This window comes from Helianthus annuus, chromosome 5, assembly GCF_002127325.2.
Source record: "Helianthus annuus cultivar XRQ/B chromosome 5, HanXRQr2.0-SUNRISE, whole genome shotgun sequence".
NCBI lineage: Eukaryota > Viridiplantae > Streptophyta > Magnoliopsida > Asterales > Asteraceae > Helianthus > Helianthus annuus.
Genome location: NC_035437.2, coordinates 120,366,682 through 120,510,860, shown reverse-complemented (window position 1 = coordinate 120,510,860; position 144,179 = coordinate 120,366,682). Strand labels below are relative to the sequence as shown.

The 144,179-nt window shown below is 38.2% G+C and overlaps 1 protein-coding gene, 3 long non-coding RNA genes and 1 other non-coding gene across 10 annotated transcripts; 1 reads left to right on the top strand and 4 right to left on the bottom strand.

Annotated features, from left to right (window-relative positions):
- Positions 1-9,256: 9,256 nt before the first annotated feature.
- LOC118492686 lies at positions 9,257-9,363 on the bottom strand. The gene has a single exon (XR_004894688.1). It is a non-coding gene; the product is annotated as a small nucleolar RNA R71 (small nucleolar RNA).
- Positions 9,364-42,166: 32,803 nt separating this feature from the next.
- LOC110865968 lies at positions 42,167-97,581 on the top strand. Of its 5 annotated transcripts, none has more exons than XM_035990162.1 (26): positions 42,167-43,527; positions 43,627-43,653; positions 53,167-53,193; positions 53,282-53,308; positions 53,411-53,437; positions 54,185-54,211; positions 54,299-54,325; positions 54,441-54,467; positions 55,217-55,243; positions 55,331-55,357; positions 55,480-55,506; positions 56,306-56,329; positions 56,417-56,443; positions 56,564-56,590; positions 56,730-56,756; positions 56,861-56,887; positions 56,994-57,020; positions 79,701-79,727; positions 79,837-79,863; positions 82,288-82,422; positions 91,103-91,212; positions 91,511-91,865; positions 94,052-94,276; positions 95,587-95,702; positions 96,834-97,211; positions 97,327-97,581. In XM_035990162.1, the coding sequence occupies exons 1-26, from the start codon at positions 42,613-42,615 to the stop codon at positions 97,520-97,522; spliced, it is 2,913 nt and encodes a 970-aa protein (XP_035846055.1). In that variant the 5' UTR covers positions 42,167-42,612; the 3' UTR covers positions 97,523-97,581. The 5 variants fall into 5 exon arrangements, with proteins under 5 accessions (XP_035846055.1, XP_035846054.1, XP_035846056.1 ...); XM_035990161.1 differs by having other exon boundaries at positions 42,170-43,527; positions 97,318-97,581; XM_035990163.1 differs by lacking the exon at positions 54,441-54,467 and having other exon boundaries at positions 42,170-43,527; positions 97,318-97,563.
- Positions 49,040-49,699, bottom strand: LOC110941162. The gene is made up of 2 exons (XR_002593878.2): positions 49,477-49,699; positions 49,040-49,315 (listed from the first exon to the last, which is right to left on the bottom strand). It is a non-coding gene; the product is annotated as an uncharacterized LOC110941162 (long non-coding RNA).
- Positions 49,742-51,003, bottom strand: LOC110941161. Of its 2 annotated transcripts, XR_002593876.2 has the most exons (4): positions 50,884-51,003; positions 50,725-50,781; positions 50,493-50,624; positions 49,742-50,417 (listed from the first exon to the last, which is right to left on the bottom strand). It is a non-coding gene; the product is annotated as an uncharacterized LOC110941161 (long non-coding RNA). The 2 variants fall into 2 exon arrangements; XR_002593875.2 differs by having other exon boundaries at positions 49,742-50,624.
- Positions 51,291-52,419, bottom strand: LOC118492253. The gene is made up of 4 exons (XR_004892812.1): positions 51,916-52,419; positions 51,706-51,844; positions 51,393-51,473; positions 51,291-51,314 (listed from the first exon to the last, which is right to left on the bottom strand). It is a non-coding gene; the product is annotated as an uncharacterized LOC118492253 (long non-coding RNA).
- Positions 97,582-144,179: the final 46,598 nt, after the last annotated feature.

Sequence of the window (144,179 nt, the reverse complement as noted above, 5' to 3'; positions counted from 1 at the left end):
ATGCTCTTAAAGTCAAGTTTGAGGGTAGTGACCCGAGGAAGACACAAAGAAGCTCATTGAACGATACTGCCACCTAGTGCGATCAATGTCGATGCTAAGCATAAAAAAGGATCGTGAAGAGTGGGTAGACAAGTTAGCTGATGCATTACCGCAAAAAGAGTGGGGAATTTATCTGATGATCTTGAAAAACACCGGAGTGTATGATGGGTTAACAATTTCTCAGTTCATCGAGAAAATTGAAGGTCAAGATCTGGAACAACAGAAGATTGCTAGGATGACCAATCCGAGTGGTCAACAAGATGTGAAAATGTACTACAAAGGTAGTGTTCCAGAAGCTGAAAGTAGCCCGAAAATCCAAACTGCTTTTAGTGCTGGAGATTCATCGGAAAAAGTTGATCAAAGTTCAAACAAAAGCAGTGGGTTCTCTTCATATCCAAGTGTAAATCCCAAGAGTTCATCAGAGAGTTTTCATTCTCAAAGTTCTAAAAGTGGAAATGGTTGTGTGATCCAATGCAACATTGCTTTGAATCTTCCTGATGGTCAAAGTTTTTCTGAAGAGATTGCGAAAGATCATATGGCTTTACTTGGTTCCGTGTTGCTATCTTATGAAGGTCTTGTTGCAGGTCGGATCGGAAATCCTATGCTTACAAAGGAGGATTACGATCAGATAGATGCCGAAGAAATGGAGCTCATGGATATCAAATGGTGTCTTGCTAGTGTCCTTAGAAGAGCAGAAAAGTTTAAACTGATTACCGGAAGAAATGACTTTCTTGATGCACATGTTTCTACTTTAGGTTTCGATAAATCTAAAGTTACTTGTTTTAAATGCAGGGAGAAAGGCCATTTCAAACGGGAATGCAAGAATAGAGAGGCAAATGATCCAAAGAATCCATTCGGAAAAGATGATTATTACCGGAAAGCCATATACCAACAAGTTGGTCAACACCAACAACAACAAGAACCGCAGGTGGCTCATGGTAGAAAAGTAATTGAGGATACAAAGAGAGCATGTTTGGGGAATCAAGAAAGTTTTAACTGGAACAAATACAGTTCATCCGACAGCAAAGCATGCCTTATCAATCAAGATGATGAAAAGCTCCCTGAAAGCTTTAGCTGGGATATGTTTGTTGATGAAAAAGGAGAATTTAAAGCTTTCATTGCCAAGATTGTGAAAGAACCAGATATGTTCACCGAGTGGATGAAATCTATCGGTGTTAGTGTGAGGAATGAAGATGAAAAATCTGTTTCATCAGAAGAATGCTCACAAAGTTCAGATGAAAGTGTACAAAGTGATGAAATTTCAGAAAGAGAAGTTGTCTTTGATCGAACACCATCTGATTCTGGTTCTTCAGATGATGAATCTGATAAATCTGTGGAGTTTGATCAATCTCCGACTGATGACAACAGTGATGATGAGGAAGAAAAACATATTAATGTTGCAAAATCTCATCTCTCTCCTGAAAGTTTTCATTTCTATTTTGCAGATCGCTTGGAAAAACTGAAGGAGAAACGAGCTGCAAAAGAGCAAAAGAAAATGAAGTCTGAAAATGTTGCTCAAGAAGATGAGACTGTTGAAGTTGAAGAAGTTAAAAGTGTTGCTGAGAAGGTTGATGAAGCAGTAAAGGTGATTGAAGTTGAGAAGATCATCGAAGTTGAAAAGATTGTGGAAGTCATCAAGCCTTGCACAAAGTGTCTTGAATCGTGCAAAGACTGTACAGCAAAAGATGATAAGCTGGCTGAGCTTGAAAAGATGAAAGATCAATTACTGTTCAATCTAAACTATGTGAAGGAATCTTATGAGGTTTTGAATAGAACAGTAACCAGTCTTCAAAAGACAAACTCTGAAAGAGAAAATGCGTTGACAATGATGAATGCTATGATGATGTCGAAGCAAAAGGCTATTAATCATTACATTGAAGAAAATGCTGAGCTAAAGCAAGAGTTGGAAAAGGAGAAAATTGAGAATGAGAGAATCAGACGTTTGTTACAAAGTTATTCTAGGTCTGATTATCTTATTGATCGAATTTATCCGACTGTTGCAGGTTTTGAAGCATTCAAAGATGACAAGCCAAAGAAGAAGGATACTGGTAAGAAACCAAGTGTTACTTATAACAAGTGTCCGCCTCCGATCTGGGAAGGTTATTCTCCCAGAAAACCAAATGAGGAGCAAGTCCAAAAGGCAGTCAATACAAAGTTAAAAACCGATACAACTGCCAGAAAACATTGATGTCACTTACATCGTCTGACACTGATCATGAGTCCGAGTTAATCAAAAAGGTGGTCGATCAGGTGTTGGATACTGATGAGGAGTCTGAGTCTGGAGGGTCAAGTTCGTCAGTCAACAGTTCAAAATCGTCGGTCAAACGATCTTACAGTAAAGAATTTCTGTTATCAAAATCGAATTTGAATGATGAAACATTCGAAGTAGTTTATACTTTGAATGATTCTGACAAATTATATTACAACAAAGAATTTCCCATAAGAAGTGTGAAAACAGAAATGATTAACAAGACTTTCAAACTAATAGAAATTAATATCCCTGAATTGAAAGTTTTGAAAGGTTTTGGAAAACCTAAGAAATACACTTCTAGAGTTCAACAACGGTTAAACAAGAAAAAAGGTTACAATTCTGGTTCTGGTTTTCAAAAGAAACCAAACCATAATAGTAGTTACAAAAAGAAAGGAGTAGGTTTTATTCCACCTGAAAATCACAAAAATGAAAAACATGTTCGTGATTTTAAATCAAAAGTGACATTTGTTTCAGGTGGAAGTGCAGAAGAAGAACAGAAGAAACCTTTCTGGAAACAATCAAACCAGGAGTTTCTTGCTGAAAAGAACAGGAATGGAACAGGAGTGTTTCATCCTAAAGAGACTCGAACCTGTTTCAAGTGTAATGAAGCTGGTCACATTGCACCGAATTGTCCGAAGAATATCAAGACAAAACAGGGAGTTTCTGGAAAACTGAAAGAAAAAGTTGTTGATGATGAACCACCAACTGAAAGTTTCAAAATTTTTGAAAATTCTACTAATGAAGTTGGTGAGTGTTCAAAGAAAAATGTTTACAAAAAGAAAGCAAAGGACAACCAAGTGTGGGTTGTTAAGAAAGTTGATGAGAAATCGGCGATGATTCTGGTTCCACAAAGCCAGAAGAGCCACGGGTTGAGGTAAAAGAAGGAAAGTCTTCAGAAGATGATGATGAATTTCCATCACTGGAGTTTGAGAAAGTTAAACAGAAAATTGGTAAATTTGAAATCTCAGATCAGTTTTATTCTGAGAAAACTGAGTTTGATGTCAAGAAAACATTCAATGGGAATGTTAAGAAAATTTTTGGGAAAATGCTTGATGGGAAAGTAAAAGGGGTTAAAGATTTCTATGCAACTAAAAAGGCAACTTACAACCCTACTGAGCAAGAATTGAAAACACTTAAGTCTGAAAAGACTTGGGTGGAAATTCTCTTTCCCTGAACATCAGGACTTTGCCGGAGATCCCAAGTTTGTAGTCGTGGATCAGGAATCGGCATCATTCATGTTTAATTAGATTGTTTAAAAGTTTTTGAAATTGTTGAAATTTTACAGGTTGAAGGGCTATGCCGGAGCTTCCAGGTTGGTAAGTGCGAAGCAGGAATCAGCATCCTGATTGGTAAAAGGTTTTATGTAGATGATATATTCCTACAACTAGTTTAGTGTTGTTCTTACAAGTGGTACAAGTGATTCATCAAGGTCATTAATTTGAACTTGATGTAATCTGTATACAAGTGTTTGAAAGACAAGATGATGAACCATATCCCCGAATCTACTAATGGTAAACCTACAAGTGGTAAAAACAAACACATTTTCCGGAAAAATCATTTTGGTTAAAACAAACTTAAGTGTTTTGAAATCTAAATGTGAAAATGTTGTGTTGAAAGGGGGAGTTCTGATTGTTTATGCCAAAATGGATGGCGAATTGAGGTGATTCGATATCAGGTTGTCAGTTTTTCTGCATAGTTTGTTTTTCAAATTTTCTTTAAATGTGTTTGCATTTTAGGGGGAGTAGAAAATTTCAGAAAATCCAAAAACATTAGAAAATTTGAAAAAATTCAAAAACATGATAAAATAAAAAATGAGTTTTGTTGTAAAAAGAGGAAATGATAGTACATCAGTGGACTATTACAACACGCTAAAGATATGAAATGTTTAAATGTGATAAATAATCTCACTGCAGATATGTCAGTAGGTTTTTGCACATTTAGTTAATTGTGAAGAGATATAAATCTAAAAATTCAAACTTACTTAGTTCGTGGGGAACAACTGCTTGGATATATGGGTAACCCCTGAAATCTTGTTTGAAAGGTCCCTCTTTCTGAGATACTAGGTCTTTATGCTTAGTGATATCTGGGGTATTATCCTGGGACTTCTGCTGTATGGAAATATTGACCTAGTCCCCGTATAATACTTTCTGCAAAAGCTTGAAATATAGCGCCGCCCTCAGCAATTTGATGAAACAATAAAATTGATAGTCATTGCTGTTGAAACAAAAGATCCTCTAAAGGGGACACACCAAAAGTTGAAGCCGTCATCTCTCTGCTGAATGGAAGTTCTGACCTGAGCTCTCACGGTTTTGCACCTAACCCCGTGCAGATATCATCTAGGTATACTCACCTGTAAGACTGAATATTGGGATCTGGATACGGGAGTATATTCAAGTAGTGGGACACGCGAATAAGTTTAAGTGCTTAAAGACATTAATATCGTATCTCGGATCAGTTGAAAATTGTGTGAAAATTTAAGTGGACAAATATACTGACAATCTAGGTGAATTGTTTAGAACTTAATATGAAATGAAGCTTAACGGTGTTGGTGACTTGTCTCAAAAACTGATATGATCCTCTTACACAAACTCTCAAAAATATATGTCTGTAAATATTTCTTTATTGCATTATATTTCTTTTATTTCAAAATCCAAAAAGATTTTAGTGTGTTTTAGTATAAAGTTTGAAAAATACAAAAAGATTTTTCGACAACTGATGTTGGAGAGATGATTTTCAAAATTCCGAGTGCTAAACATGTTAACCACGTGGTAAGGGGGATTCTGGATTTGAAAACAAATGTGTTTTAATCATTTTTACAAGTGGTTCATCAGAAATCTGTTTGATTTGAGGAAGAGTTTGAGTTAGTGCATGTGTTTTTGTAATTAAAGTGTAAAACTTACTTTGAGGTAGAGTTTATGCAGGTTTAAGTATGAACTGAGTTTAAAGATCTTGAGCTGGAAGAGAGCCAGGTGACGATCTTGGAATCAAAGCTGTGTGATAGTAAGCCAGGTTGATCGATCCTGAGAAGCTTGTGTTTAAAAAGAGTCAGGTTCTGATACCTGAGGATTCTGTGGATAGAGCATGAGCCAGGTTTCGATTCTGTGGACAAAGTTTGAGCCAGGAAACGATATGAACCTGTGAAAGCCGGACTACGATCCTGAAGCTGATGATGCTGATGAACTTAAGGAATGCCAGCATATCGCAAGGGGGAGTCTGAAGACATACAAGAGAAGATAGAGAGAGTGAAGCCCAGAGACTGATAGAGACTGAAGTTGCAAAGAATCGACACAGTCAGACTCGTCAACATCTGAGGGGGAGTCTGTTAGTGCATGCATCTGTCGACTTCGTCTTGTATCAAGTTTTAGATTAAATTGTATAGATCAGGGCTCATAGATCGAGAAAATAGGAAAGTTTGTGTGTTTTAGAAGCTGATTTCGCTCGAACTTGATGATTCCGCTCGAAACTGCATGTGCATGTTTCAAGCGAAATCACAAGGTGTTAATTCCGCTCCAACTGTTGTTGTGTTCTTTCGAGCGGAATCAAGGATACTATATATAGTCATTAGGAGCGAAATCATTGTAACGATTCTTGATTTCCATACCGAAGTGCTGCCGGTGTGAAGACTGATTGTAATTGCCGTTAAATCAATGTAATCAGTGATTAAAGTGAAGATTAAGCTGTTTCTACCTTTGTTTCTTGTTTTCCGCACCTGAAACAAAGTAAAACTCCTCTGAACAACTCGTTCGGGTCGAAACTCGATCCTACAGAAATACCACAAAGGCAATCCCTATTTGGATAAAATATCGGTTTCTGACATTCCATAACAACAGGAATGGGGTGTCAAATCCTAAAGCGCTATATCATACTACCAATCGGTCTGGTGAACACATAAAATAAGTACAATCCAACAATTTGTTTTATAATCTTTGAAAAATTAGTGTTTAAACCATAAATAATCATTCAGTTTGTCAAAAGATAAGTACTAACATGTAAAATCAATTTATACTTTGAAATCATGAACATAACAAATAGGTACACATATTTCACCCCAAAACATTTGAAAACAGTAAAAGAGGGGACTATGTACTCACTTGAGGATGCTTAGAAGTCTTGAATAACAACCAAGCAAAGCTAGAGGGATCACGGAATCAAACGACACCTAATATAGGTAACTAAGTAAATAAACCGGACCTATATCGGAAGATCGGATAGAATGAGGTTTCATAAACCATATGAGTATGGGAAGTCATGTAATATGGTTTAACAATGCCTACATTCTAAAATGAAACCTATCCTAAGTGCTTACGACCCATTACGACCCGTTTAGGTAGCTTACGCTACTTTAACGCGTCGTTCGCGTAAAACGCATTAGGACTGCCTAACTAGTCCTATGACAAGTATTATATGCCTTAATATGTCTAATAATGTTTCCTAATCAGTTTAGATGTCAAAATTTAGGTTACATATGCTTAAAATGAATTTATCCGTAAAAAGGGCATTTTGGTCATTTACCTAAGGCATATAAACTACCTATCATACAACTATTTAAACGAAGTGACCATAACGTATAACTGATGTGCACAAAATGCAACATATAAATTACATCAATGGTGGCATAAAACTAACCCTTTTTTAGTACTAATGTTGGAAAAAGTGTGTTTTTGTCTTCCTTTTGTATTTTCAGGATTAAATGAGCTCAAATGAACAAAAGAAGCAAAAAAGCAGCTAAATCTAACATAAATACAAGAAAAGGAACAAACGTAGCATGCTCGACCCCCCGACAGCATCTTCCCAAGCAAAAACAAGAGAACAGAAGACTGAACACGCCCCATGCTCAATGAGCACGGGGGCGTGCCCAAGTGTCAGCAGAAAAGACAAAGTTGTAGCAGCTTCTATCACCCACCACGGGGGCGTGCCCAGCGGACACGGGGCCGTGGTCAACTCTAAGATTCGCAGAATCTAGGGAAATCTTGATAGTACAGATACGCTTATGCACACGGGGTCGTGCTCAGCGGACACGGGGGCGTGGTCAACTAATGCAGACAAACTTCAATTAATGAAGAAAGAGAAGAAGGATGGACATGGGGCCGTGCCCGAGCTGCTGTTCAGGCTATAAATAGGGGTGCTTGGCTCATTTGCAAACCATCTCTTGGCACACCACCTCTCTCACACTTCACCCACCACCCACCACCATCACAACACCATTATCCACCACCATCATCCATCATCCATCATAGAGTGTGTGAGTCGTCTTGGGATCCAAGATTGATCGTAAGAGTTCTTGACAATCAAAGGCCATGTTTGCCTAAGTCTCTTACATCACTTGGTGAAGACAAGTGTTTAGTGTAATACTTTTTATTTTTAATCTTTTCGCACTTTTTATTTGGTTATGTATTAATGACTTTAGTAACTAGTTTCTTATGTTGAAGGTGATTCTTCCTTATCGTTTGTCTGTGGTGTCTTGGTATTATTTTACTATCTATATAAAATAAAAGATTTTCACCATTCATATCTCAACGGTCTATATGGAGATATGTTGGCTACCTGGTCGGGGGTTAAGGGAACGGTTTGGTAAGAGTCTTGCCATTGTTCAGTGTATAGATCCTGCAAAGGACCAGGATCAAATTTAGTAGGACCTCCTTCAATACCCACCGGTATTGGATGGCGGGGGTCCAAACTCTTTGATCCCCTCATATGTAAGCTACTATTAAAACTTTAACCCGACTACTTAGGACTGTATCCCTGCTGACTCAGACTACTTAGCCGAGGGTAACGTCACCTTCAAAAGAAGGGCCTACCACATCATGCATTAATAACTTAATTAATTATCTTTCAGCATTTTAGTTAGTTTTATTTTTCTAGTTTAAAAACCTTTTTATAACTTTTGATTTGATTAGACGTTGAGGATAAACCGGTACTAAAAGCTCTTGTCTCCTCGGACGACCTACTACATCCACGTTGGGTGCACTTGCCCATATGTGTGTTTAGTGTTAGTAAATATCGTGTTTTATAAATTTAAAACTTGGCTAAAAAGTGTAAAAGGGCTTAAAATATACATTAAAAATATATTACACTACACGCACATCAAGTTTTTGGTGCCGTTGCCGGGGACACAAGGATTTTAAGAAAGTTAGGAATCAACGGCCTAATCGTTTTTTCTAATTTTTCTGTTTTTTTAGGATTTTCTTAATTTTTCAGTTTCTACAGAGCTCAGCACGGGCCGTGCCCAGCGTTGTTACTGGCAGTTTTTATTTTCCGAAGTTACAGAGAGTTGAGCACGGGGCCGTGTCGGTGCAACACGGGGCCGTGTCGAACTCCCCAATAACAGGGATCCTGAAAACAATCACTGTATCTCCGACCACGGGCCATGTTCATCTGAACACGGGGCCGTGGTGAAGCTTCTGACCATCGTTCTTTTTGTTTTATTGCACTACTTGGAACTCAGGCGCCACATCTGAACTCTCCACGTAGTGTATGAGCTCCAGTTCTAATAGAGACGTAAAAGAACCCCTAGACGAACCCGAACGCTTTCTAAGAAAAAGTCTTAAAGCTAAAAACCAAGAGAAAGTTTCGTGGGACCCACTTCCAATGGCGGACCAACGTACCCTCATGGATTACCTACGACCCACCATAGGTAATCTTGGCGCCGTTATCAATGCACCGAATGTCGAAGACAACAACTTCGAACTTCGGCCACATTTGATACAAATGCTTCAAAACTCCGCAACCTTCCATGGGCTTGCGGACGAGGATCCTCATCTACATATTACTAATTTCTTAGAAATATGTGATACCTTTCGGATCAATGGAGCATCAAACGACGCCATCCGCCTTCGAATGTTTCCAGTTTCACTAAAAGACCGAGCTAAGGCTTGGCTTAACGCCCTCCCAGTTGGCTTGGTAAACACCTAAGATGAACTAGCCCAAAAGTTTCTATATAAGTATTTCCCTCCTGCTAAAACGGCTAAATTAATGACTGAAATTAATACATATTCACAAGAGGATGGGGAATCCTTATATGAAAATTGGGAAAGGTTCAAGGAGCTACTAAGAAAGTGTCCTCATCACGGTCTTGCGGTGTGGCAACAAGTATCCACTTTCTACAATGGGTTGTTGCCACACACAAGACAAACACTTGATTCTAGCTCCGGGGGACTCTTAGGTAATCGTCGCCCAAATGAAATATATAATCAAATTGAGGAAATTGCTCAAACCAATTTTCAATGGCACACTCCCGAGGCAATAAATCTATTGCCCCGGGCGCACATAAGGTTGATGAAAGCACTTCTTTACAAGCCCAAATCGAGGCCCTTTCTTCAAAAATCAAAAAGGGAGAAATGGCAAAGACAGCCTCGGTCATGGCTTGTGAAGGGTGTGGTGGGCGACATGAAAATTGGAGTTGTATGAAAGAAGTAGATGATCAAACAGAAACAGTGAACTACATTGATAATAGACCTAGGCCGTCGGGTCCTCCAACGGGTACCTACAACCAAGGATGGCGTAACCACCCTAACCTTGGTTGGAGAGAGCCCGGAAATGGTAGTAACCAACAAAATCTAAACAAACGAACAAACTTTCAACAACCAAGAAGCGAGTCACAAAATTTCTCTCAACAACAAGGTGGACGAGAAAGGCTTGAAGATACTGTATCTCGCCTCATCTCCGACACCAAAAAGAAAAACTCGGATCGATTTCAACATTTGGAATCGAATTTTAGAAATCAACAAGCTAGTATACAAAAAATTGAAAAACAATTAAATCAAATAGCTCAGAATTTCTCCGAGAGACCACAAGGCGTGTTACCAAGTAATACCGAAACCAACCCAAAGGCACAAGTACATCTCATAACGTTGAGAAACCGTACCGTGGGTCCCGAAGAGGCTCCATTACCACCAACTGAAAGAAGCCAAACCACAACTCCACCCACGCCCCAACAAGAGAAGGCTTCTCCACCAATTCAAGAGCCTACTAAGACTCCTCCGGTTCCATACCCCGGTCGGTTAATTCGTCAAAAGACCGATGGGCAATTCGCAAAGTTCGAAAATTTACTTAAACAATTGCATGTTAATATTCCATTTATCGAAGTCCTAACTCAAATGCCTAAATATTCAAAATTTATGACGGACTTCCTCAATCATAAAAGGAATAATGAATCATTGCAATTAGTTAATTTAGGCGAAGAATGCTCCACCTTACTACTCAACAAACTCCTGCAAAAGAAGCTTGACCCCAGAAGCTTCACAATTCCTTGCTCGATTGGGGAATCCCCCATTCGTAATGCACTAGCCGATCTCGGGGCAAGCATCAATCTCATGCCCTCATCAATGTTCAACCGACTCGGCTTAGGGAAAACAAGCCCTACAAAAATAAGCATACAACTCGCCAATAGATCCGTCAAATATCCACAAGGTGTCGCTGAAAATCTATTGGTCAAAGTGTGCGAATTTGTCTTTCCGGCCGACTTTGTCATACTAGATATGGAGGAAGATGCCGAAGTACCACTCATCCTAGGGAGGCCATTCCTAGTTATGGCCCAAGCAGTGGTATACATGAATGATGGAACACTAACATTGCGGATTGGGGACGAGGAAATGAAGTTTGGAGTTGGAAAAAGAGTAGAAGACGAAGACCCGTTCAACTACATGAAGGTCATCGACTCAAGTTTGGATGATGCTCTCCGACGGTGTAGCATAGGATGCAAAACATCCCACTTGGTAACATATGACCAGGCTTTGGGTCTAGCCAAGGACCCTTATAAACGTGGCGCACCACGGAGGCATTCCGCGAAACTATCCTTAGTTTAGTTTAGATTAATTTTTATGTTTTCTAGTTTAGTTTTAATTTTCAGGACCAAAACACACTCGGGATGGTGAAGGATACCAGGGAAACTTGAACCCCAGCACCCCATGCACAAAAACAGAGCCATCCTACAAAAAAATTCTTCTTTACAGCAAGTTCAGCACGGGCCGTGCCCGCCCAACACGGCCCCGTGCTGCACAATCTGCAAGAAATGCCCAGTTCAGGTAACTGGACACGGGGCGTGCTCACTAAACACGCCCCCGTGCCCAGGTTTCTGTTTCTTTTTGACAATTTCTGTTACTGGCGATCTGAACACGGGGCCGTGCCCGGACACCACGGGGTCGTGTCTAGACGCCCAGTAACATAAAATTTGGCTTTTTCACACCTTTTTACACATTCAATCAACCTAAAAACTTATTTTTGGGACACATTAAGGACAATGTGTAATTTAAGTGTGGGGGGGTGCTAAAACCGTGAATCTTGCAAGTCCTAAATACAAGCCTTACAAAAAACTCTATTGGAACCGCTAAATCACCCCAATTATTTTTCAAAATTTTTCATTTTTTTTACTTGTTTAGGTTTAATTTGAGAATTTCAAGTTCTAGAAAAGGTTATATTTTTACAAATTTACAACCGATAGCGTCATGATAAAAAGAACCAACATAAGAAAATTATGAAACGGCATGACAAGTTTAGTAAAAATTTGATTATATATACTTGATCACATAAAAACCCATTCCCACAAAAAGTGAGTTTTGAGCCTTTATTGAGCATACAAATACATATCTTTAAACTGAATGCTCATTTTTCGTTTCTTGTGTGAATAACCGCTTGGTTCTTACGACTCTAGAACTTGCCACGACGATACATTCCTAGTCCTTACCAACTTAAACCTGAGTAAGTAAATGATGGAGGCATTAGGACTAACCCTTTTTATTTCTACACCATTATTTTCTTTTTTTTACCACCTACCCAAAATCCCCCTAGTTAACCCCTTTGAGCCTAAACCTTTTCATTTCTTAACCCAAAACAAACACCCTTTTACCCACCAAAATCCTTTTTCATTTTAAACCCTTTTATTTTAGTAACAATGCTCGGTTTTTCTTATGACTTGCTTATGAAAAAAAATTGATGATGATGAAGCCAAAAGAAATAAACAGACAAGTTTATCAAAAAAAATTAAAAAAAATAAAAAAAAAATTGTTTGAAAGAAATGCTTCATCAAAATAAAAAGTTATGAAAAATAAAAAGTCTTCCGAAAAACCGATGCTTTTTACGCCTTTCGCCCTTTTTACTAACCACTAACCCAACCACCCACCTTTAGCCCAAGTCTAACCCTTCACCCCAAAAGTCCTCTTGATATTTAAAAAGGTGTATAGTTAAAAAGTAGGAGGATTGATTGCTTGGCAAGATTATGGTAGGAGTAAGTTCCATGCCGCTCTCGAGTGATTCACTAAAAATACATCTTCGGCCGAGTGTTGAGTGATCCCCCGTGAGGTATGTGAACTTGTATGTAAATGGAATTTTAAAAAGGCATGTTATGCCCTAATAAGTAATTTATCTTATGTAATGTTTTAAATAAATCATGACGAATAGGATTGTAAATAAATAAAAATAAAACTTAATAAAGAATCTTGGAAATCCCAACACTCTATGACAAGCCCAAAAACCTTCTCTTCTACCCATTCCATTTGGGAGTGTAAAGACACATTATAAAGAGTTTTGCTTGAGGACAAGAAAAGATTCAAGTGTGGGGGTATTTGATGTGCACAAAATGCAACATATAAATTACATCAATTGTGACATAAAACTAACCCTTTTTTAGTACTTAAAATTGGAAAAAGTGTGTTTTTATCTTCCTTTTGTATTTTCAGGATTAAATGAGCTCAAATGAACAAAAGAAGCAAAAGATAGCTAAATCTAACATAAATACAAGAAAAGGAACAAACGTAGCATGCCCGACCCCCCGACAGCATCTTCCCAAGCAAAAACAAGAGAACAGAAGACTGAACACGCCCCGTGCTCAATGAGCACGGGGGCGTGCCCAAGTGTCAGCAAAAAAGACAAAGTTGTAGAAGCTTCTATCACCCACCACGGGGGCGTGCCCAGCGGACACGGGGACATGGTCAACTCTAAGATTCGCAGAATCTAGGGAAACCTTGATAGTACAGATACGCTTCTGCACACGGGGTCGTGCTCAGCGGACGCGGGGGCGTGGTCAACTAATGCAGACAAACTGTAATTAATGAAGAAAGAGCAGAAGGATGGACACGGGGCCGTGCCCGAGCTGCTGTTCAGGCTATAAATAGGGGTGCTTGGCTCATTTGCAAACCATCACTTGGCACACCACCTCTCTCACACTTCACCTACCACCCACCACCATCACAACTCCATCATCCACCACCATCATCCATCATAGAGTGTGTGAGTCGTCTCGGGATCCAAGATTGATCGTAAGAGTTCTTGACAATCAAAGGCCATGTTTGCCTACATCTCTTACATCACTTGGTGTAGACAAGTGTTTAGTGTAATACTTTTTATTTTTAATCTTTTCGCACTTTTTATTTGGTTATGTATTAATGACTTTAATAACTAGTTTCTTATGTTGAAGGTGATTCTTCCTTATCATTTGTCCATGGTGTCTTGGCATTATTTTACTGTCTATATAAAATAAAAGATTTTCACCATTCATATCTCCACGGTCTATATGGAGATATGTTGGCTACCTGGTCGGGGGTTAAGGGAACAGTTTGGTAAGAGTCTTGCTATTGTTCAGTGTATAAATCCTGCAAAGGACCTGGATCAAATTTAGTAGGACCTCCTTCAATACCCACCGGTATTGGATGGCGGGGGTGCAAACTCTTTGATCTCCTCATATGTAAGCTACTATTAAAACTTTAACCCGGCTACTTAGGACTGTATCCCTGCTGACTCAGACTACTTAGCCGAGGGTAACGTCACCTTCAAAAGAGGGGCCTACCACATTATACATTAATAACTTAATTAACTATCTTTCAATAATCCGACCCGTTAGGATTGTATCCTTGCTGACTCAAACTACTGGGTTGAGGGTAACGCCACCTTCAAAAGAGGGGCCTCCTACAATAACTAAGATAATCTCTTAAAAAGTGCAAAAGTGCGGAAATAATCAAAGGTTACACTACACACGAGTCGGATCCAAGTGATTCATCTTGTCTATCTATTTTTATTTTTTTTTTATTTTTCAGCATTTTAGTTAGTTTTATTTTTCTAGTTTAAAAACCTTTTTCTAACTTTTGATTTCATTAGACGTTGAGGATAAACCGGTACTAAAAGCTCTTGTGTCCTCGGACGACCTCGGTATCTTACCAACACTATACTACATCCACGATGGGTGCACTTGCCCATATGTGTGTTTAGTGTTAGTAAATATCGTGTTTTATAAATTTAAAACTTGGCTAAAAAGTGTAAAAGGGCTTAAAATATACATTAAAAATATATTACACTACACGCACTTCAATAACCTCGGAAGGTTATTCCCTATACAATTATGGTCACAAAACATGTTTGGTCGGATCCTAAAAATCGACCAAACGGGCCGGGTTCGAAAGTCTAAGCGGTTGTTTAGACCGCTTGACTTACGACTCTAAACAAGCACAAGACTAAAAGTGATGAGCTGAACATGTTAAAACATGTTTAGTTAAGTTAGAAAACAGGTTTTGATATCAAGACAAAGTGTTTTGATATCCAAGAATAGTTTGGTTACAAGATACGCATGAATACGCATTTTGGCCGAAACTACGACTCGTCACTACGCCTAATTAACGTGGTAATCAGTAGGTATAGTCACACGGGACTATAACCATCGTGATTACGCTCACGTTGCAAAGTTCAAATGAACTTTTTGTTGACCATAACCTGGGCAAAGTGGAAATTCAAACATTGTTTGACTTTCGTGCTTAAAACGCATAAAAGAACGAAAGAATGCTTACAAAGGGTCCATGCTAGGAAGATATGATCTATAAATTCTCAGGTATGAAGCATTTGAGCTTTAACTTAGAGAATTCAATCAGATTAAGTGAGTTACAAATGAATGGGGTTGGGTTTATATTGCTACACCCCGATATTTCCACATATTACCGGTGGGTCCGGCGGGGAGTATCGTGACGTAGTTGATATCATCATTGTCAATACACACAATAATATAGCACATCGGAAGGCTGGGTAAATAAACTATTACAACCATATTGTCTGAGTGTTTGAGTACAAGAATAATACAGACTGGAATGTAATAAGATCCACAGGCGGATCATAAATGTACAAGGAAACAAAAACTACATAATTCAGGTATCTTATCGATTTTCAAGATCCTCTATGACACCCTATAGCTCCAGCCTATTTCGAGAGGTACCTGTCAATCAGTCTTTAAGAAAATACGTCAGTTTACACTGGTAAATACAATTTAACTAACTCATTTTGAAAATATTTATGAAAATTGATTTGAGTGCACATGGCACAAACCATTTATAACTTGGGACAATCTTTACTAAAATCATGTATATAGTTTTACATGTTTGTCACACATGTGGGGCCGGTTTGGAAGCCGAACGTAATTAACTAACTCACCACTTATAAAACCCACAGAGGAGTTATCCTCAACTTGTGGGTAATTTAGTATTTAGCATTTGCATCTGTCAGGTGCATGCCTGCACCCCGTGCATAGGTCGTGGCCATTAATAACTTAAATGAGCCGAGGATATCCATGACACGGTCGTTAACCCCCAATGTTTATGTTATCAACCAATACAGATTAAAATGGGTTATGCGGATTTATTAAATCACAATCCGATTGAATAATCCCATACCCGACCAAGCGGCATTATTATAATACCGTATCCCAAGCCCGTATAAGGGAAAATAAGTTAAAAGTATTTACCTGATGCAAGTAGTAACATCCTAAAGCTTTTCGAAGGCACCTTCTACCGGAAGCTATTTAATCTGTATAAGAGGTTTATTAACCTATTAGGATGCTAACGGGTCTTTAATTAAGTCAAGGACTTAGACCGGCTAGCTAGAAGGAAACCTTACAGTTCTAAACGCTAGATTAAGCGGAGACCAGAATAGAATGTGGTTTAGACCCGACAAGCTTGGATACTTGTAAAATAGGGGTAAACTAAACACATTCTGGAAAATGAGAACTTAATGATAAGGTTAAGCCTGATTCGGCTATTTTACGCAAACTAGTCACGTAAACCGATCCGAATGCATAAACGCGTAATGGTTAACCAAATAAATTATATACAGGTCTTAATCATTATTATGCTCAAGATATGTTAATATATCAGTAATATATTAACATATATGCCCAAAAAGTAATTTAAACCAAAATAAGTCCCATAAGGGCATTTTGGTGATTTTAATGCCCATAAATGAGTTTAAATACTAAACTGAGTTCCAGGTATGATTTAATCAGTAAAAACATGCATTTTGTATTTTATATATGTGAAATATATCTTATATAACCAACAATGCACCGTAGGGGCATTTTGGTAATTTCACATAAGCTTTAAAGGTCAAAATAGACTTCTGAGTTTAAAAACTTTGGTTTACTGTATAATTATATAAATTAGCTTAAAACATCAGTGGGTAATAAGTTTTATATGCCAAAAATAGTTTTGACCCAAACTAGGTGCTAAAAACGCTTAAAAATCGGTTTTAAAGGGGTATTTGGGTTAAAATAGGAAATCTGAGTTTTTGATCAGTTTAAAAGGTTCAAAATATTTTATTTGTCATAGGATCAGTAGCAAAAGGTTTGGCATTGAAAAGTTATGTAAAACTCATTTTATGCATGAAAAGGGTAAAACCGACAATTACCGAAATCAAGCCATAATCCTTTGTTATGCTCAGCCTAAAAATAAATAAAAATCTTCAAAATCCAAAAATATTATTTTACATCAGTAGGTAAAAAGTTTGGTGTCAAAAATCGGGTTTAGATAGGCTTTATGCTAATTACGCCTTTTAATTAATAAAAAGCTCCTTAATTGCGCTATTGAGCATAACTCCTATTCTAGACCTAAAACTGATGTCAAATTTTCGGGACATGTTTAAATATCAGTAGCAAAGGTGTTAGTCTATTCACATTGCTAAAAATCTCAGTTGTATGACAAAAGGGCGTTTAAGGCATTGTTAAGCATAATTACGATCAAGTGCATATAATTCAAACCACAGGGCATCATGCAATATAACTTCAGAGGGTTATACTACTGAATAATGTGGTTCTAATGGAAGCTTAAAACATGGAAGGATTAAGCTTAAACGGGTCAGAACTGAAAGTCAAAGCAAAAGTCAAGCTTTTGCGACTTTCGGTTATAAAATGACCTTAGACTATTAATTGTCGGGTTAAGACAGATAAAACATGTTTTAATATCAATTACCAAGTTATTAGAATGTTAAAATATAATTTAGAACCTTTGGTTTATTGATTTTAATCATTTTTGACCATTCTGTCCAGTTTGACTTTTTGTCAAACTACTTTGACCCGACAATTAACTAGTCAAACGAGATAATTAAGAGATGCCCTTTTAAGGGTTAATCACCTATACTAATGTGGTCTTATAACTACTTTCCATTTGATCAGTGGTTAAACCATATGTAATTAAAACGAAAGTCAAACTAAATTTACGATATGTTTGACTTTAGAGTAATTAAGCTAATTATAAGGACTAAACAGGTAATTAGGAGCTTACTACAGGTCCAAGCTGTCTTTTCTACACTTCGAAGTCTTCTCCAAGTCCTTGCGAGCTCCAGAGACAGGTTATTGTTGAATGTTGCAAATGTGAGCTTTGAGACTCAACTTCAAAGGCCTTTATATACTTGATCATAAGCTCTTGGATCAAGCCCAGCTGTTATGGGAGGCCCTAGGATCACCCCAGGTGTCCTAGTGGTTTGTATATACCGTCCAATAGTCCCTTGTTTCGAAACAAGTCACCTAAAGTCGGTTAATCAGCTGGAACATACACCTGTCCAAAATTCTACCCAGTGACGAGCTTACGGACCGTAAGCTAAACATCTTGCGGACCGTATCCGGATTTTACGGACCGTAAGTCACAATTCATGCGGTCCGTAACCGAACCTGATTTACATCGCCAGTTACCTCCTTGCGGACCGTAAGCCTAGGGCTATACGGTCAGTAACCGTTGACCAGAGGACAAAAATTTTAAAACTTTCATACACTTTTCAATGCATTTCCAATGTCCGAATCTTGAACAATAATTCAGTGTAATTGTCCATATGACCAGTTCTGAATGCTCAAATAACAATGCCATGCAAATGTGTTTCCTTGGAGTTAAAGAAGTTGTCCAAAACATGAAGATTTGTCGGCTTTGCATATGAACTTAAAATTCTTGAATTGTAGTGTGAACTATCACTAATAGCCGAGGTTTATAATTTCTCTAATAACCATTTATCAATGTGTATAATATAATTTACAAAGCTTTTGGGGAATGTTTAAAAAGTCACTCAGAGGTGGGATTAACATGTTGACACGGTTAATTCCTGAAGCTTTATTATCTTTTATATATTTACACAAATGGCTTCTTCAATTCAATTAATCTTTCGATTAAGATTATATTATCCATGTAGTGTCAATCAAAGGCTCAAGTTTGGCATGTTGACATTTTAAGTCCTTCACGAAACTTCCACATGTTTAAAGTTCAGGACACGTGTCTATATATAATTTGGACACGTTTTTACGTGGTGTCACATATATAGATTTCAGTAAACTGTTAGGATCGTTTCTCGCATTTCGTGCTTCGATCTTGGCCCTCCACTTGGGCACATGGTATTCAAAACCATGGGAACATGTTAAACCATCAAATTCCAGCCCAAAGTATGCCAAATCAGGGGTTTAAAACCATCAAAACCTCAAAAATGAGCCAGATTCAAAGAACCTCTCTGCAGTTTTGTTGTGCCCCGCGTAGATCTACACAAGATCTTACGCGGCCCGCCTGGAACACTTTGGCAGATTGTCAAAAACAGCCCCTGAACTTGAGAAACTTGCATTTTGATGCATATTTGACACTTTTAAGCCCCGTTAACCTCATTTCAAAGCTCTAAAATGATGTTAAAGTATAGGGAACTTAAAACATGCTAAAAAATATCTCGGATGTTGGTTCGTTTGGCCATAACGTATGCGTTGTTCGGTTAATTACGACGGAAGTCGTAACGAACGCAAAAACGATCCAAATTAAGCGACGAATGGAATTTTATTATGCCAATCACTAAAATAAAATATTTTAATGATTACATAAATTTTTGGATGTCCGGATATATTCAGAACATAAGATATGCGCGAAAATGCAAAATTATGCACTTTTTGACGCTTTTAATCCCTATTGATCTATAAAGTTTATGTTAGCATACCGAACCCCTCAAAGCCTATTTCTAAGCTATGTAAAGGATATTTAGGGTATGTTTAACTTATGATCAAGTTCCGGAATGTTCGTTACCATACAAATCGGTATAGTTTCACAGTTTGACACAAATAGTCCCTGTGATCGAACAAACTTGTTTTCAACACACCCAACCATCCAAAACTTTTTTCTAAGTTATGTGAAGGTTATGTAAGGTATGTTATGCCTATGTCACTATTCCAGAGTGTTTGTCTCATTAAACTGATTACGTTTACACATCAGTTCGCGTATAACCTTCCAGAAAGCGATTTAGAGCTCGAAATCGAGCAAGAATTGATATGTGCAAATGATACACATATTTATACAAATCCCAAGTATGAAATACAATATTTGTATGATGGTTGAAGTGACACAGGTGTCACAGTCTCCCCTACTTTAGGAAATTTCGTCCCAAAATTTAATTTTAGAGGAAACTTGTGAAGACAACTGTGATTGTTTCGCTTTCGAATGAATCCTTCGAACCTTAAATAAACTTTGGGTCATGTTTGGATTCTTAGCGAAATTGTTAATTGTCAAAGTGAAGTCCTTGTAGTAACAAAACACAGAGTTTCGAACTACGAACAAAGGAACGTTTCTTATGAAGACTATCATAGGAAACTTGTGTGTGCTCGAAATCAGAGTCGGAGAGTGAAAGATAAAATGACATTGGTCAATGTCCAGGACTTCTAGTAACTTAAATAACGCTACGTTCACAATGTAATAAGGAACACTTATATATAGGAAGTACCAGCGGCGTATCCACCATGCCCCTTTCTACATTGTTCCCGTTTCGTTATTCTCATCACTATAGGTCTTAACACATGACAAAACTTGCTGTGGTTTCTATGCACTGAATTCCATAATTATGTATGCATCCATAATTACGTAATTCCTTGCACAATCCACACAGTTCATTTCATAATGCGTAGGGGAAAAATCAATTGAATAATCATGAAGTGACTTGATTAGACCACCAAAGGATCTTTTTAACTAGATCAACGAACAATCTTTTTAACTAGATCAACACATGATCTCCTTAACTAGACCGTCGTACGATCTCCTTAAATAGACCACTTAAGGGATCTTTTCAGCTATATCATCACATGATATTCCTAACTAGATTTTTTGAATCAATCTTTTTAACTAGACCACTCAAGGGGTCCAATTATAGAATAGTACTTTGTAATCCAAGGGACTTAACTACAACTTAGAAGCCCATTTAAGGATTTAAGGTAGTGCCTTTGGATATCCTACTATGAATCCCTCATATGGAGATATGGAAGATTCTATGAGGATTTGGATAATGAATATTCAGATCACACAAAACACAAAACATATAAGAAAACACATAAGCACATAATCACATAATTGTTTAATTTGACTTTTAATTTGTTATCTTTGGACACGGGTATTTAAAGCACACCAGGAATCCAATCCGTGGATTTCATTTGGCACTTTAAACATCTTCAAGAATCTACCCATGAAGATACGAAGATCTTAATAGGAATTTCGGCTTTGTCCGTATTGAATTGTAATGTACGTATTAAAGCATACAAAGAATTCAATTAAGGGCTCTGATTTGAGCGATATTTATCCACAAGGATCTAATTATGAGGATAGAAAGATCCTATTTTGGATTTTGGAATTTGTGTAACGAAAGGTGTTTTGAAACCTTGCACTAAACGTGCTTAAGTCGATACACAAGTTATAAAGTTCATGAGGTTGAGGTGCTAGATATGCCAAGGCGACATATGAAGCAAAATTTGGAGGTTGAGCAGCGGCAGGATTTGTAACAGTTTTGTTTTGGACAGCAAAGCGGCACATGTTAACCAAATGTCCCCATCGTCCACCGTGGGTACATTTGAAACAGGGTATCTGATTCGCATGATGACGGTTGCATTGATTGCTCCAAGGAGCGGTTCCCTTATACGGCTTCATCCCAAGGCGAGTCATGGTGATAGCTAAATCAACGGTCCTCTAGAGTACGACGCCTATTTGTTGGGCAATTGTAGCACCTGGTTCGGATACTTGAGTGTTGTTGCGATGAAGAGGCATCATGAAGAAAATGGAAGACATGGGAGGAAACAAGGGAAATAAAAACAGAATGACAACACATAAAAATTGCGATCATTTGTTTGTTACCTAAGGCAAACAAATGAGATGGTGACTAATCAAAGTAAGTGGGTCATATTAATGTATCGCGAAGACATGCTTTAGCCTATAAGTGGACACTCACCCCAAGAGTTCTCAGGTAAGAGTGACTGGTCCGATTATGTGGATTTATACGAACACTCTAGCCTTAGACAGAAAGCTCAGAGTACATGCATCCACTCTTCCAGATTGCACGTGTTCACATTATAAGACCCAACTTTGACGAGATTTTGAAAACTTTAAAGGTTCAAAACCTTATAATAAATCATCCTAGAATAGATGATTAGTTTTCAAATCAGATTCGAAATTTGTGTTCTCGTTGTGGTTGTCACCTAAAGATAGGCGACGGTATTGTTTTAAAACTAAACACAAGATAACTTGTGTTAGGGTCCTAGGAAGGTTATAGTCTAGGTCAAAGCACTACTAATAACCTAATTCCCTATAACCATTGGCTCTGATACCAACTTTTCTGTCACACCCCGACCACGTAAAACAACAAAACATGGTGGAAACGTCGGGGAGTATTGTAACAGAATCATTGTTTCACAACCATGGATTAAATAATTTCGTTTATTGAATTATTGAACTCATTGTTTTATTATAAATCAACTAAATACGAATATTGTCTTTCAAGTTTTAAAGTCGCTAAGGCACGAGTCCATCCTATGTATAGCATGTATCAACAATCATCACATAGCAGCACCTGAAACATGTGTAAAATAGGTACGTCAGCATAAAAATGCCTGTGAGATACATAGGTTTTACTAAAATAGGATTCATGACTTCTAAGTTTAAAATAATGTTTTAACAAAAATAGTCATGAACTTAAACATGTTTTCTTCTATAAATCATATAACAAGTAATAAGAAAATCAGATGATATAAATAAAGATGCGTAAATAATTAATATGTAAAATGAGTTTGTATAAAATATGTTTTGATAAAAAGGCTTGTAGTATACATAAAAATATACTTTGGTTTTAAGAAAGTCGATTAAGTAATATATTAAAATATATTTCAGTTCCAAAATAGTTAAACATATAGTATATTAAATATACTTTAGTCGTCAAAATAATAATTTTCAGTAGTATAGCAAAAGTATACTTTGGTTTTATTAATAACATATTAAACTATGCTTTGGTTTTATAAATAACATATTAAACTATGTTTTAGTAATTAACAAAATATATGTTGTTTTGTACAATATCACACATGAGAGCATATCAAACTATACTTTTGGGAGTATAACAAAATATACAATGAAAATGTGATTTTAGAATTCAACCAAACCTTAGTGTATCAAAATACACATAGGAGACTATAGAAATACCACAAAGGCAATCCCTATTTGGATAAAATATCGGTTTCTGACATTCCATAACAACAGGAATGGGGTGTCCAATCCTATAGCGTTGTATCATACTACCAATCGATCTGGTGAACATATAAAATAAGTACAATCCAACAATTTGTTTTATAATCTTTGAAAAATTAGTGTTTAGACCATAAATAATCATTCAGTTTGTCAAAAGATAAGTACTAACATGTAAAATCAATTTATACTTTTAAATTATGAACATAACAAATAGGTACACATATTTCACCCCAAAATATTTGAAAACAGTAAAAGAGGGGACTATGTACTCACTTGAGGATGCTTAGAAGTCTTGAATAACAACCAAGCAAAGCTAGAGGGATCACGGAATCAAACGGCACCTAATATAGGTAACTAAGTAAATAAACCGGACCTAAGTCGGAAGATCGGATAGAATGAGGTTTCGTAAACCATATGAGTATGGGAACTCATGTAATATGGTTTAACAAAGCCTACATTCTAAAACGAAACCTATCCTAAGTGCTTACGACCCATTACAACCCGTTTAGGTAGCTTACGCTACTTTAACGTGTCACGCGTAAAACGCGTTTGGACCGCCTAACTAGTCCTATGACAAGTATTATATGCCTTGCCTAATCAGTTTAGATGTCAAAATTTAGGTTACATATGCTTAAAATGAATTTATGCGTAAAAAGGACATTTTGGTCATTTACCTAAGGCATATAAACTAAATATCATACAACTATTTAAACGAAGTGACCATAAGGTATAACCTCGGAAGGTTATTCCCTATACAATTATGGTCACAAAACATGTTTGGTCGGATCCTAAAGATCGACCAAACGGGCCGGGTTCGAAAGTCTAAGCGGTTGTTTAGACCGCTTGACTTACGACTCTAAACAAGCACAAGACTAAAAGTGACGAGCTAAACATGTTAAAACATGTTTAGTTAAGTTAGAAAACAGGTTTTGATATCAAGACAAAGTGTTTTGATATCCAAGAGTAGTTTGGTTAAAAATACGCATTTTGGCCGAAACTACGACTCGTCACTACGCCTAATTAACTTGGTAATCAGTAGGTATAGTCACACGGGACTATATCCATCGTGATTATGCTTATGTTACAAAGTTCAAACGAACTTTTTGTTGACCATAACCTGGTCAAAGCAGAAAGTCAAACACTATTTGACTTTCGTGCTTAAAACGCATAAAAGAATGAAAGAATGCTTACAAAGGGTCCACGCTAGGAAGATATGATCTATAAATTCTCAGGTATGAAGCATTTGAGCTTCAACTTAGAGAATTCAATCAGATCAAGTGAGTTGCAAATGAATGGGGTTGGGTTTATATAGATTTCGGTAAACCGTTAGGATCGTTTCTCGCATTTCGTGCTTCGATCTTGGCCCTCCACTTGGGCACATGGTATTCAAAACCATGGGAACATGTTAAACCATCAAATTCTAGCCCAAAGTATGCCAAATCAGGGGTTTAAAACCATCAAAACCTCAAAAATGAGCCAGATTCAAAGAACCTGTCGGCAGGTCTGTCGTGCCCCGCGTAGATCTACACAAGATCTTACGCGGCCCGCCTAGAACACTTTGGCATATTGTAAAAAACAGCCCCTGAACTTGAGAAACTTGCATTTTGATGCATATTTGACACTTTTAAGCCCCGTTAACCTCATTTTAAAGCTCTAAAATGATGTTAAAGTATAGGGAACTTAAAACATGCTCAAAAATATCTCGGATGTCGGTTCGTTTGGCCGTACGGTTGCGTTGTTCGGTTAATTACGACGGAAGTCGTAACGAACGCAAAAACGATCCAAATTAAGCGACGAATGGAATTTTATTATGCCAATCACTAAACTAAAATATTTTAATAATTACATAAATTTTTGGATGTCGGAATATCTTCAGAACGTAAGATATGCGCGAAAATGCAAACTTAGGCAGTTTTTGACGCTTTTAGTCCCTATTGCTCAATAAAGTTTATTTTAGCATACCGAACCCCTCAAAGCCTATTTATAAGCTATGTAAAGGATATTTAGGGTATGTTTAACTTATGATAAAGTTCCGGAATGTTCGTTACCATACAAATCGGTATAGTTTCACAGTTTGACACAAATAGTCCCTGTGATCGAACAAACTTGTTCTCAACACACCCAACCATCCAAAACTTATTTCTAAGTTATGTGAAGGTTATTTAAGTTATGTTATGCCTATGTCACTATTACGGAGTGTTTGTCGCGTTAAACTGATTACGTTTACGCATCAGTTCGCGTATAACCTTCCAGAAAGCGATTTAGAGCTCGAAATCGAACAAGAATTGATATGTGCAAACGATACACATATTTATCCAAATCCCAAGTATGAAATACAATATTTGTATGATGGTTGAAGTGACACAGGTGTCACAAAACTGATGGAATCTAGACTAATTATGGCCCTCTACTCATTCTCTAGTGGAGAACCGACTTGAAGATGGATTTCCACCGGAAAGATGATGGACTTCAAAACAACAGATCGCCCACTCGAGTGGCCATCCGATCAGATGACCATCTGATCGAATGAACCTTCGACCAGGTAACCTGTCACACATAAAAATCCTTGCTCAAAATGATTGACCAAAACTTCAAACTACTAACTTCTCGATCGAGTAGCCATCCAATCGAATGGCCATCCGTCCGGATGATCATTCGATCGGATGACTTGGCATCCATACTTACATGTTTAAATGCTACAACGAAAACTTCAAAAATTTTCAAAACAATTTACAAACACCCATATCTCATTCTAACGGTCATCCGCTCGGATGACCATCCGATCAAATGGGTACACATCCATTTGGAACACCATCCGAACACCCCATCATCCGACACTCTGTTTACACGCTATTCAAGGCTTACGCTACTGTTCTAAGGCTAACTCCAACGCGCTCCCTTCAATCCAATCAAGGCTGTGTTTATTTGTTAAACACATACTGTGAGTATACTCGAACCCATTTTCTTTTAACGCACTTTTGGGTGTTACATACGTTCTCTATATCAAAACACAAAAAACACAAAATGCAAACACTTTATTACGCTAACCGCTCCCGCATGTTATACATGTACTTTGAATGCTTGTACTATGCTTATACAATGTTACACTATACCGCCTCTAGCAACGATAATACTATAGTTTGGACTCAGCACCTGTCGTGGACAGGGGTTGCTAGGGATCACATCACTTTACTTCACTTGTCCGTTGGACACGTGTCGCGCATACTCTACAACGCATTCTTGTGGTTACGTGTGAACATAGTTCTGATAGTTACTTACTTCGCACGTTACGTGACACATGCTGGTTATGCGTAAACGCTTTCTCATACTATATGCTACTCAAACTTGTGTACTCACTTTTACATTTTATGTATTGACATTATTTAACGTATGTGACAGGTTGATAGGATGCTATGCTTTGATGAATCAAGTAGGAAGTCTAGAAACCCACCGAATAAGAAATCTGAGTTGTCAGAACAATTTATTTGTTTATGAGACACGCTATCTGTAATGACTGTTTTTACTTTATATGTTAGTGGTATGGGACATTGACGTTAAATATATTGTCATTAATAGTTGTTATGGATTCTCTTGGATAATCTGTTTCGCTCAGTGCCACGCCCCGATGTTTCCGCCATCGGTTGGGGTGTGACAGATTGGTATCAGAGCCATAACTATAGGGAATTAGGTCGAGTCTTAGGATTGACCTAGTCTATAGTCTAAATACCAACAGACCCGCTCTGTGCGAACCGAGTAGGGGTTTAGCACGAGCTTACTCCTGATACTCTCGTTCGAACTCTTAAAGGAAAGGTTGCTTTGTGCGAAATTGAACATGCTATACCTTATTAGTCTTTCCTAAGGCTGAAATGCTATTTGCCTTTCCTAAGGCTGACACAATACACACGTTTTCAAAAAAAAAAAAAAAACACTCGCATAACTCGAATGAGTGATTGTATCGAGATTAGGTGTGAAAACCAAGAACTCTCGATAAAATCACTCACTCCACATGTATTTTTGCTCTCAGCATGAGAACTTTCGTCGAGTTAGCTGTGAAATCCGTATCTCGACGGAATTCTCCACCTCTATCTCGTGCTTTTACCATACTCTCAGGAACGAAGTTGTTAAGTTAGGGGTGAAACTCGCATCTTAATAACTAGTTCCAATCTCTACTTTGGTTCTACAAAACTTTCACCAAAGTCTTGATGGGTTCCAATGACTCGATTTGTGTAGCAGCTTAAAGGATGCGTGCCGTTCGCCACATTTTGGCGAGAGCACCGTCCATTAGGCCAAAGCGTGTACTCGAGGACGTGTGGATAGTCGAATCACTTTGGGTAGTTGATGTCTAGCACCCAAGACGTTCTGTTTCGATTCTAAACTCGCAGCCGCTGATTTTACGCGCTATCGATTTTATGTTTTATATGTTCATATGTTTCGATTTTGGAAATTTTTACGAATTTCCCGCTCTCATCGCTTTCATTGCTCTACAAAACGCGCACAACTCGCACAGCTATCGAATCTCAAACACTAACTAACCGCAACTCAAACTATGGACTCTCGTACGCTATGCTACTCGTTATACTACTCGCAACGCTACTCTCTTACGCTACTCGCACGACTCTCGAACGCAAATCGCACACCTGAAAGATAAGTCAATACGTGCAAAATATGTAGGTGAATACGTGCAAAATATAGGTGAATACGTTCAAAATATGTGCTTACGTGGATTATGTGCTCCTACGTGCTTATGTGATTAAGTGACTATGTGGTTTATGTGCCTACTTGACTATGTGCCTACGTGTTCGACGTATTCTTGTGCTTTACGTAGTGATAATAATAAACGATGTTTTACGAACACTAAACTTTTTGAAAACCCGATATAACCACATCTCGTTTGAATCCTATGACGATGTTTGCTGCAGACAATGTCATCATTTGGATCACACACTTCGCGCGCAGCTCGACGCAACCATGCTGACAAGCGCATCGCTTCGCTGGTAGCTAAGGAAATGGCCAAGGTCGTACCTCAGATTGTCAGCGAGATCAACGATGTCAGCAGCAAGTCCTCTGTTGAATCAAAGAGCGACTCTCCGAAAGCGCCTTTCAGCTTTAAGCAATTCAAGGCCTGTGGTCTTGCTAACTTCACTGGTGAAAATGGGCCCAGTGCCATGTTCCTGTGGTTTGACTCAATCGAAGTCACCTTCAGGCAAAGCGGATGCCCAGAAAATTTGCATACTGTTAACGCAATTGGAGTTTTTCAGTCTAGGGCTTTGGACTGGTGGACTGCTGAGCGCAACAGGCGCAATAATGATGCAGCTTATGGCCTTTCATGGGAAGAGCTCAGGGAGCTTATGATGAAGAAGTTTTGACCTCCTCATGAGGTGCAGAAGCTGGAGAATGAATTCTGGCATATCAAACAAGAAGGAGGTGACAACGCTGGTCTCATCGGTCGCTTCAATCAGCTCAGCATCATCTGTCCTTGTCAAGTGACAACACCGGATATCACGATCAAGAAGTACATTCGAGCTTTACCAGACTGTGTAGCTGAATTTGTTCAGGAAACTAAACCTGCTACCATTGAGGAGACATACCAACTCGCAGCTGAGATCAACGACAAGCGAGTCTTAGCTAGGTATTTCAAAACCCCAACCAAAAGCCTCAATCAAGTCACTGCTACTCCTGTTACCGACACTACAACATATCAAGTTTCAACGTCTTCACGCCAGAACCACAAGCGCAAGGGTAACAACAATAAGAACTACGCTACTACCGCCGCTCCCCTCAACGTTGTACCCGTACAACCCAACACCAACCAGAACCGACAAGTCACAGCTCCTAACACCAACGCACCCCCTGCTAAGCGTGCGTACACTGGTGTTAACCCTCTCTGCCCTACTTGCACCTACCATCAACCTACAGGGGTGAATTGTCGTTTTTGTGCCAACTACAACATCTATGGGCACTTTACCGCTCATTGCCATTCAAGCCCACGTCAACAAGCTGCCACAGCCCCAGCACCACCAACTCAACCCCTCGCTATTCAGGGTAACCAAGCAGCTCCTGCGCCCACTGCTCATGCGCGAGCCTTCTACTCTTGTGGTGACCCGAATCACTTGTCTAACGTCTGCCCGAATCGAGTTGTGAAAGAAGAACCGCAGCAGCAACCACCGCAGCAGCAACAACACCAACCACAGCAACACCAGCAGCAGCAACCACATCAGGTAGCCCGCAGAAGAACTTTCAACATCAATGTCCGCCAGGCTCAGACTGACAACAACGGTGTCAATGGTACGTTTCTCGTTAACGGTATTTATGCTTCGTGTTTATTTGATACTAAAGCCGATAACTGTTTTGTGTTGTTTGAATTCGAGAAGCTCCTAAACCGTAAACGCGCTAACCTCCCAACGACGTTCGATGTAGAAATTGCCACCGGAAGAACCATCACCATTAGTTCTATTCTCCATGATTGTACTCTCGAACTCAACAACCACGTTTTCCCGATCGATCTCATTCCAATGCAACTTGGTAGTTTCGATGTCATAGTAGGTATGGATTTTCTCCGTGAAAATCGTGCCGAAGTTGTTTGTTTCGAAAAGATGATTCGCTTCTCTCTTGCTAATAGCGACCAACTCTGTGTTTATGGCGAAGTATCTTCGAAGGAACTGAAACTTATGTCGTGCATTCAAGCAAGCAAGTATCTCCGAAAGGAATACATGGCTTTCTTGGCTCACATTGTAGTAGCAGAGAAGGATAAGAAGCCGATGGAAAAGGTACTTGTGGTTCATGATTTTCCTAATGTCTTTCCTATTGATTTACCCGGTCTACCTCCGTCTCATGATATCGATTTTCATATCAACCTCATTCCTGGAGCTAACCCTGTTGCTAAAGCCCCTTATTGCCTCACACCATCCGAAATGCGCGAACTTTCTAGTAAACTCCAGGAATTACTTGATAAAGGCTTCATACGCCCTAGCACATCTCCATGGGGCGCACCTGTCCTTTTCGTGGAAAAGAAGGATGGATAGTTCTGAATGTGCATCGATTATAGGGAACTCAATAAGCTTACTACCAAGAATCGCTATCCTTTGCCCCGAATCGACGATTTATTTGATCAACTGCAAGGTGCTACGTGTTTTTCTAAGATTGATCTACGCTTTGGTTATCATCAACTACGGATTCAGGAGGAAGATATCCCTAAAACCACTTTTCGCACCCGCTATGGCCATTATGAATTTGTCGCTATGCCCTTTAGACATACAAACGCACCTGCAGTTTTCATGGATTTGATGAACCATGTGTGTAAACCCTTTCCCGACCGCTTCATCATCGTGTTTATCAATGATATCCTTATCTATTCGAAGACGAAAGCCGAACACGCGCAACATCTCCGTTTGGTACTCGAACTTCTCAAAGGAAATTGCCTCTACGCCAAGTTCTCCAAGTGTGAATTTTGTCTTGAGGAGGTTCAATTACTCGGTCACGTCGTCAACAACCAAGGTATTCATGTCGACCCCGCGAAGATTAAAGCAGTTAAGAGTTGGATTACACCAAAAACCCCGTCTGAAGTTCGTTCTTTTCTTGGATTGGCTGGTTATTATCGTCGATTTATCGCTGATTTTTCTAAAATCGTCGTTCCTCTCACCTCTCTTACGCACAAAGACAAGACTTTTGTTTGGGGAACCGAGCAAGAGGATGCCTTTCAAACTCTCAAGCGTATGCTTTGCGACGCTCCCGTACTCGCGCTACCCAATGGAAATGACGACTTTGTTGTTTATTGTGATGTCTCTAACCTAGGTCTTGGTTGTGTGCTTATGCAACGGGACAAGGTTATCGTGTACGCTTCTCGTTGGCTCAAAGTCCACGAAAAGAACTACACAACCCACGATCTTGAACTCGGTGCAGTTGTTTTTGCGTTAAATATTTGGCGACACCACCTTTATGGTAGTAAGTGTACGGTCTTCACCGACCATAAGAGCATACAACACATCTTGAACAAGAAAGATCTGAATATGCGCCAAAGCAGATGGGTTGAACTTCTCAACGATTAGGACTGTGAGATACGCTACCACCCAGGCAAAGCAAATGTCATTGCCGATGCTCTTAGCCGACGAAGCTATTTACATAGTCTTCGTAATGTTCAAGCCAAACAACACCTCGAAGCTCTCATTCGCGACACTCAACACGCTTGTTTTCTCGAAAACACTTTGAAGGAAGAACGAATTCTTGGAACCGACAACCAACTAGTGAATAAACCGAATGTTATCTTTCACTATCTCGATCGCATCTGGATATCTAGCCGCAATAATCTCTGAGAGATTTTGCTGACTGAAGCCCACAAGTCTCGGTATTCCATTCATCCCGGTGCTAGTAAGATGTACCAGGACCTCCGTGCCAGGTATTGGTGGTCAGGAATGAAGAAGGATATCACTCTCTCTGTTTCGAGATGCTTGACTTGTTCGAAAGTCAGGGCTGAACATCAACGACCCTCTGGCTTACTCGAACAACCCGAGATCCTGATGTGGAAATAGGAGAGTATAGCTATGGACTTCATTACGAAACTTCCTCGCACGCCATCAGGCCACGATAGCATTTGGGTTATCGTTGATCATCTTATGAAATCCGCACACTTTCTACCGATACGAGAAGACTATAAGGTTGAACGATTAGCACGAATCTATACCGACGAAGTCATTTGTTGACATGGGACACCTCGTGACATCATCTCTGACCGTGATGGTCGATTTACCTCACCCCTTTGGGAAACTTTTCAATCCGCTTTTGGTACTACTCTTAACCTCAGTACTGCTTTCCATCCCCAGACTGACGGTCAGACTGAACGCATGATTCGCACCCTTGAAGACATGCTTCATTCATGTGTTATAGATTTTGGGGGTAATTGGGATTTGCATTTACCTTTAGTCGAATTCTCGTACAACAACAGTTATCACGCTAGTATTCAAATGGCACCCTTTGAGGCATTATATGGAAGAAAATGCCGATCGCCTTATGGCACGAGATCGGAGACGCGCAAATTACCGGTCCTGAGTTATTACAAGAAACGACTGACAAGATCCTCCAAATCCGAGACAGTCTCCTGAAAGCTTGGAGTCGTCAAAAGAGTTACGCCGATAAACGCCGCAAGCCCCTTGAGTTTGAAGTTGGTGATCACGTACTCCTAAACGTTTCACCTTGTAAGGGGGTGATCCGATTCGGCAAGAAAGGAAAGCTAGCGCCACGATACGTTGGTCCCTTTAAGATTCTGGAAAGAATTGGCAAAGTGGCCTACCGACTCGAATTATCGGAGGAACTCAGCAACGTACATCCGACTTTCCACGTTTCGAACCTTAAAAAGTGCTTAGCCGAAGAAAACCTGCATGTCCCTCTTAAGGATCTGCAAGTTAACAAAACTCTACACTTTGTGGAAAAGCCAGTAGAAATCATGGACCGATAGACCAAGAAACTCCGACGCTCTCGCATTCCCATAGTGAAGGTTCGCTGGGAAGGCAAACCCGGCGCCGAGTTCACTTGGGAACTCGCGAGTGATATGAAAGCTAAATACCCACAACTCTTCGTTACGCATGTGCCTTAATTTTGGGACGAAATTCCCTAAAGTAGGGGAGGCTGTAACAACCCAACCGTTTGGGTTATTACTGTTGTCTATCATTTCTTGTTTAATTGACTTATACTCTCGAGATTCCTATTATCGATATTGGTTAACTACTTTAAATTATATTTTACAATGCGTTCACAATGCTTAATCAAAACGCAGTTATCGCATCTAAACACAGTTTACAACACTTACTGTTTAGACGCATTTTATCGCATATTACATCGCATGTTTATACTAAACGCTATCGCAACGCACTCACAATGCAAAACACAGATTTACTTTTATGCATTTTATGTGTTATCTGTGTTATTTGTGTGATTAATTGTTTAATGTTATATGGTTATCTCAACGCAACGCATACTCGCAACTCGCTTAAGTGTAACGCAACGCTTAACGCACGAAACAAAAGTTGGAAAACTAACTCGCACAACTAGGCTGTCCGGATAAACAACCAATCGAATGGACTACCGTCCGGATGACCATCCGCTCGGATGGCCATCCGACGATCGGCAGGTCATCCGACACCTCACACTTCGCTCACCGCCTTACGTCTTTCCTCTCACCCTATAAATACACGCCGTACACTACTGTTCACTGATGTGACATCTCTATCCGACCAACTCACTCACAAGTCACTTTCAAGCACTATTTCTCTCGATTAAAGGCTATTTCGTAAGTGTTTCTCCTCAAATCTTGTACTTTCATCATCACCAATCACTTCTCCATCAAAATCATACACAAACACCAGTTTTCTTCCCAAAATCAACTAATTTAGACTCTTTGAAGGTGACATTATCACGGTTACGTATGCAAACTATGGTGTGACGTCATCCCGTCAAGGTTGGTTCAGATCTAAAGGATTTCTACACTTTTCAACACAAATCTCAACGAGATCTCAACATTTTCCAACTGTTTTCTACTTTTCTTCAAACTTTTCTTCAACATTCTACACAAAACGGATGGAATCTAGACTCATTCAGGCTCTCTACTCATTCTCTAGTGGAGAACCGACTTGAAGATGGATTTCCACCGGAGAGATGATCGACTAACGGGTTGAACAAGAACCTTCATCCAGAACAGTGAATCTGATCGAATGGGGTGGTTCCCATCCGATCGAATGAGCTGATCATGGGTGTGTTTCCGTTGTTTGACACGTTGTCACGCCGTCTCCGTTAAACCGTAAAACTTTTTAACTTAGAAAACTTCAAAACAACAGATCGCCCACTCGAGTGGCTATCCGATCGGATGACCATCTGATCGAATGAACCTTCGACCAGGTGACCTGTCCCACATAAAATTCCTTGCTCAAAATGATTGACCAAAACTTCAAACTTCTAACTTCTCGATCGAATAGCCATCCGATCGAATGGCCATCCGTCTGGATGATCATTCAATCGGATGACTTGGCATCCATACTTACATGTTTAAATACTACAACGAAAAGTTCAAAAATTTTCAAAACAATTTACAAACACCCACATCTCATTCGAATGGCCATCCGCTCGGATGGCCATCCGCTCGGATGACCATCCGATCGAATGGGTACACATCCATTCGGATCACCATCCGAACACCCCATCATCCGACAATCTGTTTACACGTTGTTCAACGCTTACGCTATTGTTCTGTGCTAGGCTAACTCCAACGTGCTCACTTCAATCCAATCAAGGCTGTGTTTATTTGTTAAACACATACTGTGAGTATACTCGAACCCATTTTCTTTTAACGCACTTTTGAGTGTTACATACGTTCTCTATATCAAAACACAAATAACACACAACGTAAACACTTTATAACGATAACCGCTCCGGCATGTTATACGTGTACTTTGAATGCTTGTACTATGCTTATACAGTGTTACACTATACCGCCTCTAGCAACAATAGTACTATAGTTTGGACTCAGCACCTGTCGTGGATAGGGGTTGCTAGGGATCACATTACTTTACTTCACTTGTCCGCTGGACACGTGTCGCGCATACTCTACAACGCAGTCTTGTTGTTAAGTGTGAACGTAGTTCTGATAGTTACTTGCTTCGCCCGTTACGTGACACATGCTGGTTATGCGTAAACGCTTTCTCTTACTATATGCTACTCAAACTTGTGTACTCACCTTTACATTTTATGTATTGACATTATTTTAACGTATGTGACAAGTTGATAGGATGTTATGCTTTGATGAATGAAGTAGGAAGTCTAGAAACCCACTGAATAAGAAATCTGAGTTATCAGTTTATTTGTTTATGAGACACACTGTCTGTAATGATTGTTTTTACTTTATATGTTAGTGGTATGGGACATTGACGTTAAATATATTGTCACTAATAGTTGTTATGGATTCTCTTGGACAATCTGTTTCGCTCAGTGCCACGTCCCAATGTTTCCGCCATCGGTTGGGGTGTGACACTTGGTCCCTATTGCCCATGTGCTCCACCATGCGCACGCGGTCAAAAATACAAAGGCAGCTCGTGGCGATGCGAGCGTGCGAAGTGCAAAGTGCGCCATTAAAGCACCACATCACCCACGCCACGCGCGCGCGTGTGGGTGTGGGTGTTCCGCACCCTTCGCGAGTACACCTAGTGTGTGCTTCCATGAAACAATAAGGATGAGGAGTTCCCACTTAAATACCCCTTTAAGTTTCATCTCTCCTCCTATGTGGGACAAGGGGCCACTTTCCCACTTTTTTCAGCATTCTATGTTTGAAACACCAAACTTTGAGCATCGATATCTCATTCATCTTAGCTCCGTTTTGGACATGGTTTAGTTCGTTGCGAAGCTCTTCCAACATAGAACACAAACCCACAAATAAACAAATAAAGAAACCTTAGTTTCTTATATTTAATTCTTGTGCAAAATAGGAAAAAAATTGTTTTCCTATATTTATGAAAAATTCTATTTTCACAAATTTCAAACAATCTAGAGGGGTAGGATCATCCTCCGGATATTGTGCGCGCCCTATCCATAACCCCATTAATAACCCATATCAACAAGTGGTCAACTCGGTCGAGTCGGTGGTCAATCCAACGCTTAAGCCTCTGAAACACAGTCATGACAGCCAGAGGCATATCTCAGTAAACTTGCTAAGGGTACTCAGGCAGGTTAATGTAGTAATGACATAAGCATGTTTTTCTTTGCATTCTAAACAAAAGCATTTTTTGTTTTATAGAATAGGCAAATGTGTTTGAATGTCTTATCATAAGGGTTTATATTAACATCTATATTATGTCTAAAACATGGCAATGGAAGGTTGGAGGCAATTATAATAAATCCAGGAAACAAATAAATAGCATCGGAAGGGTTCATTGATGTAGTGTCAATCTTGACTGGTTCACTACCTGGTCAACGTGGGTCATTAGTCCCTATTGATGTAACTATCGTAGGCTAATAAAAAAACACGTATTTTTATGACTTAAATGCCTATATTAATATGGGTAAGTAAAGTCGTCTCCACAAGAAATATGTGGTTAGTGTTTAGCAAAATTATATAACTAATAACTACTAATCTTGATTTGGGGATTGATTCAAAAGAAAATAGTAAAATTAATTGAGAAATGTGTTATTAGATTAAAGAAAAGCAACACTCTCCGAGATTCAAGTTGTAGGCTTAAATAAAAACCCAGTTTAATCACAAGAACACCAGATAGACATGACCTTGGAATATTACTTAGTTGAAGTAGCAATTAGAGATATTTTTTAATACTAACCATAGCAGTCCAATTGTCCACTTGAATATATCAACTACCCACCTATTTACCAATCTGCCAACGATGCAAGAAATCACAAATATGTTTGATAAAATGACAAGTAATTCAAAGACAAACAAATGTTTTAAATCAGCCAAACACAAGTGGGCAAGATGTACCAGTTCATAAAGTAATCAAACAAATTTAATGTGTAAAACCTAACAACGATTCACACGGGGGAAGTCACGGGAGGTTTTAGCCATTCATGTGTCTCATCGCAGCTTCCATCTTCAAGTTGGAATGATTTTGCATGTAGGAACATGAAGAAAACTTGATTTTTGGGCGTAAATCGCCTATAGGAAGCCTCTAGTTCCCCTGGAATCGAATAATACCAATTACTTAGCTCCCAAAATAGGTTGAAAGCCTATTTTCCTGAATTTTCACTCCCTCACGTGTCTTGAGGGATCTTCATCTGGCCATTGCGTGGCACGAAAAACATAGTAGCAGAGGCTGGTGATTATTGAACAACCCTAGGGGCAGTTTAGTCAACACATAACATCCTCACACTTATCTTTTTTTTTCGTCCAGAAAAAATTATATGCAATGGAATAACAATCACCTGGCATTCAATTTATTGAGGGCTTGATCTGATTACGCATTAAACACAATTGCAATTATATTTGTCTACTTAAGCCCAACCATCGATTTCCAAGCTTATATTCATGATTATTTAAGTTCAAATGGGTCAATCATCTATGGGTCTCACACTTAAGAATCCACAACTCTACTTAATCCTGCCTCAAGCTTATAAGGTAAAGAGTTAAAACTCTACCAGTTTATATTCCAACCCTTATGTATTTAAAATTACATTTTGATGGATGATTAATAAAGTTTATGAGCTTAGATACATTTTTGCTTATACTTAACTCAGCGGGTATTTCAAATAAGTCACTATCCCGGAGGGTAATACTGTTAGGTTATATAAGATCTGCTGATGATGAAAACCAAAATCCAATGGGACCATCTTCCCTGGCTGTTGAAATAAGTTGAAGTACAATATTTTGTCCAGTAGTTTTCCTCCCTTGAAGGCTTCCCAAAACAACCGCCAAATTTCTACTACACAACTGTTGCCTTCAAAAAATAAAGAATAGAAGAACAAGTGCTAGATTGTAAAGGAGATGGTCAACAAGTCAACGGTCAAGTCAACCAAAGTTAAAAACTAAAGACTAAGGAGTTATGGATTCTTAGAAGTGTTGGTTCTTACCGGTAGTTCTAAGGAATCCAACTATTTTAACTTGTTCTCTCTAGAAGCAGCTGTTCAATGTAACTATCCAGCAATTGCTACAATTACATCATTTAACTAGCTGTTAGAGATCGCTTTCATAGTGATGTCACCAGCAGTTCTCTCCTCCTATATATAGTTCTTCGTTTTACAATGTAATAGTTAACACAAAAAGTCATAGGCATATACGCGACAACGTATAGACTATACGATAGAACTGAGTGAGTGAGAGTGCACCTGGTGAAGCGTAGTACGGTTACCGTACTTTAATTGTACTACATTATACGATACAATACTTAAAAATGTTTTTTTTATTTATTTAAAAAAATTACTTATTTTTTAAATAACATTGCTAAAATGATAAATATTATATAAAATGTTTGTTAAAGAAAACCCTTCTATATATAGACCTATACAAGGCGTATAAAGGGCAACGGCCTGTACGAGGGGTTCAATACACCCGATATAGGCCTATACGCGACGACGTATAGACAACTGCCAAACTAGAACTGATACCGGCCAGTCTCTGATTTTGAGCCACCCCTATACGTCACGTATAGGCCTATACGCGGCCTATACACGACAAACTTGCCTATCTTGTGTGAATATATTTACCCGTAAGTAATTTGAAATGGAAAACGACACAAGAATAATAAGTTAATAGTGCTAAATCTCAAACATTAGCTTAAGTACATATTTTATTAATGGATTTCACGTTATATTATGTTCTTATTTTGGCACAAGTACTAGTAAAGTTTAAACCTTTTTTAAATGGCCGTTAAATGTGTATAGTATGAAGTTTAACGACTTTATTTTTTGTTTGTTTCTTTCAGACAATAGGCTATACCGAGTGCCGGTATTATTACGAACCAAATTGATATCGATCGAAACTAAATTTTGACCGCTTCACATCGAGGATTCCAGTAGTTATTACTGTAAATTACATATTATTTATAGTTAATAACTTATAAAAATCCAACATATCTCACTAGTTTATCCCACTATTAAAAAGTAAACTCAAATAACTATCTAATTATCTTCTATGATAATACCAAATAACTTATTTATTATTGATTTTAAATTACACCAATAAATTAAATTATAATATACTAACTAAATTAAAATTATTTAAATTCAAAAGTATATATACCATTAATTCTTTGACAGGTAACTATATTTAGCAATTATTTATATTTATACTTAATAATAGTACACCCAAATAAATACTTTTTAATGTATAATATAGTTAAAGAAATTGCATGTGTATGTTATATTTAGCAATATATTATTAGTTAATCAATGCATAGTTATCAAAGGCGCTAGGCGCTCGCAATGCGTATATGTCTCGTCTGGGCCTAAAGATAAAGCGCAAAAAAAGAGTGTTTGACAAAAAAAATAAACACACAATGAAAAAAACTAAAAAAAATGTTATGTATTAGAAAAATAACATTATTTTTCAAATAAAAATAAAAAAAGCTATTACAAAACATTTAATATCATCTATTTAGTACCAAAAGTTTTAAAATATTAGTATATTAGTATAGAAAAGTAGTTTTCCTTAAATAAAAGTAGAAATCTAGTTATAGTTTTCCTTAGATAAAAGTAGAAATCTAATTATAATCCTACTAGAATTTGGCTAAAAACTCATCCCATCAGAATATAGAATATACGCCTCACCAATCACATAAAGAATTAAAATGCAATTGCTTTGTCTTAAAAGTGTAATTACCTTACCTTGTCTGGAAAATGAGCCTTGGCATAAAAGCCCATAACTTTTAACAAGTATGCATCAAAGCACTTGAATGAAACTATTATTTCCATATTATAAATTAGCAACATTTATGTGTTTCATGTACCCTATGTTTAGAGAATATTTCAAAAAGTTTTTAATATTTGTCATTTCTAATCCAAAACATCTGATCTTTATTATTTAACCCCTTTGGTTTTTTTACTTTTAAGACAAAGCTTTCACTTTTTGCAATTTAACCCTAACACTTTTTTACTTTCAACTTTGGCCCCCATAGTTTTCATCTTTCCTAAATTTTTTTACCATTCATTCAAACGTTTTTTCGTCTATTTTTGCCCATTTGAGATGTTCGTCGCAACACGCGGGTCTGAGATCAACTTAGGTATTTTTCTGTGTTTTACGTTTCATCCTAAATTTTTCACATTAACACGCCGCAATGGGTGTGCGTGGTTCAATGATTTTACATTTGCTTTTCATTCAGTTTTATTTTACTCCTTTTCTATTTATTTTGTTTTTACGAGTTTTTCGGCGTTCGTCGTGGTAGTGTGGCATTGGTGCTATTTTGCATGGTTTTACGCCTCCCGCCACACCTCAGGGGCATTAATACTAGTTATATATTATAAATTAATAAATTGTAATAGTAAATGTATTAATATATTAGGCTGTTTGGTATGGGGACCGGCCTAGGGGCGGCGGGCTTCGGCGCCGAGCCAGCACACTGCCCCTTAGGGCTGGGCCCGTCTTCTCCTGGACGCCTAAGATGGGCCATTTGGTTTGGGGTAAATGCCATTTAACGACTAGTTTTTAAAAAAATAAAGTTAATTTATCTTTGAAATAAATACGTTCAACGGCTCTCTTTTCAAAAAAAAAATAATAATTAATTTATCTATTAATAAACATCATTCACCCCATTTTTAAACCATTCCAACCCAATCTGTCTCTCAACTTTATAAATTTCTTCATCTTTTTTATAAATTTAGCCATGGATCCATAGAATCTAAACAACCCGAACCCAAACCCAAACGTTTTCTCGGTACCCGACTACTATCCAACGACGGATCCGAGTTGGTCGGCATCTTAAATCTCTTTCTTGGGTTTCCAACAAAGCCACAACGCTTTTGCTCAAATGAACCAAATGCAATCCATACAACAAATGTTAATGCGAAAACCGCTCAACTCGCAACCATAACCTTCACCGCCATCAATAGAATCGTCTCAACCCGTAGAAGATGAAGTTGAAGAATATGTGTCTGACACGCTACCCCAAACCTCCAAACAAAAAAAAGGGAAGTAAGTGACGCCTCTAGCCGGTGATCAACCTTCGAGAGCGAAGGCCCAACCATGGTCAAAGATTGAGGAGGATGCATTAGCTAAGTCATGGATTAACACGTCAAAATGCTCAATTGTTGGTATGTAAAAATATATAAATTTTAACTTTTTTAATATATAAACTTTAAACTTTTTAATATATATATTTTGTTACATTTTAAAAATATAGGAAATAGCTAAACCGGCGATGGTTTTTGTAAAGAAATACTAGATAAATTCCTTACGATTATGGAACAAGGTCTGTATCGCGATCTTTATCTCGATTCTGTCGCTTCGAAGTGGCAAAAGATGCACCCGGTCGTGAACCGATTTTGCAGGTATTATAATAATTTATATGTTAATCGTCCAAGTGGGTGGAGTGACGAAAGCGTTTTTAAAGAGGCAATGCGTAGATATGAAGATGAGCATCGACAGGTTTTCCCACACATCCGGGCATGAGAGATTATGCGAACCAATAAGAAGTGGGCGCCAGTTCCAAACGAGGTTTCAAGTTCTAAACGGACCAAAACCTCAGAGAGAGAGAGACTGGAAGTTATAGTGCGGGGGGCTCGGACGCACGATGTCAGATAAATATAAACGATGAGCCGGAATTTGACGACGAAGAGAATGTAGTTCGAGAGGAGGCACGTCCCCCGGGTAGGGATAAAGCCAAAAAGGCAGCGGCTGCAAAAAAAAACAAGCCTCATCGGGGGCAGTTCGAGAATGGACAACTTGATGGCTCAGTTCAAAGCATATACCGAGGTCACAACCCAAAAGGCACAAACGAAGCAATGTGAAGTAGACGAACGGGTTCGGTTGAAGCAAGAGGGGGTAGAACTAGAGGAATGGAAGATAATGACAACCGATATCGACACGTATCCGGAAGAATACCGTCTAGTTTTGCGTAAAACGAAAGAAAAGATCGCCAAAAATGGAATTCTTAGAATTTTTAAATTTTTAGCAACCTACTATTTTTTATAAGTTATGTACTTTTTTTTAAGTTATGTAATGTTTTTTTAATATTAATGATATTATTTTAAAACTTATTTAATGTTTAAAATATGTTGAATTTAAAAAAAAAAATTAGAAAATGGGGGGAAGCCCATTCTCTACCCCTTTGGTTCATTCTTGGAGGGGCATCCTCCTCGGATATTCACGTGTCGGGTGATGTGGAGTGGCATCCTTTAAGGACGACTCTCCTCCACACCCCATAGTCTTAATATAAGTAGAGGGTTTGTGCCTTGTGGGGAGAGACCAGTGTTCAAGTGTTTAATTTCTGGTATAGGGTAAACTTGATGTAATTTAAGAGTGGTGGTTATGTAATTTTTGCGGTTAAAAAAAATTAATCTAACTAATATATGAATAATATTAGATTAATGCCATCACATCTCGATATTGAAGGGTTTAGGTACTGAAACTTCACTGGGTCCAGTCCTGAAGTTTACCACTAATTTCTGCTCTATCCCACAAAAAAGATAGTACTCCTGGGGTCTTTCTCTCCTCCATGTTGGCTGAAACTTTCCTGGATCCAGTCCTAAAGTTTACCAGTAATTTCTTATGTCTCCTAAAATCAAGATCTTTCTCAGCTCCTACCCGTCACACATGTTCGCAGAAACTTCCCGGGTAGTTTCTGCTCTCCCCTACATAAAAGATATCCACTCTCTCCTCCCCGTCATACACGTTCGCTGAAACTTCCCGGGTAGTTTCTGCTCTCACCTACAATAAAGATATCCACTCTCTCCTCCCCGTCACACATGTTCGCTGAAACTTCCCTGGTAGTTTCTGCTCTCCCCTACAATAAAGATATCAACTCTCTCCTCCCCGTCACACATGTTCCATTCACAGTCATTGTGCGGTTACCCAATTTAACTGTTCATTGTTGTTTGGATTGATCTTTCTAAGCATCATTTATTTCCTCTTCTTGTTCTTCATATTCCCAGAAAATGTCTTTGATTGAAGACTTACATCACCTCAGAATACCATTTAAAGACATTAAAGAAGCCACTCAAAACTTCACAACCCTGATCGGAAGGGGTGGGTATGGCCCTGTATTCAGAGGACAACTCTCACTTTCTGGGGAACTTACCGTTGTCGCTGTAAAGCAACTACAAACTGATCAGCGGTCTGCGCAGGGGATTAAAGAGTTTTTAACAGAGATTCAAATGCTCTCTCGTTATAAACATCCAAATATTGTTTCCCTTGTTCGTTTCTGTCAAAAAGGAAACGAAAGGTTCCTCGTTTATGAGTACGCAGAACATGGAAGCCTCGACAAATACTTGAGACCGATGAAAAACAGGTGTCCACTCACATGGAGGCAACGAATCAGTATATGTGTGGATGCAGCACGCGGTCTGAATCATCTGCATAACCATGTTGCCAAAAATCAAAGAGTTATCCACAGAGATATTAAAAGTGGAAACATTCTGTTAGATCACAACTGGAAAGCTATGATTGCCGATTTTGGGCTTTCAAAATTAGGCCGAGCAAATGAAAGTGTCACTTATGTAATTACTAACGCATGTGGAACATATGGTTATTGTGATCCAGCATATATCAATTCAGGGATCCTCACTAAGGAGTCTGATGTTTATTCATTTGGAGTAGTGTTGTTCGAAGTCTTATGTGGGAGGTTGTGCTTCAAAAATGGTGAAGAAGAATACCTAGCCCCATTAGCCCAACGCTACTACGAACAAAAAATGTTAGGTATTATTACTGATGATGATTTGAAGAAATACATGAACTCCTATTCCATGAATATCTTTTCAGAAATTGCATATAAGTGCCTGCTAGATGATCGGAAACAACGACCCTCAATGGGTTTGGTGTTGAAGAAACTTGAGAAAGCATTGGAAGTTATAGTAAGTAGCATTTTAACTTTAATCTCTTTCTACTAAATCAATCAATTCAATTCACGTTCTTGCTAGCAAATTTCTTAAATTTTTTGTTTCGTTGTACAGGAAATTGAGGACCCACCTGAGTTGCAAGTAAGTTTTAGGAAGTTCCTTTGTGTTTATATATATATATACGATAAGGTTCATCCGAGAACCACCTTTATTGCGAGAACCGCGAGAACCAATGTGAACACAAACTATAATAGCTAAAAAAAAACCTAACCCCCACCCCCTCATCCCAAAAACCTAAACCCCAAAAATTTCAAAAAAAATGTCGTGTGTGTAGTTTTGAGCACCACAATTTAGTTTTGAGCACCACAATTTTGTGGTGCTCAAAACTACACACACGACATTTTTTTTGAATTTTTTTTTACAAATGTGTTTATAATACACGTATCTACGTTTATGAAAAAAAATTTTGGTCCAACTCGCCCCGTACGGTGTAGTTCTCATGGTTCTCAGAACTAGAGGTGGTTTTCATTATAGCGGTCCCCTATATATATATGGGTTTAAATGAGAAACGCTAAATATTGTGAGAACTGTGAGAACAAATGAAAAAACCACGAGAACTTGGTAAATAACGAATCAAATTCAATTTTTTTTCTACACTTATTATTATTATTCGAATACAATACAATGTTAGAAATTTAATTTACACGTTTAAATTTACGTAAATTCGTAAATAAAGAAAATTTACACATGTGTAAAAAATCTAAAAATAGTGATTTTGAAAGGAGAAATGAATTACTTGATGTTGTAAATTCTTTTTTTTTTTTTTTGATGTTGTATCTTAATTACAATGAGTTTTGTATTAAAAATTGGTTTTGATTGGTTTTTTTCATTTATTCTCACGGTTCTCGCAATATTTAGCGTCCTCAAGATAACCCTCCCTTATATATATCTATCTATCTATCTATCTATCTATATATATATATATATATATATATATATATATATATATATATATAGTGGAAGGTTCAAATGAGAAGAATTTTTTTGTAAGAAGAAAAAAGAAGAAGTTTCAACCAATAAGAATGCTTCATTTTACTTCATTTAATATTTGCATTTAATTTTAATATAAGGGTATATTGGTAAACTTACATAAATCATTAATTTATGTTCTTACTCTTTAATAACTAACTAAATTAAATTTATAACTCCTTTTCAAAATATATACTTTTTTCAAATTAATAAAAAAACAACTTAATTTAAAGTGTAGAATAAATTACTAATTGTGTAGGATAAATTACGAGTTGTGTAGGATATATTTCGAGGTGTGTAGGATAAATTTCGACTGTGTAGGATAAAATTCTATAATGTATAGGGTATATGTAGGAAAATTTTGATATGTGTAGGTTTTGTAGACTATATGTAGGATAATTAATGATTAGTTGACTAACTAATTAAAAAGAGAAAAATTAATGATATGAGTTATAAATGAAATAGTATTTTACTAATATGCCCTTTCTTCTTTTTCTTCTCACATTAAATTTATTCTCAAACGAACCTTCCTTATATATATAAGGAGGATCCGTTAGGAACCACCCTTTGTTGCGAGAACCGCGAGAACCAATGTGAACACAACCAAAAATACATAAAAATAGCTAAAAAACACAAAAAAAAAAAAATTTAGCGAAAAATCGCTAATTTTCAATACCATTTTTTTTTCCTTTTTGACTACTAAAAGTAGTGATTTTTAGCTAAAACTATTTAAAAAAAATTGTGTGTTTTTTAGATTTTTTGGGAGTTTACTTTTTAGTATTTTATCTTGGATGGGGGGTTTAGGTTTTTGAGGGGTGCTGGTGGGGAGGGGGGGTGGGTTAGGTTTTTCTTTGGGAGTTTATTTTATAGCAATTTATATTGTATGGGTACTACATATGTGTATTATTACACATGTGTACTACAAAAAAAATTATATAATTTAAACAGGGATTTTTAATCAAAAATTGTAATTTTGGTGTGTTTTTTTAGGCTTTTTTAGTTAGTTTTTGAGTTTTCGCGTTAAAAGCTGTTATCATTTTAACCATCCCATATATATATATATATATAGGGTTAGGTTAAATAACAAATGCCCATATCGTACATTACATACGCTACAAACTCAGCCGTCCGATCATCTTCCCGCATTGAATTCGCATGTTGTTTTTTTGTAACAATTTCGCATGTTGTTTTTTTAACATGCGATTTCATCAAAATTACCACATGCGAAATTGTTACAAAAAAAACAACATGCTATTTCATGAAAATTATCACATGCGAAATTGGTAAAAAAAAAAAAAAAACATGCAAATTCATCAAAAATTATCACATGCGAAATTGTTATAAAAAAAAACAACATGCTATTCCATCAAAATACATGCGAAATTGGTACAAAAAAAACAACATGCGATTTTAAAATGCGGGAAGATGATCTGACGGCTGAGATTGTAGCGTACGTAATGTACGATAAGGGCATTTGTACAGTACTCTTTACCTATATATATATATATATATATATATATATATATATAGGGGAAGGTTCTATGCAGAACACTAAATATTGCAAGAACACAATGAATCACCCATTTTTTCTATCCTAAAAACCTACAACGTAAATGAAAATGTTACAAATATAAGATGTATTGTTTCTTACACTAGAATTCAAAACAAAATATGGAAAATATTCACTTTTTGTATAACCTACACATATGTAGGTAACGTGTAGGTTAAATTACCAACATGTATGTAGACTATGTGTAGGTTAAAATCTTTGGTTTTATTATGTATATATAATACATATATGAATGTAAGAAACATAAAATTTAAAAAATATGTACTTTAAATCCCAAAATTTAGTGTTTTAGAGTTGTTCTTTTCGTTCTCGCAATAGTTAGTGTTCTGTAATGATCCTTATCCTATGTATATATATATATATATATATATATATATATATATATATATATAGGGGATGGTTCAAATGAAAACCACTTTTAACGCGAAAACTCGAAAACTAACTAAAAAAAGCCTAAAAAACACACAAAAAATTTTTTTTTTTTTTTTTCAATTTTTTTAATAAAAATCGCTAGTTTTTATATATAAAAAAAAACTTTTTTTCAAAAAAAAAAAAAAAAAAAAATTTGTGTAGTGCACATGTGTAATAATACACATGTGTAGTACACAGACACATGTGCAGTATTACACATGTGCACTACACAAAAAATTTTTTTTTTTTTTTTTTTTTGAAATTTTTTTTTTTAATAAAAAAACCTGCGAAAATTTGATTGAAAAAAAAAATTTAAAAAAAAAAATTTTTTTGCATGTTTTTTTGGCTTTTTTTAATTAGTTTTCGAGTTTTCGCGTTAACTAGTGGTTTTCATTTGAACCTTCCCCTATATATATATATATATATATATATATATATATATATATAGAATTGCGCTAAAATAAGAACCACCTCGAGTTGTAAGAACCGCGAGAACTTTTTGATCCGGACCGAGGTGGACCAAAATTTTTTTTCATAAACGTAGATGCATGTATTATAAACACATTTGTAAAAAAAAAATTCAAAAAAAAAATGTCGTGTGTGTAGTTTTGAGCACCACAAGTTTGTGTTTACGGTACACGTAAATTTTTCGGTTAGATTTACGGTACCCGTAAACACAAACTTGTGGTGCTCAAAACTACACACACGACATTTTTTTTTGAATTTTTTTTAAAAATGTGTTTATAATACACGCAACTACGTTTTTGTAAAAAGAATTTGGTCCACCTCGCCCCGCACGGTGTAGTTCTCACGGTTCTTACAACTCGAGGTGGTTCTCATTTTAGCTAGCGGTCCCCTATATATATATATATATATATATATATATATATATATATATATATATAATGTAAGTATCTATAGAAAATCCACTTTAATTTAGAAAACCCGGGAAACTCAAAGCTCCCGATTTTTTTTTCTTGAAAAAATTTACACATGTTATATACATGTTTTTAAGGGTTTTGGGCAAAAAGAATCAAAAAAGCGCGGAGTAGATATTTTAAAAAAAAATAAACAAGTTTTGGTGTAACACATGTTACAAATATGTCAGATGAATGTAACATGTGTTACACCAAAACTTGTTTATTTTTTTTAAAAATGTCTACTCGGCGCTTTTTTGATTTTTTTTGCCCAAAATCCTTAAAAACATATATATAACATGTGTAAATTTTTTCAAGAAAAAAAAAAACATCGGAAGCTTTGAGTTTCCCGGGTTTTCTAAATTAAAGTGGGTTTTCTATACATCCTTCCCCTTTATATATATATATATATATATATATATATATATACTAGTCATTTACTCGCGCGATGCGGCGAGAAACATATCACTTAGGTTGGTGAGTTTAGTACGGGGCGGCGCCGATAATTTACAACTCAGAACTCGTTTTCTGTTAGTTTATCAATACTCTAGGAGGTTCGCCGTGCTTTGTGCCTGACACGCCGATTTCTAACAAAAATTTAAAGAGAAATTTAAATGCAACGACACCTAGAACTAAAAAGGTACTTAGAACTGCTATATTATATGACGAAGACAAAGTATCGGCTCTGTTAACAAAAATAGCCAAACACTTAGATTATGTGGATTCAAACTGAGTTATATTGTAAACATAGATAAATGAAATGACGTTGATGCATCCGCGGTAGACGTTACAAAAGGTTTTTCTGTTGCAAAGCCATTGGCAAATATAAATACCAAGTCATGCCTTGTTTATATTGTTATGTAACAATGAAGTATACACGAGACTTGAAAATAAATCCCAAACCAATTGCCCTTGTTTCCGTTCTAGACACATTAATCCATATATTTATACCCTTACTCATAGAATAGACAAATTATAAAAATATTATGTGTAAATGATATATTTATATATTTGCTAGTAGAAAACCCGCGCGATGTCGCGGCAACGACAATTTATAACGCAATATTAGTTTTATGTTAATTTATAAACCATCTCGTGATAAAGCAATCAAAGCACCACAAATGACAAACCCATCCAAAAACACCATGATCAACACACCCAACATCTAGAATCCAAAGCTCACACCAAACGCACACTATATATTGTACATTCTCACCGCAAACAGTGAACCGATCACACACCAAGACTTACATCAAATTATATACCGACCCACCCCCAAAATACATCCCCTAATCCAAGAACAAACTCGGATATATCAAGAAACTCACACTACTTGATAAATTGTTCATAACTACAGATCTTTTACATTAAATCTTGTTAATTTTAAAATGGGGAAACCTAAATCTTGAAAGTTTGCTGCAAAGTATAACAGAGAAATAAGAACAAAAATCCCACCTTTTTGTTTCAAGATTTAAAAAAAAATCAATTCTGAGAAAATAATAAAGAATTCACAAAAAATTCAAACATTTTATGCAAAGGGTTACATAATATTGCCACTTATAAACTTTTATTCAAACAAATTTCAACAGATAGCAAATTATTTTAATGTAAAATAAACACCAAATCAATAATAACTAATCCATTTTAAGCAAACTCTTAGAATAATCTTAAGGAACCATTTAAGCAAACTCCTAGAATAATCTTCAAGAACCATGTTAAGCAAACTCCTATGATCTTGACAACACTTCTTCGGTCGGAACCAATTGGACAGCTCCATCCACAGCAGTTAACATGGCCTTGCAGTTGCTCCTATATGTCACCAAAGGAGGACCCCTACCACAGCTGTTAACATGGTTCGTCCGAAACCCAATCTGACCTGAACCCATCACAAGTGAAAGTTAAATGATGTAGCTGAATATTGATTAGAAAGAAGAGAAATTTCAAGTTCATACAAAAATTGTAAATAGTAGAAGATAATTTCATAAACATTTAAAAAATAAAATTGATATATAATATCCTTAAGCCCATAAACTAAACCTCTGGGACTTTCCTTTAGTTTCTACTCCAATTGTGTATCATCAATCGGCAAAGAAACAACATCCTCAGGAGCTAACAAGTCACCCTCTAGATGTCCACCTGTCATTAAAAGTTGCTGAACAGTACTTTTCTAGCCAGCTCTCTATAAATTCTTCTCTTCAACAGTTTCTTTAATATACACTATAACCTACATCATGAGAAAACATGTTTGATTCATTTAAGATTTCACAAAATCATTCAGATATGATGTAACATAATCTGGGTGGGGGTGGGGTGGGGGTCTGAGGCAGCAATTAGTAACAAGAAAACTTATTTCTCATTGGTTTTTTAAACTGAATTAGGATCATTTGATACCTGACCTTCAACAATTAGTAGGACATAAACAGTTTCACGCTCGCCAAAACTGGGTACTGTTGCCATAGAGGTACTGTCGTTTCACCTGAATGAGACGCCGGAGGGAAAATTGTTGGTTGTGATCAAGAAGGCCGACATCATGGAGTAGAAGGGAGAGGATGAGGTTTAACCCGTTACCCAACCCGCCTTTTGACCATCTCTCTTAATCAGTATTGAGAGTTTGGCATAAAGTGATTATGAATTTATGACCATCACTATCCGATTACGCAAACGTAAAAAATCTAGAAAAGTGATTACTGAAAAAAACGTAATCACCAAAGCTACGAGAGAGAAAAACTCACTTCCTCCTTGAAGAAGCCAATATAGCAACCTAGAATAAATGAGCTAAGTGGATGATGGACATTACTCACTAATGCAATACCATTAGTATAATACTACTTTCTAATTTACTTTTCCACAAGATCAAAACGATCACACTCGTTAGCAACCTAGCACGAAGATGAATATATTAACCACCCTCCCACATGCCTTCTTCACCTTTTGGATCCAGATTCTAACAAACCAACATTTGGACGAACCTCGCAAAACTGGCCAAAGCTCAGGGGCGGAAATGGCATTTTACTCTAATGTTTTTATTCGATTATCAAGGTAAAGGTGGAAACCTTCAATAACGCCTGACAAGCTGCTTCCCTCTCGAGGTCTCTCTTTCGCTTTGCCTCTAACGCAGCTTCTACTTTTGCCCGCCTTCTTGCGTTTTCGGCAGCCTCTGCTGCTGCTTGCAACCGAGCTTTTTTCTGGTATTATACCATAACAATCCATAATTCAGTCAACACCTTCACAAGCTCTTACGATATGTAACATTAACAAAAAGATAAAGTTTGGTTGATATATAACCTTTCCGTTTCTGGTTTTCTAGCTCCTCTTTCTCTCAACGCAGCTTCTCAGGATCCCCTTATAAAAGAAAAAAATGTGATGAATTAGTGAGGTTAGGGTTGAAAATTCAAATAGATGATTTTGTGTCCAAACGGTTATAAATAATGTTCCATAACCAACCTCACTGGGTGTCTTTTCTCGAGCTTTAAATTTCGTATCAGCAAATCAGTTTTTTAAAACAGCTGCCCGGTACGACGTCCCAGGCGAAAACTGACCAGAATTTGGAGCACTATCTACTATATTACGCAAATGAACGGCGGTTAGCAAGAACCATATGAGCCAAAAACAATAATTTCACATATGATGCTCACCGTCATCTTTCTGGCTATCAGATTCAACAGAGCTTGGTCAACAGAGCTTGGTTTCTGCTGAGACATATGTTCCACTTGGTCCAACCCGCTAACTGACTCTGAAAGTATGCATAACAAACAACCATGAGTAACAAAGCAACCTGGGAAACATTTAAATAATTTAAATGCATGGAAGTAAAACGCAAAACCCACGATTATCAATTAAGTCACCTGTTCTAAGTCAGCATAAGCAAATATAAACTGCAAATATTTGAATATTAACAGAGCTATTTGTGATGAATTAATTATTAAATTAATGCCAAAATAATAAAAACTCACCTGTTTATGAGACGAATAGAAGCACCGAAGCCCAGTTCATTGACACCAATTTACTCAAGCGAATAAAAGCACCTAAGGTACCTATATGTGAAATATAAATACACACCCATCGACTTAACAAATTTCTTCAATTAGATTACAAAAGTACATGACAAGATCTTGGCTTAGAACATACTAATTAAGAATCACAAATTTAAAAAATACCAATTCAATACACACACCCTTAATAAATTCAGAATCTCCAAAATGCATATTAATCAACCAAATATATATAAACACACTACAAAATTGGTGTTAAGGATGAATGTCATACCAAAATTAAAACCAAGGATGCTACTGAGTGTCTCCTTGCCACACTAAGAAACCACAGGTAAACCTAACGCCTGATCGTTCCGAGCTGAAACCGTTGTCCCTAGCTCATTTTCTTTAAATGTAGATCTTGATTCCAAACCCTACGGAAGAACACAAAATCCTAGATCAAGAACAAACTGAGTTGTCTTAGTAGATGCAAAGTGTAATTTACCTCATTCAAGTGTAATTATGAAGTGCTATCAGAATATCCAAACTTAAGTGCAGAAATTGGGTTTCAAAAACCTAGATCTGCAACTTTAGATTGGTACGTAACAGTAAAACCCTATTAATCGTAGAAGCAGGAACCACTTAAGACCAAAGTATATTTCAAAATTAATAACACAAAGATGATTCAAGAAGATTATACAGAGAGGAGACATACCGGGAGGATTCACAGTTGGGTGATGACGAAGAAAAGGGAAGACGGTCTCAAAGGATAATCGGTGTGTAGGAGCAGTGGAAGGAGAGAGAATCAGAAGAGAAATGTGAGGCGATGTGGTGCCAATTGCCTTCAAGTCTCACTTTTTGGGATGTGTGTGAAAATTCAAAAATCCCGCTCAAGATTTCAGGAATATTTTGTTTTAAAAAAATCTGGCTCAAGATTTCATGAATGTTTTGATTTAAAGGCGTTTTCAACATCTTAAGCTTCAAATACTTGTATCATGTGCTTTCAAGACTTGTAAAGTGGCAAATGACCATTTATGCCCTTTGAATATGCTTATATATATATATATATATATATATATATATATATAAGTGGGTTCATTTGAGAAGAATCTTTTTAAAAGAAGAAAAAATGAATTAACCTAAACCCTATATTTTTTATCAATGGTTGTAAATGAAGATATCATTTTTGTCCACTTATAAATAATGCTTTAATTACTATGGGTAGTATAGATATTTTGATGTAGAATATGAATAAATATTTTTAAAGAGTTACTCAAGTCTTATTAATGCAACCATAAATTCCTCCTTCACCGTCATTAATGTATTGATTCCTACACAAATTTTATTAGAAGTGACAAAATTATTTAAAAATATTGTGTCCAACACATATTTTATTTTGAGTCACAAAATTATTTAAAATTGTTTGAGTCCTACACATTTTGTATCCTACAACAAAATATTGTTTTAATGGTGCAGAAAACTTTGAAAATGTAAGATCATATGCAGGATTGTTTTTATTTTGTAAGATGCACAAATATTTTTTATGATAGGCTCATTAAATGATTAGAGTTCATTAATTTGAATATGAAAATTAAATAATAGACTCATTTTATGATTTGTTAAAATTACCTTTGTATCCTTTATTCTTTTTATTCTTAATTTTAAATTCTTCTCATTTGAACTCTCTACTGTTTATATATTACTCGAATAAATAAACTCATGCACTTGGTTTTTAAAATGTCTGGTACTGTCACAGGAACTAGAAGAAGCATTGGGATTGCAAGTAAGTACAAGTTTAATTGAAAATCAAGAGATTACACTACATCTAAATTAACTATATTAACCATTTCTGAAAATACTTCATTGCCCAGAAACTTGTGGAAAAATTGCAAAAACAGGTAATTTAGTTCACATTTGATGGAATTTAAGAGGTTAACTTGTGTCTGGACATCCAATTGATCTAAAACACACTTCTGGTTTTTTTTTATTTGGTGGTGAAGCATTTTGAAGAGGCGTGTGAAATGCATGTGAGTACTTCTTATAAACTATGAAATTCCTTTGTGCCAAATTATGCTAGATTATATATATATATGTGTGTGTGTGTAGAGGGGGTTCATTTAAGAAGAATCTTCTTAAAAAAAGTAAAAATGAATTAACCTACACCCTATATTTTTTTGATTATTGGTTGTGAATCAAGATATCATTTTTTTCCACTTTTAAATAATGCTTTAATTACTAAAGGTAGTATAGATATTTTGATGTAAAAATTAATAAATATTTTTAAAGAGTTACTCAAGTCTTATTAATGCAATCATAAATTCCTCCTTCACCATCATTAATGTATTGGATCCTACACAAATTTTATTAGAAGTGACAAAATTATTTAAAAATTTTGTGTCCTACACATATTTTATTATGAGTCGCAAAATTATTTAAAAGTGTTTGAGTTCTACGCATTCTGTATCCTACACCAAAATATTGTTTTAGTATTGTAGGAAACATTGAAAATGTAAGATCATATGCAGGATTGTTTTTATTGTGTAAGATGCACAACTATTTTTTAAGATAGGTTCATTAAACGATTAGAGTTTATTAATTTGAATATCAAAATTAAATAATAGACTTATTAAATAATTTGTTCAAATTGCCTTTGTATCCTTTATTCTTTTTATTCTTAATTTTAGTTCTTTACATTTGAACGCTCCACTGTTTATATATTACTCGAATAAATAAACTCATGCACTTGCTTTTTAAAATATTTGGTACTATCACAGGAACTAGAAGAAGCATTGGGATTGCAAGTAAGTACAAGTTTATTGGAAATCAAGAGATTACACTGCATCTAAATTAACTATATTAACCATTTCTGAAAATACTTCATTGCGCAGAAACTTGTGGAAACATTGCAAATACAGGTAATTATGTTCACATTTGATGGAATTTAAGAGTTTAACTTGTGGCTGGACATCCAATTGATCTAAAATACACTTCTGTTTTATTTATTTAATTTTTTTTGTTTTGGTTGTGAAGCATTTTGAAGAGGCGTGTGAAATGCATGTGTACTTCTTATACTCTATGAACTTCCTTTGTGCCAAATTATGCTAAATTATATATATATATATATATATATATATATATATATATATATATATATATATATATATATATATATATTGATATAGAGGGGGTTTATTTGAGAAGAATCTTCTTAAAAAAAGTAAAAATGAATTAACCTAGACCATATATTTTTTTTTATCAATGGTTGTGAATCTAGGTATCATTTTTATCCACTTTTAACTAATGCTTTAATTACTAAGGGTAGTACAGATATTTTGATGTAGAATGTTGATAAATATTTTTAAAGAGTTACTCAAGTCTTATTAACGCAACCATAAATTCCTCATTCACCATCATTAACGTATAGGCTCCTACACAAATTTTATTTGAAGTGGCAAAATTATTTAAAGGTGTTTGAGTCCTACACATTCTGTATCCTACACCAAAATATTGTTTTAACGGTGTTGGAAACATTGAAAATGTAAGATCATATGCAGGATTGTTTTTATTGTGTAAGATGCACAATTATTTTTTAAGATAGGCTCATTAAATGATTAGAGTTATTAATTTGAATATCAAAATTAAATAATAGACTTATTAAATGATTTGTTCAAATTGACATTGTATCCTTTATTCTTTTTATTCTTAATTTTTAATTCTTCTCATTTTAACTCTCCACTATTTATATATTACTCCAATAAATAAACTCATGCACTTGCTTCTTTTTAAAATGTTTGGTACTGTCACAGGAACTAGAAGAAGCATTGGGATTGCAAGTAAGTACAAGTTTATTGGAAATCAAGAGATTACACTGCATCTAAATTAATTATATTAACCATTTCTGAAAATACTTCATTGCGCAGAAACGTGTGGAAACATTGCAAATACAGGTAATTAAGTTCACATTTGGTGGAATTTAAGAGGTTAACTTGTGTTTGGACATCCGATTGATCTAAAACACACTTCTACTTTATTTATTTATTTATTTATTTATTTTGTTTTGGTGGTGAAGCATTTTGAAGAGGCGTGTGAAATGCATGTGAGTACTTCTTATAAACTATGAACTTCCTTTGTGCCAAATTATGCTAAATTATATATATATATATATATATATATATATATGTGTGTGTGTGTGTATGTATGTATATATTTATATAGAGGGGTTTCATTTGAGAAGAATCTTCTTAAAAGAAGTAAAAATGAATTAACCTAGACCCTATATTTTTTTTATCAATGGTTGTGAATGAAGATATCATTTTTGTCCACTTCTAAATAATGCTTTAATTACTAAGGGTAGTATAAATAGTTTGATGTAGAATATTAATAAGTATTTTTAAAGAGTTACTCAAGTCTTATTAATGCAACCATAAGTTCCTCTTTCACCATCATTAATGTATTGGCTCCTACACAAATTTTATTAGAATTGACAAAATTATTTATAAATTTTGTGTCCTACACATATTTTATTATGAGTCGCAAAATTATTTAAAAGTGTATGAGTCCTACACATTCTGTATCATACTCCAAGATATTGTTTAGTTGTGTAGGGAACGTTGAAAATGTAAGATCATATGCAGGATTGTTTTATTGTGTAAGATGCACAAATATTTTTTAAGATAGGCTCATTAAATTAAATATTAAATGATTAGAGTTTATTAATTTGAATATCAAAATTAAATAATAGACTTATTAAATGATTTGTTCAAATTGCCTTTGTATCCTTTATTCTTTTTATTTTTAATTTTTAATTCTTCTCATTTGAACTCTCCACTGTTTATATATTACTCGAATAAATAAATTTATGCACTTGCTTTTTAAAATGTCTGGTACTGTTACAGGAACTAGAAGCATTGGGATTGCAAGTAAGTACAAGTTTATTGGAAATCAAGAGAATACACTGCATCTAAATTAACTATATTAACCATTTCTTAAACTACTTCATTGCCCAGAAACGTGTGGAAACATTGCAAATACAGGTTATTAAGTTCACATTTGATGGAATTTAAGAGGTTAACTTGTGTCTGGACATCCAATTGATCTAAAACACACTTCTGGTTTATTTGTTTTTTTTTTTTTTGTTTGTTTTGGTGGTGAAGCATTGTGAAGAGGCGTGTGAAATGCATGTGAGTACTTCTTATAAACTATGAACTTCCTTTGCGCATTAAGTGGATCGAACTCATCCATTTCTTTCCAAATTCGTTTCTTTACGCTAAACTAACTAGATCAACTCATCCATTTATGTCAAAATTCGTTTGATGTCAGAAACTTGAAAATGCATTGGGATTGCCGGTAAGTTCAAATTTGATAAATATGAAAGGGTTTCTCTGTATCCATATACGATAAATTAACAAGATTGGACACATCCATTTCGTTCAAACTTTATTTGATTTCAGGAACTTGAAGAAGCATTGGGATTACCTGTAAGTTCACATTTGATATATAAAAAAGTTTCTTTGTATCTATATAAACTAAATGGACAGGAAGAAACTCATACATATCTTTTATGGTAATTTGTATGGTGGCAAGGAACTTGAGGAAACATTGGAATTGGAGGTAAGTTCAAGATTATTAAAATTAAAATGGTGATTATTTCTAAGCTGTATTGTTGGTCCCAGTATGCATATATCTAATCATCCTTTATATGATACCAATTAGAGGTGCACAAATCGAGTTAGGGTTCATCCGGAACTGGTTGAGTTGATGTTGGAAATAGTCACACTGGGTTGGGTTCAACCCGGTTAAGGGTTTGTAGAACTGAATATTGTGAAATTGATTCGGTTGGGTTGAGTTCTTAAATGGGATTCAACCAAATTTTAAAATAAAAATATCAAAAAATGAATATTCCCCAAATTTCGGGTCCCGTTTTTCTAAATGCTTCACTAACGGTAGGTTTTGTTGGAGAACAACCCATATTGACACATGAATGACTGCTTTCGAGTGTTGTGATTCAATCAACACCTTCAATTAGGGGTAAGTAAATTAACCGCTATAACCAATATCTAAACCATAATCGACATAACAGAATCGCTAATAAACGATAACCAATGGTTACGGTTATGAAACTTTGCATAACCGTTCAATCGGTAATGGTTATGGTTATGAAGCTTTGGTTAACCGATATAACTGAAACCAAACTGATCTTGTAATGGTAAGTTCATATAATGGATTTATGTTTTACATAACCATATAGAGGGTTTTTACTTATATAAAAGTATGTTAGTAACAAAATGATCTTGATATAGATACCCTTTACTTTGATAAAGAATTAAGGTGATATGATCATAGTTATTTTTTGTTTAGAATTACCTTATAAAAAGAACCCCAAATCGATAGTTTAACCAAAAAGTTTAGTCTTAGTTATCTAATAAAAAAAAGCTCAAGCTAAGTTTAAATCGTGCACAACCCTATTTATTTAAAACCTTGCTTGGTTACTTAACCGAAATTAACCAAAACCGAACCATAACTGACTTCATAACCGATTAACCGTAACCGAAGTTTGGTTATGGTTATGTTTACCAAAATTCCATAATCGAAACTAGCGGTTATGGTTATGTTTAATGGTAAAAACCGAACCAAACCAACCCATGCACACCCGGCCCCTACATTCAATACATATTTATATTACCATTTTTGGTGAAAAATTTCTAAAAACTTTACATTTAATGGCCTAAAACTATCACATATGCGATAACTAGCCATTGCGAAATGGCTTGTTTCTTGCACCTGAACGGATTCGCGAATTAGGGTTGAAATCAGGGTTTCAAACTAGGTTGGGTGATCGAGAAATGAACTACCTGGTTGAAATATGTGTGACTGTGGAAATATCCAAACGCCAAGTCCTACCCTACTGATTGAAACACGTCCAAACCGGTTGGCTAGAGCTCGGGTTCAACCTGGGTTCAGATAGGATTACTAGGTTTGGTTCCTAACCGGTGTAGGTTGCACCTGTAGCTACCCTGAACCATAGTTTTAAAAGCCATCGCCTCTTGGCCTAGGTCTAATCTCCAGGCGAGGCGAGACAATTGCCCCTTAAGTCAAGGAAATTGCGCTTTAATTCTTCAAGTGGGTGATGGTTGAGGCGCAGATTCCGACGAGACTTCTAGATCCGGAGAGTTTCCGGCCAAATTCTCTAACTTTCGACAAAATTCCAGCTACATTACTACTTTTATTTATCGGAAACTACTTTTCTAAACTAATACACTAATATTTTATAACTGCTGGTACTAGATAGATGATAGTGAATAATATATAATAGCTTTATTTTATTTTATTTGAAAAATAATATTAATTTTCTAATACATAAAAAAGTTTTCATTGTGCGATTTATTTTTCTCAGACTCTCGTTTTTTTTGCTCCTTACGCCTAAGCCACAAGCGAGGCCTATGCGCCTTTAGTACGCCTAGCACCTTTAATAACTATCCCCACCTTTAATAACTATCCCCTGAACAACTAATTTATTATTTCAATTGTTTGAAAATCATTTTACTGATCCTGAATTACATATATTTAATTATCTTATATATGCTCCCTTGATTTGCCTTGAACCTATAACCAATGCTATATGCTACCTTGATTTGCCTTGAACCTATAACCAATGCTATATGCTACCTTGATTTGCCTTGAACCTATAACCACTGCTCGCTCAAGTTTTGAGGGCCAACATGGATTATATATATCTCTATAACTAATAAATAAGTAACTTTTTTTTGGCCAACCAAGAGGAGAATATATTCATACCAAACCAAAAGACAAACACCTTAGCAAGAAGCTAACAGGTGCCCAACAACAACAGAAGCAAAACAAACATACAGGGAAGAAAGAAAAAGAAAAAGCTACAGCAACAAAGCACACTTAACCAAAACTTAACCCCTCAAACTTGTTCCAGCTATCCGTGTTGAGACCGTCCATTTTGCATCTTTTCGCCATCCACCAGTAAGTTCCTTCTTTAATTTCCTCCACAATTCTGCTGGCCGATTTGTGCTTCCCCTTGAACACTTTATCGTTCCGACAAAGCCACAGTTTCCATAGAGTGAACAAGAAAATAGCATACACCACTCGCTTCCACTTATGATCCATATCTGTGTTTAGAGCATGCTGAAGAATCTGTCTAACGGACTTAAACCTGCTTGGAATAGGAATCCTAACCCACACACAGACTGTCCACCAAACTGTCTTCGCAAAAGAACACTCGACAAGCAAGTGGTCCGCATTCTCTTCATGAATACACACAGATTACACATGCAGTCACTGATAACCACATTTCTAGACGCCAAAGCTGAGGCGGTAGGGATATTCCCATTAAAAGCTCTCCACACAAAGTGGTTTACTTTAGGGACCGCTAAACTGCTCCATTTAAAAAGGGGTTGCCGCGTACATGTGTTTGTGCTTTCCTCCAAATCTGTCCTCACCCACTTCACCGAAAATTCCGATTTTACCCCCTGAGCAACCCATTCCCACTTATCGTTAGAGTCCGTTATAGAGGCCTGGCCCAACAGACGCATAATCCTCTGCAACTCATCCAGTTCTACAGCCGAACTAGGTCTTCTGATCCACTTCAGCTCCCAAGTAATACCCCCGCTCCCACGGTTATAGAACTCCGAGACCAAACCATGTTTACCTTTCGAAATAGTGTAAATGGAAGGGAATTGATCTTTCAACCGACACCCTTGACACCATTTATCATACCAAAACCGCACAGTGTCCCCCTTCCCCACCTCGCCTGCAAGATGGTCATTTAGATCCAAATTATACTTCCTAAACTCTTTATTCACAGCCACAATTGCCTTCCAAACCCCGACCATGGAATTTTTTGAAGGGATAATATTATGAGCTCTCCCACCCCCATGTATTTCGTCAATAACCTTGTTCCACAGATGGTTTTTACAGATCTTATAGCGCCACCACCATTTAGAAATAAGACCCAAGTTCATCTCCTTGATACCCCCGACCCCCAACCCTCCAGCCTTTTTCGAGCTTAGAATCCTATCCCACGCCACCCATCGAATCTTCCGGCCTATGCTAGATCCACCCCACAGAAATCTTCGGCGAATCCCTTTGAGAGTTTTGATAACTCCGATAGGCGCTTTGAATAACGACAGGTAGTAGTTTTCCATCGAACCCAAAACCGATTTAATAAATGTTACCCTTCCAGCAAAAGATAACATACGAGCCTTCCAAAAAGATAATTTGGCATTAAATCTATCCACGACCGCTTTCCAACTAGCCATACGGTTCATGTTTGCCCCGACCGGTAATCCGAGGTAGATAAACGGGAATTCTCCTTTCCGGCATCCGAGAATATTGGCCAAATCCTCCACCTCTTCGTCATTAACCCCAACCCCATAGACTTTACTTTTAAACAAGTTTACTTTGAGCCCCGAAGCCATTTGAAAACACCTAAGAATTCTATTAAGAATTCTAAAATTTTCATCCGACCAATTGCCCAAAAACAAAGCGTCGTCCGCATAAAAAAGGTGAGAAAGGCACAACCCTTCTCTTGTAATCTTTACACCTTTAAACAATTCCGCCTTTGTTGCTTTGTCCACCATTACATGAAGAGCTTCCATGACAATGGTAAACAAAAACGGCGAGAGAGGGTCGCCTTGTCTAAGACCCCGTTTTATCTCAAATTCATCCGTGGGGGACCCATTGATTAGAACCGAGGCCCGACCCGTAAAAAGAATCCCCATGATCCAATTTTTCCACCTCGACGGAAAACCCATATGGCGCATAGTATTTATGAGGAATTTCCAAGACACACAATCATAGGCTTTCTCAAAGTCGACTTTGAAAACCATAATTTTTTTCTTGCTTCTCCTTGCCCAGTTCACCACCTCGTTTATAATTAGCGGCCCATCCAATATGTTCCCTCCCTTAATAAAAGCTGACTGCTCATTCGAAATTATAGACCCCAATACCTTTTTTAGCCTATTTGCAAGCACTTTGGACACAATCTTGCTAATTACACCAATAAGCGATATAGGTCTAAAATCCGATAGGGACATCGGATCTAAGACCTTAGGAATTAAAGCCACAAATGATGAATTTACAGACTTACTGATTGTGCCATGGACGAAAAACTCATCCATGATTCCCCGGACATGAGGTTTTAGCTTCTCCCAGTAATGTCTAACAAAAGCGAAGGAAAAACCGTCCGGTCCTGGCGATTTATCATTGCCACACTCCCATACCGCCACCCGAATCTCTTCATTAGAAAACGGTTCGATTAAGGATGCCGCTTCCGAGTCCGAAAGCTTCGAGAATCCGTCACCACGCATCTTTGGCCTCATCTCCTCCGGCTCCCGGTACTTTTTAGCAAAGAACTCCCGAACCTCCTCCTTAATAACATCCGGCCTAGATTCCCAAGCGCCATTTAAGTACAGCCCATCGATTTTATTCCGAGCTTTCTTAGAATTAACAACCCCGTGAAAAAATTTTGAGTTTTCATCTCCATGTAATAACCAATCGATTTTGGCTTTCTGATGAATATCTTGAAGTCTCTTCCATTCGAAATTCCGAGTGACCAGTTTATTATCCTTCCAACATTTTCTTTCCTCCTCGCTTAGAATCCGAACTTCCGCCAAACACTCCAGTTGTTGAACCATAGCTTTAGCCTGCTCAAAATCTTTTTCTTCTATGTCTTTTTTCTGCCTCCTCCAAGCCTTGATAAGATTTTTGGTAGCTTTCAACTTCTTCCCCATCCTAAGGTCGGCCGGCCCTGTACCCGCGTCCATATCCATGCCCCGATTCACCAAATCATCTAACTCTTGTTCACCTAACCAAGAATTGAAAAATCGAAACGGAATTGGACCGATTCCATCCTCACGAATCGAAAGAAGAAGCGGCGAATGGTCCGACACGTCTCTTTCAAGAGCCGTGAGCTTAGCGTTAGGCCACGATTCCATGAAGTGTTCGCAAACGAACACACGGTCAATTTTACTCAGCCTTTGACCGTCACCCGACATAAAAGTAAACTTCCTACCTCCCATTTGGTATTCCAACAGGCCCGCGACTGCCACAAAATTATTAAAAACCAAAGCATTCCCCTGGTTAAACTCTGAATTGAACCTTTCTTCTGGCACACGCACATCATTAAAGTCTCCAAGCAAAATCCATTTACCCATAGTACCCTCCATCACGTTCAGAAGGTCCTCCCAAAGACGTTTCCTAGCCCCGGAATCAGTTGGGGCGTAAACATTTACTACATTCAAGGGAATAGAGTTCCCCACAAGAAGCCCACTAACCAGAATGAAATGTTGGCCTGTAACAATGTTGGTTTCCGAGAAAATCGACGAGTTCCAAATCGAAAACAAGCCTCCAGATCTCCCCCGATAGCATTGACCACAACCTTCCTGTGATTCGACCTATCCCAAAATTTCTCCACCTGAGCATCTGACATGGAACGCAACTGAGTCTCCTGAACCGCAATAAACGAAATACTGTAGTCTTGTTTCAAGCGTCTCACCCTGGCGGCTTTATCCGCACCTCCTGCCCCCTTAACATTAAAGGATAAAAAATTCATTGGCCTTTGTTCTCCTGCTCCCCCACAATCGAGTCCTTTAGCTGAGACTCAAAGTTTTGTAGCGGTAGACCGACTACATTGCCTACCGCTTCCGTTTCCCCCATCTCTGTGACCACGTCTACTGCGTTAGGAATAAGGTTCGGTCTTGAAACTGTCGCCTGCTGAACATTCCCTTCTTCCTCCCAATCTGATTCAAACCCGTCATCAAGCCCTGACGTGTTGCTCCCGAACGTGTCTGGCACCTCCAATTCCTCATCAAAACGAACCCTTCTCCTCTGCAATTTAACCTTACGTTTTTTCTTTTTGGCGGCATTAGAGGACTCTGAGCTATCTTCTCTCTCAACCTGATCTTTTAACTTTTTGTTAAGGTCAAAGGAGAATACTTTCCTATTTGATTTGCTGAAGGGCATCCTATCCAAACATCCTCCACGTTTAGGCCCCCTTTTTCTTTTCTTAAAAGAGCTTCCAGCCCAGTCATTAAAATTAAAAGCCCAATTATCTGGCCCACAAACTGGTAAAGACCCAATAACAAAACCAGAAGAAGACTGAGGCAAAGAAGTAACCCCAGCGGCCCCACTATTCCAGTTGGCATCATGGGGAAAGTTCCAAGAGGCCCCACGAATCCCTTGCTCATCATTTGTTTTCTCGAAATCCTCATCTGCATGGCCTGCCCCATGCAAAGGAGCCGCCTCATCCTGACCTTGCACGACCCCCAACATGTCGACTCCCTTCTCAAGCGCCTGCCCATCTTCCTCTATCGCTGGAGACTTATCGGTGACTGCGTTACCGTCCGCCAACACCGGCGACCCCCCGGTATTCCCATCCAAAAGCCACGATAAGTCACAAAAAACCTTCGAATCCACCAGAGTAACTTCTGTTATCCAAACCTCACAAGAACTATTCCCCCACTTTAGGTCGATTTTTCAACTTGTAATAATCCATTCTCTGAGCCTAATATTCTGATTCTGATTCTTTTATTTCATCTATGAGATCTCTGAGCCCACGTGTCATAATGAGTGAATATGAAATATTTAAATTACTAGGTTATAACCCCGTGTATTACACGGGTCGAATAAATGATTTTATATACTAAATAATAAAACAATATATCTTTAAAAACCTCTTTTATTGTACGGGTTGAATAAATATAATTTTATATATTAAATAATAAAAAGTTATATCTATAAGAACCATATTGTATGGGTTGAATAAATATAATTTTATATACCAAATAAAAAAAATGTTGGTAACAATTCCGACAAATTGATTTATAAATTATGTAATAAAATTGATATAATATTTTTTTTAGTAATGAAAATAAAAATATTTCATATATTAATACAAAGTTTGGTTTTCGTAATAAATAATTTGTTTTATTTAAAACTATCTTAAATTAACAATTTAAATTTTAGAATCATATTTTATTAGAAAAATAGAAGAATGGTATTCAAAATTTAAAGTATGATGAAATTTGATATTAGCTCATTATTCATTTATTTATTTAATTAATATAAGATAAGTTTGGAAATGAGACGAGAAAATCATAAAATAAATGTTTACAATGAATGATAGGCGTTACACATTAATGTTTTATTATATAGTATAATATAAATATATATTTATATTGATATAAATAGATTATTATATTGTAGTAAAATTTGTTAACGGAGTCTCAATAAATTTAACCATTTATTTAAAACTTGTAAATGTAGAAATGATAAATAATATTAGTTAATTTTATTTTAAGTTTCGTAAAATCTATTTGATATCAAACTAATAAAACGTTCAAATATGTAGTTAATATCAAGAGTAAATTATGATTTTGACCCCTATGGTGATATCACTTTTACTCTTTTAGGAAAAAAAAATGAATTTCTTAACATCTGAGCCTACAACGTCTTTTTTTCTAACCCTTTTGGCCCCCCAAAAGGGTTAGAAAAAAAGACGTTGGGGTCCAAAAGGGTTAGAAAAAAAGACGTTGAGGACTCAGATTTTAAAAAATTCATTTTTTAACTTAGTTTGAATTTGAAGTAAATAGATAAATATAAAAGTAATAATTAAACTAAATAATATTTAGTAGGAGGATTATCTATAATTAATTAGAAGAGATTAAATTAAAATTATAATTATCCCTAAAACATGGCCTAATATGATGACAAATGTCCCAAAATTGGTTTCTTTTATTATATGTATAGATTAAATTGGTTCTCATTTTTCCTTTTTTTTTGTTTTTGTTTTTTTAAAACACAACGGAAATTTCATTAATTATCAAACCAGTGGTCACCATATCCCTTTGCATACCCCACAGATCTTGGTAGATCTATTTATTTTTTGTCCTGCTGTTGGTGCTTTGTTTGTCTTGATGGTTTGTCTTGCTTTTAGTGTTTTGTTTGTCAAAAAAAAATACTAAAGCATACATACATCAAAGGCATTTAGGTTGAAACATTATAGCTACACCATTCTGGACGACCTATGAGTAACGCATTCGTAAGTCATCCCCTTTTTTATTTCCTTCACCAATCTGAATCTTGTGATTGGCTAATCCCGATGATTTTGGATGGATCCACCAGCAGCCCATTGGGTTAAGGGGGTGTTTAGGGTTGAGTTTTGAAGAAGATTTTTAGATTATTGAGTTTTGAAATCGTAAATAATCAGTTTTGAGTGTTTGGGTAAAAAAATGATTATTTGCGTTTAGAAACTTACAAAACGCAGTTTTCCAAAAGCAGCTCCCCCCCCTCTACTGCAACAAAACACAGTTTTCCAAAAATTGATTAGTTGCGTTTAGAAAAAAGGATTTTCACTTGTTTATTTTTCAAAAATATATATTTGCCAAACACTCAAATAGTTGATGATCTGATTATTGTGATATCAAGCAACATAATCAAATTCAAACACAATATTTCAACATCACGTTTTGTTACAGTTAATTATCTAATTTTGATTATTTAAAACACATATTCTATTTTCAAAACTCAACCCCAAACACTCTCTAAAAAAAGAGTCTCAAATATGTTAGGAATAATTAGGTGGTGTTTGTTTTTTTGGCCAGAAGTGCTTCTGGCCACTTATGTCTGCGTCGCGCAGACGCGCGCAGACGTTTGATGTCTGCAGCTTGTTTGTTTTCTTGAAGAGCTTCTCACCAAAAAGCTCTTCCCCACCTCTTCCCCACACAGACTTCTCCTTATGTCTTCCAACCACTTCTCCCTCTCTCCCTCTTCAAAACACCTGCTCCAAAAACCCTAGCTCCACCTCCACTCCGCCACCACCTCCGCCACCACCTCCACCTGCCACCACATCTCCGCCACCACCTCCACCTCCGACACCACCTCCACTCCGACTGAACCGAAACACCACCACCGTAACACCTGCAACGTTAACCAACTCGCCGAAGAAACAACGATCTACAAGGATCTAAAAGAATCTGAGAAGGAGAAGGGACCAAGGGCTTACCGGAGTTTGTCGGAGGTGAAACACCAAGACGTCGGAGAGGTTCGCGGTGGCCGGACGTCACCGCCGCTGCTGTTATGACACCGCCCCACGGAGAGGTGGTCGGTCGTTCCTTCTCTCCACCGCTACTGTTCTGCCACCGCTGCTGTTATGCCACCGCCGCTGCCGGAGACATGACCGGAGCCGACCGGAGTTTGTGTGAAGGCAGAAAAGGCAGAGAGAAGGCAGATGGTGGTGGTGGTAGATGAAGGTAGAGAGAGAGAGGTGTTTGTGTGATAAATTAGAAGAGAAGAGGTTTTTATTGTAGAAAAACAAACACCCTTCTCCTTGCAGACTGCAAACCTTTGGTCCACCTCTTCTCCTGCAGATGCCTGCAGATGTGGTCCGCAGACTGCAGACCTTTTGCCTCTTCAAAAACAAACACCACCTTAGTTTGTTATGTTTTATAGCAGCCCATTATCTCTATATAAATTATAACTATATGAAAATGAATAGTGTATTTTTTGTTATTTAGTCTATCTCATCATTTAATATAAAATTTTTCATTTACTTTAACCAAATTACTTTTCTACCCCTAAATAGTTTTTTTAGAGAAAAATGCCCGGATAGTCCCTGTGGTTTCGTCTTTTTTTACCTATAGTCCCCAACTTTCTAAAACTACCTGAATAGTCTTCAAGTTTTCATTTTTTGTTCCCGGATAGTCCCTAACGTGGATGGGGGTTACTTTTCTCATTTAAGTAAGTTGATGTAAAATGACTATAATACCCTTAAGTAAAACAAAATGAATTAATTATATATTTTTTTTCTTAAAATATAAAAACCAAACATCCCTAATTCCCTACCACATTCATTCTTCATCATCAGTTCATCACCTTCAGACCCTTTTCTCTCTCTCTAAACCACCATCTCCTTCATCTCCACCACCACTCGGAGGAGATGATGGCCGGCGAAGCAGGTGGTTCGGGTTGGATGACCGGCGACAGAGATGTGGTGAGTGGTTGAAGACGGCCGGCGGTTGAAGTGTGAAGAGGATGGAGGTGGGCAGCGACTGATGTGTGGAAGGCCGGTTCAGGTTGGAGGCGGAGATGGAGGTGATGAGTCCGGCAGTTCCGGTGCGGATGAGGGTTGAAGACGATAACCGGCGGTAGTTTGGAGTGGTAAAGGGGGTGCGCGACCGGAGACGGGGTGAGGAGTGGTGGTGGTTTAATCGGCGATGGAGAAGGGGAATTGTAGAGTGCAGTCTGGTAGATGTTTGGGGATTCATGATGATGAAGATGATGTACAGTACGATGGGTGATGTTAGGGTTAAAGGGAGGGATAAAAGGGATTTTTTATTTTGTTGTATCTGTTTCCTTATGGTTATTATTATTATTAACATTAACATCAGCTTTAAACATCTCTCCAAGGTTTTGTTCATAGAATGTTCACCCGGCGGTAGTTAATGATTTTATTTAATTTTGTGAGTTTAATTTTGGGGTATAAATCATAGCTATGAAGTTGATGATTTTATTTAATTTTGTGGTTTGGTATTGACACACAGAAACCATATTAAAAAAAAAAAAAGAAGCAAACAACTTTTGAGAGTGAGAGGTTAATTTCTGCATTTGATTTGGTGGAGAGTGACTGTGGCGGTGATGGTGGAGGGTGGAGGAGGGTGATGGTGGGTGGAGGTTGAAGATGAAGTGTGGTGGTGGGGTTTTATAAATAAAAATGAAGAAGATGCCCGGATAGTCCCTGTGTTTGGCCTTTTAAGGAAAGGGTATTTTTGTCATTTCACACCCTCTTAACAGAGAAAACAAACTAAAGTTAGACGCAGGGACTATCCGGGAACAAAAAAATGAAAACTTGGGGACTATTCAGGTAGTTTTAGAAAGTTGGGGACTATAGGTGAAAAAAGGCGAAACCACAGGGACTATCCGGGCATTTTTCTCGTTTTTTAAGAACACGTTAATACCGTTTCAGACATATTTTTTAACTTTTCTTTTTATTTGCTATAACGAGTGTGGTGAATGTTTTTTAAGTTTGGTATTTTTAACGAATGCGCCGATATTCTTTTGAACATATTTTTTAACTTTTCTTTTTCTTTGCTATAACGAGCGCATCGAAACCGACCGAGTTTCTATCGTTTTCTTTTTCGTTCACCTTTTTATCCTTTGTTATTTAATAGATTGTTTACCCTTTCTTATTATTTTTATGTTCAGAGCCGAGTTACGACGCAAAGAGCATAACCCATTCAGATTTCATTTTACTTAATTTAACAAATTTATTTATGGGTTGTCATGGTGGGACACCTTCCCGGCTAACACCAAAAAGCTGCACATTATAGCAGCAAACAACATATAAAATCAGACTGTTGTCCAGGTCAAACATCGTCCTATTTGACCTGGTCAACTTACATCAAAAGTCAATTATACAAAACAAAAGATGGTTAACATACTACAAATACAAAATACAAGTTACAGACACAAAAACGTGCCCCAACATCTATTTTTTCTTTATATTGTAGAGAAAGTTGGGTTTAGATAATGGGTTGGAATGCTCTAAGAAGTTTTTAAAAAAGTGAACAAAATTCAAATATTGTTAGCTAAATTATTGAGAGAGAAAGAGATATGTATTTTAGTTATTTCTCGAGAATGGGTTGTGAATGCTCTAAAAAAGTGAACAAGAGAGAGAGAGAGGTAGTTCCTCATTTGCTACCTTTTGTTGCCGTGTATAATTTGTCATACGCTCTTCTAAAGTTTTATTTGGTGGTCTAACAATTTTAGGAGGCGTGTGAAATAGAAGTTACTTCGTATTTGTTCTAAACTGTGAGCATGATTGATGTCATACGCTCTTCTAAAGTTTTATTTAGACAATTTTAGGAGGCATGTGAAATACAAGTTATTTCGTATTGTTCTAAACTGTGCTTCCTTTGTGCTTAATCATGGTAAGTTAACCAGATCAAACTCATCCGTTTCTTTCAAAATTTTTGTTGATGCAACAAACACGGGACCAAGGGTGGTAGCTGGACTGGTCAGGCAAAAGGGCTGAAAGGTTTGATTTTGCCTAACGCAGGTCGCGGGGTCCCTCCACGTTTGCAAAACGTGGAAGGAGGTTCACTAGTATATTTGAGTTATTTGCTTTGAAGTTCTTTCTCCAAGATTGGCTCGGATCAAGAAAAGAAAGCAAATAGAATGAATGAGATGATTCTGATGAAGAGTTATTTGGAAGTGACAAGAACTCTTCAAATGACAAGAGATTAAGGAATCTCTCTGCTTTTCGGAATGTCCCTGAAGTGTTATTGAGCTGTCTTCTTATAGTGGAAGACACTTCTCGAAATGGTATGGACTATACTAGTGAGACCTGTTTGCTTATGGAGGGTTTCCCCTTTTGGGGTTCGAGGCTTTGGACCCCTGGTTAATAGGGTGTGCCTGTACAGACCTGCTCTGACTTTGTGAGTTGGTGAGCGTGAGTTGGTGAGATGAGTTGGTGGACATGACTAGTTACTGTTCCTCGATTCACTCATTATGCAGCTTTTCATCCGATGAACCTTTCAACCTTTTAAGCTCTTTGCATATTAATGGTTTTATTTGTCTTTGGGCTACCCCCGTCGTCAGCCCCCCAAGTCAGAGGTTTTTGGGGTATTAGGCTCAAAGACTTCTGACTTTTATGCATGTCTTTTAAAGGCTTCAAGGGTTCGTTGTTTGGAGGCTTGAAGGGTTTGAGGCGGTTACTTTTTTGAATTTTGAAATTTAATCGATTTGACAGTTGATTGGACATGTGTCAGGCGGCGGATTGGCAGAGATTTTTATTTTTATCTTTAATACCCTTACTTTACTCTTATATTCATTTTTACAATTACAAAACCTCATCATTTTCCCTTCAATCATTCACAGATTTTCCTCCCTCAGGTTAGTTTTCTTCTCCGTTTTCACTTTTACTTTTTTCGATCATGGGTGCCCTTAAGGATTTAGCGAGGTCATTTTCTCGGTTGACACAAGAGGAGGTAGACCTGTTTTGCCTTGAATATGGTATCGATAAACAGTTTAATCCGACCGCCCCTGCTTGCGATGCTTCCGTTGACAAACCGATTCCTGGTTTTATTGCTTTGTATTGTCGGCATTTTGAGTGGTCTAATCTTCGTTACCCTTTTTCGTTTTTTGTTCTAAATTTGCTTGAATATTATCGAGTGTCTTTTGGGCAAGTACATCCGAAAGGAATGGCTAGGGTTTTGCACTTTGAAGTGCTGTGTCGTGCTTTAGGTTATGATCCTTCATTGTTGCTCTTTCGGAGGTTCTTCCGGTTAGCCAAAAATGGTGATTGGTTTACTTTTGAGAACACAAAGGTTGATACTTGTCTTGTTTCATCCATGGTTACAACCCTTGGATCATGGAAGAATACGTTTTTCTGGGTTTCTGAATCCATTATTCCTTTCAAAATGGTGTGGAGGCATCCGGATGCTGTTCTCAACGATCCGGAGCCTTCCGAGTCTGATTTGAATGATGCCTTTCTTTCAGCCATTCGGGGGTGCCCTTCGAGGGTTCGCCCTTTTCCCGAACATTTGTTAGTGCTTTTAGGGGTTAGTAATATTTGGGCAAAAGTTGATCGGGATCCGGTGTTGATGAGAAATGGCCTTGGTATGCATTTTTTCCCTTATACCTTTTCATCTTACTTTGTTTGTGACTTATTTTCTTTATTTGTTTTTTTGGCAGTTATGTCTGCTTTGGACTTCATCAAGAGTGACGATACGTCCGATGTGGTTTTTGAAGATGCTCCGACTGTTCCTGGTGAAAATGTTGTTGTGAGGACCTCTGAGCAGAGGTTTGAGGGTTCAGGTTATGTCAGTGTTGCAAATGCGAAGGGTTTTACCAAGTCCAATGTTCCGAAGCCTTCAACTCGCCGGTTATCTCGTCGTTTACTGAAAGCTGTTCCTCAATCCACTTCCACTGAGCCAGTGGATTTGAGTGATGATATCGAGGCTTTTGAGGATCAGGCTGAAGTGGAGGTGGAGAAGGAGAAGGAATTAGTTGTGCGTGGTAAGAAGGTTCGAGGGAAGAAGGGTGTTGCTACCCCTGTTCAAGAATCATCGAGCAGAGACGTTGAAGGGTTGAACCCTGAGGGCACTTATGTGCCTACTTGGTTGGTTAAGAATGATGACACTTTTAAGGATGCTGCTGTTTGTGAAGATGCTCTTAGTCATCTTGCTCCTCCTTCCGTTCGTGAAGCTATTGCTGAGATGGATGATGACACTATGTTATCTCGCATGGTTTTAACTACTTGCAACCTTGCAGCCATGCTTCCCCAAGGGATTACACGCTTTCGCCAAAGGATGCGGGAGTATGAGGATTTTTCTAAAAAGAAAGACAAAATGAAATCCTCCCTTGCATCGATGAAGAAGGAAGTGGCTGGGTTTGCAGAGAAGGAGGCAGCTTGGAAGAAGGAGATTGAGGATCTGAAGAAGATGCATGCCATTGAGATGGGTGACCTGAGGAAAAGTTTTGAAGCAAATTTGTTGAAATTGAAGGCTGACCGAGAGGCCTTATCTGTCCAGCAGAAGGCTTTTCGTGAAGAAAAGGAGGGGTTGAAGGCTTCCGTTGGTCAGGTGACTGCGGATAATCAGTGGTTGATCGAGCATGGGTTTCAGCAGGTTGTGACTTATCTTTTGCACTCTAAGGAATTTAACTCTGCCCTTGGTGATGTTTACACAAAGCTGCTGATCCTGGGGAAGCATCAAGGCCTTACTGCTGGCTATAAACTTCATGAATCTGGGCAACCTTTGGAGAAATCACCCATGTTTCGCCCTGAGGCTTCTGATGTCTTCAAGGCTTCTGTTGAGCAGATGGAGGGGCTAACCTACCCCTTTATTCATGAGGTATCCTCTTGTTTTGGTAAACCTTTGTCTGTTTTACAGGGGTTGAAGCCTGAGGGGTTAAATGAGAAGGTTTGTGCTGAGGTTTTGGGTTCCTTGTCAAAGAAGAGGTCTTACTCCGGGGACAGTGATGATACCCTTTCGAGTCTGCCTGAAACCTCGAAAGATGCTGGTTTGGAAACCTCTGCAGTTGGTGGTGAAGAAGTTGTGAAGGTGAAGAAGACAAAGAAAGCTAAAAAGTCTAAGGGTGAAGGTTCCAAGCCCTCTGATAACTGACATTTATTCGTAGCTTTCTTAGCAAACATTTTATGTTTTGTAATGTTTTGAACAATGTTTAGGTTTTGGGGACCCTTAAGGTTCCCATGGTTGGTTGGTTGGGCCTATATGGCTGTTGAACATTAGTGTTATTTGCAAGTCACTAGGGCTTGCTTTAACTGTCTTATGAAGGTCTTTTATGGCCTTTCTAACTTATGACATGATGTTTGTCGTTGATGTTTTTGTTGGTTCCATTTGCTTGGTTTTGTTTTGTGGGGTTTCAACCCTTCAGGCTTTTTGTACAGTTGCTGGTGGGTTGAAGCCTTTAACCTTTCAAGCTCGGTACCTGTTGGTTGATCTTTGGGTAGCTTCTGATTTGGTTTGTATGTTTGGTTGATAGGCTTGTTTGTTTTTATTTTCTTGCCTTGTCTTTGTTTACTTTGTCTTTATGTTTTTTACACTTTAAAGGGTTCAGTGCTGCAGTCACTTTGCCTTAGTGTTTATCATCAAGACGTAGTATCTATCCTTTTCTTTTATTTCGTTGTGATTTGTTTGGTTTCGTAAGTCTGATTATTGGGTACATTTTTTAGACTTAAGGAACGATTGGTGTAGGCTGTTCAAACCTGTCTATGAGACACTATGGTTTTTCTTTGATAAGTCTCATGGAGTTGTATTGATTTAGGAACTCACCCCTTATATAGGTCCATTCAACCCTTGAACCTATTGAGCGATATGGCCTGGGAGCTCATCCCCTTACATGGCCCTTGCCATGGAGTTTTTTGCTAGGTTCTCAACCTGATATTAGGATAGAAAGACAAGTTTGATAAAGTAACTTCATTCATTCAAGCAACATTTGCTTTTACAAAAGGTTTTTGTTTTGCCACAAACCAAACTTTCTAAACATAGAATTTTCTTAAAGTTTTTCCGTTCCAGTGCCTTGGGAGCCTTTTGCCTTCTAGATCTCCCAGCTTGTAGGATCCACCCTTGTGTGCTTCGAGGATGGTGTATGGCCCCTCCCATTTTGGGCCTAATTTTCCTTGGTTTTCCTTTTTGCTGGCCTCATTGTTTCTGAGGACTAGGTCTCCTGGCTTGAATCGTTCGTTCTTGACCTTTTTGTTGTAATATGCTTCCATCTTTTGCTTGTATTTGGCCTCTTGTATTGTTGCTTGATCCCGGGCCTCTTCTAAGAGTTGTAAGTTCAACATGGTCTCTTGTGTGTTTACCTCGGGATCCATGTTGACAATTCGTTGGGTTACAACTCCTATTTCAGCGGGGATTACGGCTTCGGATCCGAATACCAAGCTATAAGGTGTTTTTCTGTGACTTGCTTTTTCTGTTGTTCTGATTGCCCATAAAACGCTAGGCAATTCTTCCAGCCAATTACTTTCATATCTCCCCAATCTTGTCTTGATGCCTTCCACTATGCTTCTGTTGGTCCTTTCAACCTGACCGTTTGATTGCGGGTAAGCCACTGAGCTGAAGATTTGGTTGATCCTGTACTCTTTGCACCAAAGGCTGAAGGGTTTCTCAGCGAATTGTTTCCCATTATCGGTCACAATTACCCCTGGCAGCCCATAGCGGCATATGATGTTCTCCCATACAAAGTCTATGATTTGCTTTCCTGTGATTCTGGCAAGGGGTTTGACCTCTGGCCATTTGCTGAAGTAATCAATTGCTACCAACAGGAATTTTACTCCCCCTTTGCTTGGAGGGAATGGTCCAACTATGTCCATTCCCCATTTATGGAATGGCCATGCTGAAGTTATGGGGACCAAGTCATGTTTTGGACTTTTTGGTATTGGGGAGTGGATTTGGCAGGCATCGCATTTCTTCAATTGCTCGACGGTATCCCGATGCATTGAAGGCCAGAAGTATCCCAAGTTCATGAGTTTTGCAACCACCGACCTAGCTCCGAAATGAGCTCCACATATTCCTTCATGCACTTCTTTAACCAAATACTTGCTTTGTTCAGGGCCCACACACCTTAGCAATGGTGCAAGGTATCCTTTTTTATAGAGGATTTCTCCTTGCAACACATATTGTCTTGCTTTGATCTTTACCCTTTCAGCTTCTATTTGATCACTTGGTAGTTCGTTGTTTTGAAGGAACTTCTTTATGGGAGTCATCCAATTTGGATCTTCCTCGGTGACCACATCTTGTACTTCCAATTCGTCAATTGAACGAGCCTTCAACACTTCAACCAACACCTTTTTTGTGAGGTGGGCGAATGTGAGGGACGCTAACTTGCTTAAGGCGTCAGCCTTTTTGTTTTGGGATCTTGGAATCTGTTTGATGTTGCATGCCTGGAAGGTGTTCATTAATTCCTTTGATTTTTCTTTGTACCTTCTCATGTTGGGCTCCTTGGCGACATAGCTGTCATTGACTTGGCTTGATACTAGTAGCGAATCAGTGAACACTTCAAGCTTTTTGACTTTCATTTCTTTGGCTAGCCGGAGGCCAGCGATCAGTGCTTCGTATTCAGCCTCGTTATTAGTGGTCTGAAAGTTGAAACGAAGAGCATATGTGAATTCTAGCCCCTCAGGGTTGATTAGGATTACACCAGCTCCTGACCCTTCAACGCTTGAAGCCCCGTCGGTGAACAGTTTCCAGGCTTCAGGGTTGGAGGGTTCAGTGGTTGTGGTGTTTACTTCTTCAGTCTTTTGGCTTGGGACTTCTACTAGGAAGTCAGCCAAAACTTGAGCTTTGATTGCTTTTCGTGGGACATAGGTGATGTTATGTTCACCTAGTTCCACTGCCCATTTTGCCAATCTTCCTGAGTTTTCAGGCTTTTCAAGCACGTTCTTGACAGGTTGGTCAGTGACCACTTGTATAGGATGTGCTTGAAAGTATCTTCTAAGCCTTCTGGCTGTTTGGACCAAGGCTAGGGCTAGTTTTTCAAGGGGAGGATATTTGGTTTCAGCTAGTTTTAAAGTTTTGCTGAAAAAATAGACGGGTACCTGAGCCTTGTCCCTTTCAATGGTGAGGACTGCACTGATGGCCTCGTCGGCAACTGAGAGGTACACCGATATGAGCTCCCCGGTTTCAGGTGCTGCAATATCTGGCAGTGAAGCAAGGTGCTGCTTCATTTGATTGAAAGCTTCCTCAGCCTCCTCGGTCCATCTGAAATCTTTCTTATCTGAACAATTCTTGAGCGTTTTGTAGAACGGTAGGGACCTTTCGGCCAGTTTCGAGGTAAAACGCTTCAAGGCTGCAAGCTTCCCATTCAAGCTTTCAACCTCCTTCTTGGTTCTTGGTGGTTTAGCTTCGAGAACAGCTTTCACTTTGTTGGGGTTGGCCTTGATGCTTTGTTTTCCAACAATATGACCCAGGAATTTTCCTTCATCAAATCCGAACGAACATTTTTCCGGGTTAAGCTTCATGTTGATCTTTCTAAGATTCTTGAAGGTTTCTTGGATGTCATCAAGCATCTGGTACTCCGTTTTGCTTTTGATTACCAGGTCATCGACATACGCTTCCATGTTTCTTCCAATTTGGCTTTCGAAGGCTTTATCGACGAGTCGTTGGTAAGTGGCTCCTGCGTTCTTGAGACCAAAAGGCATTTTTTGGTAACAGAAAATGCCCTTGTCTGTGTGGAAAGCCGTTTTTTCTTCATCCTCTTCTTTCATGAGGATCTGGTGATAGCCTTTGTATGCATCAAGGAAGCATTTGAACGGGTATCCCGTGAGGGAATCAACCTTAAGGTCAATTTCTGGGAGCGGGTAGCAATCTTTAGGACAAGCTTTGTTAAGATCCTTGAAATCTATACACATTCTCCAAGAGTTGTCGGGTTTCCGGACCATGACAGGATTAGCAATCCATGATTGATACTTAACCTCTCGGAGGATGCCAGCTGACACAAGCTTTTCAACCTCTTGGCAAGCTGCCAGGCTTCTTTCAGGTGCCAAACTTCTTTTCTTTTGAACCACTGGCTTGACATTCGGTGGTATTCTCAGCTCATGTTCAGCAATGCTTCGAGGGATCCCGGTCATGTCTTCGGGAGACCAGGCGAACACATCGCTGTGGTGTTTTAGCAGCTTTTCAAGGTATGAAAGAGTATCTTGAGAGAGGTTGGGATTGACCCTTATCCGCTGTTCGGGGTACTTAGGGTTGATGACTAACCCCTGCTTGTTTTTCTCGTCATTAGAACTTTCTCCTTCGATCAGGTAAGCTTCCTGAGAGGGTTGAAGGGTTGCAATCCCTCTCTCGGTTGGAAACTTGACAGTGCCATGGCCAACAGACACAGCCATGTAAAATGCACATTGTCCGGGCCTCCCTATGATTACGTCGTAGTTGGAAGGGATGTTGATAACCACGAATGTTAGTGATCGGGTTCTTTCCTTTGATCCCTCTTTAAGACAAACATCAAGGGTTATTTGCCCCAAAGGCTTCAGGGTTATGTCAGCGATACCCTTTATGGAGGTCCCGGAGGGTTGAAGCCTTGAACGCTCCTCATTGCTTAGTTGATTGAAAAATTTCTCGAACATGATTTCAGTGGCTGCTCCCGTGTCTATGTATGCTTTGCATGTTTGTAAGGTACCCACCATGGCTTCAACCACAAGGGGACCAGGGAGCGGGTCCTTCCTTGTTGGGGGGAAGCAAACACACTGAAGTTCCCAATCCTCCAACCGTCGCTTCTTGTAAGGGACCTTTTCGTCAGAACATACCATGTTTACTTCCTTCCCTTTGTTTTCGGCCATCTTGTCTCGAACTCCTTTGACCAAATGGGCAAGTTCCCCTGACTTGACAGCTTCTTCAATTCTCTTTTTCAGCTGGAAGCAATCGTTGGTGTGATGTCCCTTTTCTTCATGGAATTCACAGAACTGAGTGGAGTTCTCGTTTTTCCGACTTTTGGGAAGAGGCCTGGGAGGTCTGAAGTTTTGCTTGACCTCTTCCGTTGCCAGGATTTCTTGAGGGGTTTTGGTGAGAGGAGTGAAACTCATACTCTTATCCCTGCTTGGAGGGTTTCGCCCTTCAACCCTTCGAGGGTCTGAACCCTTTGAGCGTCTGTCGTAAGGATTAAAGTTTCCTCTCTTTCTGGCTGGGCTGCTGCTTCGCCAACCGGAACCCCTTTTCCTTTGTTCCTTGATATCTACAGCTTCTTCTCCTCGGATGTGAGCCTCAGCTCTTTCAAGGGCTTCTTCCAAGGTTTTGGGTAGAGATTTGTTGAAATCTCGTGTGAGATACTTGGAGGTTATGGCGTTCATAAAACCGGCAACCCTCATTTTCTCATCAGCCCCCACGTAGGTTAGCCCTTCTTTCTTGTACCGTTCAATGAATGCTCGTAGGCTTTCATCATCTCGTTGTTTTATTTGGAAGATTACAGTCGCGTCTTTAACGTATCTCCTTTGTTGGGAGAAGTTTGCCAGGAAGCCTCTGCTGAGATCATCAAAGCTTCGAATGCTTTGAGCAGGTAGGTCGTTGAACCAAATTCTAGCGGACCCAATGAGGGTTTGCATGAACATTAGGCAACATTCAACATTCGACCATTTTTCTATTCGAGCAGCACCAGTAAAGATTTGAAGATGATCTTCGGGGTCTTCGGTCCCATCATACGTTTTGATGTGGGCAGGCATTTTGATTTTTGACTGGAAGTCATAATCAGCTATCTGTCTTGAAAAGCATGAAAGGTTGCTTGGCTTGTAAGGTTTAGCCAAGTCCTCTTCAGGTCTCGTGCCTCCGTTGTTATTATTGCCTTGGTTTCCCTGGGTGGCCAGCACTTGATTGATGAAGTGCTGCCAAGGGAAGTGGGCCATCATCTGAGACATCATATTGGGCACGAAATTGAAACCTTGAAGGCTTCCAGGACCAACCGAGCAATTTACCCCAAGAGGGGTGCTGGTAACAGCACTTCGTGCTAAAGGGAGCACGGACAGGGCCTGCTCCCATGTGGTATTCAGAGAAGTGGGACAACTGGTCACCGGGGATTGTAGGAGTTGGTCGAGTGTTAACTCGTGTCCCAGAGGGGTACCACTAACAGTTGGTTGGGAAGAGAGAATGGGATGAACAGTGGGGTTCGTCACAGCGGACAGATAAGGGTGCAGGTTTGAAGGGTTGCTAGGACCGGCTTCACTTCTTGTAACGAAGGGTGGTAGAGGTGGTCCAGGAGATAACGTTGGCTCAGGCTCGTCGTAATCTAGACGAATCCTTACACCCTTTTCCCTTTCTCTGTTCACATGTTGGTTAAGAAGTGATCTCAGCTCAAGGAAGTTATGAGCGACCCCCTCGGGGGTAAGTTCAACGCGTGTCGGAGTGTCAGACACACCAACGTTGGGAGACGGAGCTCCAGATCTGGATGGGGTTGGTGTGTTAAAGGTGAGGAACTCGGGTGTACTCCCCGGAGTTGAAAAAGGCGTTGTTATTGTTGTGTGAGCTTGACCACTTCCCGGGGTAGAGGTGTTAGGGATCTGGTTGACCTCTCCCGGAGATCCACTTTCTGACATAGTGGTTTGGAATGGAAGGAGCTACACGTACCAGGTCTCTTTTGAGGAGAAACAGCGACGTAGCCCCACGGTGGGCGCCAACTTGTTGATGCAACAAACACGGGACCAAGGGTGGTAGCTGGACTGGTCAGGCAAAAGGGCTGAAAGGTTTGATTTTGCCTAACGCAGGTCGCGGGGTCCCTCCACGTTTGCAAAACGTGGAAGGAGGTTCACTAGTATATTTGAGTTATTTGCTTTGAAGTTCTTTCTCCAAGATTGGCTCGGATCAAGAAAAGAAAGCAAATAGAATGAATGAGATGATTCTGATGAAGAGTTATTTGGAAGTGACAAGAACTCTTCAAATGACAAGAGATTAAGGAATCTCTCTGCTTTTCGGAATGTCCCTGAAGTGTTATTGAGCTGTCTTCTTATAGTGGAAGACACTTCTCGAAATGGTATGGACTATACTAGTGAGACCTGTTTGCTTATGGAGGGTTTCCCCTTTTGGGGTTCGAGGCTTTGGACCCCTGGTTAATAGGGTGTGCCTGTACAGACCTGCTCTGACTTTGTGAGTTGGTGAGCGTGAGTTGGTGAGATGAGTTGGTGGACATGACTAGTTACTGTTCCTCGATTCACTCATTATGCAGCTTTTCATCCGATGAACCTTTCAACCTTTTAAGCTCTTTGCATATTAATGGTTTTATTTGTCTTTGGGCTACCCCCGTCGTCAATTTTGATGCTAGGAACATGATGAAGCATTGGGATTGCCGGTAAGTTCAAATCTGATGAATATGGGAAGGTTTCTTTGTATATGTATATGCTAAATGGAAAGGACTAAATTCATACATATCTTTTATTTAAATTTGTATGGTGGCTCAGGAGCTTGTAGAAACATTGGAATTGGAGGTACGCTGAAAATTATTTAAATTTATAATGTTTATTGTTTCAAAATCGTTTTGTTTTGTGGATCTCAACATCCACATAAAACCTGTGTGTGATTTAGGGTATTTCATGAGGCTTGCCAAGTCAACCCATGTTTAGCTGGAGCTCGACTTGATTTGTAAATGATTCGAGCTAAGCTGGCTTACTGGTTTCATGTGGATTTTTATAAGAAAACTTCATGTAACGGGCTTTTTCAACGTTTCTAGACTTAGTATTCGCAACTGAGAAAAAAATGGTATTAAATATTGCACTACGTCAAAAATGGGTTTCGGTCAAAATAAAAAAAAAAATCCTCTGACAATAGGAATTTGGCTACATTATTTTTTGAGCTCAAGTGTCATCAAATGTCAAGTAATCGTAGGTATGATACGGCCATATTAGACTTTTAGTAACCATGACATCTTTAAACTGTGACTTAAGGATACCAACTTTTTTTTTTTTTTTTTTGCTGAAATCAAACATTTTGTCTATTAAGTGTGGCTAAAGGGTAACAACTGTCACTTTCATTTACGTTTTATAAATCTTGCACGGTATGTTCTTTGCCCTAACCTAGTTAATTTTCATGGTTAAATCTACTCATGTTGATCCCAGATGATGACAAATTTGTCGTTTCCATTATATTTACAAAATATTTCAATATAGAATAATAATTAAAAATTAAAAGTCATATATCACATAATGCCACCTCTCTCTCTCTCACACACACACAATTTACGAAATATTTCGGTATAGAAAAAATTAAAGCTATATATCACATAATGCCACCTCTCTCTCTTTATACAATCGTACCCAGTAAATACCACAAATACTAAAGCCGTTGGTAGGGGTTGGGGATGATGAGATGTAAGCACACTTTACCTCGATCCCTAAAGATAGAGAGGCTGCTTACAGAGAGACCTTCGACAACAAATACATATAGTAGAAAAACGAGAAACTAAACAAATCTATAAATAGAGCGCTACTAAATAATAAAAGATGTTGTGGAGAGGTAACATAAAGAAATAGAACAAATATTTCGAATCACAACATACCACTTAAGCATCTATGAAAAAATACAATCAATGCAAAATTCTCCTAGATCACAAAGAAATGTTAAGCATCTACCCATCTACTACTAAAAGTCCTTAACCTTAATCCTACGTCTCCATAAACCCCTATCCTTGACCATGTCCTCAGAGAGGCATAACTCTAGCAAATTTTTCCTAATTCGCTCATCCCAAGTAAACTTGGGCCTACCTTGACTCCTCCTCCCTTCCATAGTTAAGCCTTCTACTGCTCTGACTGGCGCTGTCAATTGCCTCCTCTTCACATGCCCAAACCATCTCAATCTTCCCCCTTTACGTTATCCGAAATAGTAGCTACTCACAACCTTTCCCTAAAATCCTCATTTCTTATCCGGTATAACCTTGTGTGCCCACACATCCACCTTAACATTCTAATTTCTTCTACCTACATCTTGCGCGTTTGTGCTTTCTTAATGGACCAACAGTCTGTCCCATACAACATAGCAGGTCTAATCGCAACACTTGAAAATTTCCCCTTTAAATTAGTAGGGAACGTTTTGTCACACAAAACCCAATGGCTACTCTCCACCTACACCAACTAGTCTGGATGCGATGCACCACATCACTATCTACCTCCCCATCCCTTTGTACAAACAATCCTATATACTTGAATTTAGTAACCTGCAAAACCCCTTAACCGTCAAAAGTAATTTGAGTGTCGTCGCCATCGCTTGCACCACTAAAATAACAATAAAGGTACTCGGTCTTAGAGCGACCAATTCTTAAACCTTTTCCTTCTTAAGCTGCTTGCCACTCCTCTAACCTCGCATTCAGGCTCTGTTTAGTTTCCGCCACTAACACCTCTCTCTTTCTCTCTCTCACACACAAATTCACCCTCTCTCCTCAACTCTCCCTCTCTCTGTAAATTATGGAGGGCCGCCACCATCAGCCACTACCACCAGCCGACATCACGCACCACCACCACCTGCCACTACAGCTTGACACCTCCACCTCAAGGCCACAAAACCACCATCACTAATCGCGTTTGGTAGCGTAGGTCCATCACTAACCGTCGGCAGATGTTAGCCCACCCTCCTCCACTAAACACAAAGTAAGCTCCCCTATCTCTCTCCCCCCTCTTTGTAGATGAGTCGAGCCGAGTTGGTTGTAAAACGAGCTGTTTTTCAGCCATGCTTTTTTTAGTTTTTTCGAGCGAGCTTCGAGCTATGAGTTATTTAACCAACTCAATGTGATTCATTAATATTTTTTTTTTAATCTCATATTGTCTGTTTATCCTTTTCATTGTTAACTTGTAGTACATCAATATTTCATCTTTCACTGTATACTAAAGGAATTATCGTTGGCCTTTACTTATTTCCATTAGATTGGTGAATCGCGTATAGACTATGAAGTGATAGAAGCCATATATGACATGCCAGATGCTCCTCTCTCATACATTACAAGAGATCAAGTTTATTCACATCTTTCTACTGGAATCCTAGTTGATGAAGGCAAAGTAGTAAGTTATTCTCCTTTTGCCTATTTATCTTGTAATCTGGTTACAGACCAAAACATGTCTGTATTAAAGAATGAATACAACACACATGCAACAGACAATTTTCATACACTTAAATCCATGTTTTTATACCTATGAAAAGGTGCTTAATGTGCCATTGCAATGGGGTTCATATTTAGCCACCAAATAACCACCTTTAACTAAGTATAAAATAATACTATATATAATTATAATACTAGTAACCCTAGATTAGAACATTTCTAACATTCCCTGTGTTGGACTAAGTTTGGTTTAGTTATATATGAACTTATAATATGTATTATGTGTGTGACATATTAATGTGTAAACTAAGGACCTAGATTATAACATTAACATTCCCACTGTTAGACTAGTCCATCATGCCTTTTTGATTCATAGTTATTGGCAGCTATGCCTTGTTATCAATTGACATGTCTTTTAGAAAACATGGCATGAGATATGGGTTGCAAGCCTCACGAGGAAACAACACACCACTGGGAACAAAAGTTTATTCAGGAAACTATGCAATTCATTTGGTGTGACGCTTATGCATACGGGTACAACAAGGAATACTATAGGGGAAAAGGTTGCATAGAGATTCATAGTGGAGGACAAGATCATGTAGTAGGATATGTGTACTATGTGCCAACATTATAGAAAACCATACTAAGTGTGGAGCAGTGGGCAAGGGTTCGAGATAAGTTTTGAGGCAAGTATTTGTCATGTGACAAAGACAGTTAAAACTTTTACGATGGGAGACAAGAATGAAAAGGACATCAAGAGTTGGCGATGCAAAGATGGGACTGCTTTGCCTATATATGTGCCCAGAGATTTAGGACAACTTTGGTGGATAACAAGGCCAAAGAACAATTTGCATCCAATGCATAGAAAGAGAAAGATTAGAAGGTAGACTCAAACAAAGGACAAAATGCAGACTTTAATAAAGATCATGAGAAGGAAATACTACAGAAACACTTTAAGATTTTCTCATTTGAAGCAAATAATGATGAAGCCATAATTATAAAAGAGGAGGGACCAGTTGTGTATACAACACAAAGAAAAATTTGAACGAGAGTTTGAGAAAGTTATTTGTTGGTTTATGAAAGAGGTCTTAAAGATGAGAGTGAATGCTCCAATACCACCAAGAGATAACAAAGGTCATCAGATTGTCCTTTTGGAACTCTACATGAGTGTCCAATAGTTTGGTGGTTATGATACCGTCAACAAGAACGGATTATGGAGAGAAGTAGCACTGTACATGGTGTTGAGTGTGAATCCACTTGTTGAGTGAATCAACTTGAGGTCAGAAAAACAGGATAAGAGGATAAAAAGCATGGGATAATCCAGTCTTCTCTGTGACCCATTTTTTACGGATCTTGTTTTTGACTTTCTTCTTTGTTTTAATCACTATATAAGAGATTGATCTTGTATCAGTTTATTGTATCCAAGCTTAATAAAAAAACCTCCTAGTTACCAAGAGTGGATGTAGGTTAGAACCGGACCAAACCACTATAAATCTTTGTGTTCTTGATTGTGAGCAGTGTGTGTGTGTGTGTGAGTTCTGTGTTGATTGTGTTCGTGTAACCCGTTCGATGCCAACAACTGGTATCAGAGCACATTCCTCAACTTGAAATGCTAAGATCAAAAGTTTTATTTCTGGTGAAAAATTGAACTTCTCGATTTGATCAAAAAGACCCCACTTTCTGGTGAGAAATTGAATTTCTCAATTTGATCAGAAAGGTCCCTCAACTTTGACAAACATCCATCACAACCCACTACTACTTGTTCACTGGCATTTAAAGCACGAAACATATAAGTATTTGTTTCTATTTATTGCTTCCGCTAGTATAATTATCCTTTAGCAGTACGAACTCGTTTAGTTTGTAGCAAATTGATAATTATTTGTTAAAATGGCAGAAGATAGTAAAATCAAGATTGATAAGTTCGATGGAAGTGATTATGGATTATGGAAAATGCAAATTGAAGATCTGTTGTATCAGAAAAGTTTGCATTTGCCTATGTTGGGTGAACAACTGGATGACATGTATGATGAAGAATGGAAGTTGTTGGATAGAAAAGCTTTGGGTGTGGTTAGCCTTTCTTTGGCAAAGAGTGTTGCATATAACATTGTCAATGAAACAACCACATATGGTGTATTGAAAGCTTTGTCCAACATGTATGTATGAAAACCCATCTGCTTCAAACAAATTATTCCTCATCCGACAATTTGTTAACACCAAGATGAAGGAAGGCATGTCGGTTACCGCTCACATAAATGAGTTTAACTCGATTATCTCTCGTTTAGCCTCAGTTGAAATAAAGTTTGAATATGAAGTACAAGCGCTACTCCTTTTATCATCGTTGCCCGACAGTTGGTCAGGCACAGTCACAACTGTTAGTAGTGCATTCGGCACTACCAAACTCACTTTCGAAAGTATTCGTGACTTGATAGTAAATGAAGATATCAGACGGAGAAGCAATGGTGAGACTTCTAATTCTAGTTCTTTATTGCATACAGAAAGTAAAGGAAGAAGAAACGAAAGAGGACATACTCAAGGCAGGTCCAAGTCCAGAAAAAGGGGGACAGTCAAAGAATAGAAAAGGCGTTGAATGTTGGATTGCAAGGAAAAAGGTCACTTTAGAAGCCAATGTACAAAACCAGCTGCAAAGAAAGATTCAGGTGATGTTCTCATCTGTTCTATTGAAGATTCAGTTGAATCTTGGATTATGGATTCTGGGGCTTCTTTCCATGCTATCTCATGCCCATATATGGTCAAGAATCTACGAACAGGTAACTTTGGTAAAGTTCATTTAGTAGATGATCAAATGCTTGATATCATAGGTATTGGAGATGTAGACTTGAAGACCTCATTAGGAACTATATGGACACTGAAAGATATCAGGGTTATTCCTAATTTGAGGAGAAAGTTGATTTCAGTTGGTAAACTGGATGATGAAGGGTTTAATGTTCATTTTGGGGGTGGACAATGGAAAGTGATCAAAGGCAATTTAGCGATTGCCAAAGGAAAGAAGAGAGGCACTCTATACATGGCAGAAGTTTCTGCTGAAGGTGTTCATGCAATGATCACCGGTCCGAGTCCATCAAATTTATGGCACAACTGACTCGGACACATGAACGAGAAGGGATTGAAGATGTTGGCTCAGAAAGGAAAGTTTCCAGACTTAAGAAAGTGGAAACTGAATTTTGTGAATCTTGTGTTCTTGGAAAACAAAAGAGGGTTACTTTTGTGAAGACAGGAGGGACACCGAAAGCTCAGAAGTTGGAGCTTGTTCACTCCAATGTATATAGACCAACTTCAGTTTCATCTCTAGGAGGCTCAATGTATTATGTTACCTTCATCGATGATTTAACACACAAGGTATGGGTATATTTTCTTAAATATAAATCTGGTGTGTTTGATGCTTTTAAGATATGGAAATCAACTGTTGAAAATGAAACTAATTTGAAGGCAAAGTGCTTAAAGTCGGACAATGGTGGTGAATACATAAGCAAGCAGTTCACTGACTATTGTGCCAAGGAAGGGATAAAGATGATCAGGACAATTCCCGGAACTCCTCAGCACAATGGTGTAGCTGAGAGAATCAATAGAACTCTAAATGAGAGGGCTAGAAGCATGAGACTAAATGCCGGGATGCCCAAGACATTATGGGCCGATGCAGTCAACACTTCAGCCTACTTGATCAACCGCTCACCAACCGTTCCCTTAGATTTCATGTTGCCAGAAGAAATGTGGCAAGAAAAGGAGGTAAGTCTTGAACACTTACGAGTCTTTAGTTGTAGTGCTTAGGATTTGTTAGAAGCTAGTGACAGGGATAAGTTAGACTCAAAGTCCAAGAAGTGCACTTTCATTGGTTATGGGTCAGAACAAATGGGTTACAGGCTTTGGGATAATGAAGGCAGAAAAGTAATCAGAAGCAAGAATGTCATCTTCAATGAAAACAAATTGTACAAAGACAGAAACACCAAAAGACCAGAAATTCAGAAAGAATATGTTGAATTTGAAAGTGGTGAAACAAGAAAAGAAGCTTCAGTCGACATTCCAGAAAATGGAATGAGTCAAGCGACAGTGGGAACTCAGGGGATGATTCTAGTAATGATTCTAAGGAAGAAGAAAAAGTTGCTCCTCAAACTCCAGAATCCCCAGAAACACCACAAGTTCAACCAAGAAGATCGTGTAGAGTCACTAGACCTCCAGACCGATACTCACTATCTGTCAATTACATACTTCTGACAGTAAATGGTGAACCCTAGTGTTACTCTGCAACTATGGGGTTGAAAGATTCATTGCAGTGGGAGCTAGTAATAACAGATGAGAGGAAGTCGCTTGAGAAGAACAAGACCAGACACTTAACAAAGCTTCCAGCTGGGAAGAAGGCTCTTAAAAAATGGGTTTTCTCGGTCAAAGATGAACATGATGGTACCAAACGGTACAAAGCAAGATTAGTGGTTAAGGGATTTCAGCAGAAAGAGGGAATTGATTTCAATGAAATATTTTCTCCCATGGTTAAAATGACTACCATCGGACTTGTTCTCAGTATTGTAGCAGCAGAAGGCTTGCATCTAGAGCAGCTAGATGTCAAGACAGCTTTTCTACATGGTGACCTAGAAGAAGACATCTACATGACACAACCAGAAGGTTTTCAGGTTAAAGGCAAATAAAACTTGGTGTGTAAGTTGAAGAAGAGTTTGTATGGTCTGAAACAAGCGCCCAGACAATGGTATTTGAAGTTTGATAACTTCATGAGAAGAGTTGGTTACAAGAGATATGACAATGCCCATTGTTGTTAAATCAAGAAGTTCAAGGGTTCTTATATCATTCTACTACTATATGTGGATGATATGTTGATTGCAGGTTCAGACATGACAGAAATCAAGAAGTTAAAGAAGCAAACGTCTGAAGAATTTGAGATGAAAGACTTGGGAGCTGCAAATCAAATACATGAGATGAGTATTTTCAGAAACAAAGATGGTACTTTGACACTATCTTAAGAGAAGTACATTGAGAAAGTGTTAGAGAGATTCAGCCTTAAAGATACCAAGATCAGAAGCACACCTTTGGGAAGTCGCTTTAAGCCTTCTAAAGTTCAATCACCCAAATCAGATGAAGACAAAGCAGAAATGGCTAATGTTCCGTATGCATTTGCAGTTGGTAGCCTCATGTATGCAATGGTATGCACGGGACCAGATATAGCTCATGCAGTGGGAGTTGTTAGTCGGTTTATGTCCAATCCGGGAAGAGAACATTGGGAAGCAGTTAAATGGTTGCTGAGATACTTGAAGGGAACTTCAAAGATGGCATTGCATTTTAAGAGGAAAGATGTTATTCTGAAGGGTTTTGCAGATGCAGACCTTGGTGGTTGTAAAGAATCTTACAAAAGCACCACCGGATATATCTTTACAGTGGGAAGCACTACGGTAAGTTGGATGTCCAGACTACAGAAAAGTGTTGCCCTTTAAACCACAGAAGCAGAGTATATGGCAGTTGCTGAAGCAAGCAAAGAGCTTATATGGTTGAAGAATTTTCTCAACGAACTTAGCAAAGAACAAGATGATTGCGCACTATTCTGTGACAATTAAAGTGCAATTCATCCTGCAAAGAATCCTATCTTCCATTTGAAGAGGAAACACGTACAGCTGAGATATCACTTCATCAGAGAGCAAGTTAGTGAAGGCACTCTGAAGTTGAAGAAGATCAAAGGAAGTGAAAATCCATCTGATATGTTAACTAAGGTTGTCATCTTAGAGAAGTTGAAGCTTTGCATAGCTTCAACTGGCCTTCAGGATAATTTTGGATAATTGAAGAGAAGGCCGGGTAACTAGGAATGTGCTAAGATCAAAAGTTTTTTTTTTTACAGAAACACTGACGCACAGTTGAAGCACAATTGAAGATTATTTCGTGGCTTCAAGTGGGAGATTGTTGAGTGTGAATCCACTTGATCAAGTTGAGGTCAGAAAAACAGGATAAGAGGATAAAAAGCAGATAATCCAGTCTTCTCTCTGACACATTTTTTACGGATCTTGTTTTTTACTTTCTTTTTTGTTTTAATCTCTATATAAGAGATTGATCTTGTATCAGTTTATTGTACCCAAGTTTAATAAAAAAACCTCCTAGTTACCGAGAGTGGATGTAGGTCAGAACCGGACCGAACCACTATAAATCTTTGTATTCTTGATTGTGAGCAGTGTGTGTGTGTGTGTGAGTGAGTTGTGTGTTGATTGTGTTCGTGTGACCCGTTCGAACCCAACGCATGGGTTATGGTTTAGGATTGCCTAAACTTAGCATGGAAAGTGAAATTGTGAAGACCCTAAAGACGGTGTATCTACGCTACCTAGAGATGATGGAATGGTATCATTTAAAGTATAAAGGATGGGAAATCACCATAAAAGTTGAAGGTGGTGGAAGTTAAGGTTTGTAAGGCTAACCGGGTTTGTTGTGTGTCATGGATCACAAGTCAACATGGGTCACATGTTTAAGAATATGGCTCAACAGAGGCTTACAAATTATTAGATCACATTTTGGTTTGTTTATTTATCACATGTTTTATTAGGTTTGGAGTTAAAGTAGTGGGTCTTGTTAATGAGTTGTTTGTTACTAGATTGTAAGAGAGGGCTAATGCACGTTTACAGTATGTGGGGGTATTGGTTTAAATAGCTGCAAACATTAGGGTTGTTACGAGTGAGCCGTTCTATACTTTTGTACTTCTGATTCAAGTTCTATAAACTGAATCTATTAGATAGTTCTTGATCAATCCATGGTGTAATTTTATTATTTAATTATGTGATCAAGGGCCTAAACACCAACAATTGGTATCAGATGAGATCAAATTGAAGTGACACTGAGCAGCACCTAATCAGAGGTTTACCATAACATCCTTGATTCCATATCAACTTGTTCTTTTGGTGTGGAGACCAACCGAAGGTGAAAGGAAACAAAAAAAGAACTAGCTTATATTCGTCTTTGGTGGAAGAAGTCTTTTGGAAAAGTTTGATCATACCAGGGTTGGGCAGGTAAAATATAAAATGAGGTGAAGGGAAGTAGGTCTGAGAATGAAGAGATTATAGGGTACTAGCGATCGAGGACACAAAAGAAATAGAGAAGCTCGCCGCATAATGGATAGTAAAGACTTACTGGGTCGTAGGAAAAAGGTTAGGAAGACATTAACGCACGTGGCGTTTGGCTGTTTCGTTTTGCGGGTGAAAGAAAACTGTAAAGGCATGGGTCTTGTATTCTTGGTCGGTGGAAGAAGGCTCTCGGTCACAGAAGTGTTTTGCGCTAAATGGGATTTGTATGGTGATAAAAAAAACAATCGGTTGTGGATGACTTTGGATGTCATCGAGGAAGATGTGTGTGTGTGGGTGGGGGGGGGGGGGGTTGTAAAAAGGCTAAATGACCGAAAACGACGGGTTGTGAGGTGGTGATCTGGAAGCGTCGTACTAGGTGGTATTCAACAGTTGTTTTACGGCCGAATTGGTGATGAAATAGTACCGTTTAGTGCAATTGAGATTGAATACGACGTTGATACTTGGTTCCCTAGCTCTTCTAGAGCTACGTGATTGCAGATGTAGGTTGAAACTTGAGGTAAAAGGAGGAACAATATCATTGTTGTGAATGAATGGTGTGTACAAACAATGATTATGACTTATGAGGTGAATTTAGGGCTAATCGAGTTTGTTCGCGAGCTATGGATCACATGTCAGCATGGGTCACGAGTTCAACAATATGGGTAACAAAGGCATACAGTTTTATTATATAATACGTTGGTTTGTTTATGTGTGATATGTTTTATTAGGTTTAAATGGAGTCAATGTGGTGTTCTAGTCAGAGCCGTCTCAACTATTTTGGTGGCCTAAGGCGAAGTAAAAACTTGTGGTCTTTTAAAAAAAAAAAAACAATTTTAGACAATTATATCATAGAATGAACATAGATTTTAGGCAGAATTTTAAACCATTTTAGGCTAAACACAGATTTTAGCTAGGGCTTAGGCCCATATTAAATCCATTTGGTAGGCCCATATCATATATCTGTTTGTTTTTTTTTTTTTGAACAAAAAAGAGTTGCACAGGGTGAGCCTCAAACCCGAGTCTCTAAGGAACTATCAGTGCTTATCAAACCACTCCACCAGCTACCATTTTGTCCATATCATATATCTATATATATTTGGTTGCCGAAAGCCCAAGCCTCAAAATACTTGGGCTTGGGCTTGGGCCGGCCCTGTTCTAGTTAATACGATGTTTGTTACTAGCTGTACGAGTGGGCTAGTGCAAGTTCACAATACTTGGGTATGGGTTTATATAGCCGCCAACATTATAGGGTTATTCTTAGTGTGTTGTTCTTTACTTTTGTACTTCTGATTCAAGTGTTATTAAAAACTCGATCAAAGAGTTCTCTTGCTCAATCGTTGGTGTAATTTTGTTTATTTAATGCTGTGATCAAGGGCCTGAACACCAACAAGATTTACCCATTACCGAAGTAATATCTTGATTATATGCATAACGAGTTAAAATCTTTGATATTTATTCTGTTGTACCTTGATTTATCCGTGACATGAAAATTATGATTCAAGTTTATTTTGTCATATTATTTAAATTAGTTACTTAATGATTATTCGAAGATGAGCTAATAATATTCTGTCTAATTCATAGTGGTTTTCAATAGACGATGATGGCAAAACACAAGAAATGATATCGGCAATGAAGTTTGTGCCTTCAATTAATGTATCTAATCGTAAACCACGATTTGAACACGAATCTCGGTGATGTCTCTTATCTCTGTTTCAAATAAATAATTCATTAGGCTAATTTACAACTTTTAGGTGAATAGAAAGAAGAATATATCATTCAGTTTTGGAATCCCAAATATTTTTAAATTATGTGTATGTTATTACCTACAAATGTGTAGGTAAGTTAAAAACACAAACAAATTGGTTTAATGATTTTTATTTAGATAACATACTAATTTATAGGTAAAAAGTTATGTACTTTAAAAACAATGAACCATTAATAAAATTAAATGACTTAACTTTAATGATTTTGGTTGTCTAACATGTTCAGGTTCTCTAAGGTAGTATTTGTTCGCTCACCACGTCGTGAAATGCAAGTCAAGATAAGAACACAGTTTCTATCATCCCATGTAACATATGCAGCTTACCTAGTATGCAAATCCGATTATTGCCCAGAAGATATTGCTTCGTATCTTCTGATCTATAGATTGAACTCCAAAAGTAAATCATATATTTCATATCCTAGTAAGATGGAAGAGAGTGGATGGTGGATGTTTGAACTCTTTCAAACCATCAATTTAAAAAGATCAAGTGATTTCATTATTTCGTTAAAGATACTGGACTGGCCTTTTTGTTATAGGTCTCATCCATTAATTGAAGGCATAAAGTTTCTACCAATACCACAGGTATTTTCACTTTTCAAATATTATAATGTTCTATAATGTAAATAATGCTATATATGAAATCAAACATTAAAGATTAACTCAAGGAATTTACTTATTAGTGTGTGTGTGTGTGTGTATATATATATGGACGAGTAGTATAGAGTTTGTTATGATAGTTAGAATCAGTTAGAGGCTAGCTACACTTACCTTCTGCTCTCTATCAGAGGCTAGTATTGTTGTTACTTGTTATTCATGATATGAGATTTACAACATCAGGTTTTGATATTCACTTTATGATATCAGAGCTCTACCCTAAATGAGTCTGTTATGTTTCTGGTGGGACTGTTACTTTTCTGGTGACATTCCATAGTGTCTGATCTTTCTCCTTCTCCGATCATCCTTCCTTTCCTATCACTTCTGTTTCTCAGTGTTGTCTTTCTGTTTTTTTATTAACTCTCATCAATTTTATGCTAATCAAGCTTGACACAGATAATTACTAGAATTGGAAACTTCAAGTTCTTACGATTTTAAAGATGCTTGGATTATTACATGTTTTAAATCACGAGATATTGATACTGGTTGATTCCATGATCAAGATAATTAGGAGAAGTTAAATGGATACATTTCTGCATTTCTTACTACCAATTTTTCTTCATTGCTGCTTCATCTTGTTTAAAGATACTAGAACTGCTTGTGACTTGTGAGTTGTGTAATCAAACTGCTGAATCGTTTCATCAATAAAACAATTATCGTGCCTGATCTAGTGGTTCTTGTGGTGGTCACGACGGCACTACTTGATGGTTTCATGACAGCATTTGTGGTGGTTCTTGTGCTGGGCACGATAGTGATTATTGTGGTCATCATGACAGTGATTCTTTTGCTCCATTCACCAGCAGTTTTAGATCTAGGGCACAGGATCCTCTTGACTATAATTAATCAATTAATATTCTTGGACTATCGCCCTCCAGTGATTCAAGATGGTATTTTGATCCAATTCTAGTAAGTGGGCTTTGGGCCAAGTATCACATGTTGGACTGACTAGATCTTTAGTTTTGTAGCCTGGTATATTCGGTTTTGGTCCACAACATTTTTCTTCTCATTTTGGGTTGATGGCTAACTCTTCTTTCGTTTTTAACTTAGTTTCGTATACTGGTTTTGAGAAAGTCATTGTCGAAGTATGGTATGTCTGTATCACTTTACTTCACTTATTTGATCAAATTCTAGCTCTTAGACTTGTTCTTATGGTTCCTGCTTTGTCAAGTACCTTTTATAGATCACGTAGTTAATGATTGATCTTCTTATAGCTGACGCTAGATGGACACCTCCTCCACTACACGCGTGGTAGTCTACATCAACTATAGTCACTTGCTACTTTCACTTATGTTGCTCATGCGGCTTGGCATTACAGCCCGCCGCGCGTCATTGTATAACAACGTGATGTCTAGATTTTCCTTTTTGAGTTTACTGAATAAATCCATAACTCCACATTGTGTTGCTTGTAGTGGATCACAATCATCCATGTCTTCCACTGTTCATTTACATATTATTCACTGTGGTATCTGGATGCTTCCCCTAATGTGTTAAGATCTGGATATCACTACTTTATCATCAGATTTTAGTTGTTTCACATGGATTAATTGGTTGACTAGTCGTTCTCAGGCGGTTGATGCCTTCGTCACCTCAAACCACTTGTTGAGAACCTTTTCCCATGCACCATCAAACGTCTTTAGTGCGGGTGCTTCTAGGCTTATTTACACATGCCAACTAGACTTGACATCTAGTTCCAGCTCCCACTAATGGCAACATTGTTGGTTGTAAGTGATTTTACAAGATTAAGCATAATCCTGATGGTTACATGAGTCGTTATAAAGCACGGCTTATTACCAAGGGTTTTCATTAGACATAGGGTATTGACTATATTGAGACATTTAGCCCCACAGTTATACATACTACTATTCGACTTGTTCCGGCTGTTGTGTTTTCTCACGGATGAGCTATTTGACTAATCAATGTCAATAATGTGTTTTTTTATGGTGATCTATTAGAGAGTGTGTACATAACAAGATGTTGTCATCATCTATATAATCAAAGCCAATTATCTTATTGTAGTATTTGTTAAATATAAATTTTGTAGTAATGCTTTACACTTAATTTTGATTTAAGACGAATATGATTGTCTTATGCTAGAAACTTCATATATGTTGCAGTTTGAGGATGAAGTTGAAATTGAAATATTAGAGGAGAAGAATCTCTCACCATCAAATATAGGATGGGATAATCTATTGCCAAGTGATTATAAACAATTTATATATTATTCAAACAAAGAAATGATGAAAAAGCCTCGAGGAAATGTGATCTTTCCGACAAAAGAGGAAGCATACTCCATTCTTTCAATGGGTGTACTTATCAAGGTCAACTATGAAGTTAACATAGTGAGCTTCTTACCCTTGTATATTTATAATTTATGTTTCATAAACTAAGTAAGTTTTTATAAATTTTCATCGTTTGCTTTCACATAAGATATATGGATTAAGGAATGGGATCAAATACAAACACTTAGTTTGTAAGAACCATAAGAACCAATACATAATTGACAAGTGTCCATCAATAAAAAATTAGTTTAGGGGTAATTTAGACTTTTTGACCATATTTATTTATAACTAATTAAAAATAATTACAAAAAATATAATCAGCACAACACTATATAATTAGCACAACATCATTAATCGTTCTTCATTATCAGCACATCGTCCTCGAATCGTTCTCCATTATCAACGTAAACGACATTAGCACAACATCTTCAATCGTTCTCCATTATCAGCACACCAAATGTGCTGATTATATCTACTTTTGGTGTTTGTTTGTATTATTTTGTAATTAACACATAATCAGCACCTTATTAGCACAAATATAAAACACCTTTTGTTAACTTTTTTTAAAAAACACTTTTATAAATACAAAAAGGTATAGCAATATGGTACTCATATTAAAGATAAAAAAATACTTGATTTTATGGTATATATTTTTAAAAAAAATAATGAAGTATATAAAAGTTATTTTAGTTTAAAAAACCTTGGTGGAATTTGTATTTAATAGAAAATGGTCAAATGACTAGCAATTTTACAAAATTACCCCTAATTTGTTAGTAGTAATTTTTAATTATAAGAGTTTTATTTATAATCAATATCAACCCTTGATTTAAATTAACAATAGTTCAGATCTGTTCTTACGGTTCTTATAATTAGCACTGTTTGTACAGGATCTCAACCCTATGGATTAATTATCTTCTTTTGAGTCATTTTATCTTATTTGAATTTAAGGAATGAAAATGGTCACTACAAGAAACGTGTACCTTTAGCGGCGACCTAGACACGCGTCGCCGCTAAATGCTCTTTGTCGCTGCTAAAGGGTCGATCTGTGTGCTTCTTCAAGATTTGCTGCTGACCATTGATCAAAAATTGATCTAATGGCTACCATCACCTCATGCTCAAAGAAACACACACCCATCTCTTATCCTCATACACCCATCTCAAACACCCATTTCAACCTTCATGTTCACCAAACTCCATCAAAAGATGGGTTGTTTAATGAACAGATAAAGTGTTTTGTTTTCTTTTTGTAACTAAATTTACATTGTGGGTTTGTTTTACTTTTTCATCTATATATAGGTAGCCATGGACGAATGAATAACTATTTACCTATATTCTTTAGGTGATTATTAAATTATTGTATTTGGTTGCAGTGGTTTTGGATCACGAAATCAAATGGAAAGAAATGCGTTATCCTTCCTCCAACTTTAGCTTCCTATGAAAATCAACCGTTGCGTAAGATTAAACGGATACCTTCAAACGAATCAAGGTTCTCTCTTTCCCCTGCTCTCTCAATCAAACCAAACTACAATCTTTATCTTCCTCAGTTGCATTTATTTGTTAAAAATATATTGGATGTAAAATGGGAAAACAGAAGAGCAAAGTACTCGGTATTAACCGATTAACCGAATATATTGTATATATTTGGTTAATACTCGGGTATTACTTGGTTAGGTTCTTTTCAATAAATTACTTTTATGATAAAATCTTATTTTGTGTTAGTTTTGAGTTAGGTTGTGCAACGGGGGGGGGGGGGGGGGGGGCACTCGAACTTTTTGATCAGTAGTGTTATGTATGTAAGTTTCGTATAGAATTTTTTAGGTATATACGTTTTCGACCCCGGGTTTTATAAAAAAATTACTTATATAGAATTTTTAGGTACGGTGACTTCCGACCCCCGGTGGAAATTTTCAAACTTCGCCACTGTTTGGTTAGAGTGTTTTCACATAAATAAATAGATATGAATGTCATTGATGTGTTTCTCTTATAAATTATGGGTTGCTTTGGGCTAGACTATTGTCTCAAGTGGATCTGAAACAGCGACAAATAAAAATAATAAATGAACAGAATGGGATCGAATCGGGATAAACAAAAGTAATAGAAGGGAGATCTAGTTGTCTATTTTTCTCACCCTATGGTACCAAATTACCAACTTTAGAATTATTGATAATAGTTGCTAAAATTATTACTTTCAGTCACTTGACTCACTTGATACTTTTTTCTTTTCCTAAGACGATCCGATTCAACCACAACTCATTTTTGTTATACACCCTTTTGATTTGAACTGAATTGATAGCTCGTTGAAAGCCCATATGACCCAAGGAGAGTTAGTAAGATGTATGCCTAATATTGCCAATGACATATTTTTTATTTGGATATCGGCTAGATTCTAAATTCCCATGAAAGCTGTAGTTTAATTTTGCGACTGTTTTCCGGTTATCCTACAATTTCATTATGCAACATCGAGAAAAAAAAAATATTAAGGAGTAGGGATTTGACATTGGCTTAATTTGGATTGTCATAAAATGTATCCAACATAGAGAAGTATAAGAAGTAGGGAGGGACTCAACTTTTTTTATTGGATTTATCCTAAAATACTACTCCTGTAACTTTAATGCAGAATTGAATACGTATTACACCTATCACCTTCAAAAGTAGTAGGCATGTGCTTCAAAGTTCCAAATGGTTTGTTGTCAACAAACACAACATACGGATGCTACCTCGTTTATAAGATGCCAGAAGGTTCTGACTGTAATACTCTGGTGGAAATGAAGTTTGACGCTGATGGTATGATAGCGGCGGACAAACGCAGTTACAATCTTAGGAATTTAAGTATAACTCAAATCCCTGTAATTGGAGCGGATGGTGTATGTAGATCTACTATACCAATAAATGATCCAAAAAATATACAATTGCCAAGAAAGAGAAAAGATGGTTGGTTGGAGGTGGCCTTGAATAATATTCAAGAAGATGAAGGGTTTGGTTATGTTCAGTCGAGGTATGTATTATTATTATAACAACTATACGTAAATGAATAATTTACAATTTTAAAATTTTTTTATTTCTTTTACGCATACTTAATAAAAACAAAATCATTTCTGTAGGGAAAACAGACCATGGAGATCTAGGGTTCTTCGATGTATATCACATAATGAGTCTGGTGATAGGGTAGATAACGACACGGGCAATAGCTTTACTTCAGAACCCCGTTATTTCAAAACAATCACCATATGTATGCGATATGTTAACTCTTTGACCACCACGATTCCGAAACTTATTGTGCAAGGTATTGAGTTTCGACCCATGTAAAATCCATTTGTTTTCCAAAAAAAAAGTAAATTACTGGTTGTGACGAGTTCTTCAATTTATTTTAAGTTCTTGTTTGATCCCTTCAGAGGTGTCTACACACACATATAAGAGAACCACTCTTGAGTTGAGAAAACTCGTGAGAACACACCACTTCCTGTGAGAGTTTTCCGACCAAATATTTCACAAAGTTAGAGCAATACCAAACAAGCCCCCCTATGAAAAAAATCCGAAAAAAAATTCACAAGTCGTTTTTTTCCACCTGTAAGAATGATTTACCCCCGTAAATCACTGTAGCGACTGTGAGGGGAGGGGGAGTGAAGCTGCCATAGTAAAAAAAATGATTTTTGGTGAAAAAAATTTGGAAGTCGAATTTCTACGAATTCTCTCAACTCAAGCCGGTTCTCATATGAACCACCCCATATATATGTATATATACTAAGTTATCACGCGTGATTACCTACGGGTTAAAATATTTAAATTTTGTAAAAAACAAATGTGGAAAACTATTTATACGTACGATGGGAAAAGTATATTGTTCTGGAGATTGTAAATGTAACAATATTATTATTGCTTTTTTATGAGATTGGTTTATGATTTGTGATGCAATTGTAGTTGTTTGACTAAATAAATATATTAGCGGAAAATATTAATAGCTAAATCTATAAATAATTTTTATGAAAGGGGTCAAATTTATTCAGCCAAAGAAGTGAATAAATATATTAAGCCCATATATAAACGAATGTCCAATTTGGTGTACAATACAACAAAGATTGAAATGGACCCATATGCGCTTGAGATTGCTAATTAAAATATGGATTTGAACACAGCCACTCGTATAAAACCTCTAGCCCATTAGTTAATAAACATATCCAGTATATAAAACATATGAAATGACACCAACCTAAGAACCCAATAAAATTGGACAAGCTTCTGGTCAGCTGGGTTGACTAAACATGATATGTAAAGTAAACGAGCAAATTTAATAGCCAATAAGAAAGTAAAAAGTAAAAAGAAAAAGAAGAAATAGGACATTGGGATTGCGCATCGCTTTGTATAGAGAGTAATCCAAAAGTTGTATTTGATTCATCATACACTCATCGTTTTGTATGGAGAATCATCCAAAAGCAGTGTATTTTCATAAATTAAGCTTACACGGTGATACGGTTAAAGAAATCACAGATAGACCAATATAATATTAAACAATGACTAAAGAATTTCTAATGTAATATGAGCAATAACTAGCCAATATAAATAAGTCCCAATTCACGTGTTACAAACCCATATACAGATTTTTTTTTTTTAAAAAGACCATATGGCCTAACACCGCCACCATCAACGACACAACCAGATCACCATGGTTGTCACCTCCATTGTAATAGCCCGACCGCGTATAAAAACAACCCGCGACGAAAACGTCAGGGTCACATTACAAATTGTTTTACAACATATGCTACATAAAGTTTTGTTTTATTGGATTAATTTTAATTATATTGTCTTGGAACAAAAACATAACACAAACACTTGTTCCTTGTTCTAAAGCAAAACTAAGGCCCGGGTCCAGATCCTAAGTGTAGGATACTTGATCATAAGTTAGTACCTGAAATATATGTGAAAATGAAGTCAACATTAAATGCTGGTGAGTAACATAGGTTTTGTGGTAAAGACTCATGGCTTTGAGTGTTGAAAAATGTTTAAGCAACTTCAAAAGTAGCCATGAATCTTTGACAAAACGTGTTTCTTTTATAAAACCGTATGAGAAATCATTCGATTTAAAGGATAAAAATGAATTATTAACTTAGAAACCATTTGTCTTGTGTCAACCAACCAAATGACTTGCCTTGTATAAACCAAAATGTTTTGTCTTTGTGTAAAACAATTGTCTTTTTGTATAAAACAAGTGTGGATTGTCGACGAATACATTCAAGCCTTGTTGACTGTCGGACAAACCTTTACAAATAATGGTTTATCAATCATGTCACTCAGTTTCTGTCATTCCCAGAGGAAACTTCCAAACAAACCTAGGAAGCAGGAATGGGGTTGTCAATCCTACGGTACCATAACATACTACCGGTCGGCTTGGCCAAAGTTAATGAATGTATCATTGTCATGTTCAACGCGCCATCAAGTTTCATACAATGTAAGAATGTTGTGTATATAAACCATATGTAAATAAGTTTGTAAATGTATTGAATAATGTACTATGTATATAAATCATATAGTTTTGAAATCTTGAAAATAATGATAGGTACATATGAATCACCCCACACATTTAGAAAACGTAAAAAAGGGGAACTATGTACTCACTTGGATTGCGTAGATGTCTTGTTTATGCAAAACTCAAATGTTCAAATGTTTCCTAAATATGTCTGATAATTAAAGTTAGTGTGTATCGAGACTTAAACGGAAGATTAGATAGAATGTGGTTTATTAACCAAACGAGTGAAGGATCTCGTATAATATGGTTTATTAACCTTACATTCTGATTTGGAATGCGTCTATGTGTTTTGACCCGTTACGACTTATTAAAGTGGTTTACGCCACTTTAGCGGGTCGTATGCGTAAATACAGGTTCGGATGGTCGAATGAGTCCTATGACGAGTCCGATAAACCAAAACATGTTTATTTATGTTGTATGATCAGTTTATAAGTCAAAACAGTGATCATATATGCTTAAAACTAATTTGGTGCCAAAAGGGCATTTTTGACATTTTAAAGTATATATAGTTGACTCGTCATTTGAATAAGCAAATGATATGACCATAAGTTAAACCTCAGAGGGTTATTACCTATATTATTATGGTCATATAATTGGGTTTGGTCGGATCCTATTGTTCACCAAACGGGTCAGATTCAAAATTCAAAGTAGAAGTCAAACCGCTCAACCTCATGAAATCCGTACTTCGACGCAAATTCCTCTCTCAATCTCGTGATTCTATCACACAAACAGGAATGTAGTTGTAAAGTTAGGGGTGAACCCCGAATCTTGATGACTCGTTCCATTCTCTATTTTGGTTTTACAAAACTCTCACCAAAGTCTCGATGTATTCCAGCGGATCGAGTTGCGTAAATAACCGAAAAGATGCGTGCCATTCACCATGTGTCGGCGATAGAGCACAGTCTATTAGGCCAAGACGTATACTTGTAGTCCTTGAGAATAGTCGAATCACTTTGGGTAGTCGACGTCTATCAGCCTAAGACAATCTATTATTCGATTTCAAGCTCGCAATCACTGATTTTTATGTGTTTCAATTTTGAGCCCGCAACTGCTGACTCAGATATTTATCGTTTTTATGTGAAATTTTATGTGTTTTATGTGGTTTTACCTGTTGATGTGTTTCGATTTTTGGTGATTTATACGCTTTTCGCTTTTCTCTTTGATCGACACAAACGACCCGCACTGCACATCTGTCTCAATACGCTAACAAATCGTTCGCCATGTTACTCGCTGTGTACTCGCTAATCGCAATCGCTATTCTCGAACGCGCGAACCTAGAATGATAGGTGAATATGTAAGGTAAATGTAGGTGAATATGTGCAAATATAGTGTGATTTCCATGGTTTACATGCTTCTGTGCTCTATGTGCTTATGTGATTTTGTGGTTTATGTGCCTACGTGCCTATGTGTTTATGTGAGTGATGTGTTCCTGTGCTTTATAAAGTAGCTTTTGGAGATTCACTAGACTATGTTAGGATTAATCGAAACTGTGTTTGAGTCCTATGGCAATGTCTGTTGCAGACAATGTTGTCATTCGGATCATTTCACTCTCGCTCAGCTCGACGCAACCAGGAGGGCAAACGCATCGCTGCCCTCGTCGCTAAGCAAATGGTGAAAGTTATTCCGCAAATCGTTAGCGAGCTGAATGAAAACGCTAGCAAGTCCTCTGAAGAGTCCAGGACTGATTCGCCTAAAGCTACTTTTAGCTTCAAGCAGCTTAAAGCATGCGGACCCAAAGAATTCACCGGAGAAGATGGACCTACTGCCATGTTTCAATGGTTTGATTCTATCGAAGTCACCCTGCGCCAAAGCGGCTGTCCGGATAATCTCCGCACTGTTAACGCCACCGGCATTTTCCAGTCCAGGGCTCTAGACTGGTGGACTGCCGAAAGAAACAAGCGTGGAAATGATCCAGCTTATGGGCTTACGTGGGACGAGTTGAAGGACATCATGATGAAAGAGTTCTGCCCTCCCCACGAGCTTCAAAAGTTGGAGGATGAGTTTTGGCACATCAAACAAAAGGATGGCGACAACGCTGGTTTAACTGCCCGCTTTAAGCAGCTGAGCATAATCTGTCCAGGCCAAGTTACTACCCCCGAAATCACCATCAAGAAGTATATCCATGCTCTACCGGATTGCGTGGCTGATTTCATTCAAGCCACGAAGACGACAACTATTGAAGAGACCTTCCTGCTCGCTGCCGAGATCAATGATAAGCGAGTTAAGGCTGGTTACTTTGATAAGGCCTCCAAGAATCTTCACCAAGTTACCGCTGCTTCCACCGCTTAAACCGCCGCTGCACCGCATTCTATAAAGTCCTCCCGCCGCAAGAGAAAGAACAACAACAACAACAGTAGCAAGAATTGCGTTGTCACAGCCGCTGCTCCACTTCAAGCTGTCCCTGCCCAACCTTAGCCTCAACACCGCCAAGTAGCGGCACCGGTCACCAATGCACCGTTGGATAAGCATGCGTATACTGGTCCTCACCCGACTTGCCCTACCTGTACTTATCATCATCCCATGGGGATTGCTTGCAGATACTGTGTACACTGCAACATGTACGGCCACTTCACCGCCAACTGCCATACTGGTCCACGTCAAGCTCCAGCTCTAGCTCAAGGTCAAGCTCCTACTCAACAAGCTCTACTTCCTGCTCCTCAAGGCCAACAAGCGGCTCCTGCACCCGCGATCCACGCTAGATCTTGCTTTGCGTGTGGTGATCCCAACCACTTCGCAAACATGTGCCCAAATCGAGTGGTGAAGCAAGAGCCACAACAACAGCAGCCCCAGCAACAGCCAGCAGCCCGCGAACGTGCTTTCAACATCAACACCCGCAAGACGCAAGCAGACAACAAAGTGGTTAGTGGTACGTTCCTTGTAAATGGTATATATGCTTCGTGTTTATTTGATACTGGAGCCGATAAATGTTTTGTGTCGTTTGAATTCGAAAAGCTCCTCAATCGTAAGCGCGCTCATCTCCCCTCGACGTTCGATGTTGAAGTTGCCACTGGAAGAACCGTCACTGTCAATTCTGTTCTTCGTGATTGTACTCTCGAACTCAACAATCACGTCTTCCCTATCGACCTTATTCCAATGCAGCTCGGTAGTTTTGATGTCATAGTAGGCATGGATTTTATTCGTGAAAATTGTGCTGAAGTTATTTGCTTTGATAAGATGATTCGTTTCTCGCTCGCTAATGGTGATCAATTGTGTGTCTACGGTGAAGTCGCATCGAAGAAACTCCAACTCATGTCGTGTGTCCAGGCTAGCAAGTATCTCCGTAAGGAATACCAAGCTTTCTCCATGCACATTGTAGTAGCGGAGAAAAAGGAAGTTAAGGCAATAGACAAGGTGCCTGTGGTTCATGATTTTCCTCTTGTCTTTCCTGATGATTTACCTGGTTTACCCCTGAGTCGTCATATCGACTTTCGTATTGATCTTATTCCTGGAGCAAATCCCGTTGCTAGAGCTCCTTATCAACTCGCTCCGTCCGAAATGCGCGAACTCTCGAGTCAACTCCAGAAATTGCTTGACAAAGGCTTCATTCGCGCTAGCACCTCTCCTTGGGGCGCACCAGTTCTCTTCGTCAAAAAGAAGGACGGGTCATTGCGGATGTGCATCGACTATAGGGAGTTGAATAAGCTGACTATCAAGAATCGCTATCCCCTGCCACGAATCGATGATTTGTTTGATCAACTGCAAGGTGCTACGTGTTTCTCTAAGATTGATTTACGCTCAGGCTATCACCAGTTACGCATTCAGGAGGAAGATATACCCAAAACCGCTTTTCGCACCCGATACGGCCACTATGAATTTGTTGTTATGCCCTTTGGTTTAACCAATGCACCCGCGGTTTTCATGGATCTGATGAATCGCGTGTGTAAACCTTTCTTCGACTGCTTCGTCATCGTGTTCATCGATGATATCCCGATCTATTCCAAGTCGAAAACCGAACACGCGCAACATCTACGTTTGGTTCTTGAGCTACTTCAGGGGAATCGACTCTATGCCAAGTTCTCCAAGTGTGAATTCTGGCTAGAGGAGGTTCAATTCCTCGGTCACATTGTCAATAGTAAAGGTATTCACGTCGACCTCGCTAAGATCGTAGCTTTCAAGAGTTGGGTTACACCCAAGAACCCGTCTGAAGTCCGTTCTTTTCTCGGACTAGTTGGCTATTATCGTCGATTCATCGAAGGATTCTCTAAAATCGCTATCCCGCTTACTTCTCTCACGCACAAAGACAAGCCTTTTCTTTGGGGAACCGAACAAGAGACTACCTTTCGAACCCTCAAGCATATGCTCTGCAATGCTCCCGTTCTCTCTTTACCCGACGGAAACGATGACTTCGTTGTCTACTGCGATGCCTAGAACCTTGGTCTTGGTTGTGTTCTCATGCAACGGGATAAGGTTATCGCTTACGCATCTCGTCAGCTCAAGATCCACGAGAAGAACTACACAACCCACGATCTCGAGCTTGGTGCAGTTGTTTTTGCGTTGAAGATTTGGCGACACTACCTTTACGGTACCAAGTGTACGGTCTTCACAGACCATAAGAGTCTGCAGCATATCCTCAGCCAAAAGGAACTGAATATGCGCCAACGCCGATGGGTTGAACTTCTTAACGATTATGACTGTGAGATTCGTTATCATCCTGGTAAAGCAAATGTCGTTCCCGACGCTCTAAGCCGACGAAGCTATTTTCATAGCGTTCATAAGTTCACGTCCAGCACCATCTCGAAACTCTCATCCGCGACGCTCAGCATGCTTGTTTTACCGAACGCACTTTGAAGAAGGAAATGATTCTTAATGATGGCGCCCAGTTGGAGAATAAATCGAACGGGATATTCCACTATCTAGACCGAATTTGGATTCCCAAGCGTACAAATTTACGACAAATTGTGCTGGACGAAGCCCACAAATATCGATATTCTATTCATCCCAGTACCGATAAGATGTACCAGGACCTTCGCTACAAGTACTGGTGGTCGGGCATGAAGAAGGATATCGCTCTCTATGTTTCGAAGTGCCTGACTTGCTCGAAAGTCAAGGCCGAGCACCAAAGACCCTCTGGCTTACTCGTCCAACTCGAGATCCCTATGTGGAAGTGGGAGAGTATAGCTATGGACTTCATAATGAAACTTCCGTGCACGCCATCAGGTCACGACAACATCTGGGTTGTCGTTGACCGTTTGACTAAATCTGCTCATTTTCTGCCGAAATAGGAAGACTTTAAGGTAGAAAAATTAGCCCGAATCTACACCGATGAGATCATTTGTCGACATGGGACGCCTCGCGACATCATCTCTGACTGCGATGGTCGGTTTACCTCACGTCTTTGGGAAACGTTTCAATCTGCTCTTGGTACTACTCTTAATCTAAGTACCACTTTCCATCCCCAAACCGACGGTCAGACTGAAAGAACGATTCGTACCCTTAAAGACATGCTTCGCTCGTGTGTCATAGATTTCGGTGGTAATTGGGACGAGCACTTACCTTTAGTTAAATTCTCGTACAATAACAGTTATCATTTTAGCATCCAAATGGCACCATTTGAGGCATTATACGGAAGAAAATGTCGATCGCCGATTGTGTGGCATGAGATCGGAGATGCGCAAATAACAGGTCCTGAGTTGCTGCAAGAAACGACTGACAAGATCCTTCAAATTCGAGACAATCTGCTGAAAGCTCGAAGTCATCAGAAAAGTTACACCGATAGACACTGCAAGCCCCTTGAATTTGACGTTGGTGATCACGTACTCCTAAAGGTATCACCTTGGAAGGGTGTGATCAGATTCGGCAACAAAGGAAAGCTCGTGCGTTGATATGTTGGGCCCTTTAAGGTTCTTGAAAGGATCGGCAAGGTGGCCTACAGACTCGAACTACTGGAGGAACTTAGCAACGTCCACCCGACTTTCCAGTTTCGAACCTCAGAAAGTGCCTGGCCGAGCAAGATTTACAAGTGCCACTTGAGGATCTACAAGTGGACGAAACATTACACTTCGTGGAGAAGCCTGTCGAGATCATGGACCGAGAAACCAAGAAGCTCAGGCGCTCACGCATTCCCATTGTGAAGGTCCGCTGGGAAGGCAAACGCGACGCAGAGTTTACATGGGAACTCGAAAGTGACATGAAGGCGAAGTACCCGCAGTTGTTTGTTACAGCTAAGGCCTAATTTCGGGACGAAATTCCATTAAGAAGGGGAGGCTGTAACACCCCGCATTTCAGAGAGTCAAAGTCAAAGTCAAAGAAAGAAAAGATTGCTAATTGCGATCCGTCACTCCTTGCTTAACTATTTGATTTGGCTTCCGTGACTTGTAATCGAATTCTATTATTTGTTTGCTTTAGTTTTATTATGTGGAGTATCTATTAACAATCGAGGTTTGATCGATGTTTATCGCTTTATCGCTAATCGCACTGCTATCGCATTCGCAACTCGAAGTATGCGTTCTGGATATTGTTTTATGTGGGTGTGCCATTTATGTGTTACTTGTGCATGTTTATTTATGTTTTGTGGTGATTAATCGAAAACGCAATCGCCACTCTATCGCAATGCAATTCAAATCGCAAAAGCTAAACGCAAGTTAAATATGATGATTGTATGTTAGATATAGTATTTGTGTAACTATTATTAACCCATCGCATCGCTAAATCGACACACGCTCAAACGCATCACAACGCGCAATGCATGAAATGAAACATCGAAACGCAACTCGCCAGAGCCACTCGATCCAATGACCATTCGATCGAACGGATGACCATCCGATCGGATGGCCATCCGATCGGATGGCCATCCGATCGGAGTGACATCCGATCCGCACACCAGCTCCTCTTTCCTCTTTTGTCAACCTATAAATACCCCATGTCACAACACAACAGTGATGTGACAGCTCCCTCTCGTTCGACCAGCGCTCAAGCCCTCTTTTCCTTCGATTTCTCACGATTCTTGTAAGTTTCTTCCCCAAATCTTGTACTTCTATGATCTACACCCACTTCTTCATCATTTACACCTTTGAATCTTAACTTTCAACCGTGAAATCAGCGGATTTGAGATGTTCTAGGGTGATGTCATCATGGAGTTCTTATGAACTTCAAGTTTTGGCCTCATTCCACCAAGAACAACTCAGATCTGAAGGATTTCCACATGATTTAACATTGTTTCCACATAGATCTAAACATTTCCAAAGTTCAAAGGATTGAAAGATACTTTTCCAATTTTCTTTCAACTCTTTTACACTCAATGCACTCAAAACGGATAAAATCGGAACTCATTCAGGCCTTCTACTCTTCTATAGTGATGTGTCGGTTTGAGATCCGAATCCTATCAAAGAGACAACCGATTTCGTGTTGAACATAAACAACCGTCACGAACAGTTAGCTGACCGGATTGGGGTGATTCCCGTTCGATCAGATAACCTGGGTCTGATGGAGGTTCCGTTGTTTAAATACGTTGTCATACTGTCTCGAGCAACCGCAAAACTTAACAAAATTTCAAGTTTGCGAAACGATCAGATTGCGGGACGGATCGCCGTCCGATCAGATTGCCATCCGATCAAACAGCAATCCGATCGGATTGCATTTGAACTTCAATACTTAACGTTTTCACAATTTTCAAAGATCATCAGTTCCTAACGGATTGCCATCCGATCGGAAGACCATCCGATCGAATGAAAATCCTGCTGTGAACTTGTTCTCACTAAGTGTCCTGCCGATCGGATCGCTAACCGATCGAACGACCGTTCGATCGACGACCTGAAAGGTAGAGATACTTCTCTGTTTCCAGAATGCTACAACGAAAACTTCAAAGCCATCATACACAAACACATCCATCCCAAATGAATGTTAATCCGAACGAATGGCCATCCGATCGGATTACAATTCGTCACTTGGTTCACTTGTATCGTTTTACACGCCGTTCATTCGCTTATGCCATCGTTAACTGTTCAGGCGAATCTCTCCGCGCTCCCTTCAATCCAAGAGAGTGTTTATTTACTTAAACACAATCTGTGAGTATACTCGATCCCTTTTTGCTTTACGCACTTTTGGGTGTTACATACGTTACTTATTTCAAATCACAATCGACACACAACGCAAACAAAATTTATACGCTGACCGTTATTTCATGTTACGTGTTATTCGATGAATGCTTGTATGTTATGTTTACACAATGATTGTTGCCTGACACCTTTGCAACGATAGTACTATAGTTTGGACTCAGCACCTGTCGTGGACAGGGGTTGTTAAGGGCTTTACTTCACGTGTCCCAGTGGGGATATGTGTTGCGCATTCTACAACTCGCAGTCACGTCTGTGCGTATTTCATTGTTGATAACCTACTAGCTTTCACTTTGCTACATGTTACATGTTGGTTATGCGTAAACGATCTCGAAATCTATTATACTATTAAACTTGTATGCTCACCTTTACACTATGTGTATGAACGCTTAGGATGCTGTGCTCTTGCTTTTGTGGAATTGAGTAGGAGAGTCTAGAAACAAAGACAATTTATTTATTTTGAGTTGTCGGAAAAATGATTTGCCTAGAGATATCTATGTCTGTAATAATTGATTTTACTTGATGGGTTATGGTATGGGACATATTTTTAACTATCCGGTAATTTAGTTGTTATGGAATATCTCTTGGACAATCTGTTTCGCTTAGTGCCGCGCCCCGATGTTTCCGTCATCGGTTGGGGTGTGACACCCATGTTGGCCTGTCTGCTCCTCTGGCGCCCTTCAAATTTATGGATAAAAAAATCATAACAAACAAGAAGTCACCCTTTCGCCTTGGACCATCGTCTTCACGTGGTTGTCGAACCCCTCCATGCTAATACTGAATGCGATCCCAAATTGGATAGTCTCCCCTACCTCATCGACCCTATTGATGCACTCCTCTAAACCAAATTATCCCATGTCCCACAAGGCTCCGAGTTCATCGATGTTGCACCGTTCCCCTAAGCAACCCTTGACAGAGCTGACGAGTGGATTCTTTCCTCTGAAAAAAGCGACGCCCCATCTCCCTGAAACTGAGCTTTCCCTTTCTTCCTATTCTTTTTTTTTTCTTTCTGATCGTAACCCTTGAAGTGTCTTGAATGATCTCCTCAAGAACAAAAACGTCTTCTGGGTCCCTATTTAAATCCAATGGGACAGTGGACTGACTAAATCCTTTATCTCCCCTCAGCCCAATTGAAGAGGTTTTGGGCTTTTCCACTTGCGATCCACCAGACAAAACCCGAACCCCTTCCCTGGCTACCTCGTGAACATTAACATCGGGCCCCACAAAAGTAGCCGCCTCATGCAACGTCTCATCTAGGGTTTCAAAACGTTGCCCATGCACGTCACCCAACCCCGACCTTTCCTCTTTTCCATGCATTGCCTGCTGGACTACCATCTCCCTGGCCACCGAAGGTATCATCGTCGGGTTTTCCGAATCAAACCGCTGCCAGAATACCAGCGGTGTCCAATCTTCATCCACTTCTTCTATCCAAACCTTGAATGTCAGATCCTTCCATTCTACCTCAACCGATTCAGAAATCTGGCTCCCTTCCTGAACCAAGACTGTTACTTTGTCTTCAGCAAGTATACCATCCGAAATTCTAGTCTCCGAGTAGAGAATGACTTTGCCCCATTTCGCAGCAATATCATCAAAAACTCTACTATCCCAGAGGCAGATGGGAATGCCTCTGATTCTAATCCATGCTATCCTGTCAAGCATAAACGTACCACCTTCCCAGACGTATAAACGACTGAACATGGTGGACCAGAACTCATAATCCTTCCTGAGGAAGCCATTGTCGATATCTCTTGATGCAAATGTAAGTAAAATCTTGAGTCCCCCCCACCCCCACGTACCTCACCGCAGCTCCATTAAACTTAACGTTGTTTAACAATTCATCTAGATTAAGGAGGGTGTCAAAATCGGTTAACTCGCTGACCAGAGACGTGAATTCCCACCTATTTTTTTCTTCCGTCCCCAGAACTGACACTATAATTTTTTAGAACCCCCTTATTATCCATGGCCCCTAGTAAGCCCTTCCCCCATCCTGTAGCATCTATCCATTACCGGGCACCTCAGCTCCTATTGTCGCTTTCTTTGTGTTGGCAAGTCTTTTCTAGGCATAACCCTCTTTGTTGGCCTTATTGAGTTATTTGCATTCTTTCCATAATCAGCAAACTTGGCTACATTCACTCGAAGCTTAGCACCGTTCAGACTCGTTCCGGACAACATTTCCTCCAAGTGTGTTATATCATCCACGTTAGAGAATCTAATAAAACCAAACGCATTGCTTGCACCATCTCATTTACGTGGAACAAAAGTATCTCGAATGAAACCAAAATGTTGAAATGTCTGCCATAATCTTTGACTGGTGCAGTTTGCCGGCAGATTAGAGACGTAAAACGTAACAGCATCCTTCAATGTTTTCTCTCTCCTATCGTCAATCGCTGCTCTTTTGTAGTCCCATTTGTTCACCCTGTTGTACTAGCCCTTGTAATCTTTGCACCACCTCTTGTTGATCCCGTCTTGCTCTTCATATTTCTTGCTCCTCAAGGCCTAGTAGATCTCCTTGTTACCAACGGGTCTGTTTGTCTCCCTCTTCATGTTACCTTGTGTATTAGTATGCATCTGCTTACAGTTAAGTATATTAGGAAATCCATCATTATCTTGTGTCTATGTTGATATACCCATACATCTTTTTTCATCATTCTGGCTTCCTAGGCCAATTTGTTGGCCAACTCTTTATATGACTTCATAATGTGTAAGCTATATATGTTCATATTTATTACTTATACAATTAGTAGGAAAAAAAAGCGACTTATATGTTTTTTCTTCTTAAACTTACTTTTTCACCTAATAAAATTATCATATCATGTGAAAAAGAGAAAAATGCTCGGATAGTCCCTATGGTTTGCCCATTTTTACCTTTAGTCCCTAACTTTCTCAAATTACAACTACAGTCCCCAACTTTTGCAATTTCGTTCCCGGATAGTCCCTGGCGCGGATGGGGGTTACTTTTTGGTGTTAAGTGGATGTGAAATTACTAAAATGCCCTTGATATTAAATTAATAACTTTTGTTTATCATAAAACACCCCACCCCCACCCACCCACCCTCTCCGGCCAAACCTACATATCCGACCAAATTACCAGTACTTTTATTTCAACTGAGTCAATAACTTCAGCAGCAACATTAAAGTTCACCTTGGCATTTGATCCAACATGTGATGTACATCACCAATCACCACTAATGCCATGTTCATTATAAACCTATAAAGTGAAATCAAAAGGCAATTGAATCACCTGTAAAGTGGAATGAACCTTGTGACGTGCCTTTTTGGCTTTCTTTTTGCTAGAAAAAGGAGATACAGGTGTTTCCGGTTACCACTAACCACCATCGGTTACCATCTCCGGCAACCTGCAACAATATCCCCTTTCAAACAACCACCATCGTTGACCCCCGATTCACCCCCCCCCCCTTCAAACAACCACCCCCATACACCCACACCCCTCGTCTCTATCTGATTCGGCTCCGACGACCGGAGATCGGGGATTCCGGCCAGCTGCGCCATCTTCTCCGGCCGACCACACCCACACCTGCAACATTACTCACCCACCACACTACAAATTCAACACATTTTTTTCGAATCTTCACTGTATGAGCAATTCAAGACTCTAAAGATCTCCACTTTAACAACAATATCATGAAACAGAGAGATTTTTGGAAGGATCGACGAGAGATACTCAGTGGAGAGAGAGACACCGCCGCCGCCGGCGGTGGCCGAGCCGTCCGACAACGGTAGTAGGGGTGGCCGATGCCGGCAACGGTGGTGGTGACGAGTTAGCGATGGCAGGAGCCGGAATGGACAGTGGTGATACTCGGTTCGATTCAAGTTTCGGGATCCAAGTCAACTTGGTTCAGTTTGTGTAGATGGTGGTGAAGGGTGGTAAGGGTGGGGAAGATGAAGAGCTGGTGGTGGTTTGATTCTTGCAGACAAAAAAAAAAAAAAAAAAAAAGAAAGAGAGAAAGGGGAAAGGGGGTTAAATATATTTCTTTTTACCTTTAAGTTATTTTTTAATGACAAGGGCAATTTAGTAATTTCACACCCACTTAACTGAAAAACTAACCTCTATCCGCGCCAGCGACTATCCGGGAACGAAAATTGAAAAGTTGGGGACTATAGAGGTAATTTTAGAAAGTTAGGGACTAAAGGTGAAAAAATGCCAAACAACAGTGACTATCCGGTCATTTAACTCTGTGAAAAAATTAAACTACATGAGTAACAAAATTATCATATCATGTGAAAAAAGTTAACTACATGAGTAACATGTCAGACCGTATTCCGTATTTTCAGTGGAACTCGGTTTTCAAAACACTTAAATATTATTTTTCATAACGATTACGTTTATGAAAGGGGAATTCTATTCCCACACCTCATTATCTATTTGCACACCCTGGATTTTCAATACGCATCGTATAGACCTATACGATGCGTATTGAAAAAGCTAAAAAAAACATTGCAGACAGATAGGTGCAAGTGTTGTCTGGCGGCTGGCATCATACGCATCGTATAGGCCTATACGATGCGTATTGACACCCTGAATTTTTGAAATTTATTTTTTGTGTATTGTGTTGGGATTTTGGTGTTTTGGGTTTGTTATTGGTGTTTATTATTAGTTATTTTTATTTTAATAAGTTTTAAAATCTTTATTATTTTATATCGTTAAGTATCGCATTATTTTTATATCGTACCGTATTAGATTTTGAACTTAATATCGTATTATCGATTGTACGTAACCAAGCATACCAATCGAAACAGTTAAAATAAACAATCACAAATACAAATAAACTGAAACTGGAAATTTGATTACATAATAAGTTTGTACATACACAGACAATTGTTCAAAATACATAAACCGTTAAAATACAACAAAAGTACAACGATCCTAAACCTATGGATCCTGAGTGGTGCTTGAGGGCCCCGCCCCCACAGTGCCTGAGGTCCCCGCCCCCTGATCCGAACCGGACTGGTCACCACGCCGGAATGCCTGGATCGCCTCCATGAGAAGACGCTCCATGCGGCCGTGAGCAGCCTCCATCCGCGCCTGCATCCGGTCTTCCAACTCATGTAACGCACGTGCCACAGCTGGATTGAGCTCGTCATTGAATACGCGCTGGGGGTACTGAGGCACCCCATGTGGCTGCGGCTGCTATGCCGGAGCACCTAACGGAAATGGCGGCGGCGACGGAGGTGGTGGTGGCTCAACGTGGTCACCATCGTCGTCATCGGAGTCGTCGTCGTCGTCGCCCTCTGAGGCATCCCCATCTGTCGGCTGACCCTCACCCTGTGCCGGTCCGGAAGTAACTCTGGTAGCTCGTCTGGGAGAGCAGCGGGGGCGAACACCTGCCCGTTCCCTCCTATAAGTCGTAGACCGAGCCCATGGAAGTCACGCGTCACGTGCAAGCTCGGCTCCACCACGCCCCCTCCGAGAATAATTATTCCTGCTGGGGAATAAGGCCCAAGGAGACGGCGATACGTTTGATGTACGCCCCCCGTACAGTACAGCACAGACCTGTCCTGCCTGTGGAACGCCGTCGCGAACCACTGGGCTAGGCAGCGATGGAGGGCGCACCTCTCCCCCATATAAGGCAGTACAGGTAAAAGAGATCCCCCTGAGTGCACCACTCGCGACTCTGCTCGCGTGGTGCTATAGATGTGGCAATAAGCTTGTGTAGGTAGCGGTAGAGGGGATCGGTGATAAAGGAAGCCCTCTGCTTCGACGTCGTGCTAAAGGGACGCGTGCTGATCCCCTGCCAGAACCTCATCGGAGTCGTACGGGGGGCCATCCATATGTCGTCGGTGTAGATGGGGGTGTCTAACTCCTCCACCCTGTAAAGGCTGCAGTGCTCGGGGCTCATTATTATCTATCTACGACATATTAGGCTTCGAGGCTCATTACGGACATACTCGCGATACGGACGTTTCGACTAAAAAATTAAAAAAAAACTATATATTTACGATGTGACAACCCGAAATCCTCAGGTCTTTCGTCAACAACAACCCTCGACGAAAAAGGTCTTTCACCATTAACACCGCACTTGACGAAATATGGTGTTTCGCCGAAGATGGTTTTTCGCCGTAATGGGCTTCGGCCCAGGAAACGCTCGACGGCCCAAATGGTTTTAATTGCATAAAACCTTTCGTAACCTTAACTCGTAAACCCTAAAACTCTTTCCCTGGCACTCACGAGTTAACGCGGTTCCTTCTCTTCTCGAAGCTCTCTGTGGATCCGAAACATCAACTCTCTCGATCTGGTTCACTCGCATACCGCTGGTCTCGGTTAGTAATTGATTCTAGTTTTGAGTAATCGTGATTGTTGATTTTGGTGGTGTTATAACTGTTAGTATTGTAAGGTCTAGGGATTTATTCGCATCTTAACATGAGTCAGGCAAACTGATGTGACTGAGTAGATTAGATGAATTGATTTGATTAATGATTGATGATTGGGCATAGATCGATGATAATTCTGATCATTAGATAATGATTCAGATTTACATGATGTTAATATCCATATACTTCATTTGGGTGTTATCGAATGATCTTGATCATGTGTGGTTATATGAACAAGATATTAGGGTTCGTATGAATATGAATAGTAATCGATTAAATTATAATGATTGATCTGATTGGAAAACTGCAAAACGTGTTAAAAGCTGTAACTGTCTGTTTGGGGTTGTGACGAAAAACTAGGTTCATCGTTGATCTGGTCCTTGACGAAACACTAGGTCTTTCGTCACCCATATTCTCGACGAAAGATGGGGTGTTTCGTGACCCCTCATTTCGACAAAACATGGGGTGTTTCGTTACCCCTCATCTCGACGAAACATGGGGTGTTTCATCGTGTAAGTAAATGAGCTGAACAGTAGGTGACTATGATGTTGATAAAGATAGATACTTGTGCGTGTATACGATCCTTGTTGCATGTCAATGAGAATAAGAAACTTGGTTCGATTAGTTGGTATAGCAAACTTACCTGTTATGTTATGTGTTACCTTGTGACATTCACATGAGATTTGAACTTGGGTTAGAAATGTGTATTTGCTACCTGATATACTGTGACCTTGCGATAGATGCAAATTGTGTGAGATAAGTAACTGATGATTGATTGTAAAACTGATGTTGATGGTAACCACTGTGGGAAACATGAACTTGTGTTATAAACTTGCATGAGATCTAAATACTTGCTATGTGTTATGTGACAATGGTATTACGTGTAACTTGTTGTATACGTTAATTGGATACGTGTTTACGAAACTGACTATTCTTGGTAACCACGATAGGGTATGGTTGACCAACTTGGAACGGGTAATGTAATGTAACATACCGAGCCATCTAAGGTGAGTTCACTACTCTTTTTCCAAGCATGCGTCCCGGGCAGGGAAATCTGGTAAACGTTAAGGTGAGCCTTCTACCGATTGTTGTCGGGGAGGCAACGGGGTATTAGTTAATAGCGCTATTGTCACACCCCGACCACGTAAAACAACAAAACGTGGCGGAAACGTCGGGGAGTGTTGTAACAGAATCATTGTTTCACAACCATGGATTAAACAAATTTCGTTTTATTGAATTAAATGAGTTACAATGTCTTAACAATAAAGAAACATAACAAAAATTAACTAGTCTTGCATCTTTTAATGTCACTAAGGTCTCGTCCAATCCTATGTGAGCATGCATCAATATCATCATCAAATATCATCAACTATTGTACCTGAAACACATGTGAAAATACGTCAGCATAAAAATGCCGGCGAGTACATAGGTTTTATGAAAAATAGGATCCATGACTTAGGTTTAAGAAAATGTTTAACCAAAAACTTGTCATGAATCCAGTTTAAGTGTTTGCTTTTATAAAACGTTTGAAAATCGATGATAGATATGTATAGTTAAAAGAATGATGTAAGGTTAAATGAATAACCAAGTAAAAATGAGTTTGTATAAAACAAACTGTTTTGTAAAATAATGTCTTGTGAAAAATATGTTATTTGTGTAAAAATGTATAAATCCAAATGAATGATTTAAATAGCGCTACGCCATGTAATATAATACAAGCACTTATATATAGGAAGTACCAGCGACGTATCCACCATGCTTGTATCACATTACACACGTCTCGTTACTCAAATCACTTACCCACATAAACCACCAATGTAAATTGCCCATGTCTAAACCGTTGTCAAATGTCAATCAAGTATTGTGTAAACAAAATGTCATGTATGGCAAGTGAAATATGTAATCACCAAACCATAGGTAAGAATGCATAAACAATGTACTAAGTATGCGACGGATGGTCATACATAGCATGATACAAAGCATAAAATGTCTTGTAAACGATGTACTAAATATGCACACAATGGGCATACATAGCATGTGATGTAAAATGTACTAAGTATGATGAACATACATAGCATGAAATGTCATGTAAAACGATGTACTAAGTATGCTAAGTAAACATACATAGTAAAAACACAATGAAATCATGTACTTATAGTGTACTAATGAACATAGCTGGTATATGATATAAAAGCATGAAATCATGAAAGTAACAAGTAGGCACATGTGTTTCACCCCAAAATGTTTGGAAAACAGTAAAAGAGGGGTCTATATACTCACTTGAGGGTGCTTAGAAGTCTTAGGATAACCACCAAGCAAAGCTAGAAGATCACGGAATCAAACGGCACCTATATAGGTATCTACATTAATAAACGGACCTATCGGAGGATCGGGTAGTACAAGGGTTCGTAAACCAAATAAGTATGGGAACTTATGTAATATGGTTTAACAAAGCCTACGTACTAAAACGAAACCTATCCTAAGTGCTTTTGACCCATTACGACCCGTTTAGGTAGCTTACGCCACTTTAACGCGTCGTTTGCGTAAAACGTGTTTGGAATGCCTAACTGGTCCTATGACAAGCAAGATATGCCTTAACATGTTTAATATTGTTGTTAAATCAGTTTAGATGTCAAAAAATTCGTTACATAGAGTTAAAATGAATTTATGCGTAAAAAGGGCATTTTGGTAATTTACCTAAGGCATATAAACTACCTATCATATAACTAACTAAACGTCGTGACCATAAGGTATAACCTCGGAAGGTTATTCCCTATACAACTATGGTCACCTAATGTGTTTGGTCGGATCCTAAAGATCGACCAATGGGTCGGGTTCGTGAGCATAAGCGATTGATTAGATCGCTTACCTTTACGACCCTAAACAAGCACAAATCTAAAAGCGACGAGCTAAACATGCTAGAACATGTTTAGTAAAGTTAGAAAACAGGTTTGGTATTAAAACAAACGGTTTTAATACCCTAGAGTAGTTTGGTTACAAAATACGCGAAAAAAAACGCATTTTGGCTGAAACTACGACTCGTCACTGAGCCTAGATAACGTGGTAATCAGTAGGTATAGTTACTAGGGACTATAACCATCGTGATTACGCTCACGTTATGAAGTTCAAACGAACTTCGCATTGACCATAAACTGGTTAATGCAGAAAGTCAAACGCAGTTTGACTTTAACGCTAAAACGAATGAAAAACGCGAAAGAATACTTACAGAAGGTCCCCGCAAGATTCGAACCCGATTCACTCTCAGGTAGGAAGCATATACTTCCACTTAGAGAGTGTAGAATCAGATTCAAATGTGAGGAAGAATGAAATGGGTGAGGGGTATTTATAGATTTCCTTGAACCGTTAAGATCGTTCGTCGAAAAACGTGATTTGATCTAGACCTTACATGTGGGCACATGGTTTTCAAAAACCATGGGAGCCCCTAATGTGGACTATGTTCATTGAATACTATCCCATGGTTTTGCAAAACCATGGGTGAAAACCATTAACACTTCAAAATGGACTAGGTTCATTGAATCTGCCAGAAATTTCAAAAATGGTCCCTACACTTGTAAAACTTGATTTTTTTGGCACTTTTAAACCCCTTTAACCTCATTTCAAGGCTCTAAAATGATAATAAAGTATAGGGAACTTAAAATATGCTCTAAGACATCACGGATGTCGGTTCGTTTGGTCGTACGGTTGCGTTATTCGCTTAATTACGACGGGAGTCGTAACGAACGCAAAAACGATCCAAATTAAGCGACGAATGGAATTTATCATACCAAACACTAAAATAAAATATTTTAATGCTTACATAAATTTTTGGAAGTCCGGAAGTATTCAGAACGTAAAATATGCGTGAAAATGCAAATTTATGCACTTTTTGACGATATTAGTCCCTGAATGAGCATAAAGTTTATTTTTGCGCACCAAACACCTCAAAGCCTATTTCTAAGCTATGTAAAGAATATTTAGGGCATACTTAACTTATGATCAAGTTCCGGAAGGTCTGTTACAGTACAAATTGACATACTTTCGTAGTTTGTCGAATTTAGTCCCTGTAAGCGAATAAACTTGATTTCGGCATACCAAACCATCCAAAACTTTTTTCTAAGTTATGTAATGGTTATTTAAGGTATGTTAAGCCTATTTCACTGTTCCGGAGTGTTTCTTTCATTAAACTGGTTATATTTACGCATCAGATCGCGTATAACCTTCCAAAAAGCGATTTAAAGCCCGAAATCGAACAAGAATTGATACGTGCAAAAGATACACATATTTATACAGATCCCAAGTATGAAATACAATATTTCATTGGCTTGGTATTTGTTTGATGGTGGTCGTGACACAGGTGTCACAGTCTCCCCTACTTTAGGAAATTTCGTCCCGAAATTTATTCATAGGAGTCTGTCTATCTGTGACTTTGTGTCAAAAAGCCACCAAAGATATGCAAGGAAATATCCTGTCATTTCCTTAACGGAGACTCTTCAGAAATGGAAATGAAGGAAAAATCAAGGATATTCATTTCCCTTCGAGGGAAAATTTTCAAAAATGAAAAATGCACAGAATGAGTCATTTTCCTTAATGGGTATCCTTTAGAAACGAAAATGCACGGAATGAGTCATTTTCCTTAATGGGTATCCTTTAGAAACGAAAATGCACGGAATGAGTCATTTTCCTTAATGGGTATCCTTTAGAAACGAAAATGCACAGAATGAGTCATTTTCCTTAATGGGTATCCTTTAGAAACGAAAATGCACGGAATGAGTCATTTTCCTTAATGGGTATCCTTTAGAAACGAAAATGCACGGAATGAGTCATTTTCCTTAATGGGTATCCTTTAGAAACGAAAATGCACGGAATGAGTCATTTTCCTTAATGGGTATTCTTTAGAAACGAAAATGCACGGAATGAGTCATTTTCCTTAATGGGTATTCTTCAGAAACGAAAATGAACGGAATGAGTCATTTTCCATAATTTCTTCAGATACGAAAATGAACGGAATGAGTCATTTTCCACAATTTCTTCAGAAACGAAAATGAACGGAATGAGTCATTTTCCACAATTTCTTCAGATACGAAAAAGAACGGAATGAGTCATTTTCCACAATTTCTTCAGATACGAAAAAGAACGGAATGAGTCATTTTCCACAATTTCTTCAGAAACGAAAATGAACGGAATGAGTCATTTTCCACAATTTCTTCAGAAACGAAAATGAACGGAATGAGTCATTTTCCACAATTTCTTCAGATACGAAAATGAACAGGGTTAACTCTACATACACGACAAAACTTGCTGTGGTTTCTGTGCACTAAATTCCATAATTATGTATGCATCCATAATTACGTAATTCCTTGCACAGTCCGCACAGTTTGTTTTGTAATGTTTTGGGGAAGAATATCAAACTTGTGATGAGAGTGACTAGACTACCATAGGGTCCTTTTAATTAGATCGACAGATGATCTTTTTAACTAGGCCACCAAGGAGTCCTTTCAGCTATATCATAAGATGATATTCCTAACTAGATTTTTGGATCAATCTGTTTAACTAGACCACTCAAGGGGTCTAATTATGGAATAGTACAATATAATCCAAGGGTCTTTACTATCACGTAAAAGCCTATTGAGGATTTAATATAGTACCTTTGGATATCCTACTATGAATCCCTTATACGAATGATATGGAAGATTCTACGAGGAATTGGATAACAAAAACTTGGATCACAAAAACATAAAAGGGAACACATAAGCACATAATCACATAGTTGTTTAACTTGGTTATTAATTTGTTATCTTTGGACCCGGATACTTAAAGCACACCAGGAATCCAATCCGTGGATTTCATTTGGCACTTTAATCACTTTCAAGAATCTATCTATGAAGATAGAAAAAAATCTTAATAGGAATTCGGCTTTGTCCTTATTGAATTGTAATGTACGTATTGAATCATACAGAGAATTCAATTAAGGACTCCGATGAATGTTACTCACCCACAAGGATCTAATTATGAGGATAGAAAGATCCTATATGGATTTTGGAGTTTGTGTAACGAGAGGTGTTCTGACACCCTGCACTAGGCGTGCTTACGTCGATACACAAGGTAGAAAGTTCATGAGGTTGAGGCGCTAGATATGCCAAGGCGACATATGAAGCAGAAATTGAAGGTTAAGCAGCAGCAAGATTGTAACAGCTTTGCTTTGGATTGCAAAGCGGCACATGTTAACCAAATGTCCCCATCGTCCACTGTGGGTACACTTAAAACAGGGTATTTGATTCGGATAATGACGGTGGCATTGATTGCACCAAGGAGCAGTTCCCTTATACAGCTTCATCCCTGAGGCGAGTCATGGTGGTAGCTAAATCAACGGTCCTCTTGAGTACGACGCCTATTCGCTGGGTAATTGCAGCACCAGGTTTAGACATTTGAGTATTGTTGCGATGAAGGGGCATCTTGAAGACAATGGAAGGCATAGGAGGAAACAAGCAAAAGATAGTCAAAAGAGAATGACAACGCATGAAGATTGTGACCATTTGTTTGTTACCAAAGGCAAACAAATGAGATAGTGACTAATCAAAGTAAGCGGGTCAATATAATGTATCGCGAAGACATGCTCGCCTATAAGTGGACACTCACCCCAAGAGTTCCAAGGTAAGAGTGACTGGTCCGATACTGCGGATTTGTACGAACACTCTAGCCTTAGACAGAAAACTCAGGGTACAGGCACCCACTCTTCCAGTTTGCACGTGTTCACATTATTTAGACCCAAACTTTGACGAAATTTTAAAAACTTAAAGGGTTCGAAACCTTATAACAAAGGGTTCAAAACATAGTAATCAATCATCCTAGAACAGATGATTAGTTTTCAAAGCAGATCAAATTTATGTTCTTGTTGTGGTTGTCACCTAAGGATAAGTGACGGTATTGTTTTATGACTAAACGCAAGTAAACTCACGTTAGGGTCCTAGGAAGGTTATAGTCTAGGTTAAAGCATTACTAATAACCTAATTCTCTATAACCATTGGCTCTGATACCAACTTTTCTGTCACACCCCGACCACGTAAAACAACAAAACGTGGCGGAAACGTCGGGGAGTGTTGTAACAGAATCATTGTTTCACAACCATGGATTAAACAAATTTCGTTTTATTGAATTAAATGAGTTACAATGTCTTAACAATAAAGAAACATAACAAAAATTAACTAGTCTTGCATCTTTTGATGTCACTAAGGTCTCGTCCAATCCTATGTGAGCATGCATCAATATCATCATCAAATATCATCAACTATTGTACCTGAAACACATGTGAAAATACGTCAGCATAAAAATGCCGGCGAGTACATAGGTTTTATGAAAAATAGGATCCATGACTTAGGTTTAAGAAAATGTTTAACCAAAAACTTTTCATGAATCCAGTTTAAGTGTTTGCTTTTATAAAACGTTTGAAAATCGATGATAGATATGTATAGTTAAAAGAATGATGTAAGGTTAAATGAATAACCAAGTAAAAATGAGTTTGTATAAAACAAACTGTTTTGTAAAACAATGTCTTGTGAAAAATATGTTATTTGTGTAAAAATGTATAAATCCAAATGAATGATTTAAATAGCGCTACGCCATGTAATATAATACAAGCACTTATATATAGGAAGTACCAGCGGCGTATCCACCATGCTTGTATCACATTACACACGTCTCGTTACTCAAATCACTTACCCACATAAACCACCAATGTAAATTGCCCATGTCTAAACCGTTGTCAAATGTCAATCAAGTATTGTGTAAACAAAATGTCATGTATGGCAAGTGAAATATGTAATCACCAAACCATAGCTAAGAATGCACAAACAATGTACTAAGTATGCGACGGATGGTCATACATAGCATGATACAAAGCATAAAATGTCTTGTAAACGATGTACTAAATATGCACACAATGGGCATACATAGCATGTGATGTAAAATGTACTAAGTATGATGAACATACATAGCATGAAATGTCATGTAAAACGATGTACTAAGTATGCTAAGTAAACATACATAGTAAAAACACAATGAAATCATGTACTAATAGTGTACTAATGAACATAGCTGGTATATGATATAAAAGCATGAAATCATGAAAGTAACAAGTAGGCACATGTGTTTCACCCCAAAATGTTTGGAAAACAGTAAAAGAGGGGTCTATATACTCACTTGAGGGTGCTTAGAAGTCTTAGGATAACCACCAAGCAAAGCTAGAAGATCACGGAATCAAACGGCACCTATATAGGTATCTACATTAATAAACGGACCTATCGGAGGATCGGGTAGTACAAGGGTTCGTAAACCAAATAAGTATGGGAACTTATGTAATATGGTTTAACAAAGCCTACGTACTAAAACGAAACCTATCCTAAGTGCTTTTGACCCATTACGACCCGTTTAGGTAGCTTACGCCACTTTAACGCGTCGTTTGCGTAAAACGTGTTTGGAATGCCTAACTGGTCCTATGACAAGCAAGATATGCCTTAACATGTTTAATATTGTTGTTAAATCAGTTTAGATGTCAAAAATTTCGTTACATAGAGTTAAAATGAATTTATGCATAAAAAGGGCATTTTGGTAATTTACCTAAGGCATATAAACTACCTATCATATAACTAACTAAACGTCGTGACCATAAGGTATAACCTCGGAAGGTTATTCCCTATACAACTATGGTCACCTAATGTGTTTGGTCGGATCCTAAAGATCGACCAATGGGTCGGGTTCGTAAGCATAAGCGATTGATTAGATCGCTTACCTTTACGACCCTAAACAAGCACAAATCTAAAAGCGACGAGCTAAACATGCTAGAACATGTTTAGTAAAGTTAGAAAACAGGTTTGGTATTAAAACAAACGGTTTTAATACCCTAGAGTAGTTTGGTTACAAAATACGCGAGAAAACGCATTTTGGCCGAAACTACGACTCGTCACTGAGCCTAGATAACGTGGTAATCAGTAGGTATAGTTACTAGGGACTATAACCATCATGATTACGCTCACGTTATGAAGTTCAAACGAACTTCGCATTGACCATAAACTGGTTAATGCAGAAAGTCAAACGCAGTTTGACTTTAACGCTAAAACGAATGAAAAACGCGAAAGAGTACTTACAGAAGGTCCCCGCAAGATTCGAACCCGATTCACTCTCAGGTAGGAAGCATATACTTCCACTTAGAGAGTGTAGAATCAGATTCAAATTTGAGGAAGAATGAAATGGGTGAGGGGTATTTATAGATTTCCTTAAACCGTTAAGATCGTTCGTCGAAAAAGTGATTTGATCTAGACCTTACATGTGGGCACATGGTTTTCAAAAACCATGGGAGCCCCTAATGTGGACTATGTTCATTGAATACTATCCCATGGTTTTGCAAAACCATGGGTGAAAACCATTAACACTTCAAAATGGACTAGGTTCATTGAATCTGCCAGAAATTTCAAAAATGGTCCCTACACTTGTAAAACTTGATTTTTTTGGCACTTTTAAACCCCTTTAACCTCATTTCAAGGCTCTAAAATGATATTAAAGTATAGGGAACTAAAAATATGCTCTAAGACATCACGGATGTCGGTTCATTTGGTCGTACGGTTGCGTTATTCGCTTAATTACGACGGGAGTCGTAACGAACGCAAAAACGATCCAAATGAAGCGACGAATGGAATTTATCATACCAAACACTAAAATAAAATATTTTAATGCTTACATAAATTTTGGAAGTCCGAAAGTATTCAGAACGTAAAATATGCGCGAAAATGCAAACTTATGCACTTTTTGACGATATTAGTCCCTGAATGAGCATAAAGTTTATTTTTGCGCACCAAACACCTCAAAGCCTATTTCTAAGCTATGTAAAGAATATTTAGGGCATACTTAACTTATGATCAAGTTCCGGAAGGTCTGTTACAGTACAAATTGACATACTTTCGCAGTTTGTCGAATTTAGGCCCTCTAAGCGAATAAACTTGATTTCGGCATACCAAACCATCCAAAACTTATTTCTAAGTTATGTAATGGTTATTTAAGGTATGTTAAGCCTATTTCACTGTTCCGGAGTGTTTCTTGCATTAAACTGGTTATATTTACGCATCAGATCGCGTATAACCTTCCAGAAAGCGATTTAAAGCCCGAAATCGAACAAGAATTGATACGTGCAAAAGATACACATATTTATACAGATCCCAAGTATGAAATACAATATTTCATTGGCTTGGTATTTGTTTGATGGTGGTGGTGACACAGGTGTCACAGCTATTTAGGTTTGGCACCCTCACCCCGCACCGGGGAGGTCGGGAGTGAACTAATGACCCCACTCTTGACTATTGCTTTGATAGAGGCATTGGAGAATAGGGCAAATAATCTGGAGCCATCGGCGGTAATCGAGTTATTAACGACATCAAATCATTGAAATGTTTTATACTCATATCTGGTAACTAAACGCGTTAACAAAACTTTGAACTCACCAGCGTCGTCTGACACACTTGTCTGCATGCTTGCAGGTCTGTAGGGTTATATCATTGGAACTTGGTGTCCGGAGGCTGGAGTGGTCATGGGTCGAGATACATGGAATCTCAAGACAAGTCTAATGGTTTTCGTACATGTGGTTTATGAAACACTTAACAAATGATTTATGCTTCCGCTGTATACAAAGAATTACATTTATCATTTTCTAACACTTTATGATAATGAATGAAAGTTTTTATTTACATATAGTTATGAGTTCAATGTGATTGGTGGCTAGATCCAGGTATGTCACACGTCCCGCGGAAGTTTCCGCAAGTGGTATTTTGGGGGTGTGACCGTTTGGTATCAGAGCCACTGGATATAGTGAACTTGGTTTTAAAAATGTTTTTTATAAAACCAGACTATAACCGAACAGTTCTGAATACGCGAATACGACCATGACACTCAGCTCCAGATTGCAAGGTTCGTCTCTCGTTTACTCATTGTACTGCATAACTAGTGAACACTTACATATGATATTGCATGTGATTGCACGTTTAGCACAACAATATGGATTCATGTGTTACTTGCATGTGTTAAGTGGTTGATAGGGTGGTGTTACCCTAGACATTCGTGACTCATGTTTTGTGATGTTCTTTGTTTGCTACTCGAGTCTGAGGGACTATTTAACCCGAGTTAGGAGGAGCTGAGATAAGCATGCAAATCATGTTATTATTATGGGTGCACACATAATAATAATGTGGGGTGCATGTGAGTCCCAACGAGGCCTAGCAAGTGTGAAAGGGGTTCCATTCTATTATTTGACCAAATGTGAAACATAACAAACTTATAGGGGTCATAGCAGTGATTGTCTCCTACTAGAACGTGATCTTTACACTCTTTTCTGAATCCTTTCGAATCTCGATGCTATCGAGTATCACCTGAACACCCATCTGAACGTCTAACGAACTGTGTAGAATGTTAGGTGCTTGTACGAAAGTCTCTGAGTTGGTTGTCGCAGCGTCGAATGATTGGTATATACCTTTCTCACTTATCTTCGTTTGCTGGAACTTAACATAATGACGCCTTAGATTCCGAGTGCGATCACTTCTGCAACACGCTAGCAGCATACCGTGAATTACTCAATCGACTTGCAAGATCGATGGACAAGAGGATGAGAGTAGTACCTTACCGACCTCAGTATTAGGATGACCTGATTACCGACAACTAACACCAGCAAATTGGCTTCAATCGAATCCTTAACACTTACGAATTAATCGGGAAATAAACGATGACAATTGGCCATGGTGTGGAATGTGTAACTGTCAACACTATGAGTAGCGCTTTAGGACGTGGCACAGAATGTGAAAAGATGGACCCTGTTGGTAAAAGATCGTAGGGCTCCATTTCAAGCAACGACATTAGAGGCAACAGTCACGGCGACATTAAGGTACTCGTAATCGTAGCCCACAGTATGGAGATGAATGTGACCTCGACAAGGATTGACTGTGTTAAGTCAAAATGTCAACAACCAAGGGAACAAAGATGGTATTGGGAATCCTCGTAAAGATAACAACAACACTGGAAATGATGCTCGTGGAAGGGCATTTAGGATTGGCGTGGGCGACGCCAGGAATATAACAACATGGTGGCTTGCACGTTCTTGGTAACTAATCGCTTCGTCACTGTTCTGCTTAACCCTGATGCTTCTTGAAACTGAGCCTGTTGTGGAATCGGCTGATGGCAAGTCAAATGAAACCTCATATGTTTGTTGGGATGCCAACTCGACCTTGTGGGACAACCTTGATGGTTTCGATGCAGTAGATAGTGTGAATTGGATTTTCAGAGATCACGCCAGATATACCCTGTGAGAAGAAAATTTTGCGTATCTTTCTTCCCAGTGGAGAATCGTTATTTGTTCTAAAGCATCAGAGTGGTGCAAGGGTTAGCGCCATTGCAGCAATGAAGGCCCAGAAGTGTCTACGGAGGGATTACCCCGCTATGTTAGCAACCGTTATTGATGTTAAGGCTAAGGAAAAGAGGATCGAGGATCCACCAAGTGTTCGTGATTCCTCTCGGTGTGCTACCCGAGGAACTTTCAGGTTTACTTCCACAACTGTTAGTTAGAAACTCAGTTGATCTCACGCCAGAGGCAGCTCTGAATATTTATACTCTTACCGTCTTGCACCAGGAGGGTTGCAAGAGCTGTCTAATCAACTACAGGAACGGTTGAACAGGAGTTTTGTCGGACCTAGTTTTTCGCTTTGGGGAGCCCCAGTTTTATCCGTGAACATAAGCCTCTCTGTATATGTACTAATTATCGAGAACACAACAAGGTGACAGTCAAGAACTGTTTGCCTCGACCATGTATTGACAATCCGTTAACCAGTTGCGAGGGTCAAGCTCCCATCCGAGGATTGACGAACGAGCGAACTATCATCAGATGGAAGTCCAAGAGGAGAATGTTCTTAAAACGGCATATCGAACGCAATGTGGCCAATGCGACTTTGTATTCCATGACCTTCGGTTTAATCAACACACCAGCAGCTTTATGGATCACATGGATCGACCGTGTTTGTTGATGACATTTTGAATCATTACTAGGAGAAAGGAACAACATGGGTGGCATATGTATCCTATTTTAGAGCTCCTGAGGGAGGAGCCACTCCGCGCGAAGTCTTGTTAAAGGTAACTTCTGGATTCGAGAGGTACATTTTTGGTCATATAAACAACGAAGTGGGAATACACGTGGATCTCACTAAGATCCATTTTGTTAGAAACTGATTGACACCAAAGATCCCTTCGAGGATACAACAATTTCTTGGTCTCAGTAGATAGTATCGCAGATTCGCCACAGGATTTTTGAAGATCGCGCAACTTTAATCTCTTTAGCACAGCAGGGTGTTGTGTTTGTGGTAGACAAAACAGGAGGATGTCTTTTCAGCTTTCGAATCCCAACTCTGCAATGTGCTGAGCATCGTCTCTACCCCAGGGTTTGGGTGATCTAGTGGTATACTTTGATGGTTTGAATCAGAGTCCCAGTTACATGCCAATGCAACACGATAAGGTGATGGCTTCCGTGGTGGATATACAAGAAGAACTGCACGAATCACAACCTGCGGTGGAAACCATGGTGTCTGGATTCAAGTGGAGGCATTACTTGGACGGTACCAAATGCACTACCTAGACCGATCACAAGGGCCTCTTGTGTACCCTTGTTTCGAAAGAGCTAAAGCACGTGATGGCATCGCTGGGTGGAACTCCCAAGTGATTACGACTACGGAACCTGAACGCGTATGAGCTTGCAGCTCAACATCGACTCTAGCCTACCCGATCAGATTCACCCTGATCAAACTGAAGCACTGAAGGAAGAGAATTTTCAAGTCGGGTCCATGCGGGGCATGGAGGAGCAACTTTTGGCAAGATGGACGATGTTCACTACTTCGTGGAACGGGCATGGGTCTTACTATACAGTAATCTAAGGGAACTCGTATTAAGCGAAGCACACCAGCTTTGATAGTCTAGTTGTCTGGATTCTTGTTGGAATGTAATAGGATCTAAGGATCTTGTACTGGTAACCGGACGTGAAGGTCCATATAGCAATGTATGTGAGCGATGTTTGACTTGTGCGAAGGTCAAGGTGGAATATCAGTACCCTTCAGGTTCGTGCCAGCAACCAGAAACCCTCACTTGGAAATGAGAACAGACTGCCATGGATTTTGTCACTGGTCTACCTAAAACTCAGAACGGAAACATTATCACATGGATGATCGTTGATCGCCTCATGTAACCAGCACACCTTATTGCAAACAAAGGGAACTGACGAGTCTTCTCAGCTTGTGAATATTCCTCTGAGAGGGGCGGCTTTTTAGGCACGAGGTGTCAACTCCTGTTACCTCTGATTTTGATCTATACCTGATTTATGACAGGCATTACACAACACTCTTGGCTCACGTCTAGACATGAGCATTACTTATCATCATAGGACGGACGGTTAGAGTAAACGAATCATCCTGACACTTGAAGACATGCTGCGAGCATGTGTATGATTAACTTAGTAAAAATTGGAAGGACACCTACCTTTGGCTGAGTTCTACCGTAGTAGTTACCATTCTAGCATTCAGACGGCTCTGTCTGAGACATTGCACGAGCAGTAACGTTAAACTCCTTGTTGGATTAGGGTGGGTGACAACCTAATCACAGGTCTAGGACTTGTACTCGAAACTCTTGGGAAGATTACTTGGATCGGAAATCGTTTGGCGGCAACGAGTGACCGTCAGGAAAGATGATAAGCTTAGGAAACACTGGGAGTTCCTTGTAGGCGGCCGTATCATGTTGAAAATCTCACCCTGGGAGGGTGTGGTACGCTTGGGAAGCGTGGCAAGCTTAATTTGCGTTACGTTGAGTTATTCAGAATTCTGGAAAGAATCGGTCACGCCGCCTGCAAACTCGAGTTACCCGACGAATTGGGTAACGTGCGTGATATCAGTTATGTCTTGACTCTAAGGCAGTTTTTATCCGATGAAATGCTTGTGATACCCTTATTAGAGTTTGAGGTTAATGACAAGTTGCGGTTGTTGAGGAATCTACTGAAATCATGGACCAGGACGTCAAGATTCGTTAGCATAGTCGAATTCCAATCGTGAGAGTTCGTTGGAACTCAAGACGTGGACCGGAGTTCACGTGGGAACGCGATGATCGGAATAAGCTCTAGTATCCTCAGTTGTTCGAACGGTTGTATCAACTTCTGATATCATTGGCGAATTTCGGGACGAAATTCCCTTTCAAGTTGGGGATGATGTGGCACCTGGGAAAAATCCACAGTCATCCTTATCTAACACCGAGCTGTTTTGGATTGCTTATCAAATTTCGGGACGAAATTTCTTTCAAATTGTGGATGATGTGACAACCCGAAATCCTCAGGTCATTCGACAACAACAACCCTCGACGAAAAAGGTCTTTCGCTATTAACACCACACTTGACGAAATACGATGTTTCGTCGAAGATGGTTTTTCGCCGTAATGGGCTTCGGCCCAGGAAACGCTCGACAGCCCAAATGGTTTTAATTGCATAAAGCCTTTCGTAACCTTAACGCGTAAGCCCTAAAACTCTTTCCCTGGCACTCACGAGTTAATGCGGTTCCTTCTCTTCTCGAAACTCTCTGAGGATCCGAAACATCAACTCTCTCGATCTGGTTCACTCGCATACCGCTGGTCTCGGTTAGTAATTGATTCTAGTTTTGAGTAATCGTGATTGTTGATTTTGGTGGTGTTATAACTGTTAGTATTGTAAGGTCTAGGGATTCATTCGCATGTTAACATGAGTCGGGCAAACTGATATGACTGAGTAGATTTGATGAATTGATTTGATTAATGATTGATGATTGGGCATAGATCGATGATAATTCTGATCATTAGATAATGATTCAGATTTACATGATGTTAATATCCATATACTTGATTTGGGTGTTATCGATTGACCTTGATCATGTGTGGTTATATGAACAAGATATTAGGGTTCGTATGAATATAAATAGTAATCGATTAAATTATAATGATTGATCTGATTGGAAAACTGCAGAACGTGTTAGAAATTGTAACTGTCTGTTTAGGGTTGTGACGAAAAACTAGGTTCATCATTAATCTGGTCCTTAACGAAACACTAGGTCTTTCGTCACCCATATTCTCGACGAAACATGGGTGTTTCGTGACCCCTCATTTCGACGAAACATGGGGTGTTTCGTTACCCCTCATCTCGACGAAACATGGGGTGTTTCGTCGTGTAAGTAAATGAGCTGAACAGTAGGTGACTATGATGTTGATAATGATAGATACTTGTGCGTGTATACGATCCTTGTTGCATGTCAATGAGAATAAGAAACTTGGTTCGATTAGTTAGTATAGCAAACTCACCTGTTATGTTATGTGTTACCTTGTGACATTCACATGAGATGTGAACTTGGGTTAGAAATGTGTATTTGCTACCTAATATACTGTGACCTTGTGATAGATGCAAATTGTGTGAGATAAGTAACCGATGACTAATTGTAAAACTGATGTTGATGGTAACCACTGTGGGAAACATGAACTTGTGTTATAAACTTGCATGAGATCTAAATGCTTGCGATGTGTTATGTGACAATGGTATTACGTGTGACTTGTTGTATACGTGAATTGGATACGTGTTTACGAAACTGACTACTCTTGGTAACCATGGTAGGGTATGGTTGACCAACTTGGAACGGGTAGTGTAATGTAACATACCGAGCAATCTAAGGTGAGTTCACTGCTCTTTTTCCAAGCATGCGTCCCAGGGAGGGACATCTGGTAAACATTCAGGGGAGGAATGTTGGGTTATTGGGATGTTGTTAATACACTCATATCAATCACTCAAGTCCCTTCTACCGATTGTTGCCGGGGAGGCAATGGAGTATTAGTTAATAGCGCTATTTAGGTTTGGCACCCTCAACCGCACCGGGGAGGTCGGGAGTGAACTAATGACCCCAGTCTTGACCATTGCTTTGATAGAGGCATTGGAGAATAGGGCAAATAATCTGGAGCCATCGGCGGTAATCGAGTTATTAACGACATCAAATCATTGAAATGTTTTATACTCATTTCTGGTAACTAAACGCGTTAACAAAACTTTGAACTCACCAGCGTCGTCTGACACACTTGTCTGCATGCTTGCAGGTCTGTAGGATTATATCATTGGAACTTACTGTCTGGAAGGCTGGAGTGGTCATGGGTCGAGATACATGGAATCGCAAGACAAGTCTAATGGTTTGCGTACATGTGGTTTATGAAACACTTAACAAATGATTTATGCTTCCGCTGTATACAATGAATTACATTTAACATTTTATAACACTTTATGATAATGAATGAAAGTTTTTATTTAAATATAGCTATGAGTTCAATGTGATTGGTGGCTAGATCCTGGTACGTCACACGTCCCGCGGAAGTTTCCGCAAGTGGTATTTTGGGGGTGTGACATACGACGTCTTAGGTTTCGACGCTCGAAATGGACCTAATCGCGTTACGGACGACCCGAACGGTATATTATATTTATTATCTATCTACAACGTATTAGGTTTCGAGGCTCGTTACGGACCAATGCCCGATACGGACGTTTCGACTAAAAAATAAAATAAACTATATATTCACGACGTCTTAGGTTTCGACGCTCGAAATGGACCTAATCGCGTTACAGACGACCCGAACGGTATATTATAATTATTATCTATCTACGACGTATTAGGTTTCAAGGCTCGTTACGGACCTACGCGCGATACGGACGTTTCGACTAAAAAATAAAAAAAAAACTATATATTTACGACGTCTTAGGTTTCGACGCTCGAAATGGACCTAATCGCGTTTCGGACGACCCGAACGGCATATTATAATTATTATCTATCTACGACGTATTACGTTTCGAGGCTCGTTACGGACCTACGCGCGATACGGACGTTTCGACTAAAAAATAAAAAAAAACTATATATTTACGACGTCTTAGGTTTCGACGCTCGAAATGGACCTAATCGCGTTACGGACGACCCGAACGTTATAGTATAATTATTATCTATCTACGACGTATTAGGTTTCGAGGCTCGTTATGGACCTACGCGCGATACGGACGTTTCGACTAAAAATTAAAAAAAAACTATATATTTACGACGTCTTAGGTTTCGACACTCGTAATGAACCTAATCGCGTTACGGACGACCTGAACGGTATATTATAATTATTATCTATCTGCGACGTATTAGGTTTCAAGGCTCGTTACGGACCTACGTGCGATACGGACGTTTCGACTAAAAAATTAAAAAAAAACTATATCTTTACGAAGTCTTAGGTTTCGATGCTCGTTACCGACCTACGCGCGATACGGACAACTTCGACTAAAAATAAAAACATTCTACTTACTAGGCCGATACGCATCGTATCACCTCATGTGTTCTTGAAAAAAATTTGAAATTTTGAAACCATACGATGCATATAGGCCGATACGCATCGTATCGATTCAAAAGTTCTTGAAAAACCCCCCAAAAAACCCCAGTTTTCAACCCAAAAATCACACAAAACCTATGGCTAAAATGCAAAATTGAAAACTTTTAAATGATGAGGGTTTGGAGATGAATACCATACTAGTTTTCGACCTTGAAATCTTGACCGTTTCTTCACCATATGTGTGTGTATTTGGGTGTATTTTGAGTTTTGTTTGTTTTTGGATCGTATCAACCCCCTGTGTTTTAAGGGGTTATATCATTTTCTAATTTTATATAAATCGTATAGATCTATACGATGGGTAGGAAATTACCAATATACCCCTGTTTTTTAAATAAATCCAAGGGATAATACGCATCGTATAGATCTATACGATGCGTATTTAGAGGGTAATACGATACAACTTTGGCCTATACAATCGTATATGCCATAGTTTGAAAATTTGGTTTTTCGTGTTTTCCTCGGTTCGACGCGTATACGAGTCGTTTTTTGACGAACTTTCGCATATTTTGTCGTTTTATGACGTATGACTTCAACATACATCGTTTCGGTGACGTTCGGTTGCGTGCGAATATCGTATTTTACGATTACGTACAGTTTTGTTTGAAGTCCACTTGTACTCCATAGTGCCGTGTTATATGTATACGCTCGTGGAAATATCATTAGTCGCATATTTTTGCGTATTTTAGAGCATTATAGCATATTTAGCGTATTTAGCGTATTCGGCGAATTTTAATGTATTTTGACGTATTTTAGCGTATTTTCGAATATTTTAGCGTACTTTAGAGCATTATAGCGTATTTTAAGGTATTTTAACATATTTTCATGTATCTTAGGGTATTTTAAGGTATTTTAGCGCATTTTAGCGTATTTTAGCATATTTTAGCATATTTAATTGTATTTTGACGTATTTTACCGTATTTTCTAACATTTTTGCGTACTTTAGAGCATTATATCGTATTTTAAGGTATTTTAACATATTTTCATGTATATTAGGGTATTTTAAGGTATTTTAGCGCATTTTAGCGTATTTTAGTGTATTTCGGCGTATTTTAACGTATTTTGACGTATTTTAGCGTATTTCGAATATTTTAGCGTACTTTAGAGCATTATAACGTATTTTAAGGTATTTTAACATATTTTCATGCATCTTAGGGTATTTTAAGGTATTTTAGCGCATTTTAGCGTATTAATTGTATTTTGACGTATTTTACCGTATTTTCGAACATTTTAGCGTACTTTAGAGCATTATATCGTATTTTAAGGTATTTTAACATATTTTCATGTATATTAGGGTATTTAAAGGTATTTTAGCGCATTTTAGCGTATTTTAGCGTATTTCGGCGTATTTTAACGTATTTTGACGTATTTTAGCGTATTTTCGAATATTTTAGCGTACTTTAGAGCATTATTGCGTATTTTAAGGTATTTTAACATATTTTCATGTATCTTAGGGTATTTTAAGGTATTTTAGCGCATTTTAGCGTATTTTAGCATATTTTAGCGTATTTAATTGTATTTTGACGTATTTTACCGTATTTTCGAACATTTTAGCGTACTTTAGAGCATTATATCGTATTTTAAGGTATTTTAACATATTTTCATGTATATTAGGGTATTTAAAGGTATTTTAGCGCATTTTAGCGTATTTTAGCGTATTTCGGCGTATTTTAACGTATTTTGACGTATTTTAGCGTATTTTCGAATATTTTAGCATACTTTAGAGCATTATTGCGTATTTTAAGGTATTTTAACATATTTTCATGTATCTTAGGGTATTTTATGGTATTTTAGCGCATTTTTGCGTATTTTAGCATATTTTAGCGTATTTAATTGTATTTTGACGTATTTTACCGTATTTTCGAACATAAGTGTGGTTGGTATTCGTCGGGTCAAGAAAGTTAATTCCGACACTTTGACGAGGTTCCCGTAGAGTTTGAATTGGAAACTTACCATCAAGATGTGGATCTCACTCCTAACTTGATGGCGTAATTTCGTGCAAAATTGAATAAGCGGATTGAGAGTCATTCACCAAATTATGGGTTTCACGCCTATTTTGGTGAAATCATCTCGTTTGCATAATACGAGTGTCTTCAACTCTTCAACGAATATTTTAAAAAATATAACAATTTTTAATGTATTTTTTATAATATTTTGTTAGTGCACTTATGTCTATCACCTTCGTCAATCCGAGCCGTAGCGAGAAACAGAAGAAAACGAGTCGTTATATTAGTGATAGCTAGTCAAAAAGCCAAGGTGGCATAATTGCAATAATGAGAAATCTCATTAAAAGCCAAGGACTATTAATAGGGAGGTTATGTCATAGATTAGAGACTTTTGCACATTTGTGTTTAGGAGAGCTCTAGATCTAGAGAGAGATTCTAGAGAGAGAAAGTGATTCAAGTTGCTTGTTTTTGTTAGATTTCTAATAGAATCACGTTTATTTTACATCGTGTGTGTTAGGTCACGTTCGTGTACGGTTTCCGCACGTTATACGTTCGTTTCGCAATCGTTTCGGAGTCAAAACCGGTCCTACAAGTGGTATCAGAGCAGGAGCTCGATTGCACTGATCTATCACACGATTTCGCACAAGATTCCATCGATTCCAGATCCGAATTTCATCTATTTCTTCATCTTTTTCATTTTTTTCACGTTTTTCACTGAAAATCATCAAATTGAACGGGTTTTTACGGTCCAAATTACATGATTTTTTGATATGTTGTGCGAAAACACCTGATCTACAACCCTACAAAGTTTCAGATCCTAATTCCTATCCGTTTGAGAGAAATTTGAGATTTTTGGTCCGATAACGAGTGACATCAGGTTGATTCCGCACGAAACAACCTTATTCCGCTTGAAAAAGTCTAATTTCGTTTGAAAGTGCTGTTGATTTCACACGAAATCACTAATTCCGTTTGAAATTGCCTTTAATTTCACACGAAATCACTAATTTCGCTCCAAATTGACCTAATTTCGCTTGAAACTGAGCTAATTCCGCACGGAATTAGCTTTCGTTTGGTGATTTCGCGTGAAAACACTGTTCCGTGTGAAAACTCTGATTTCGTTTGAGTTGTTATTCTGTGTGAAAGCCATATTTCGTGTGAAAAAGTCTATTTCGTGTGAGTTATATTGTTTGAAAATGAATGTCAATATGTCTCAGAGGTCTCGTGAACACATTAATTGAATTGACAGAATCTATGTGCTTCGACTGAATACAAAATGACGGTCCAATCATATTACAACATTTAATAAATAACAACCCATTTAAGTGCAGCACAATCAAAGTGTTTTGATATGTGATGTTGTCGGCCACATTTAAAAAGAGGTCCAATAGAATTAAGCTTTGAATTAAAGTTGTCGGCTATGCACATTAAGGTCCAATTGAATCGTGATGGTTGTCTGACATTTAAATGTTGATCTGATCAAAATATTGAAGGTCCAATTAGATTAAACTGTTGTTTCGGCCCATGTGCATGTGGTATCTTTTACTAGAATTAATAATTGAGTAAGTGCAGGAGTTTTGTCGGCCCATGTGATCTGTTTTTAATCGGCCCAATCAAATAATAAAGTCAAAGGTATTGATTCACTTAGAATTTTGACCCAATCACATTTTATCATCATGGTAAGTTGTCGGCCAATAGCTTTGATAATATCAGTCCACTAAATCAAGTGGGTTGTTGTCTGTTTGCATTGATATCCAAATCTCGGCCCAATAGAATCATATTATAATCTGTGTCACACAGTTTGAATTTGATCCCAGTTCACAAGAGGTGGTTCAGTCCGTTTGAATTCAAACTCGTTCCAGGTCGTGTGGTTTAGCCAGGTCATTGGAAAAGGTCATTTGAATTTGATCCGGGTCATAGCAGTTCGTACGGTTTGACAACTTAAATCTCATTTCGCATCAAACTCTGTCCGCACAAAATATTCACCAGTTCGAGTATTATTTTGATTCAGTTAGTTGATAGTGTTTAAACTGATAAGTGTTTGTTTGTTTGCTTGATTCAAGGTGTCAAAGCATCAGATACTCGCCCAAGCGGATCCCCATCCGATCCAAGACACATTGTCGCCCGAGCGGATCTCCACCCAATCCATTTCCACATATTCATTCTGTTGATTTTTTTTACTCACTCGATCGGATACCTATCCGATTCAGTTGATTGTTAGTGATTGAACTAATCTTGTTGTTTGTTCGTTTCAGGTGATTCAAGAAGAAAACATCATGGCTGAAATCAAAGTGAAAACCAGAGAAGAGATTTTGAGTGAAAAAGCATACCGAGAAAGAAACATTGCTTGGAATAGAATGGATGAAATGCAAGAAGAGTATGAGAGTGCTGTAGTCAACAAGAGATGGGACAAGAAGCGAGAATGCTATGTCAACAGAAATGGTGAACCTGTTGTTCCCAAGAAAGACATAATCTTTGAAGATGTTCTTTTGGAAATTCCTCGATCCATTGAGTACTATACAAATATTGGGAAAGACAAAACATATGTAAAAAAATTTGAAAAACACCTTAGAGATGTTATGATTTCAAGTTTGAGGAAGAGGGATGAAGAAAGAATGAAGAAGAGTGTTGATGAGATGGTGAACGATTTGAAGAAAGTCGCTGAGGAAGTTAAAGTTGAAGAAGTGAAAGTTGTTGAAAATGAGAAGATTGCTGAGGAAGAGAAGGTAGAAGAAAAAGTTGTTGAAAAAGAAGCTGTTACTGAAGAACAACATGTTGAAGAAGCTGAGAAGAATCTAGAAAGTTTGGAAGAAGTGAAGAGTGATGATGGTGCTGGTGATGAGAAAAAGACAGATGCTGATTAAACAGAAGTTGCAGCAAACACCGAGGTGTCAATCACTGAGGTAAATTCTGATTCTGAAGTCTTAAATGAAACTGTTGAACAGTGCAAGAAAGAAATGCATGGAAACGTGCAGTGCTTGTACTGAAAAAGACGAAAAATTCAGAACAAGAGATCTTGAATTCACCAAAATAGAAGAAGTTTTCAAAATTAAATATAAAGAAATGCTTGAAAAGGAAAAGGTTTTAAAAGAAAATGATGAAAAGCTTTCAGAAAAATGTAAAAATTTAGAAAAAGAAAATGAAAGTTTGAAAGAAAAAGTTTCAAAAATAACGGAAGAATGTTCACAAAAGGAAAATGTTTGTCAAGAAATGAAAAAAGAATATGATTCAATAAAATTGGCTTATCATATTACAAAAGAGTCTTATAAAAAAGTGAAAAGTGAAATGAAATTTGTTCAATCAAGATTGAATTACTGTTCTGAAACATCTAATGAGCTTAAGCGACAGTATGATATAAAACAACAAGTTGTAAATTCTTATATTGAGGATGTTGCTAAGCTAAAACGTCGGATTGCTGATTTAGAACAGGATAATAACAAATTAAAAAGTTATCATGTGTCATCATATGTGCTTGAAAGAATTTTCAACATAAAACCGGATGGTAAAGATTCTGAGCAAAACAAAAAGGGTATTGGCTCAAAGTTTCATCAAGTTCCACCACCGGAAAAGTTCGTATTTTATGATGATGAAAAGGTCGAAGAAGCTTTCAACATGGTAGATCAATTGCCAGACAATATTGACGTCACCTATTCCAAATCTGATGATTCTAGTGATTCAGAGGTGGTAGGTAAAGTCGTTGAAAGTGTGTTGAAAGAAGAGTTGGTTGATACAGGTAAATCTGAATCACAGGATGGAAATGAAGATAGTTTTCATGAAGAATATCTGAAAAACTCTAAATCTAAGAAAAATTTGAATGAGGATTCAAAAGGATTGGTTTATACCATGATTGGATCAGACAAATTATTCTTAGATATTGTATTCCCGATTCAGAATGTGATTTCAGAAAAGATTGACAAAGTTTTCAAGATGGTTGAGATTGAAAAGTCTGAGATTTCAAAATTTGCTGGAAAAGGTTACAAAACTTCTTATAATAAACCTAGTTTTAAGAAGAAAAGCATGAAGGCTGGGGTGGGTTATAAGAAGAAACAAAATTGGAATAAAAATGAACCGCCAAATTATCAAACAAAGATGAATTTTGTTCAAGGAATAAGTTTAGCAGAAGAGAAAGAACTCAAATTTAGACAGTCTAATGAAGAGTTTGATGCTCAAAAGAAAAAAGCAACAACCACAGGTCAAAGATGTGTCCAAGAGAACATGTTTTAAATGTGATCAAACGAGACATCTTGCACGCAAGTGTCCAAATCTGAAACCTGTTGATGTTGACAAAAAGAAGTCTGATAATGTTGAGATACATAAATCTGAGGATGTGAAACAAAGGTCGACCAGATTTGATTCCAAACAAACTTGGAGATACAACACAAACAAGTTTGTTTCGAACCAAACTTGGAAATCAAACCCGAAAAGGTTCGATTTAAAACAGACCTGGAATTCTCACCCACTCAGATTAAGAACAACACAGAGTTGGAGAACAAATGTCGATGCAACAAAACCCCAACAGTTTTGGAAACCAAATGTTGTTCAAAATCAAAATGTTCAAAAAGAGTCACATTTTTACAAAAGAGGGACTCCAAAAGGTCAAACATGGTCTGTTAAGAAACAAATGATTTCGGAAAATGATGAAAAAGTTGAAGTGAAAATTGAAAAAGTCTTTGTTCAAGATGACAAAGATTTTCCGAAACTACATGATGCATATTGTGTTGAAATGCCTAAGGTCCAACAGACCTGGGCTAATTTGTTCAAGTAATTGGATAAGTGTAAATGTGCAGGTGCTTCCGAAAAAATCTAAATGTCAAGAAGAAGAATGTAGGAGCAGCCTGGCACAACAGGAAGAGGAGGCTGCTGAACCCTGGTTTGGTTAAACAGGGAGTTTGTTTGATTTCTGTACATAAATAAACAATATTTCAAAAACCCTAAAAATTGAAAAATTAAAAACCAAAAATATGTTTTTATTTTGTCAAAAATTTGAAAAATCAAAAATATGTTTGTTTTTAAATTTGTCAAAAAATTCAAAAATTCAAAAATTCAAACATATGTTACTTGAATACGCCAAAACCCTCACGGCTGGACAAACATGATTAATTACACAAGATTGAAAAACGGTTTTCAAACTGTAAAAAATCAATGTGTTGTAAATCATGGGGGTATTTACTGTTTTTCATGCAATTCGGTACACATTAAGCAGAAGATGGATGGCGAGACAAAGCTATCAGTGTCGGTTTGTCAAATTTTCTTTAAATGTTTTTGCATTTTAGGGGGAGTAAGAATATTTCAGAAAATACAAAAACATTTGAAATTTTGAAAAAGACAAAAACATGATAAAATTCAAAAATGAGTTTTTGTGTAATGATAGTACATCAGTAGACAATCATAGTACGCAAAAGAAATGGAATGTTTTAATGTGATAAACGGTCTCACTGATGATATGCCAATAGGTTTTTACACGCTTAGTAGATTGTTTTCGAGATATAAACCTAAATATCAATACTTTACTTATCTCGTGGGGAACATCTCTCGGATATATGGGTAACCCCCGAAATCTTGTTTGAAAGATCCCTTTTTCTGAGATACTAGGTCTTTATACTCAGTGATATCTGGGGTATTATTCCGGGACTTCTGATTTTGCGGAAGCAATGGCCTAGTCCCCGTATAATACTTTGCATTTGCTTTAATCTTAAAGCTCGCCCTCAGTACAAAAAATGATGAAACATTGAAAAAATGCTATGTCACACCCCGATTTCCACGTGTCACCGGTGGGCCCGGTGTGGGGTACAGTGACGTAGTTGGCATCGTCATAGACAATCAACACAATATAATAATGCACAGCGGAAGCAGAATAGATACATTTCAACTTTTAAATAAATTGCAATAATAAATATCACAGTAGTTGAAACGGATCCACAGGCGGATCAAATACAAATAAGATAAAATATTGTTCAATAGATATTTGTCGTCCGAGCTTGCGAGACTATAGTGGACGCTTTTAGGAAACAGCCAGCCTATTTTCGTATAGTACCTGCACTTAACCTTTTGGGAAAAATACGTCAGTTTACACTGGTAAATACAAATCGACTGACTCATTTTGAAAATGATTGAAAATTGATTTAAATGCACAAGGCATAAATATTTTTATTAACTTGGGATAATTATATAATATAAACTTGTGAACGATTTACATGCACTCGTATCTTTGGTGGCCCGGGATCTGCTGTCCGGGCTAAGAATTAAATGACACACCACATTAAAGAGTTATACACGCCGAGTGTACGCCTACACCCCGTGCTCTGGTCGTGGCCATCTCGTAAGATAATGCCAAGGATATCCGGGACACGGTCAATAACCCCCAAAGCCTAAAGTAAGACAAGACTGTTTAAACGAAGTCGCACAAGCTATTCAAGACTGTACACCCATAAGGAGCAGGACTTGTGCGCCCGATCAAGCGGTATTTTAAATACCGTACCCCAAGCCCGTATAGGGAAAATAAGTCAAAATGTATTTACCTGAGCAAGTATGTAACACAAACGGTAAGTGTGGTAGCTTTTACTGGGCCTCCTAATCTGGAACAAAGGTTTATAATTAACCTATTAGATTCCTAACGGGTCTTTTATTTAAGCCTAAGCTTTGACCGGTTAGTTTTAAGAATGATACGGTTTACGCACGATTAAGCGAAAGACCGGATAGAATGTGATTTAGACCCGACAAGTTTGAATACTTGTATAATATGGGTATACTAAATACATTCTGGATTTTGAAATAGAAAAATGATATCGTTTGACCCGTTTCGGTCAATTTACGCAAACTAGTTACGTAAACCGAACCGAACGCGAAAATGGCGATACGGGTAGACAAATGATTCAAATGCAAGTTCCCTGATATAATATGCTTTAATTATGATATAATATCAGTAAGTTATGTTCTATATTGCCCGGAATAATTTTAAACTCAATTTATGCCTTAGAAGGGCATTTTGGCCTTTTTTAAAAGATTATAAAAGAGTCAAATTAGAAATCTGAGTTTCGGGTCTGGTTCATACAGTAAATATACCTCATTTAACATATTATAACAGTAGGGTATGACCCATATATCAAATTTATCATTTAAAATCAAACTATGCACCGTAGGGGTATTTTAGTAAATTCACAAGGGCTAAAAATGCCAAAACTGGAAATCTGAGATCATATACTTATACTTACTGTTATTATATGAAAATATGCTAATTACATCAGTAGGTATAAGTCTTACATGTTTAAAACAAGTATAACGCTTACTATGCGCTTAAAACGCTAAATATGCGATTTAGAGCCGTTTCCGGGTTTATATATGAAAGCTGAGATTTTTATATTTCCAGAAGGCTCATAATAATTTATTTAACATTTGAAATCAGTAGAAAAAGGTTTCGGGTCAAAAGGATGTGTAAAACTCATTTTATGGCTTAAACGGTCAAAACCGACATAACCCGAAATAACTAGGCGATCTAGGATCCGTTCAGCCAAAAATTAATTAAAAATCATCAAAATTCCCAGAATATTATAATACATCAGTTGGTAAAAAGTTTTATACCAAAACGTGGCCAGAAATAGGTCATATGCGAAAAGGGCCGTTTATGTAAATTAAGAACATAGTTTTACGCTAATGGCCATAACTCAAAATCTGGACCACCAACTGATCCGAAATTTTCGGTGCAAGTTTATATATTAGAAATAAAGATTTCTACTCTTTCACTTTTCCAAAAATCACGTTTTATATCAAAAAGGGCAAAATAGTCAACTTTATGCATAAATCGGAAACATGCATTCGAATCGGCTAAGCATAGACTTAATCAACAAAAATTCCAGAAAGTTTTACCAAAATAAAAATGGTCAAAAATACTCTCCAATACAGATCTCAAACATGCATGTACGAATCCGAATCGATAGTCTACGAATTAGTCGTTTTATAGGACTTTCGGCTCCGATTCGTATTTATACTATAGATTGTCGAGTTGATCGTGGTAAAATACATTCTTATATTCATAATAAAGCTATCTATGAAGATCAAACAGATTGCATGTCATTTATTTTACCATTTAAGCTATTTTTCTCAAAAATCACTTCTGTTGACTTTTTAGAATCACGTTTGACTCGACAATTAGCATGCATGTAGTGGGATTCAGATAATACCCTTTAGAGGGTTTGTTTCCCACATAAATACCAACATATATCAGGTTTCAATTCGAGAAATGACTGATTGAAACTTGTTTAATCAGAAAGTCAAAGCTTATGAACAAACAGTTTGACTTTTAGCAATAATCAAAGCAAGAACGGATTGGAGATCGAATTAGAAGCTTACCAAGGTCCTATTGATGTTAAGCTAACACTAGAAATCGGCCTTGATGTCCAGAAATGCTTCAGAGATGCTTGAGAGCTTTTGCAAGTTTGGAAGTTCTTGTTCACAACACAAGTGTTTAGTAAAATGAGCTTTGGATCAGATTTAAAGCTGAATTGTTGATGTTTGCAAGGGGTTACTGTGGCCTAGGCATGCATGCAATGTTATTGGAGCTTTTGGGAGGTGAAAACAGCTGTTACCCACTTAATTTCGGACCCAAATCGCTTCTGTTCGCGGATTCTGCACCTGGGTTTATTGGCAGCTCCAAAGTTTGCCCATTTGTTGCAGTTTTGGTCCCTGTACTTTGGTTGCGATGATTTGGCCATGAATCTTGACTCGTAAACCCCCGAATCTGGTTTTTAAGAACCCTTGGACATTTACCAACATGGTAATGTCCTCGTTTAACTTTGCGCTCGCCCGAAAAGCCATAAAATTCGACGTTGACGCTTTTAACCCCTCAAGTACGGTTTTGGCCATAACTTTCTCATATGATAACGAAACTTCATGAAATTTTTACCACATATTCTAGTGAGTATATTTTAGCTTTACAAAGCTTCGGGTCTGCCAAAAGATCACTCAGAGGTATAAATTCAACATGTTGACACTTTTAGCCCCTATAGTTACGGTTTTGGCCATAACTTTCTCATATGATGACAAAACTTCATGAAACTTTTACCACATATTCTAGTGAGTATATTTTAGCTTTACGAAGCTTCGGGTCTGCCAAAAGTTCACTCAGAGGTATAAATTAAACATGTTGACACTTTTGGCCCCTATAGTTTGCAATACTTCACTTTTGTGCAATTTCCGCGTCGTATGATCCATGAACCATCCGTTTAAGGTTATAAACATTATGTAGGGTTATCATAGAGCCTATTTATCCATTGTTGACACTTTGGACCCTTATGTTCCATAGTTTTCACTGTTAGTCACTTTTAGTCCCTCTAAGGTATGTTTTCACATACCGGAACCTTATGACACGTGTCAAGACATTATTGGACGAAATTTTTCGAGGTGTTACATGCTAATCATGTGTTGTTGAAGAAAAGATTCTCTAAAGGGAACACACTGAAAGACGAGCCATCATCTCTTTGCTGAACGGAAGTTCTGACCTGAGCTCTCATGGCCTCGCATTTAACCCTTTATAGATATCATCTAGGTATACTCACCTGTAAGACTGAATATTGGGATCTGGATACGGGAGTATATTCTGAGGTGGGACACGCGAATAAGTTTAAGTCCTTAATACACTAAATCCGTAT

Coding starts and splice junctions, on each gene's coding strand:
- LOC110865968 (XM_035990161.1), top strand. CDS start 42,613: ATGTCTTTGATTGAAGACTTACATCACCTCAGAATACCATTTAAAGAC. Junction 43,654..53,166: donor AGGACCCACCTGAGTTGCAA/GTAAGTTTTAGG, acceptor GTACTGTCACAG/GAACTAGAAGAAGCATTGGG. Junction 56,591..56,729: donor AAGAGGCGTGTGAAATGCAT/GTGAGTACTTCT, acceptor GTTTGATGTCAG/AAACTTGAAAATGCATTGGG.